Genomic DNA, 144,179 nt, shown 5'->3' with positions numbered 1-144,179 from the left:
GAATTGAAGATGAGCTTGACAAGACGAGAACATACTTGATGAGATCAACAACACATTGCCTCCGAAACTATTGAAAGAATCGCACAATGGGTAAGAAAGATTCCAGACAACACTCCGGTTGATAAGGGAGGCAAAACTTGATAAGATGAGAGAACTTGAATGAAATCACGACACTCCGGTTGAATGGATAAGTAAAAGGAAAGAACATGATCTTTGACAACAAATGGGATGATGGGTCAAAGAATTCAGCACTACAATGCCTCCGGCACAAATGTAAGAATGGAATCCAACAAACGGAGGAGAAAACAACATCCTACCTCAAATCAGCTTGAAAAACAACTTTAGGAGAAGGGCCGAACAGAGTTGTTGGAAACACCAACAACGAAAAGATACTCTTGTTGTGGGCTTATGGGAAACATCTCGAAATCTTGAGGTGAAATTCTGCCACTAATGGAAACAATAGATTGGATTGATATGAACAAGGAGACGAGAAACTTATTTCACCGGGAGGATAAATGAAGAACTTGGGTCATTTATAAGAACCATAGATAGCAACAATCCTTAGGGAAGGCTTTAGGTGAAATATAACCCAAGATAATTCCAATGACGAGATTGATGGATTTAAAATATCTCATTCTTAATAACATGTGAATCATGAAACATGAACTCAAATTATCAAGAATGACATAATACCACCCCAATGATACGGTAGAAAGAATTGCACTTCGGAATGCGAGATGAAAAATGCTTGAGCTCCTCTGAAAAGAATCGCAATGAACACTTCGAGAATGAATTAAATCCTTGAAGAACCATCATGTAGAACATCCATGAAGAACTCCGGTAATAAAAGAATGATCAAACGAGAGGAAAGAGAAGTTGAAAAACACAAAGTGAATCCTTGTAATGATTTAGATGGATCTCCGTGACAATTTGAGCTTGGAACTCTGGGAAAAGAAAAGATGAATCAAGTGAAACCGAGAATGTGATATGATGAACCACTCCGGAAAGCAAGAAATTAAATCACTTGGATGAAACAATAATAAGAATTACGTTATGTGCATCCTTCACCAATTTAATTGATGACGAGCAAATGGATTTGGCACACTACTTATTCTCGTAGAAAGGATTAAGAGAGATATAGCACAAACTTGAGAAAATACTTCAACGAACCACCGGTAGGATTAAAACAACGAATGAATTAAAATGATAACCATGGAATAGAATCTTAAGCAAACCACCGTAATAACTGGAAATGACCGAGATAAAGGGATGAATCACCGTTAAGAAATAAAGAACGAATGAAGATAATTGAGGGAATTTGATACAAGAGAACGAAGAGATCATGAACTGATTAGAGAATATACTTGAATGATGCACCGGTTAGATTTTGAGAACAATAGCTAAAAACTGAGAATGAATAATTCTTCTAAAATGATGGGCTCCAGAGGAAAGAAATTAAAACAACTCATGAAATGCTCCAGATGGATGAAAAGAATTCTCACAATCAAAACAATTATGAGAGGATGGCATAAAGCTAGAAACATGAATCTTGAAGATAATGGAGCAAGATTGAGAGAAAAATTCTTCTTCGGTCTTCACATGTTGAGAATGATGACGAGAAGCACCACTGAGAATTTTTGAGATACTCCGGAATGATAATTAGAAAGGTTGAACCAATGATGAAAAGAATATGACCGATCTTGGAGAAGGCATTTGACTGATGATAACTCATTCTTACGTCAAACTTTAAAAGATTGGAGAATAGCTCCGGTAAAATCAGAAGAGTCAGGTAAGATCCCGAGAAAAAACCTGTGGGTTAGGGCCCAGTCAAAAGATACACCGTAGAACGATTTAAAATAGAGAATGCACCGGTTGAATTAAAAGGCTTGAATGAGATAACATCCTCGAAAGAGCTTGAATGAATTGAGAATTGAAACTTGAATCTTCTGACATATCTTCAACACTCCGGAACAAATGAATAGCAAGCGGGGAAGATTAAGAGGTGCACCCTCATAAGAAAAGCATTTGACCCGAGGAAAAGATATGATCGACAAAGCTTGAATTGAAAAACACCGGAGAAGAAAAGAATGATGAATGATGAACTTGAAGCTCCATTAGAATCTCCACGATAAATCACTGGATAAGAACATTGACAGAAAGAATGGAGAGGCTTCCCATCAATAAAATGGATAGTTGAATGAGGAATCTTAGTCCTTGAAGAAAGGGTGGGAGGGTGGGAAAAAACAAAGGCAATTTGGGACGAATGAAACAAACAATGTTGAGAAGACTCGAGTTGATCTTGCGGAATGTTGAAATGATTGGATCCACTTGAAGAGGAGCACGTCGGTTGGGAAAAGAATTGACATGAAAAACTCAATGATCAAGAAGGATTAGCATCCACATAGGAATATGAGAAAACCACTTAGGAAAAGGTATGGAATCAACACTTGACATTGAAGCAACTCGAATACCACAACTAGAAACAAAACAAAGGTTGGCTTGCAGAATAAGCCGGAACAAACATATGATAGAAATTTTGTCCGAAGTTTTCGTGGTGGGGCCTATACGGGCTTGATCGTACAACACCATCATGTACAAGGCAGTGCACATGACATACAAAGCGTCCCCGAGTCAGCATAACCAAGGACTCTTTAAGACACAATGAGACCACTGTAAAACCAACCGTGAGTAGGCGGACCACTAGACGTCGAACCCCAATTTCATGTCATACATCTGTCGGAAAGATATCCTAAGAGCTACTTGAATTCCCACTTATAAACTCCCGAAATTTTCCGGTTATGCAATCAGGTGTTGGGGATACAAGGGAAGCATAATATCTCACCCAAACTAACAAATCCTACATCCAGCTGTATCCATCCTTCAACACATGACCAAGAAACCTTCGGAAATCATTTACCTCAACCTTCAAAAAGCATCCGTTATACGAGTTATGGCAATACTCCCGAACTCCCGCTCCAGTACTAGGTGGCGTCGAGGTTACCTCACCAACAACTGCATAAAAGAGATTTTCGATGTCGGCGAAACTCAGGTATTCCAGAACTGCAACGATAAAATTGTGACGACAACACCTCGGAGCTCATCTCCCCGGGACACTGCCACAACCCCTAAATGTCAGGAGGCACCAAGAACAATGTTCTCGTCACAAAACCATCGGAACGATTCCAGGATACCCGCATGATCCTAAATTTTTTTAGTGAAATTTGAGAAGATAAGAGTCAAAACTCTACATCAGGATGCCTCACCAGAGCGACGAAGGGACTGAGGAGTAAAAGAATCCTACTCTCCGATATATATAATCCTAAATGACTCAAAACATTTTTCTAGACTCAACAACGCCAACGATTCGATCAATCAGGGGGCTCCTAAGGCTGGGGAAGGCTCTGATTACCAACTTGTAACGCCCTCGATGCGGCTATATCTCCCATGTGTCGAAGCACGACTTAGAGGCATAACCGCATTGGAAGCAATGTCGCAAGTGAGGTAATCTTCACACAACCCATGTAATACATAAGGGAAAGAGATACATAGTTGGATTACAATCGCCACTTCACACAATACAAGAATAAAGCATTACATTCATCCAAATACACTCAAGGTCCGACTACGGAACCAAAATAAAAGAAGACTACCCCAATGCTACACAGATCCCCGATCGACCCCAACTGGCCTCCACTACTGATCAACTAGAACGAAACAACACAAAGGACAAGATCTTCATCGAGCTCCTCCTTGAGCTTGGTTGCGTCACCTGCTCAGTAACATCGGCACCTGCAAACTTGATTTTGGAAGTATCTGTGAGTCACGGGGACTCAGCAATATCACACCCTCGAGATCAAGACTATTTAAGCTTATAGGAAGGGTAAAAGTATGAGGTGGAGCTGCAGCAAGCGACTAGCATATATGGTGGCTAACATACGCAAATGAGAGCGAGAAGAGAAGGCAAAAGCACGGTCGAACAACTATGATCAAGAAGTGATCCTAGAACAACCTACGTCAAACATAACTCCAACACCGTGTTCACTTCCCGGACTCCACCGAGAAGAGACCATCACGGTTACACACGCGGTTGATGTATTTTAATTAAGATCAACTTCAGGTTTTCTACAACCGGACATTAACAAATTCCCATCTGCCCATAACCGCGGGCACGGCTTTCGAGAGTTCAAATCCCTGTAGGGGTGTCCCAACTTAGACCATCACAAGCTCTCACGGTCAACGAAGGATATTCCTTCTCCGAGGACAATCCGATCAGACTCGGCATCCCGGTTACAAGACATTTCGACAATGGTAAAACAAGACCAGCAAAGCCACCCAGATGTGCCGACAAATCCCAATAGGAGCTACACATATCTCGTTCTCAGGGCACACCGGATGAACCAGATGTCGGGTGGGCCAGCCCAGAGTTGCCCCCGGTAGCTCCGGACATCATTCAGTTGGACCAACAATTAGAGAAGCACTGGCCCGAGGGGGTTAAATAAAGATGACCCTTGAGCCGGCCGACCCAAGGGAAAGAAAAGGCTAGGTGGCAAATGGTAAAACCAATGTTGGGCCTTGCTGGAGGAGTTTTATTCAAAGCGAACTATTAAGGGGTTCCCATTATAACCCAACCGTGTAAGGAACGCAAAATCCAGGAACATAACACCGACATGACGGAAACTAGGGCGGCAAGAGTGGAACAAAACACCAGGCATAAGGCCGAGCCTTCCACCCTTTACCAAGTATATAGATGAATTAATTAAATAAGAGATATTCTGATATCCCAACAAATATCCATGTTCCAAACTTGGAACAAGCTCCAACCTTCACCTGCAACTAACAACGCTATAAGAGGGGCTGAGCAAAGCGATAACATAGCCAAACAACGGTTTGCTAGGACAAGGTGGGTTAGAGGCTTGGTTTAAGAATATGGGAGGCGTGATAAGCAAGTGGTAGGTATTGCAACATAGGCATAGCAAACGAGCGAGCAACTAGCAAGCAAAGATAGAAGTGATTTCGAGGGTATGGTCATCTTGCCTGAGATCCCGCAAGGAAGAAGAACGAGTCCATGAAGAAGACAAACGGACAAAGTCGAACGGATCCTCACAAACGCGACGTTATCGGAACCAACCCGAAGAAGCAACACCGGAAAGGAGCAAACAACATAGTAAACAACCACCACATAACATGGCATGATGCACAACCAAGTATGATACATGTCCGGTTTAATGAAGCATGGCATGGCAAAGTGCACAAACAATCCTACAAATTAAGTGGAGCACAATATGCAACTCCGTTGCATATTTGACGAAACACCACGTGACTTATTTAGTTCGATCTTGTTTATGTACCCAACAATATTAAATGTTGTTAAACATGGCAAGAGGGTGAAGCAAAAGAAAACTACCTATCTAGGCAAGCTTAAATGAGGCCGGAACAACAAACAACAAGTCCGGAAACTCCTCATGTGCATATTTTAAGGTTTGGTACTGTTCTGCCCTAAACATAATTTGAGAGTTGTTGAACATGCAAGGCAAGTACACCATGTTAATCTATGCAAAATTCTACCCCATTTACATATAAAGTTTGCTGGGTTTGGAGCTACGGTTATTAAGTTATGGAATAAATGATTTTAGCATGACATAGGAGCAAATTTAAACAAACAACAATTTCAACATTTTAAACATGGGTGAGAGTGACATATTAGGAAACTACACAAAATTCTAAGCAACTTTCATGTTAAGTTTGTTTAAATCCGATGCACGGTTATTTAGGTGTGAGCAAATTAAAATAATGGCATCCTCCTATAATTATGCATGTATTGGAAATAAACAGGCCGAATCTGGGCAGCCCAACTGGTAAGGACAAAGGAGGGGCGCTGGGATGTGGGTGGCTCAGATTGGGCCTGCAGGGGCGCGCGGAGCTGGGCCTTGCGGGCGAAGGGAGCTGGGCCTACATGGCTGAAGGGAGCTGGGCCGGACTTGCTGGAGGAAGCTCTGGGCCGGGGTGAGGCAAGAGGAGGCCCACACGCGGTCGCTGCGGCATCATGCTCGGTCAACGCGAGGCGCAGGCGAGCGGGCAAACTGCTCGCTCTGAAGAACAGCAACAGCAACAGGTGAACAACGGCGCGATTGCAGGTACTTGGCGAGGTGACTCAGGCGAGGATCGACGGCGACCGGACGCGGGAGCGGGTAAGGGAGGCGTCTGGGTTTGGATCCAGTGATCGGCGCGGTGGTCTGAAGCAGAGGAGGCAGCAGCGTTCGCTGACACGGGCATCGGCGGCGATGCAGCACGAGGACGGCAGCGTCGAAGTCCGCAGTGGTCTCCATGGCGAGTCGAGGCGGGGTGCAAAGCTGATCGGAACCGAGGAAGGAGGAGGCTACAGAGATGGGGCGGTGCAAGCGGTGATGCAGCGAGGCGCGGCGTGTGGGACGAGCTTCTGCGGGGCTTCACCGGCGACTGGGCTTGCCGGCTCTGAGCGATCGGAGGTGGGGAAGGCGTGGAGGACGACCTGCAGCGGCGGCTTGCAAGGACTTGGCTGGCGGGGAGGGATCGAGGAGCTCGGGCATGAGGGGAAGGATCGGGCGCGAGGTCCCTTGCTCGGCTGTTGCAGACATGGGAACGAGGAAGCAAGGGGATCGGGCGATGAGGTGAGGAGGGGACGCTTGGGAGGAGCTCGTCTCCCTGGTCGACGAGGAGAGCGAGGAGGGATCGAGGAGCTCAGGTGGATCGAGGGGAAGCAGAGCAGCGGAGGGCGATGGTTGGATCGATGGAGGGATTGAGTGGATCTTAAAACGAGGAAGGGATTTTTGGATCGGGGAGGATCCCGATGAGGAAGAGACAGGAAGAGTGGCGGCGCTCGGGAGGATCCCTAGAAATTAGGTGGTGTGTCTATATTAGGTTAGGGGTGGTCTATATATAAAGCAAGTGGATTTGTGATAGGGGCATTTGGTCCCTCCGATTTTAATCGGACGGTCAGGAAAAATAGGCTAGGGAGTCCAAATAAGAAAACAGTGACATTTTGTAGATGTTTGGGGATGATCCGGACACAACGGTGACGACTGCCCGGGTCGAGTCCGGGGAAGTTTCGGACGCGCACGTGAGGGGTTCGATGTACTGTGAAGAGAAGGTTTCGGGGTCTGGCGGTAGACAGCGGACAGTGCAGAAAGCTCGAGCTGAGAGAAGAGAAGAGAGAGAGGCCCGACGAGTGTTTCCGGAGACCGAAAACGTCCGACGTTAGATCGGCTATAATGCCGCTATAGTTGTAACGCCCTCGATGCGGCTATATCTCCCACGTGTCGAAGCACGACTTAGAGGCATAACCGCATTGAAAGCAATGTCGCAAGTGAGGTAATCTTCACAAACCCATGTAATACATAAGGGAAAAGATACATAGTTGGCTTACAATCGCCACTTCACACAAATACATGAATAAAGCATTACATCAACCAGATACAATCAAGGTCCGACTATGGAACCAAAATAAAAGAAGACTACCCCAAATGCTACACAGATCCCCGATAGACCCCAACTGGGCTCCACTACTGATCGACTAGAACGAAAACAACACAAAGGACAAGATCTTCAACGAGCTCCTCCTTGAGCTCGGTTGCGTCATCTGCACGGTATCCTCGGCACCTGCAAGCTGGTTTTGGAAGTATATGTAAGTCACGGGGACTCAGCAATCTCACACCCTCGCGATCAAGACTATTTAAGCTTATGGGTAAGGTAAAAGGTATGAGGTGGAGCTGCAGCAAACGACTAGCATATATGGTGGCTAACCTATTCGCAAAAGAAAGCGAGAAGAGAAGGCAAAAGCACGGTCGAACAACTATGATCAAGAAGTGATCCTAGAACAACCTACGTCAAGCATTACTCCAACACCGTGTTCACTTCCCGGACTCCGCCGGAAAGAGACCATCACGGTTACACACGCGGTTGATGTATTTTAATTAAGGTCAACTTCAGGTTTTCTACAACCGGACATTAACAAATTCCCATCTGCCCATAACCGTGGGCACGATTTTCGACAGTTCAATCCCTGCAGGGGTGTCCCAACTTAGCCCATCACAAGCTCTCACGGTCAACGAAGGATATTCCTTCTAGCAGGAAGACCCGATCAGACTCGGTATACCGGTTACAAGACATTTCGACAATGGTAAAACAAGTCCAGCAACACCGCCCGAATGTGCCGACAAATCCCGATAGGAGCTGCACATATCTCCTTCTCAGGGCACACTCAGATGAGACATCCTACGAGTAAAACCAACCCTCAAGTTGCCCCGAGGTGGCCCAGCAGTCTACTCGGTCGGACCAACACTCAGAGGAGCACTGGCCCAGGGGGGTTTAAATAAAGATGACCCTCAGGAGCGCAACTCCCAAGGGAAAAGAAAAGGCTAGGTGGCGAATGGTAAAACCAATGTTGTGCATTGCTGGAGGAGTTTTATTCAAGGCGAAATGTCAAGGGGTTCCCATTATAACCCAACCGCGTAAGGAACGCAAAATCCGGGAACATAACACCGATATGACGGAAACTAGGGCGGCAAGAGTGGAACAAAACACCAGGCATAAGGCCGAGCCTTCCACCCTTTACCAAGTATATAGATGCATTAATTAAATAAGAGGTATTGTGATATCCCAACAAGTAAACATGTTCCAACAAGGAACAACATCTCCATGTTCCAACAAGGAACAAACTTCATCTTCACCTGCAACTAACAACGCTATAAGAGGGGCTGAGCAAAGCGGTAACATAGCCAAACAACGGTTTGCTTGGACAAGGTGGGTTAGAGGCTTGGTTCAACAATATGGGAGGCATGATAAACAAGTGATAGGTATCGCAGCATAGGCATAGCAAAAGAGCGAGCAACTAGCAAGCAAAGATAGAAGTGATTTCGAGGGTATGGTCACCTTGCCTGAAATCCCGCAAGGAAGAAGAACGAGTCCATGAAGAAGACAAACAGACGTAGTCGAACGGGTCCTCACAAACACGACGTTACTGGAACCAACCCGAAGAAGCAACACCGAAAAGAAGCACACAACATAGTAAACAACCAACACATGAACATGGTATGATATGCGGGATGCGGTATGCGGTGCATATGCATGATCTGACACGGAATGATTGAATCTGGCCTCAACTTGGAAATCCAAGAGTGCCACTGGAGAGATGAGGTGATCTTGGTCGAAATCGATATAAAGATCACCGGAATCGGATGCACGGTATGGAAATGGCAAGCAAAATGAATATGGCACCGGTCTGCGATTAACAACAAGTAGCCATCTAAATGCATCAAGATGAATATGCTACAACACTCAAACATGGCAACAAGATACATGGAAGGGATCCACTCAAGATGCTTAACAAAAGATGAACACTGAGCTACGGCTAAATCACTTATTAACAGGTTCAAACAAGCATGGCAAAAGTGCAAATGATAACAGGTTTCAGACTTAGTGAAATTAACACAAGTCTGGAATTTATCATCAGGAAGCACACTTTAGAGCATGAAAACTACATGCTACAGGAACATATCATGGCAAAGCAAGGCATGGCATGAAGCTACTCAAAGCACTTAACAAAAGTCCCTTAGTAACCATAAGCCAAAAGGGACCAGAAAATACAATTGCAAGCATGTGAACATGGAAAATACATAAACAGATCTCAGACTTGGTGAAAAACTGGAGCATGCAAATCAGTTAGCGAGTAGGCATGTTCACGAGCTTGAAGCACTCACTACAGAGCATGGCATGACAAACTAAGCATACACCCATCAAGAATACATATCATAGAAGCTAGACATGGCAAGAACAACAACATAGCATGCACGGATCAATAGCAACATCCTCGGCAAAATCGCTAAACAAGTCAACAATCTGCCAGGATCATAATTTAGCAAAAGTAGAGCTCGATTGACTCAAGCTAGGCCGTTCCATAAATGCAAACAAAGACATGGATGGATAGAGCACCACAATGTTAACAAATCATCCTTACTGATCATCCTCAAAAGAGGCACGGATCACTAGGAAACAACATGAACATATGGCATACCGACAAAATCAGGACAAGGACTTGGAATTCTAAGTCCCTGAAATCAGCATTACCGATTACGCTACTTTGCAAGCTTGTGCTAGTCACCACAAAATATCACAAAAATACATGATAAGAACATCTGTAAAGATGGCATGACATATAAAAAAACTCATGTAGAGCTCAGGAGCATATCATGCACACATTAATCATGGCAAAAATGACAAAAAGCTATTTGATGAAACAGATCTGACAATTATATCACATAGCCCTCTTTCAACAGCATTTCGGGCATCAAGATGAGCTCAAATGAAAATGATGCAATGAGATGAAATGATGTACTCATCGAGGCGAACATTTTGATATGGTACACGCATGAAGCGGAGCTGCGGATGCAGAGTTACGATGCGTTGAATATGAGCATATGAATCTGGAAACTTCGGGGACTTAGTGGAATTTTACCTCCGCGAAAGTCAATGCGGGATGAGGATATCCGAGACGGAGGACGGCGTTTGGATGCGGGGATGGGTGGATCTCATCCATCCTCACCCGATCCGGATGGATTTGGATCTCCGGCGAGCTGCGGTGATTCCGGCGATGGCTGGCGACGTGGAAGACGGCGACGCGACGAGGAGGAGGCGGGGCCGAGCGGGGAGGAGAGGTTCGGCCCGGTGGCGGAGCTCGGCGAGGGAGCTCGTGGCGGCGCTGCGCGGAAGCCGAGGCCGGAGGGCGTGGTTGCCGGCGAACGGGCGGCGAAGTCGCAGTGGCCGGCGTGAGGAGGCGGCCGCGGCGGAGGGGCGGCGAGCCGGCGCGCGGGCGCGGGGCTCTACGGGCGGCGGCGGAGGCGGTTCGGGCCCCGCGGGCCGGATCTGGGCCGCGCGGGCCCGCGGCGGCGCGCGGTGGGAATGGTGGCGGCGCGACAGTTGGCGGCGCGGGAGTGGTGGCGGCGAAGCGTCCGCTAGGAGGCGAACATGTCCGGCGCGTGCGGGGGATTTTTAGGGTTAGGGTGGTTTTGGATCCGGAATTTCGGGAGGGGAGCACATATTTATAGGTAGAGGGAGCTAGGAGAGTCCAAATGAGGTGCGGTTTGCGTCCACGCGATCATGATCGAACGCTCTATATGAAGGAATAGGTTTAGGTGGGTTTTGGGCCACTTTGGAAGGGTGTTGGGCTGCAACACACACGAGGCCTTTTCGGTCCCTCGGTTAACCATTGGAGTATCAAACGAAGTCCAAATGGTACGAAACTTGACATGCGGTCTACCGGTAGTAAACCAAGGCCGCATGGCAAGTCTTGGTCCAATCCGGAAACGTTTAACACCCGCACACGAAAAGAGGTAGAAAGGGACACCGGGTGACATAGGAGCGCCGGATTGCAAAACAGACAACGGGGAAAATGCTCGGATGCATGAGGCGAACATGTATGAAAAAGAAAAACACATGATGACATGATATGAGATGCATGACACGCAAGCAAAGACATGGCAACGTCGGCGAATAACTGGAAGACACCTGGCACATCGGTCTCGGGGCGTTACAATAGTTTAACGGTTGGGCTAATCAAACGAACTCCGAATGCGATGAAACTTGACAGGCGGTCTATCTACACTATAATAAGACCAAACGCCAACTTTCAACCCAATCCGAGAACATTTACGAGCCACTTATAAAATAATAATTCAGACGTGCCGCGGGCGCGTGCGAGTGTGGTTGGGCTCCGAACGGACAACGAACGGAACTAGGGGAACCCGGACGGATGCAGGTTTTGAAAAATATGAGGATGCAATGCGAAAGATGACATGAGGAAATGCAACACGCAAGAAAATGACAAGACAACAACAGCAAATAACTAGAAGACACCTGGCGCATCGGTCTCGGGGCGTCACAGAAGCCTTCTTGACGTCAGCGACTGAGCGGTGTGCGCCGGATTGCACTGGAACGCCTTCTCTTGTATTAGGGAGGCTAGGTCTGCTTCCGGCCGCCCTCGCAACATGCAGGTGTGCAATGGGCGATGGGCCCAGACCCCTACGCCTTAGGATTTAGACTGGTGTGCCGACCTCTCTGTTGTGCCTAGGTAGGGCTATGACGTGTTGATCTTCCAAGGCCAGGCATGACCCAGGAAAGTGTGTCTGGCTAGAGGGATCAAGCGTGTTGGGAAATGTGGTGCACCCACGCAGGGAAGTTTATCTATTCAAATAGTTGTGTCCCTCGGTAAAAGGATGACTCGGAGTTGTACCTTGACCTTATGACAACTAGAATCAGATACTTAATAAAACACACCCTTCCAAGTGCCAGATACAACTCGGTGATCGCTCTCTCACAGGGCGACGAGGAGAGGATCGCCGGGTAGGTTTATGCTATACGATGATACTTGGTGAACTTACCATCTACTCTCTTCTACATGCTCAAAGATGGAGGCTGCCAGAAGCGTAGTCTTCGGTAGGACTAGCTTTCCCCCTCTTATTCCGACATTCTACAGTTCAGTCCACATATACTACCCATTTCATTGATACCAATGCATATGTAGTGTAGATCCTTGCTTGCGAGTACTTTGGATGAGTACTCACAGTTTCTTTGCTCCCCATTTATCCCCTTTCTATACCTGGTTGTTGCGACCAGATGCTGGAGACCAGGAGCCAGACGCCACCGACGACGACTCCTACTACACTGGAGGTGCCTACTACTACGTGCAGGCCGCCAACGACGACCAGGAGTAGTTTAGGAGGATCCCAGGCAGGAGGCCTTGCCTTGTCGATCGTTTCTACTTTTGTGCTAGCCTTCTTAAGGCAATCTTGTTTAACATATGTTTATTCTCAGATATTATTGCTTCCGTTGACTCTTGTGTATTCGAGCTTTTGTATTCGAGCCCTTGAGGCCCCTAACTCGTAATATAAAGCTTGTATTACTTTAATTTGTGTCTAGAGTTGTGTTGTGATATCTTCCGTGAGTCCTTGATCTTGATCGTACACATTTGCGTGTATGATTAGTGTACGATCAAATCAGGGACGTCACACTACCGGAGATCCGGAGGCGATTGTGTCCTCGGAAAACTCGGAATCGAACCGGGTTCCCCTATCATTGAAAGGCCGGACTCGCCCTAGACTCTAGCTCCGAACTCTCGAAGTATGCGCCAAGCAAGCGTGCCAAGAGGCCTTTGCCCTGGCTTGCCCCGCGAACTTTCGTTTCCCTGTCCAATCCTCGCTCTTAAACGAGGCTCTAGACTTAATGCGGTCCCTCGCTGTCGGTGTCAAAACCGGCGGATCTCGGGTAGGGGGTCCCGAACTGTGCGTCTAGGCCGGATGGTAACAGGAGACAAGGGACACGAAGTTTTACCTAGGTTCAGGTCCTCTTGATGGAGGTAAAACCCTACGTCCTGCTTGATTGATATTGATGATATGGGTGTTACAAGAGTAGATCTACCACGAGATCAGAGAGGCTAAACCCTAGAAGCTAGCCTATGATATGATTGTATGTTGTGATTGTTGTCCTACGGACTAAAACCCTTCGGTTTATATAGACACTGGAGAGGGTTAGGGTTACACAAGGTCGGTTACAAAGGAGGAGATATCCATATACGTATTGCCTAGCTTGCCTTCCACACCAAGTAGAGTCCCATCCGGACACGAGACGAAGTCTTCAATCTTGTATCTTCATAGTCTAACAGTCCGGCCAATGGAGATAGTCCGGCTATCCGGAGACCCCCTAATCCAGGACTCCCTCAGTAGCCCTGAACCAGGCTTCAATGACGACGAGTCCGGCGTGTAGTTGTCTTCGGCATTGCAAGATGGGTTCCTTCTCCGAATACATTACAGAAGAAGTTGAATACGAGGATAGTGTCCGACCCTGCAAAATAAGTTCCACATTCCACCGTAGAGAGAATAATTTTTCCGCAGATCTAATTTGCTGGCTTGTTTTGACAGCATGATGTCATGTCATGGTCCGGTGATTATTTGAACCGTTTCTCTTAACCAGCTCCACACATAACGTGAGGCGGTTTCTTGACACGTCTTGCCGAAGCGGAGATCGTGTTCCCCTAATTACGCGATTCTCATTAATGCGGTTCGTGGGTAACCCAACCGTGTCTAGGACTCCCAGATTATAGGTAAGTCCTAAACGGCTACGGAGAGGACGCTTGATATTCACCCTCTTTATAAGGGGACAAGGTTTCGCTTTTTCCCTCCCATGCTCAATCAAACCCTTCCCCCGCCTCAAGTTCTAACACCCAAAGCCCAGGCCAGGTGCTCCGGATCTTCAACCATGTCTGGATCCAGCCTTCAAGGCTGATGGACGCCCTCCTCCGTTACGGAAGAGGACATTAAGAAGTTGAGGGAGGCCAGATATCTGACCACCGAGGTTTCGCATCGGCTGCCTGCTCGAGGGCAGGTCGTCCCTACTCCCGAACCCACGAGAACGTTGTGTTCGTCTCCCACTTCCTCCGAGGTCTAGGCCTCACTCTGGATCCTTTCATCAAGGGCATGATGTTCTATTACGGGTTAGATTTCCACGATCTAGCCCCGGACTCCTTTCTCCACATCACGACATTTATTGTCGTGTGTGAGGCCTTCGTCCACGTTACCCCTCACTTTGGCCTGTGGCTCAAGACCTTTGAAGTAAAGCCGAAGATGATCGAGGGGCAACAAGCAGCGTGTGGATGTGCATCAATAGGCAAGATGGTAGGAGCTCCATGGCCGAGAGGTTCCTTTCCAAAGGTGCCCGAATTATGGCAACGGGAGTGGTTTTATGTCACGGCTCCCAGAAGTGCCAAGTGGGCGGCTGCCCCCGCTTTCTGCTCGGGCCCCCCACCACGACTGATGTCATGGATTAGCAGGGGTCTGAGCTAGGGTCCAGCCAAGGACGTACCTATACTGCAAAGCCGCATCCGAGATCTCTTCGAGGGAGATTTCAATTTGGTTGCGGTAATACAAGTTATGCTGGTTCGCCAAGTCCAGCCTTGCAAACACCGGCCCCTGCGCTTGTGGGAGTTCAACCCAGAGGGACCACGTGCCATTCAAAGTTTCCTCGGCTGACACATGAGGAGATGTACAAGTCATTCTTCGGACCTCAAGTGGAATGTCCGGATATCACCGAGGACGTGGGCCTGAGCAGTAACCACGCCGCCGAACAAGTAAACAATCCTCTAGCCGAACACACTATCTTTTATTCGAGGTTATTTTTGAGAGTTCACCTTTTGACCAGGACTAGCTAACGAAGGCGAAGATGATTCGGTGTTTGGCCCCCCTCCCTGAGGGTTTGGAAAATCCGGTACTGGAGAAGATACTCGAGGTCGCACCTTGCCCGGAGCCCTTGAAGGAAGATACCAAGGGGGATAATACGGGCGAACGCGGGCCCCCATCGCTACCCGCTCCGACCGAGGGAACGAGCGTTTCCACGAAGGAGGACGACCGGGGGAGGAAAAGAACTGCTTCCGAGGATCCGGAAGCCGAAGCCTCCAAACGGGAGAAGAAGTCTCCCACAGAGGGTCCTGCCTCGGGGGGTGCTTTTGCCGCACAAAGTCCGCGAGGGGATCATCCCTCCAACGAGTCGTAAGTGATCCAAAATATTTTAATAGTAAGAGTATGCTATCTTTTTCCTCTGAGAAAACAACCACCACATATATCTTGCAGTTCGGGCCTCAGCCCCTCTCAAATGAGTTCGTCTTTGGGGGATCTTCTTCCGGAGATGATGGAGAGCGAAACGCCTCCCCCGGACTCCTCCGCTCCAGAAGCTGGCAACCCCGAAGTGTCGTCGCGGAGGGCCTCTTCGGATCCGGTGAGGCTAGAAGATAGTCCCATAGGCCCCAGAGGTCCCCAGTGTCCGGCTCCCGAAGAGAGCATACGAAAGAGTCTGGCACCGCCTGGTGTGCGGTCGGACGTTCTGGGGGAGTTGGTGGGGCGAGCGGCCATCTCGGAAGAGCACCGTATGTTGATGGGTACGGTGATGGAGAGAATCTCGTCCGCTGAAAGCGGATTGCATGAAGCCTTTATGAGACTACTGACAGGCTTTGAGGTATGTGAGATAATATGTGATAGTACTGCACATGTTAGGTGTTCCCTGTGTAGATAGTAGCCCCTGAGACTCTGGTTGTCGTCGAGAATGGCGGCGAACAGAGATTGTATTCCCAGGCAATAACCAGACTGCCTCTATGTGCAGGCGGTGGAAGCTCCGATGGCTAGCAGGACTAATGAGTTTGCCTAATTAAAACAGCAACTGGATGCGGCAGACGCCGACATCGATCTTGTTAACAAGAGGCTTGACGAGGCATAGGGTAAGTGTTATTATCCGGTGAACGCCACATAGTAAGAGCAGCATAATGCCAGTATCTTTAATATGTTGTGACTGCAGATGGGGCTGCCACCGTGGAAGCCTTGCGAGCGGAACTTGCCCGAGCCAAGGAACAAGCGAGGATTAGTAATGCGGCTGCTTGGAAGGCAACTGAAGAGTTGAAAGCTGAGAAGGCTGCACATTGCGAGAGCCAGGAGAAGATGGCCAAGATAGCGTAGAATTAAAAGACACTGCCGACCGTTGCCGGTTCCTTGAAAAAGAAAACCGAGCGAAGGCAACAGACCTTGAGAAGGCCGCGGCGGCGGACAAAGACACCCGTTCTGCTATGAGAGCGAAGAAGGAGGAGCTGCGGGAAGCCGGGGATATTGCGGCTGGGAAACCCTTCATGTTATGGAGGAAGTTCGGAGATCCTCGGTATGCCCCCCCTGGATCGGCTGTGGAGTTCGGCAGATGCGTATATGGATTTGGCGGCGAGCGCTGCCGATGCGGCCAAGTACTTCCAAGGTCAGACAGATCGTGAAGTGGACAAGCTGTTCTGGACGCAATTCCACGTTCCAGAGCGTCCGCTTTCATTGACTGACCAGCTAGTCAAATGGGCCGAACTGAATAGGTTGTCCGGACTCGCCATGAGGTCTGTTGTGGATCAGCTATGGCCGGAAAGACCAAAGCCGAACAGCTATTTCAGCTTAGTGCAGCAGTTCCTTGATGCGGTGCCGCACATTAATGAAATGAAGAGGTCGGCGTGCATATAAGGCTCGCGGATGGTCCTTGCCCGTGTTAAAGCATACTGGGCAGAGATGGACGCTACCACTGTTGCGGCGCAGGGATCGGCCATAAGCCGGGTGGCTGCCGAGCACTATTTCGAGGACGTTCTCGAGGGTGCTCGTTTGATAGAGGCCCAGTGCTCGAAAAATAATATGTTTGAGTGATATGTATTTTCGGTGTAAGCACAATGCTTTTATGATTTTTTTAGTGTTATTTTTATACTTTTGCCTGAAAGTAGTATGATGCCTCCTGTGTGGCCGTTTATGTATACATGTGTATAACCTGAAAGATTGTAGCCGTCGGCTTCAACCCCCACGCATAAAATGCGGGGGTGTTCGCAAAAAACGCGTGTTCACACTTAACCCAACGTGTTGGTCCTATTAAGGAGGTGATAGCGTAGCGAGCGAGGCAACCGGACTATAATGCTTTAACACTTTCACTTAGCCATAGGAGTTTGACAGTGGGGCTACTAGATAGCCCCTGGTGACTCCGCACTCTCTCGATCACGGGGAGTGTACATGCCTGGCCGGGAAATGGCCCTTTGTTAAGGCGGAGGAATTCTAACATTCCGATAGGTCACTGAGTGGTTGACCAGTCTCATGCTATATCATGACAGTCAGTTTTCGGCTTTCTCTACTGAGATGCTCGTGCGGATGAACCAGGGCACAATCGCAGTAGTTCTCCTGGTGCTACCTTAGCCGGTAAAGCGGGACATAAGGCACCAAAACACAGGAGCCGGGCAAACCCAACATTTGACCAAAGACAATGATTTGGAGCTGATGCAGATAAGGCCAAACTCGTGATGCCGAACACTCCCTAAGGTATTCGGTCTTTATGGTATAAACCGGGCCCAGATAGTGCCCTTGGTAAGAAGCCCCTTGTGTCCAGGTATGTGCATTATTCTGACGTGGCCACATGCCAAGATGCCAGCATCCTTCTCGACTGTGCTGAGAATTCGGTGGATATGTATCAACAAGAGATAGTAAAAAAGGTTTACGCATGGTCTTAATCTAAAAAGAATCCTTGGAGCGGGTCCCTGCTGCACGTCTGCGCCTGTGTCTCCGTTGTGCCGTATCCTGGACGGGTGTAGCATGATGATTATCTGTAAAAGAGAGGAGCTTAGGTGAAAAAGTTGTCATGCAAAAAGATAGTTTTTAAATAAATCATGTATAATTCAAGGTGAGTAAGAATTGCCACTTGTCTGCACACGTTGAGCCCCTTGTATTTGTAATAGGGGTGTGATCATTGATCCGGTATAAATTGCATATAGCTACACCGGACTCGTCTAACCGTGTCCGAGGTCGTGACGACCTACCAAATGCTTTAGTTGGTGAGGCCGTTTTTAGTGTGCGGCTGTCAAGGCAGCCGCACGCTCTTCGGCGCACAGAAATCGCTTAATATTTCTGTTCACTATAATGATGCCACGTGGACCGGGCATATTGAGTGTGAGGGAAGCATAGTGTGGTATTGCATTAAAGCGAGCGAAAGCTTCCCGTCCGAGTAGTGCTTGATAGCCACTTTGGAACAGAGCGATGTGGAAGGTTAGATGTTCACTACGGAAGTTATCGGGGGAGCCGAATATAACTTTTAGTAGCAGGGAGCCTGTGCAATGAGCCCCTGGGCCTGGCGTTACTCCTTTAAAGGTAATATTGCTATGGCGAATTTTTGTTGGGTCTATCCCCATTTCGCAGATTGTATCCTGGTATATCAGGTTTAGACTGCTGCCACCGTCCATCAGGACTTGTGCGAAGCGGTATCCGTCAATTATTGGGTCTAATACCAGGGCAGCCCATCCTGCACGCCGGATACTTGCTGAGTAATCACGATGGTCAAAAGTGATCGGTTGAGACGACTAGTGGTAGGACTCCGCGGCGATAGGCCCTCAAGCGTATTTTTCTGGGAGTGCCATTTTGTTTCTTCCATTGATCACGTGTAACACGTTTACTGTTTTGACTTCTAGTGGAAATTTCTTTTGTTTCCCAGTGTCTCCCTTGAGAGGCTCATCCTCATCTTCGCTTGGAGTATCCTTCCCCTTGTGTACGGCGTTGAGCTTGCCGGACTGCTTGAAGACCCAACATTCTCTGTGGGTATGATTGGCTGGTTTGCCAGGGGTGCTATGGACTTGACATATTTGGTCCAGAATTTGATTTAGGCTGGATAGTTCATCTCTGGCGCCTTTATAGGGCGGCTTCTTACCTGGCCGAGAGGTTTTGAATCCGGCGTTTACTGCCGTGCTCTTCGTGCTGTCTCCTTTGTTTCGGTGTTTGTTATTGATGTTGTGCCGTGGTTTCCCGTTTTCATCTTTAACTTCAGATGTACTGGGGTCACTGGTGCTACATTGGGCTAGCCAGCTATCCTCACCCGCGTAAAAGCGGGTCATGAGGCTTGTTAATGCTGCCGTTGTTCTCGGTTTTTCTTGGCCGAGGTGTCTAGCAAGCCATTCGTCATAGACGCTGTGCTTAAAAGCTGCCAAGGCTTCGGTGTCCGGACAATCGACAATTTGGTTCTTTTAAGTAAGAAACCTGTTCCAAAGCTTTCGGGCTGACTCTCCGGGCTGTTGAGTTATATGACTCAAATCATCCACGTCCTGAGGTCGGACATAAGTCCCTTGAAAGTTTGCACAAAAAGCATCTTCGAGCTCTGCCCAGCTTCCAATGGAGTTTTCGGGGAGGCCTTTGAGCCAGTGACGGATTGGCCCTTTGAGTTTGAGTGGTAAATACTTGATGGCATGGAGATCATCTCCTCGAGCCATATGGATGTGGAGGATATAGTCCTCGATCCAGACCCCAGGGTCTGTTGTTCTGTCGTATGCCTCTATGTTTACAGGTTTGAATCCCTACGGAAATTCATGATCCAGCACCTCATCGGTGAAACATAGGGGGTGTGCGGCACCCCTATATCTGGGTGTACTGCATTGTTCGGATGTTATATCGTATGCTGGGGCGTGCTTGCGTGGTCCATAGATGGATCTGGTTGCGCTGTCCTTTTGATGCAAGCCCCCGCGTGAATCGCGTATTGTCTTGTGAGTGGCATTGTTTGCCGCTCTATGTTGGCCGTGAGGTCGTCTATCCGGCCAGGTGGCTGTTTTGATTTTTGGTTGTGAGGGGTCTGAGGACTCCCCATTGAATTCAGGTAGCAACTTCCGCTTTGGGTAGCTCTTGGTGGGGCGATTGTCGCCGTACTTCACTGCTGTGTTGAGTACTTTACTCCATCTGATTTGGAGTGTGTCCTGTACATCCTTGAGCCTTTGCTTTTGCTTTTTTAGACTCCTCGCGGTGTTGACAAGCCTTTGACGGGCATTCTGCTGCTCCGGGTGCCTGTTCGGCGTTGTGTTGTCCGGACTATTATCTTTGACAGAATTGGTTTGTTCGGTTTGATTCTCCGTATTGCCGTGGTCCGGCAGTGGTTCGCCCTGCTCCAACGCTAGGTCTATGTGATCGTTATTTCTGGCGAGGCGGGATTTGGGGCGGTGCTTGCGCCGCCGCTTTGACTGCTTCTTGAGGGAACAAGCCTTAGGTGCGTCCTTCCGTTCCTCGTCGCCGTCTTCTTTTGGTGTCTCCATCATGTATACGTCATATGATGAAGTGGACGTCCAGCGCCCTATGGGCGGTGGTTCATCTTCGCCTCCCGCATCGTTGTCCATACCATCGATGTCTGCGGAGTCGAAGTCGAGCATGTCGGTTAAATCATCGACAGTGGCTACAAATTGGGTGGTGGGTGGGCGTCGAATTTCTTCGTCGTCCGCATCCCAATCCTATTGGCCATAATCCGGCCAGGGCTCTCCTGACAAAGAGAGAGACCTTAGTGAATTCAGAATGTCGCCGAAGGGCGAGTGCTGAAAGATATCCGCGGCAGTGAATTCCATGATTGGCGCCCAATCGGATTCGATTGGCAGGGGCGCGGATGGTTCAGGGTCCGGAAGAGAGTCCGGCACCTTGGAGTCACGGGCTGCGCAGAGGATTATGCTGGTGTTCGGCTCGGTCGCTGTCGAAACTGCAGTCCCTAAGGCGGTGTCTAGCCACCCGTCCTCGATTGGCTCAGTTGGCTCCGGGCTAAGGGTCGGAGCTGATGCGGGTGCTGCCTCTGGGGTACCGTCCGGTGGCAGAGCTAGGTCATACCCATCGCGACAGTGCGGCGCGCCCGACTGTGGCTCGAATCCGTCAAAGATCAAGTCCCCATGGATATTGGCCGTGTAATTCAAACTTCCAAATCTGACCTGATGGCCAGGGGCGTAGCTTTCAATCTGCTCCAGATGGCCAAGCGAGTTGGCCCGCAGTGCAAAGCCGCCAAATACGAAGATCTATCCGGGGAGAAAAGTCTCACCCTGGAGTGCAACGCTATCGATGATAGTAGGAGCCATCAAGCCTAACAGCGACGACACAGAGGAACTCTCAATGAAAGCACCAATGTCGGTGTCAAAACCGGCGGATCTCGGGTAGGGGGTCCCGAACTGTGCGTCTAGGCCGGATGGTAACATGAGACAAGGGACACGAAGTTTTACCCAGGTTCGGGCCCTCTTGATGGAGGTAAAACCCTACGTCCTGCTTGATTGATATTGATGATATGGGTGTTACAAGAGTAGATCTACCACGAGATCAGAGAGGTTAAACCCTAGAAGCTAGCCTATGGTATGATTGTATGTTGTGATTGTTGTCCTAGGGACTAAAACGCTTCGGTTTATATAGACACCGGAGAGGGTTAGGGTTACACAAGGTCAGTTACAAAGGAGGAGATATCCATATACGTATTCCCTAGCTTGCCTTCCACGCCAAGTAGAGTCCCATCCGGACACGAGACGAAGTCTTCAATCTTGTATCTTCATAGTCTAACATTCCGGCCAATGGAGATAGTCCGGCTATTCGGAGACCCCCTAATCCAGGACTCCCTCACTCGCCATTACAGAGGAATCACCTCCGAACTATGCCCAACCCAGATTTGGGGCTGAGAGCAGGGAATTTTATGTCCCACCCACCACCCACTTCATAGCCACCGTCGAGGACTTAACCAACATGCTGGATTACACCTCCGAAGACATCGATGGCATGGACGACGATGCCGGAGACGAACAAGGCCAAGACCCGCCGTTTACCGGACGTTGGACACCCACCTCCACATATGATGTATATATGGTGGATACACCCAAAGAGGATGACGGCGAGGCAGGAAGGATCCGGTTGAGGACAAACCTGCTGAGGCACCACCGAAGTGTCGACGCCGGTGACGCTGCTCAAAATCGCGTCATGAATAAGACAGTAATACCGGCACCGGAGACAATAACACTCCAGAAAACGCCGAAGACCCCGAAGCCCCCGTCGTGCCCACATCCGAATAGGAGGATGTGAAGGAGGGGCAAGTTAACCCCGACAATCCAGTCGGGAACGAGGATTCGGAAGATAGTAACTATCTACTGCTCTCCGAGGATGATGTCAGCCTCGGCAATGAAGATTTCATCGTGCCAGAGGAACCCCTCGAGCAGGAGTGCTTTAAGCGCCAACTAATCACCACTGCAAGAAGCCTAAAAAGCAGCAGCAACGGCTTCAAGCCAAAGAGGATACACTCAACGATAGATGGACCCAGGTCCTAGCTGCCGAAGAATGTGGCCTCCAATGCCCAACAAAGAGTTATCCGAAGCATCAGCTACTACCACAATTTGACGATGAGGCCTTCGAGCCAATACCGTCGACACATGACCGCACCGATGAACCAGACCGGCCAACACATGGGCGAGATAAAAGCGGCCACCTACGCCGAACACCAGCCCACACCACCTCGCCGTTGGGGCTGAGAGACAACGGCTCCAGGATACACCTACGACCTACGATAGGACCTGAGCAATATAACAGGCCAAGCCAGATCAATCTATGGATCAAGGGGGCGCGCCCCAACGCGAGAAGACGACCATCAAGCCTGGCGCGATAGGCACAACCTCACCAGGGCCGAAAACCGCATACGGATGTCATCTGAACTTCATCGTAATGTTGCCTGATACAGAGGCGCCGCACACCCCTTATGCTTTACCGACAAGGTAATGCAGCAACAGTTCCCAGAAGGGTTTAACCCGTAAACATCGAATCATACGACGGCACGGCAGATCCCATGATATGGATTGAAGATTTCCTTCTCCATATCCACATGGCCCGCGGTGACGATCTCCACGGCATCAAATACCTCCCCTTAAAGCTGAAAGGACCAACACGGCACTGGCTAAATAGCCTCCCAGAGAACTCTATTGGTAGCTGTGAAGATTTGGAAGATGCCTTTAGAGACAACTTCCAAGGTACCTATGTCCGGCCTCTGGACACCGATGACCTCAGTCACATAATCCAGCAACCCGGAGAGTCAGCCCGAAAGCTCTGGACCAGGTTCTTGATTAAAAAGAACCAGATTGTCAATTGTTCGGACGCCGAAGCCCTCGTGGCCTTTAAACACAGTGTCCGTGACGAGTGGCTTGCCCAACACCTTGGCCAAGAAAACTGAAGTCCATGGCAGCTCTTACTGCACTCATGACCCACTTTTGCGCGGGAGAAGATAGCTGGCTAGCTCATACAAGCAACAACACCAGCAACCCTGGCACCTCCGAAGCAAGAGATGGCAACGGTAGGCCACGACACAACAAACACAAGTGTCGAAGCAACAATGAAGATACCAAAGACACGGAGTTCTACGTCGGATTCGGTGGCTCTAAAACCGGTCAGCAGAAGAAGCCATTCAAAGGAAACAAAGATGGTCCATCTAGTTTGGAAAGCATACTCGATCAACCTTGCTAGATCCATGGCACCCCAGACAAGCCTGCCAATCATACCAACAGAAATTGTTGGGTCTTTAAACAAGCCGGTAAGCTAAACACCAAAAATAAGGGGAAAGGGCCGCCTAGCGAGGATGACGATGAGCCTCGCCCAACAAACAGAGGGAGGTAAAAGAAATTTCCCCCCGAGGTAAAAACCGTGAATATGATCGTCACTCATATCCCTAAGCGGGAGCGCAAGCGCGCACTAAGGGACGTTTACACCTTAGATCCAGCCGCCCCAAAATTCAACCCATGGTCGGCCTGTCCGATCACTTTCGGCCTGTCCGACCATCCGACCAGTATCCATCATGGAGGTTCGGCAACATTGGTCCTCGATCCAATCATCAACGGATTCCATATCACACAAGTCCTCATGGACGGCGGCAGTAGTCTTAACCTGCCTTATCAGGACACTGTCCATAAAATGGGTATTGGTCCCTCAAGGATCAAGCCCACTAAAACCACCTTTAAAGGAGTAATACCCGATGTAGAGGCCTGCTGTAGAGGGTCAATAATGCTACAGGTAGTCTTCGGCTCACCGGACAACTTCCGAAGTGAAGATTTGCTCTTCGACATCGTCCCCTTCTGTAGTGGTTATCATGCACTGCTCGGGCGAACTGCTTTCGCCCATTTCAATGCAGTCCCACACTATGCCTATCTAAAGCTTAAGATGCCCGGACCACGCCGTGTCATAACAGTCAATGGAAACATGGAGCGCTCCCTCCGTACTGAGGAGCATAGCGCGACCCTCATAGCTGAGGTATAGGGTGGCCTTATCAAGCCGAATACTTCATCGGCCATCAAGCCCCCGGACACTGTCAAACGCGTCTGGTCTACCCTGTAGAACGACCGTTCAGTTCATCTAGAACTTGATTGGCAATTCGGCCTCCGTCAAACCCCCACCTAATCACGGCGTACGTACCGCGCGTACATAACTACACACTAAAAATACCATGGGCAAGGACGGAGGCACACTAAGGACAAAGTCCACAATACAGCTTGACCCTATTCGGACCATAATATTCTTCCTTTTTCTCTTCTTTATTTTCCAGGTTCTTTAAAACCCAAATCACTTTTTGGTGGTACAAAGGGCCCTTTCCCAAGTCCCTTCTGTATACTCGATTGTTGATCTACTCAAAGGATCCTACACCAAGGTGAAAAGCGGCACAGACGTGCGGCAGGGTGTCCAAAGGATCTTGAAAACCACCTTTTTTAGGACCTGTATACAGCTTTCCTTTGTTCTCAAGTTCTTGGCATGTAAAATAGCCTTGATGATTATGGCATTCTTTGTAACAACACATTTGATGTATCAATCAGACTATAGCGGAAACAATTTTGTCCAACCTTATTCGGTATTGGCTTATTCCATAATCTGTATTCCGTCTTCACGACAGATTAACGTATACACCTTGGCATAAATTGCCAGGGGCTCTATTCGGCCACATATATTTTTCAAAAACAGAAGTCTGAATACTTTTATAGTATACTTTGGCGTCTCGAATACCGCATTATATGCATTGGATCGGAATCATGTCTTTGGTCAATAGTTGGGTTGCCCGGCTCCTATGGTTACCACCTTACGTTCCGCTTGTTCGGCTAAGGTAGTAAAAGGAGAACTACTGTGATTGTGTTTCTGGTTCGTCCGGTCAAACACCTCAGTAGATAAAGCCAAAAACTGGCTGTCATGATATAGCGAGAGCTGGTCAGCGGTTCGACAACTTACTAAATCTTTTGTGATTTTCTTTCCGTATTGTACAAAGGACTGGCCTCCACCCAGTCACGCGCCTAAGGCATCCAAGCTCGGATAGCCGCACACACACCAGGGGCTAGCTTATAGTCCCATTGTCAATCTCCTATGGCTAAGTGAGAGTGATTAAGCCGCATAGTGTGATTGCCTAGTTCGCCGCACGGTCACCTCCTTTACGGACCAAGACGTTGGGTCAAGTGTGGTCATGTGCTATTCCGAACACCCCCGTAGTATCTACGTTGGGGCTGAAGCCGACGACTAGCAAACTTTCAGAACTAAATATGGCCGCACAGGAGGAAAATATTTGAGATAAAAGCAAAAGTATATTACAAAGGCCCGAATACATTTATTCAAACATAATATCCTTCGAGCATTGACCCTCTATTGAACGGGCACCCTCCAGGACGTCCTCGAAGTATCGCTCCGGTTTGCGGTAGTCCTTGCCCTCGGGTGGACCCTCAACTGCTATGGCGGCGACCTTCATCTTCGCCCAGTGCATCTTGACGCAGGCAAAAGCCATCCACGCACCCTCTATGCATGCCGAGCGCTTCACAGCTTCAACTCCGGGGAGGGCGTCGCCGAGTCGCTTGACGAAGCCGAAGTAGCTGCTCGGAATGGGTCCGGCTGGCCATAACCGGACTATGATGTCCTTCATGGACAAAACGGACATCCTATGCAGCTCCGCCAACTGCATCATCTAGTTGTTCAGCAGCGCTGGCCTTTCTGGCGCCATGTACTGGGACTAGAAGAGCTTCTCTGTGGTGGTTCCCTCCTAGGACCGGAAGAATTGCGCGACATCGGTCGCACTCCTTGGGAGATCCGCAAAGGCCTCTGTAGAACTCCATAGTCGATTAAGCAACGCATATCTCCGACTGCCAAATATACTCTATAAAAGAAAGGGCTTACCAGCCGCTATCTGTTCGTCTTGATTGATCTCCTCACGAGCCACCCGGGACTCGGTCTGCGCCTCCTTGGCCTCCTAAAGATCCTTGGTGCGATCGAACTCTTGGGACTTATTCTTCTCCTCCAAGGTCTCGCACTTGCTGGCAGCATCTCGAAGCTCCTGCTCCACTTCGGTCACCCGCTCGTCATACTTGCGGCAGGTGACCTACTCGGCCTCTAAATCCGCAACCGCTTTGTCAGCGGCCGTTTAGCTCACCCGCGCCTGCTCCTTGGCTTGGGAAAGTGCGCTCTTCAGGGCCTCGACCTCGGTCCCACTACTTGCAAATATGATCAGGATAACACAGGTGATTATACCCCGCATTGGCATATTACTTTAGGTGTGTAAACAATTTTTTCAAAACATACCTTGCACCTCATCAAACCGCTTGTTGATGCGAACGAGGTCCTCATCGGCCCGCTCAAGCTTCCACTTGAGTTCAGATACTTCGGCGGCCTGGGTGGTTGCCGCTAACAGTGAAGCATGTTTATCAAAATAGACATGTATGTTATCTCCTGCGAATATTACTTGATCCTCTGTCTGGCCTTTCTTTTCAAAAGCCGAACAGAGTCTCACGGGCTACTATCTATACACAGGCATATTTTTTGCATATGCAAAGTATCTAAGAATATTACATCACGTACCTCAAAGCCTGTTAATAGGCTAGTAAAGGTTTCGTTCAGCCCGCTTTTGGCGGACTGAACCTTCTCAACCACCATACCCATGAGGTTACGGTGCTCCTCCACAATGAAAGCGCGTCGAAGCGCTATCACCAGAATGTCCGGCGCCTCTAGATTGATAGAGGCCGCTGGTGGAGTCGACGCTCCCCCCTCCTTCAAAGGAGGTTGCTCGCTCGATTTCGGAGCCGTACGGGTCTCTAGAATAATGTTTGGCTGGGGGCCGGATTAGTCATGGCCCCCATTACCAGTCTCCGTGGGGTTCAGTTCCCCCATGTTCTCGTCAGCCGAGGTGTTACCCTCTGGCGCCATCTGGGCGGCCTCCTACACCTCTCCATGGCCTGGAGAGGATTTTCGAGACAACACTTCAGTGTTGTCTGTCGCAGTTAGCGGGGAGGCTCGCGGGGGCGTCTCGCTCTGCACCATCTCCGGCACCAGCGAGTTCCCAGAAGACGATGATAGTTGGGGGAGATCGCGGGCCGGACTGCAGCACGCAATTTAAATGAGTTAAAACTGTAATCATAAAAACTAGATATATATACAATATCCTTGGACACTTACGATGTGGTCAGGGGCTTCGACCTGGGGCGCCACGTGGGGACGGCTTCAGCATCCAAGTCCGAGTCATCCGAAAGGGAAATCTCCCCCTTCTTGGACGCCTCCGCCTCTAGGTCCACGGAGGCCGCCCTTTTCTTCTCCCCCCTTAAGGGGAGAATTGCTCTCCTCCTCCTCCTCTTTGTCTTCATCTACCTCGTGGGAGGAGGGAGCTTTAGTATCTCCAATCGCAGGGTCCAAAGTACCTTTACATCGAAGGCCACTTTTGGCCTCCCTGCCCTTCTTCTTGGCCTTCTTCTCCGGCGCCTGGTATGGCGCCAGGACCAGCCTCGTTAGCAGAGGAATGGCTGGGTCTTCGGGTAGCGGAGCCGGACACTGGATCTGCTCCGCCTTCTTTGTCTAGCCCTGATGGAAAGATGGAAGGCTTAGCATACCCTTTGATTTATGAAACTAAAGTTGTGTTTGGTAATTAGAAAACTTACTGGGTTGGCCAGATGAGCGCAGTCAAGGCCGATGTCTTCGGTCGTCTCCGGCCACGACTTCTGGGCCTTGAAGAACAGCTTCCAGATCTATTTGTGCATCGTGCCGAAGAATCGCTGCAGGGTCCGCGGACCATCCGGATTGAACTCCCACATGTGAAGAGGACGACGCTGGCAGGGGAGAATCCGGCAGAAAAGCAACACCTGAATCACATCAACGAGACTGGTGTTCTTCTCCATCATATTTTTATGCGCTTTTGCAGCATCATCACCTCATCGGACGATGCCCAATCCAGGCCCTTGTTAATCCACGACGTGAGCCGCATTGGGTGTCCGGATTTAAACTCAGGATTGGCTGCCCATGTGGAGCCGCGAGGCTTGGTGATGTAAAACTACTCCTGTTGTCATCCCTTAACGGTCTCCACGAAGGCCCCTTTGGTCCAGGTGATGTTGGCGAACTTTCTCACCATGGCGCCGCCGCAGTCCGCATGTTGCCCGTCGACCACTTTCGGCTTCATGTTGAAGACCTTAACCCATATGCCGAAGTGGGGGGATGCGGAGGAGCGCCTCGCACACGACGATGAACGCCGAAATGTGGAGGAAGGAATTTGGGGCTAGATCGTGGAAATCTAGCCCATAATAGAACATGAGGCCGCGAATGAAAGGGCGGAGAGGAAACCCTTGTCCGCAGAGGAAGTGGGGGATAAACACCACTCTCTCACTGGGCTCCGGAGTAGGGATGATCTGTTTTTTGGTAGGGAGCCGGTGCGCGATATTTGCGGCTAGGTACCCCACTTCCCGGAGTTCCTTGACGTTCCTCTTCGTAACGGTGGAGGTCATCCACTTTCCCTGCGAGCCGAATCCGGCCATGGCTGGAAAGGTTGGGCGGTGGGAAAGATTGAAGCTTGGGTGCTGGAGCTCGAGGAAGGAAGATGGACTGGGGTAAAAAGATGGGTCTTTATCCGCTTATATAGGCAATGAATATCAAACGCCCCCCAGCAGCCTTAAAACTCGCCTGTTCCCAAGGGGACATGCGAATGGCACAGTTGGGTTACCCAAATTGATGAAAATGCCACAATAAGGGGACACGATATCTGCTTTGACAAGACATGTCAATGGAGGCTGCGCCTCGAAACACGAAGCGGGAGGCCAAAAAATGGTTAGAAATGATTAAAATGCCAGACGTGACGTTTCACCAAAAAAGCTGTCAGTAGAAATGCCTTATTAAGTATTGTACCCTTGTGGATGAGGGTTGTAACTATTATACAGAGCCGGATACAGTTCTCTTGCTCAGAAGACTGCTTTGTACGCGAAGAAGGAACCCACCTTGCAATGCCGAAGACAATCTGCATGCCGAATACATCGTCATTGAAGACTGGTTCAGGGGCTACTGAGGGAGTCCTGGATTAAGGGGTCCTCGGGTGTCCGGGTTATGTGATATGTGCCCGACTGATGGGCCGTGAAGATACAAGGTAGAAGACCTTCCCTCGTGTCCGGGTAGGACTCTCTTATGCATGGATGGTAAGCTTAATGTTGGGATGTGTATTTTCCTTTCTCTGTAAACCGACCCTGTACAACCCTAGGACCCTCCAGTGTCTATATAAACCGGATGGTTTGGTCCGTAGAGGCTATAAGAATTCATATAGGCTAGACATCTAGGGTTTAGCTATTATGATCTCAAGGTAGGTCAACTCTTGTAACCCCAATACTCATCAAATACAATCAAGCGGGACATAGGGTTTTACCTCCATTAAGAGGGCCCGAACGTGGATAAATATCATGTCTCACTTGTCTCCTATTACCTTCGATCCTCAGACGCACAGTTCGGGACTCCCTACCCGAGATCGGCCGGTTTGGACATCGACAAGCCTTCATTTGTATTAAGCGGAAATACTGCTTGTGCATCCAATTCCATAAAACCAAAATTATGCCAAATCATTCCACCATACCTACCTTTAGGGAGTATTTATGTGCCGTTCCAAGTAAATTTGCATGTGCCAACTCTAATCATTCAAAAAAATCCGTTTTGTGTGCCCATACCACTCATGAAGCCGCAAGGGGTGGCCAATATTTTTGATGCTAGGCATGTTATTCGCACGATGAGTGTTTATTCACATGTCATTGCACAAGAAAGTGGCAAGGTAATAGGGATGCCCAGTCCAGAAAAAATATCAATAATAAATTCCTTGGAAAGTTTTGATATGGAAGGCACCCGTGGATACGGTTTGCCTTGTATTGTGAAACAATGGTGGAAAGGAAATAAACTTTATTTTTAGTTTGTGAACCGCTTATAATGTGTTTAGCATGGAAGATATTGGGAATTCTCAGTCGTTTTCGTTGACTGGAAAAGCATGCCTCTCAAAATAATTATTTCTCTCAATTTTACACTTTGAGCTCTCGCACCTCTGCAAATCTCTGCTTCCCTTTGCAAAGGTCCTATCTATTTTACTTTTATGCAATTTTTGTTTTTATTTTGAGTCTCCATCTTCTCTTATAAAGCACCAACTGGAGAGCAGAATTGGCATCCTTGTGCATTGGGTGTAGCTAATTGTAGGATCAAAAGTAGGTCTAGAGGGGGGGCCTGATTAGACTACTTGACCAAATAAAAATCTAACCTTTTCCCAATTTTAGTTGTGGGAAGATTTTAGCAATTTAGCACAAGTCAAGCAATCAACCTACACATGCAATTCTAAGAGTGTGGTAACGGAAAGTAAAATATTTCATATGAAGGTAAAGGGAAGGGTTTGGAGACTGCAAACGCAATGATGACACATATATTTTTGATGTGGTTCCGATAGGTGGTGCTATTGTACATCCATGTTTATGGAGACTTCAACCCACGAAGGGTAAAGGTTGTGCGAGTCCACGGAGGGATCCACCCACGAAGGTTACACAAAGAAGAAACCTTGTCTATCCCATCATGGTCATCGCCCACGAAGGACTTGCCTCACTCGGGTAGATCTTGAAGAAGTAGGCGATCTCCTTGCCCTTATAACCTTCTTGGTTCAACTACACAATCTTGTTGGAGGCTCCCAAGTGACACCTAATTAATCCAGGCGACACCACTCTCCAAAAGGTAATAGATGTTGTGTTGATGATGAACTCCTTGCTCTTGTGCTTCAAATGATAGTCTCCCCAACACTCAACTCTCTCACACATATTTGGATATGGTGGAAAGATGATTTGAGTGGAAAGCAACTTGGGGAAGGCTAGAAATCAAGATTCTTATGGTTGGATAGGAATATCTTGATCTCAACACATGAGTAGGTGGTTCTCTCTCTCAGAAAATGTAGGCTGGAAGTGTAGGGACATTCTGATGTCTCTCTCTCAAATGGAGAAGGGGGTGGAGGGGTATATATAGCCTAGACACAAAATCCAACTGTTACACACATTTGACCCAACTCGGTTAGACCGAATAGAACAACTCGGTGAGACCGATTTAGTTCAAAATGTGAAGCCAACTGGAACAACTCGGTGGGACCGATGTGCTAGGGTTAGGGCAAAATCTGATCTCCATGAAGCCAATTTCTTGAACTCGGTGAGACCGATTTCAGCAAAGAGCAAACAGAGAGTTGGTCAAGCAAACTCGGTGGGACCGATTGCACATTTCGGTGAGACCGAAATAATTATAACAGGCAACAGAGAGTTTGCAGGGCCATCTCGGTGAGACCGAGATCCTTATCATTGTGACCGAGGAGTTAGCATTTTTGGCAGTGTCTATGTCAAGTGAATTCGGTGGCTCCGGATAGATCAATTCGGTGGGGCCGAGTTTGACTTTGAGTTTTGGACATATTTGGAAATGAGGAAGTGGTTGACAGCTTTGGAGCAATATCACTAAGCACTTTGAGCAAGTAGACCATTAAGCAACACCCCATCCCGTTTTAATAGTATTGGCTTTCCTGTGGACTCAATGTGATCTTGGATCACTAAAATATAAATGAAGAGTCTTGAGCTTTTGCCAATATGTGTCCTTAGCATTTTGAGGGTTCCACATCTCTAGTCCATGCCATGCCAATCATTGAACTTTCTGAAATATTTAACTAGAATGGATACCAGTTCAATGACCTATATGTTGTTATGAATTACCAAAACCACCTGGGAATTAGTTGCACTTTCCATCTCCCCCTTTTTGGTAGTTGATTCCAACATATAGATCAAAGCTTCGACAAATGATAATATGAATAAAATATATTGTTGCTTTGAGAAGTATGTGATAAGCAAGAGCTCCCCCTAAATTTGTGCATTATCTAAAATTTTCTTTTGAATGCAAATGCACAATCGATTAGGATCATGGGTCACTCTTACATGTCACATACATCTCGGTGGAGCACTCAAAATGATAAGATTTGAATAACATGCACTCATCACCAAGGATACAAGTGATATTGCTCATACACAATTATTCATAGATATACGCAAGCAAGCACACATTAAGCATAATATGATCAAAACACATGATCACATAAGTATCTCATGAGCATAGCACTAATTGTAGCATAGGAATAAAACAACCAAACGATCAAAGTAGCAAGAGTAGCAAATAAAACCAACCAACAAAAAGCAAAACACACACTCTCTCGAAGCCTAAGATCTATACACTATCTCCCCCTTTGGCAACAAGTTACCAAAAAGTTCGAAAACGTATAGTGCTATACGACACTCTAGGCACGATCTCTGGGAACTCATGAAGGGGTCTTTTGGCTTGTTTCTTCTGTCTACGTAGATGGCGTGGAGAGGAGGGCATCTGCAAATGCCTCTGAACACGTATTTGGAGCCGGAGGAGTTGAAACTGGTGGTACAATGGTGGTAGTGGCTATAGGTAGTGAAGTGGTAGTCCTGGAGTCTCTGGCAACTGGCACAACTGATGATCTTTGTGCCCTTGGCACTCTCTGTAATGTGTCTATCGTGCGTCTATCATCATGATCCTCAACATCCTCTTGTAGCTTCTTCACAATGGTTTGTATCTCAGTGGCCTTCACATCTAGGTCATGGAATTTTGTCTCAATGATCCTTTCAAGGATTTCCTGATTATGAGTCAAGGTGGCCAAGATATTTTCAATTCTCACGGTGGCCTCAAGCAGATAACTGAGTTGACCTTGCTTGGTCTTGAGATTTGCAACTGAAGCATCTGGGGCACTTGCTGCCTTTGCTGCTTTTGCAGCCTTTGATTTCTCTATATTCTCGTGGGCTTCTGCACAAGTAGGATGATAAGCATCCATGACAACCCCTTGTTATCAAAGTCTAGCCTCAGGGGAAGGTGCTATCTACCTAGTAGATATGTCCCAGTTCCTATCTTGGAGTTGATCAAAGTCTGAATGTCAAGGGCATATCCACAAGATCTCTTCTGGTCTGCAGCTGTTCTCTTCACAGTCCATACTATCAAGCTCATCACCTTGAATTTCTCTGGAACGTCAAACAAGTGAAGCAAGTTGATGGAGTGACCACGAATCATCCTATGATCTCCTGACTTGTGCAATACGGTGTGCCTCAAGATGGTGTTTATGGTGGTCAAACCAGCAAGTAGGTAATATATAGAGCCAAACTTGTGAGTGTCCAATGCTGCATCTGGAATGGTCTTGTACATATTAGCCATGGAGTTGTGGTCCTTCCTAGGAGGTGTTTATTTGTTGGTTCTGTAACGTCATATATTAACACCGGGTAGCAGATAGAGTTAAGTGATGTTTGTTTAAATCGCTCCATAATTCCATACCGCGTAAACATATCCCATCGTATTATTCCACTGATTACGCCTGAACCCCTCCGCTAACCCATTGCGTTACCCCCGAGCGAAGCCCTTCATCCCATCCTTCGTCCTCCCCCGCCTCCTCTAGTGACTCTGGCCTGATCTCTCCTCCCGCAACCCCCGATTTTCTCACCGGAAGTCTCCCCTCCATCGAATTTCCCTGGCCCGTCTCCACCTCCGCTTCCCACCGCTTCCCCAGGTCGCCTCCGCCTCTGCCTCCCACGATCCACGATCCATCCCCTTCGCCCCTGATCTTCTCCGCGGCCCAAGATCTACTAGTGAGCGGCATGGATAGCCCTTCATTTTACCTTGTTCTTCGCAAGAACCAAAACGGGGAGCAGCACGAGCCACATGTCACCACTGGCTGCATGAAGAGGTTCTTTCACAGTACCAAAACAAACAGAGTGAAGTAAACGGATAATGCTACTAGCTTGGGCCAAAAAAAATAACAGATGGATTGTTACACCTTCGATCCCGCTGCGACCTGATACCTTTACCGTTTGCATTACCGTCCAGTAAACCAAACACCTCCCTAGGCTTACCGTACACATCAAGATCATCTTTAGCTTCTTTTGGGGCATTGATCAACTTGGCCCATTCTGAGATAGTAGATTGATACTTGGTGCCTTCTTTCATCCAAACAATCTTTCCATCTAGGTAGAAGTGAGCAGTGGAATAGAATTGCATTATCATCCCATCATTCCATTTTGTCAGCTTCTGACCAACAAATGTATCTACTCCATTCATTCTGAAGCTCTCATGCACACTTGGAAAATAGTCTTCATTGTCATCAGTGTATTTCTAGTCAACCCAATTCATGTCACATACTATGGGCTTCTTGTCCAATAGGACAGTCCCATAAAAGTCTTGTTATTCATTGGTGTGAAAGCGGTAGTCCACAACAGTCCTCCTCCTAGTGGCATTAGGATCAGTCTTTCTCCATAGTCTCAGACCTGGATCCTTTCTTAACTTCATATTCTCTGCCACAAGATGATCATCATTGTGGTCAGGGATCTTGGGCTTGAGCTTTTTGGGCACTAGTGGCTCTTCTTCTTCTTGAGCTTCAGGCACTGGGCCTTATTCTTTTCAGCAGCTAAGATGTTCCTAGTAGATCTCTTTGGTGCAGTTTGCTTGGGGGCTTGAGCTTGAGATGAAGGCTTGGGGCAGACTTGGGCTTAGAAGGAGCAGCCCCAGTCCTAATGGCATCCCCCATCAGCTTCTGAGTCTTGGCAGGAGGTGCAGCAGGCTCTTCCTCCTCCTCGTCATTTTCATTTTCCATCATGGAAGGTCTGCCAATCACTCTGGCAATGGTGTTCCTGACCCTTTCCTTCATCTTCTTTCCACCAGCATCATCTTCCTCTCTTGGTTCAAGTGTAAGCTCCATGGTTTCTTGAGTTGAGACTCTGGCCTTGGACATTGGAGCTCTCTTAGCAGATGCCTTCTTGGACATGCATGGCTTTGTGGCAGTAGTAGCATACTCTTTCTTGAGTACCTTCTTCTTGGAGGTCACTGAAAGTGCGTTATATCGACTAGAGGGGGGTGAATAGGCGATTTTTATGAGAGTCTTCAAAATGTGGAAGTTTCAAAGACAAACGATAGAAATAAACCTACTACCATGCAGCGGAAGGTAGACTACACTAGGCAAACCATAGTCAAGTATTCAGTGAAGTGAAAGCACCATGACTAATAGCAGCTAGGTAGTAAGGATCAGATAGGAAGATATTATGAAGCCAATCAGAACAAGCAGTCACTCAGTGAAGACAAAAGATAATGCAATCATACAATGACTTCACAAGGACCAACTGTAAGTAAAGGGAAGGGAAGGATGAAACCAGTGACTCGTTGAAGACAATGATTTGTTGGACCAGTTCCAGTTGCTGTGACAACTGTACGTCTAGTTAGGGCGGCTAGGTATTTAAACCTGAGGACACATAGTCCTGGACACCCAGTCCTGAACACGCAGCTCAGGACACCCAGTGCTCACCGTATTCCCCTTGAGCTAAGGTCACACAGACCTCGCCCAATCACTATGGTAAGTCTTCAAGGTAGACTCCCAAACCTTCACAGACTTCATTCATCGGCGATCCACAATGACTCTTGGATGCTCAGAACGCGACGCCTAACCGGCTGGAGGATTCACAGTCCTCAAGTGTAATAAGTCTTCAGATCACACAGACAGGAAGACTTAAGTGATGTCTAACACTCTTTGGCTCTGGGTGTTTAGGGCTTTATCCTCGCAAGAAATTCTCTCTCAAAGGCTTCGAGGTGGGTTGCTCTCAAACGACAAAAGCCGTACTCTAACTCTGAGCAGCCAACCGTTTATGGTTGTAGGGGCGGGCTATTTATAGCCACTAGGCAACCCGACCTGATTTGTCCGAAATGACCCTGGGTCACTAAGGAACTGACACGTGTTCCAACGGTCAGATTTCAAACACACACGGCAACTTTACTTGGGCTACAAGCAAAGCTGGCTTGCCCAACTCTAGACAAGATTCGCTCTCATAGTCTTCACTCGAAGACATAGGATTTTGGTTAAGCATCACTTCAGTCATTCTGACTGGTTCTCTTGGACCCCACTTAACAGTACGGTGGTTCCTATGACTCAACAAAGAAGAAAAAGAACTACGAAAGATCTAAATCTTCGCGCTCCACAGTCTTCATGCGATGTATTCTCTTGTCATAGTCTTCAATGTGAATGTCTTCACATACCGCCTTTGTCTTCAATGTCTTCATACATTTTTAGGGGTCATCTCTGGTAGGAAAACCGAATCAATGAGGGACTTCTACCTGTGTTATCCTACAATTCTCACAAACACATTAGTCCCTCAACTAGGTTTGTCGTCAATACTCCAAAACCAACTAGGGGTGGCACTAGGTGCACTTACAATCTCCCCCTTTTTGGTGATTGATGACAAACTAGTTGAAGTTTTCAACGGGGAATATAATATGTGGATAAGGAATTATCTTCATAAGTTGTAAGGGCTCCCCCTGAAGATGTGCATATAAGTAATTTTGCTTTTGGAATGCAAATGCACATGGCAGGTTGTACTTGTGGAGATCCTCTTCAACTTATGATGACAACTCATCATGCATGAAAGGTACGTGAATATAATGACATGCATAATGGAAAATGGACGTCTGCAAAATGATCTAAGTGTGGAATTTATCATCGCACATGCGGAATTTATCATCGCATCACAAAGTAGCAAATGAGTAGCAGACGACCATCGAGTTTAAGTGTTACAACTCAAAGAACCAAATGTATCAAAACGAGAGTTGTAAACACTAGGCAAAGCATAAAGTAACCGCCCATATGGACCTGCTTGAAGACTATCAAACTCATATGCTTCTCCCCCTTTTGTTAGTAAGGACCAAAAAGGTTCGAAGACATAGAGCATCTACTCGTTCCCCTGAGGAGTAGGTGAAGTAGCAAGGTCATCGGTGTTGTTAGGCGGTGCAGACGAGCTCGGGGCAGTGTCGATGCGTGCTGAAGGAGGGGGCGGTGAAGTAGCATCGTCTTCATCCTCGATCACTCTGGCATTCACAGTTGCCGCAGAGGAAGAGAACTCAGAGTCTTCAAGAGAGGGAGTTCGTCGCAGCACAGCCCTTCGGGGAGGTGTGGAGTCAAACTTGAAACGTTCAGAGAAGACATCCTCTTGAAGATCATCCTCAGAGCACATAAGCGTCAGCCCTTTCCATGTACGCCGACAAGTTTCATGGGCAACAAAGGCATTCTTGGTGGCAAGATTGCGAATGCGGTTGACATCCACCAAGAGGCTTTTCATTTGACGCTTCAGCCAGTCATGATGCCGATCCTGTTTCTGATGAAGAGCAACCAGAAGCTCTCGGTTATTGAGAACACGAGATCGCTTCTTGGGCCGTTGGGCAATGGTGCTTTTAGTGGCTTCAGTGAGGGCACGATGAGTTGCACGTGTAGTGCCAGCCAGAGGATAAACATGAGTGACTGCTTCAACTCCTTCAATGTTCTGAGAGAAACTTTGATGCTCCACATTCTGAAGACTAAGAGGCTCCTTGGCAGGCTCTGGATAGAGGGCTTCAATGGACATATCCACGTTAGGCATAAAGATCCAATGATTGCGAGCAGAGGGATGATATGAGATAGCTGAGTGGAGGATGATCAGCCGCATTATCCATGGAGCATAGAACTTCAAGCCAAAAAGATCAGATCCTGAAGCAGCAAGTTGGCAGATGAAGAAGTCTTGTGTGTTGAAGCATTTTCCGTGAAGAATATAGAAGACCAAAGTCTTCATTGCACCTTCCAGCTTTGCATATGGGGAATGTCCTTTGATGGGCCAGAGAGTTCGCCATAAAATGTGATAGATGGTCCTTGGCAGATACTCCAGGTCTTCAACAAGGAACTTCTTAGGATATGCAGCGTCTTGTGGCAAAGGCTTCATCATGCTGAGCATCTGACTCATGTTCGGTTCAGGCTTCTGAAAGATGCTCTCCATAGCTTCACTGTGAAGTTGACATCCATGTTCATAGGGATCTCCAGGAGTGGGCAGACCAGTGAGCTCAATGATATCAAAGGCTTTGGCTTCGTGATGAACATTTCCTGTCATCCACTCAAGGACCCATGTCTTCGGATCTCTGTTGTAACCACGTATGTGAAGTGTGGTATAAAATTGGAGCAGCAGCTCTTCGTTCCAGTGCTCTTGGTCGGTGATGAAAGGCAACAATCCAACCTCTTTGAAGCAGTCCAGAGCTTCTTCCAAGAAGGGCAGACCAGCTATTGCTTCGGTGTCAAGACGCATATGTGGGAAGATGCGACCTTGATTGTACAGAATGCAGGAGTAATAGCTTCGTTGCGAATAGCTCCAGAACCGATCAGAAGATATTCGTTCCCTTGAGTAGGGGTTCTTGGAGCTATTGAAGAAGGTGTTGTCTGCTTTGAAGCTGTTGACATTGAAGGATCCAGGTGCTGATGCAGGACCTGGAAACCTGGGCAGCCTTGGCATTGGCTTCTGTACCTGAGGCTTATGCTCTATATGATAGTCAAACTGAGGACCAGTAGCAGGCGCAGGAACAGAAGCAGTAGCATCATTGGCTTCGCTGACTTCTGGTTCTTGGGTTGGTATAGGCTCCACATTTGCTGCAGCCATGACAGCGTCAGTGGCTTCATTGGTGTTGGTGGGGGCAGCCTCAAGATTTTCTACCTCCACTTGATGAGCTGGAGGGTCGGGCACAGACACGTTCTCCGCGAGAACAGCTTCGTCAGTAGTTGGGAGAGTGGGGACACGTTCTTCTTCTTGGGTGTCATCGGCTGATGCAGCCGGAATGTCTTCAGCAGCTTTAGCTTCAGATTCAGAGACTGGAGGCCTTGGTCCTTTGCGAAGCCTGCGTAACGCTAGCGACGCCTTTGGAGAAGGAGTTGGCTGGGCCTCAAGGTCATCTTCTTCTTGTTCTTGTGGGTGATCAGCCCATGATGCATCCTGAGCAATTGGCGTCAGAGGACGACCAATGCTGATGAGTTCGCTGTGCGTAAGCACAGGCGAGGATACCTGTTGGTGCTCGATCTGAGGAAGAACTGCATCATCTTCAACATGGTCATGGTGACCAATGTCTTCAGCAGCAGTGGGATTAGCTGCTGGAAAGTCTTTAGCTTCATGAGCCTCTGTGAAAGCAAGCTCATGGACAGTCAGTTGGCTCTCTTGATGTTCAGCGGCAGGGCGAACCATGGAGATGGGTTCAACAATTAAGGGCTCTGTGGGAGCAGCCCATTCCTTCTTGGTCTTCCGCTTCTTCTTGGGGGGAGCAGGAGCTGAGGCTTCAGGATGTTTCCTCTTTCTGGCTTCAGCCTCAGCAGTCCTTGTCTTCTTCAGTTCTGAAGCGGTAGACCTGGCTTTTGGCTTCGAGCCAGTCATGCTGGATGGGAAGACAATGGGATGTGCTTCCTGCCTTGGTGTGTCGGGTTCGGCCATAGCGGGCTTCTTCTTCTTCTGCTTTGCAGCCATCCTGGGGTCGATGCCAGGACGACCAAGGGCCTTGCGCTTCTCATCCTCATTGTAGGCTTGCACACTCTTGTCAGCCAGGACCTTCTTGCGCTCACTAGAACCTTGAGCTTCTGCACGTTTCTTGAGAAAGGCTTCTTTGAGCTCGTGCAGCATAATCTTGAAGTTTTTCACCTCTTGCATGCTGAGCTTGGCCATGTGCTTCTTGAACTGGGCTTTCTCAAAGTCAATCTTTTGCTTCAGTTCGACGATGCGCTGAGCTAGAGCTAGCTCTGAAGCAATGGCGCCATGGAAGGCGACACCGAGGCCAATTGGAAGTTGCAGATCTTCGAAGCTGAGGTTGGGCGTGTCAAACCACTCATCAATGAAGTTGTGGATGATTGTCACGTCAAAGAGAGGGAGATCATTGAAGATTTCTGCTTCTTCTTTGCTCTTGATCAGTTTCTCAAGAGCGTCATCTGCAAGATCTTCATCACTTGATAGATCAATGGCATCGTTGCGTAGAATAGCAGCAGCAGTCAGTTCTTGGCTGGTGTGTGGCAGAGGCATCTTGACTTTCTGGGGCTTGGAGATGCGTGACAGATCTTCAGACTGCACACTGTCTTCAGGAGGTGCAGTACCTAGTGGCTTTGCTCGTGAGATTTTTGGTGCTGAGGCATGCTTTGAAGCTTTAGGCTGCTTCTTTGGCTTCGGCGCTGCAGGCGCTTCATCTGATTCGGCGTCATCTGGAGGCTCATCCACGGCTATCCCTTGAACCACGATATGAGTGATGAGACCTTCCAGGTTGTAGAAGGGCCCAACAAGATTGGGTTCAGCTTCGCGGGTCCCATCGGCATGGGGAGCAGAGGGACCAGGGTTGAAGTCTAATCCCAAAGACTTCTTGTTCTGCTTCGCCGAATTCTGGGCAAACTAGAAGTTGCGCTTGAACAGATTGTCGTCACAACACCATAGCAGTGATGATGGGTCAACATCCATAGGCTGTGGTCCACGGACCATGCAGGGATAGAAGCCTTGTTCAACGACTTCATCTCTGGACCTGGGTTGAAGATTGTTGTAGAGGATGTCTCCCCACGGTCGCTTGATGGCATTCTTCTCAGCATATTCCTTTGTCACAAAGCTATACTTGAACCACTGTTCTACCCAATATCATCAAATCCATTGGATTCGTCTCTTGCGCTGATTGTAATCCTCTTCAGGATCTGTCTTTTACAGCTCTGAGAGGTCATCGGGCAGATCTCTTGATGTTTCTCCTCGACGCTTTCTGCCACCCTTCCTTGCTGATTTCTCTGCAGCCATGAACTTTAAACTGAATGGCTTCAATACGTTGAAAGGCTTCAAAGGCTTTTGCTTGCTGGACAAACAGGAACTGGCTTCGGGAGAATTTATATGATGCTGTAAGAATTCTGCAAATGAGTGCAGACTATGAGAACCAAGGGATTCTCCCACGGACATGTACCTGTGACAGCATTAAGGTGCGAGGGAAGGGGAAGAGGTCATATGCATTCTTAGAAGATTTTGAAGATAAATCAGTTTAGAAGACATTGACCTCATCGTGTAAAGACATTCACTCATAGATAAGGAGTTGGTTCCAGATTTGTACGAATCCACAGATCAGTACAAGTGAGGAATCTAACTACTTTGTGAAGCATAAGTGAATATACTAGGCATATTATGAGATGCAGTATGAAATAGATCCAACTTGTGTGAACAAAAACTGCTTGTGGTAGAAAGTGACGAATCTATAGGATCAAAGGGGCTGTAAAAAGGAAATTTTATTTACCACACGAAGAACTGCTAGACGGAGTGGAAGAGGAGGCCGAGCAGTTTGATCGTCCGTGCCCTAAGTTGGTGACGGAGGACACCTATGGCGACGGCGGAGAAGACGATGTCCGCGGTCGGCGTGAAGATGGCGTCGGAGAGGTTGCGGCAGCTAAGCGCTTCGTCGCTGGCGTCGTCGAGGGCTAGCGGTGGCGCTAGGGTTCGTGCGAGAGTGGAAGAAGAGATAATGACTGTGGTGAGGCGTGTATTTATAGGGACAGGGGCGGCTCAGTGTTATTACACAGGTGCCCCTGGCGATTCACATCTGAGGAACACGTGGCCATCATGCAGCATATCGGAGGTTGTTCCACGTCCCACACACGCCTGGATTGTCGGGTGGTCGTTCCCACTTGTCCGGGTTTCAGGTGAAGGAATGAGCATTGAAAGCTGACTTGATGTTTGCCTCTCTATCTTCTGCTGATAAGGACGCAGAGAAGACATTTGACAGTTTCAAGAGAATGCATATGATTTGGAGAGATAGAGTTTGAGCTAGAAATCATAGAGAGGTTAGGGTCCGATCACATTCACTTAGTTCAAAAGATTCAACAAGAAGACATAGCTATAAGTGAATGCTGTAGAGGACAGAACACTAGTATATATATAATCAACATAGTGAAGATAATCATGAAGACATGTAGAGATTGAAGCCAAACCAAATGTGAAGACATAGCAAATGTAACGCCATGAGTGAAACACTTCAAACAGAACATTTGGTGGTGGCGTTACCCACCGTATAGGAAGTATTAGACCCAGACATGGCACACAATTATTGTGGCGCTCCGAAGTCAAATTCCTCATTAATGTATTCACACTTAGAATGCATGTCTTCATTTATTGAAGATATACTTTACTTCGTGTGTTGCACATCTAAGTCATCAATATGCATAAGTGTTAGGATGTGTGCCTGATCACAGGACATTTTAGGATTCCAAGATATTTAGCTCACACCGTAACTTGCAAAATCTCTTCTCATCCAAGGGCTTGGTGAAGATATCTGCCAATTGCTCTTCAGTGTTGACATGTATGATATCAATATCTTCCTTCACAACATGATCTCTGAGAAAGTGATGACAAATCTCAATGTGCTTTGTCTTCGAGTGCTGAACTGGGTTGTTGGCAATCTTGATGGCGCTTTCGTTGTCGCAGTAGAGTGGCACTTGCTTTAGATGAATGCCATAGTCTTTAAGTGTTTACTTCATCCACAGAAGCTGAGCGCAACAAGATCCAGCAGCAATGTATTCAGATTCAGCAGTGGAGAGAGATACACAGTTCTACTTCTTTGAGGACCAACATACAAGTGATCATCCCTTGCGATCCACCTTGTCACCAGCATAATCAGCATCCGAGAATCCAACCAGATCAAACTCTGAGCCCTTTGGATACCATAATCCTAGAGTTGGGGTGTAAGCCAAATATCGAAGAATTCGCTTCACAGCTAAGTGATGTGATTCCTTTGGTGCCGCTTGGAATCGAGCACACATGCAAACACTAAGCATAATATCTGGCCTAGATGCACATATATAAAGTAAAGAACCAATCATGGAGCGGTATACCTTTTGATCGAACTCTTTACCATTGTCGTCTGGACCCAGATGATGTTTTGCTGGCATTGGCGTCGTGAAGCCTTTGCAGTCTTGCATACCGAACTTCTTCAAGCAATCTTTGAGATACTTCTCTTGAGATATAAAGATGATGTTGCGTTGCTGTTGTATTTGAAGACCAAGGAAGAACTTCAGCTCTCCCATCATGGACATCTCATATTGCTCTTGCATCATATATCCAAACTCTTCACTGTATTTCTGATTGGTGCAGCCGAAGATAATGTCATCCACATATATTTGGCACACAAAGAGTTCACCATCATATGTCTTCGTGAAGAGAGTGGGGTCGAGGGAACCAGGTTTGAAGCCTTTGCTCTTCAGGAAGTATTTGAGTGTGTCATACCAAGCCCGAGGTGCTTGTTTGAGGCCATACAGTGCCTTGTTGAGCTTGTATACCATGTCAGGATGTTTTGGATCTTCAAAGCCAGGCGGTTGTGCAACATACACTTCTTCTTCAATCTTGCCATTGAGAAAAGCACTCTTCACATCCATTTGATATAGAAGTATGTTATGATGATTTTCATAGGCCAGCAGTATGCGTATGGCTTCAAGTCGAGCCACAGGAGCAAATGTTTCATCGAAGTCAATCCCTTCAACTTGAGTATATCCTTGAGCAACGAGACGAGCTTTGTTTCTGACAACTTGACCATGCTCATCTTGCTTGTTGCGGTATATCCATTTGGTGCCTATTATATTGTGGTTCCAAGGATCAGGACGCTTAACCAGTTCCCATACATTATTCAGCTCAAACTGTTGAAGCTCTTCTTGCATAGCTTGAATCCATTCAAGTTCCATGAAGGCTTCTCCGACTTTCTTGGGTTCTATTATTGAGATGAATGCGAAGTGCCCACAGAAATTTGCCAGCTGTGTTGCCCTTGAACGAGTGAGTGGACCGGGTGCATTGATGCTATCAATTATTCTCTCAATCTGCACTTCATTGGCAACACGAGGATGTACAGGGCGAAGATTTTGCTCTTGCTGATCATTGTCATTGTTAGAGGGATTGTCTTCAGGCTGAGCATTGTCTTCAGGTTGATCAGGTGCGGAGATGATAAGTTCCTCTTCAGGTTGAGCTTCAGAGGGTATGATTTCTCCAGTTCCCATAAGTTTGATTGATTCACTGGATGGAACTTCATCCAGCACATTTGGCAGGTGCTCTCTTTGTGAGCCGTTAGTCTCATCGAACCGCACATCCATTGTTTCAGCCACTTTATGATGAAAGAGATTGAAGACTCTGTAGGAGTGCGAATCCTTTCCATATCCAAGCATAAAACCCTCATGTGCTTTTGGTGCAAATTTTGAAGTGTGATGTGGATCCTTGATCCAGCACCAAATACTCTGAAGTAACTGACATTTGGCTTCTTGCCAGTAAGGAGCTCATAAGATGTCTTGTTCAGAAGCTTGTGAAGATAAACACGGTTGATTGTATGGCATGCAGTATCAATGGCTTCAGGCCAGAATTTTCTTGGAGTCTTGTATTCATCAAGCATCGTTCGGGCCATCTCAATGAGTGTTCTGTTCTTGCGTTCGACGACACCATTCTGCTGTGGCGTGTACGGAGCTGAGAATTCATGTGTGATGCCCAAAGTATCGAGATATGTATCAAGGCCAGTGTTCTTGAATTCAGTGCCATTGTCACTTCTGATGTGCTTTATCTTGGCGCCATAGTTGTTCATTGCTCGATTGGCGAAGTGTCTGAAGACATCCTGCACTTCAGTCTTGTAGAGGATTATATGCACCCAAGTATATCTAGAATAATCATCAACAATGACAAAGCCATAGAGACAAGCAGTAGTAGTAAGAGTTGAGTAATGAGTGGGACCGAAAAGATCCATGTGGAGCAGTTCGAAGGGTCGAGTAGTTGTCATGATTGTCTTCGGGGATTCTTGGCCCTCGTCATCTTTCCTGCTTCACAGGCACCGCATAAGTGATCTTTCTTGAACTTGACACCCTCGATGCCTATGACATGCTTCTTCTTTGCAAGGGTGTGCAGGTTCCTCATGCCAGCATGCCCTAGCCTCCGATGCCAGAGCCAGCATTCTGAAGCTTTTGCTAGAAGACATACGGCAAGCTGTGGTCCTGCTGAGAAATCTACCACGTACAAATCATCTTTCCGATACCCTTCAAACACTAGAGACTTGTCAGATTCCATTAGAACAAGGCAACGATATTTTCCAAACATCACAATCATGTTTAAATCGCAAAGCATTGAGACAGACATTAAGTTGAAGCCAAGGGATTCAACAAGCATGACTTTATACATGTGTTGATCCTTTGAGATTGCAACTCTACCTAGACCCAATACCTTACTTTTACCAGTGTCAGCAAATGTGATGTGACTTTTGTCGGATGGACGTAAGGTTGAGTCCATAAGAAGGCTTCTCTTGCCAGTCATGTGATTGGTACACCCACTATCAATAATCCATTCTAAAGCTGCTGGTGTCGTACCCTACAGTGCAGTTAGGGGGATAGGCTTCACAAGGAGAATTGTGAAGCAAAAACATTTGACGAACCAGTGGGTTATGAAAGCTTAGATCGAGATTTGGACTGATAGGTCGAGTAGCAAGTGATTCAGGAACAAAGTACATAATAAGACCATTTGGGCATTTGATCTTGCGCCCTACAAGATGTTTAAGATCCCCAGCAATAGCGTCAGACGATTTTGGTTTTCTGCTGGAGACCCTTCCCTGCAAAAGAGAGTTAAGCTTTCTTAGCCACACACATCTTCAAGGATGGCTTTGAAGCAATGAGTCTAAGTGCAGCATCTGAGAACTTTGGCTTTGGAGCCCTAGCAAAAAGTCTCGCAGGTGGACAATAGTACTCATAAGAATAAGCAGAATAGTTCTTGGTCTTATGAACATGGCGGTTTGATGAACCGCGCTTATATTCATAGGCCTGAGTATGGCTTCCCTGCAAAACATTTGCGTTAGTGCGACTCAGGTGAGTCCTCTGTCTGTATGAAGCCTTTGGACCGTATGAAGCCTGTGGTCTGGGGTTTGTCTTCTTCACCTATGGTGTCATGATGACATTCACAGGAAGATTCTCCAAACACCTTTTCGGCACCCAGATCTTCTTCATAGGCGGTCCATTCCTGCAGTTAGTACCAATATACCTGGCAAACACTTCACCATTCTGATTCTTAAACAGTTTATAGTTTGCATCAAAGGATTCATCAATAACAATGGGATTAGCACAAGTGAAGCCAGATAGGGTGGATGGATCCGCTGAAGGTTCCTTTGCAGCAACCCATGTGGTTTTGGGGTACTGCTCAGGTTTCCAGTAAGAGCCATCAGCATTCATTTTCCTTTCGAACCCAACACCCTCTTTCCTAGGGTTTCGGTTCAGGATCTGCCTTTTGAGGACATCACATAGTGTCTGATGCCCTTTGAGACTTTTGTACATCCCTGTTTCAAGCAGTGTCTTCAACCTAGCATTCTCATCAGCAATAGCAGTGGTATCCTCAGCAGAGGGGTTAGTTACCACATCAATAGTTGAAGATATTGCAATAGTAGCAGCAGTAGAACATTCAGCAGCAGAGGTAGCATTATCACGCTCAATGCATTTAAGACAGGGTGGTTGAAATCCTTCCTGAGCGGAACTGATCTGTTTGGCGCGAAGTGACTCGTTTTCCTTTTGAAGATCTTCATGAGCCGCTCTCAATTTCTCAAGATCTTGCTTCCTTTGAAGATAATCATAGGAAAGCCTTTCATGAGTTGTTGAGAGCGTTTCATGACGACTTTCAAGTTACTCATGCTTAACATGAAGATTTTTTATATCTTTAATTAAGGACTGAGATCGAGTCATTTCAGCGTCTAACAGATCATCGCTTTTGTCTAACAGTTTTTGAATATGTTCCATGGCTTTCTGTTGTTCAGTTGCAATTTTAGCAAGTGTTTTGTAGCTGGGTTTGGAATCACAATCAGAGTCATCTTCACTAGATGTTTGATAGTGAGTAGTGCGTGTGTTTACCTTGGCACCGCGTGCCATGAAGCAGTAGGTAGGAGCGGAGTAGTCCTTGTCATTTGCACCGGTGTCGGTGATGAAGTCGTTGTCTTCAGTGTTGAAGATGGACTTGGCAATGTATGCTGTAGCCAGACTCGCAACGCCAGAATCGGACTCCTCCTCAGACTCCACCTCCGCCTCCTCAGAAGTGGACTCCTCCTCTGAATCCATTTCCTTGCCAACAAATGCACGTGCCTTGCCAGATGAGCTCTTCTTGTGTGATGAAGACTTGGAAGAAGACTTTGAGTATTTCTTCTTCTTCTTGTCGTCAGAGTCATACTCCTTGCTCTTTTTCTTCTTCTTGTTCTCATTGTCCCACTGCGGACACTCAGAGATGTAGTGGCCAGGTTTCTTGCACTTGTGGCATGATCTTTTCTTGTAGTCATGAGCAGAAGCTTCATCATTCCTTGAGCTTGATCATGAAGACTTTCTGATTGGTGAATTTTTGGAACTTCTTCACAAGCATAGCAAGCTCCTTTCCAATGTCTTCAGGATCATCAGAACTGCTGTCAGATTCTTCTTCAGATGTGGAGACACCTTTTGCCTTCAAGGCATGAGTTCGCCCATAGTTGGGACCGTAGATGTCTCTTTTCTCAGAAAGCTGAAACTCGTGTGTGTTGAGCCTCTCAAGTATGTCAAACGGATCGAGTGTCTTGAAGTCAGGACGTTCTTGAATCATCAGGGCTAGGGTGTCAAACAAGCTGTCAAGTGATCTCAGGAGTGTCTTGACGACTTCATGCTTGGTGATCTCAGTGGCGCCGAGAGCCTGAAGCTCATTTGTGATGTCAGTGAGTCGATCAAACATGAGCTGGACATTCTCATTGTCATTTCTCTTGAAGCGGTTGAAGAGGTTGTGAAGGACACTGATTCTCTGATCTCTCTGGGTTGAAACGCCTTCATTGACCTTGGAGAGCCAGTCCCAGACTAGCTTAGATGTTTCCAAAGCACTTACACGACCATACTGTCCTTTGGTTAGATGACCACAGATGATGTTCTTGGCAGTGGAGTCCAGTTGAACGAACTTCTTGACATCTATAGCGGTGACACCTTCACCAGCCTTGGGAACGCCATTCTTGACGACATACCATAGGTTGACATCAATGGCTTCAAGATGCATGCGCATCTTATTCTTCCAGTAGGGATATTCAGTTCCATCGAAGACGGGGCACGCAGCGGAGACTTTAATTATCGCTGCAGTCGACATAGCTAAAACTCCAGGTGTTTAAACCGAATCACATAGAACAAGGGAGTACCTTGCTCTGATACCAATTGAAAGTGCGTTATATCGACTAGAGGGGGGGTGAATAGGCGATTTTTATGAGAGTCTTCAAAACGTGGAAGTTTCGAAGACAAACGATAGAAATAAACCTATTACCATGCAGCGGAAGGTAGACTACACTAGGCAAACCATAGTCAAGTATTCAGTGAAGTGAAAACACAATGACTAATAACAGCTAGGTAGTAAGGATCAGATAGGAAGATATTATGAAGCCAATCAGAACAAGCAGTCACTCAATGAAGACAAAAGATAATGCAATCATACAATGACTTCACAAGGACCAACAGTAAGTAAAGGGAAGGGAAGGATGAAACCAGTGACTCGTTGAAGACAATGATTTGTTGGACCAGTTCCAGTTGCTGTGACAACTGTACGTCTGATTAGGGTGGCTAGGTATTTAAACCTGAGGACACACAGTCCCGGACACCCAGTCCTGAACACGCAGCTCAGGACACCCAGTCCTCACCGTATTCCCCTTGAGCTAAGCTCACACAGACCTCGCCCAATCACTTTGGTAAGTCTTCAAGGTAGACTCCCAAACCTTCACAGACTTTGTTCACCAGCGATCCACAATGACTCTTGGATGCTCAGAACGCGACGCCTAACCGGTTGGAGGATTCACAGTCCTCAAGTGTAATAAGTCTTCAGATCACACAGACAGGAAGACTTAAGTGATGCCTAACACTCTTTGGCTCTGGGTGTTTAGGGATTTATCCTCGCAAGGAATTCTCTCTCAAAGGCTTCGAGGTGGGTTGCTCTCAAACGACAAAAGCCGTACTCTAACTCTGAGCAGCCAACCGTTTATGGTTGTAGGGGGTGGGCTATTTATAGCCAGTAGGCAACCCGACGTGATTTATCCGAAATGACCCTGGGTCACTACGGAACTGACACGTGTTCCAACGGTCAGATTTCAAACACACACGGCAACTTTACTTGGGCTACAAGCAAAGCTGACTTGTCCAACTCTGGACAAGATTCGCTCTCATAGTCTTCACTCGAAGACATAGGATTTTGGTTAAGCATCACTTCAGTCATTCTGACTGGTTCTCTTGGACCCCACTTAACAGTACGGTGGTTCCTATGACTCAACAAAGAAGAAAAAGAACTACGAAAGATCTAAATCTTCGCGCTCCATAGTCTTCATGCGATGTATTCTCTTGTCATAGTCTTCAATGTGAATGTCTTCACATACCGCCTTTGACATCAATGTATTCATACATTTTTAGGGGTCATCTCTGGTAGGAAAACCGAATCAATGAGGGACTTCTACCTGTGTTATGCTGCAATTCTCACAAACACATTAGTTCCTGTTTGTCGTCAATACTCCAAAACCAAATAGGGGTGGCACTAGATGCACTTATAGTCACTTCCTCCTCAACAAAAAAATCTTAATCCTCAGATTCAGATGTTCTTTTCTTCCTTTACCTAGTAGCTGCCTTAGGCAAATTGCTGGGAGTGCTCCTGCTCCCATCATCATAGCTGCTAGAGGGACTAGTGCCCTCACTGAGGTTGAGCTGCTCTTTAGACCTGTTCTAACTATCACAACCCTCTAACATAGCTGCAACCGACCCTGTGAATAGTTGGGTATAGATAGAGTAGATGAGCATCACAAAGTACAACTTATTTTGCAAAAATATTGAGACAAAAACTTAACTTCAGTTTTCTGTAGAAAGCATTTCGGAGCTACCGATTTGACAAACTCGGTGACACCGAAGTAGTAATAGAGTCTAAACATACAGTCCCGGTCAGACCGAAATGCAGTTGGTGACTCCGAGATGCTAGGGTTTCACAAAGAAAGTGATTTCGGTCTCACCGATCAGTACACTTCGCTTAGATCGAGTTGTACTTATGCAATGGCCAAGGCCAATCGGTGTGACCGAGATCCTCAGATCGGTCGGTCCAAGATGGGTTCGGCGGAAACCTAACCCTAAGTTTTTGTATCAAGTCTATTCTAAGGACTTCGATTGGTGGATAGATTAATCTCATACGTGGGAAGAACAATGGCAATATACTTTATGCAAGGAAATTGGAGCAATGGAAAGCAGAAAGTGTCAAATCCGTACCCTAACTTGGCGGTAGATTTGCTACAGCGGCAACAGTGGTGAGGATTCCGTTGATGGCGGTGGAAACCAACGGCGAAGGGTCACTGGTGATGATTCGGAGACCAGGGGTAGCAGTGCTGGGGCGCGAGCTCATGCGGTTTGAAGTGATTTTCAACCGTACGGGTACGCAGGGTATAAATACCCAGGCACTGTTAGTGTGACCAGGTGGAATGACTTGGTGGCACCGAGATGCAAAACTGCTAGCAGTTGCTGCAAATCAGTGTGACTGAATGGTTCTAATCGGTTGCACCAAGATAAAACCTAGATCAACTTAATGATCTCGGTGAGACCGAAGTGGATAAGTTGGTCAGACCGATAATCATTAAGAGGTTTTGGAAGTTAAGCCCTTGACGGATCGATGGCTCCAAGTGCTCCTCACCCGGAGGGTCCGAAAGTGACTTGTTCAAACTTTGATGTAGCATGAATAGAGTTTGAGACGAGAAAAGCATAGATCGCTAGAGGAAGAACTTAAGCATTCTTGTCCATCCATTTGGCAAAAAGAAGAACCAAACAATCAAAGCGACAAATGGATGTCCTTGAATGGAGAACATTATGCATTCAACATGCTCACATAATAAGATAGCAAATAAAACATGTGGCAAAGCATGCACATACACTATAGCATCTATCAAGCAACTCGCGATGACTAGGTCATCTATATATGAGTATATCGACTTAGGTGTCAAATGAGAACATTTGATCATAGGTCATACTCATCGTTTAAGCACAAGTGGGGTTACCACTTTTACATAAAGCATTGTTGTGTTCACATCATTAGAGTTGCTTTAGATCAATTCTTAGAGTAAAGCCCCCCTAGATGTGATATCCCCCCTTAGAGGGATGAACTAACCTTGGGTTTTTTCAATGATGGCTTCATGTACGTGTTGAAGATGTGGATGCTCAATGTTGATGTATGTCGTTTGGAGCAATCCATTGGAGTGTTGCACTTTCAATAGCTACACGGGTTAGTCCCACAAGGAACATACAAGGATATCCATAAACATAGAGTTAAACACACATGTCATGATGTCAAATAATGTGTAAAAAAACTCAGAAATTTTACCATGCTCCAGCAAATTTTAAAATTCTTCCACTAGACACAAAAGTTTATGTTAATGCACAGAATCAAATCAACTATCACCCAAACCATCCTAAAGGCTTTACTTGGCACAAACACTAATTAAAACATAAAAAACCCCAATAATAAAAGTAGTATAATTGCATATTCATTGAAGAGCATAAAGGAAAACTAAAAATTAAAACATAACTATTGGGTTGCCTCCCAACAAGTGCTATTGTTTAATGTCCCTAGCGAGGCATAATGCATAGTCTCAAGTATTCTCCTCTTTGGTTTTTGCTCCATAGGTTACCCTCATATGGTGGCTTAATTCTAGTTTATATAAGTTCTCCATACCCTTCCTTAATGGAAACTGAAATTTAATATTCCCTTCTTTCTTGTCAATCACGACACCTATAGTTCGTAAAAACGGTCTACCAAGTATTATGGGCCATGACAGATTTGAATATCAAGTACAATAAAATCTATGGGAATATAATTCTTATTTGCAAGAATAAGAACATCATTAATTCTTCCCAAAGGCTTTTTCATAGTAGAATCCGCCAAGTGCAAATTAAGAGAACATTCTTCCAAATTGGTAAAACCTAGCACATCACATAGAGATTTCGGAATTGTGGAAACACTAGAACCCAAATCACATAAATCATTGCACTCATCATTTTTGGTGCGTTCCCATTCATCATATAATTTTCTAGGAATTGCAATCTCTAATTCTAACTTTTTTTGTAAAGCTTTGATCATTGCATCTACAATATGTTTAGTAAAAGCTTTATTTTGTTGATAGGCATTGGGTGAATTTAGCATGGATTGTAACAAATAAATGCATTCAATCAAAGAGCAATTATCATAATTAAAGTCTATATAATCCAAGAGAATGGGCACATTACTAGCTAAATTTTTTACCTCTCCAAACCCAGTTTTATCAATTTTTTCAACAAGATTTTCACCCTCCAAATTATCAGGACACCTTCTAGCTAAAGTTGAATCTTCTTCAGTCGTCTTATCATCAATTTTAACATTACTGAACAAGGAATCAATAGAAGAGCCACCAATCATTTTAACATCTTCATAATTACTATACGAAAAAATTGGGCGGAATCACCTTTTCTAAAAATTCTCTTTTAGCTCTAAGCATAGTGGTTCTTTTCTTGCTTTCATGCATAGAGACATATAAAGCTTCAATTGATTCATTAATATCAACCTTAGGTGGCAAAACTTTAGCTTTAAGATTTTCCACATCATGAATAATTCTATCGATGCTCCTAGACATATCATCAATCTTACTCAATTTTTCTTCTACAGTAGTGTTGAAATTTTTTTGAGCATTGATAAATTCTTTAATATTACTTTCAAGATCATAGGGCATACTATTATTATTATTATTATTATAAAAATTACCATAGTAATTACCATAATTATTAGAAGAATTTCCAGGAAAAGGTCTAGGATTAAAATTACCTCTATAAGCATTGTTATTATAATTGTTTCACGAGACAAAATTCACATCTATGGAATCATTATTTTGCTCAATCAGTGGACAAGGGCACATCATTAGGATCAATAGGAGCATTTTTACCAGCAACCAATTTCATAAGAGAATCGACTTTATAACTCAAAGTACCAATTTCTTCAACATAATTTATTTTTTTACTAGTAGGAGGTCTTTCAGTATGCCATTGTGAATAATTTGCCATAATATTATCAAGCAATTTAGTAGCTTCACCGAAAGTAATTTCCATAAAAGTGCCACTAGCGGTGAAATCTAAAAGATTTATAGAAATTAAATTTAATCCCGCATAAAATTTGTGCATGATCATCCACATATTTGAACCATGAGTAGGGAAATTTCGTATCATCAATTTCATCCTTTCCCAAGATTGTGCAACATGTTCATTCTCAAGTTGCTTGAAATTCATAATTTGATTTCTAAGGGAAATTATTTCATGGGAGGAAAATACTTAGTAATAAAAGCATCTTTACACTTGTCCCAAGAATCAATACTATTTCGCGACAAAGATGAAAACCAAATTTTTGCACGATCTCGCAAAGAGAATGGAAATAATTTTAATTTCACAATATCATTGTCCACATCCTTTTTCTTTTGAATATCACACAATTCTACGAAAGTGTTTAGATGGGACGCGACATCCTCATTAGGATTACCAAAAAATTGCTCTTTCATAACAAGATTCAACAAAGCGACATTAATATCATAAGACTTCACGCTACCGGTGGGAGGAGCAATAGGAGTACTAATAAAATCATCATTATCAGTAGTAGAAAAATGACACAATTTGGTATTTTCTTGAAACATCGTGACTACGCAAATAAGATTAGAACGAAACAAAAGATCAAGCAAGAAAAAGGCAAACGGAAAATATTTTTGTATTTTTGTAAAACTTTTTAGAAGTGGGGGAGATGAAAACGAGAGGCAAATGGAGAATAAATTAAATTGCAAGGAGATGAAAGTTTATGCGTAGGTACTTGATAGATGTTGATGATGTCTCCCCGGCAATGGCACCAGAAATTCTTCCTGCTACTTGTGAGTTGCGTTGGGATTTCCCTGAAGAGGAGGAGATGATTCAGTACAGTAGAGATAAGTATTTCCCTGAGTTATGAAACCTAGGTTATCAATCCAGTAGGAGAACCAAGCAACACTATGTAAACAACACCTGCACACAAACAAAAAATACTTGCAACCCAACACGTAGAGAAGTTGTCAATCCCTCAACGGTATTGAGATAGATTAAATTGTATAGGATTTGATAAATAGATCTAACTAAAACACAAAATAAAATAAATAAAAGAAAATTGCAGAAGGGTATTTTTGGGATTTTTTTATGATAAAAGATAGACCCGGGGCCATAGTTTTCACTAGAGGCTTCTCTCAAGAAAATAACATACGGTGAGTAAACAAATTACTATTGGGCAATTGGCAGAAAAGCAAATAATTATGAAGATATCCAAGGCAATGATCCTATATATACGCATCACATCCAAGATTAGTAGACCGAGATGATTCTACATCTACTACTATTACTCCACACATCGACCGCTATCCAGCATGCATCAAGTGTATTAAGTTCATGGAAAAACGGAGTAATGCATTAGGAAAGATGACATGATGTAGACAAGATAAACTCATGTATGAATAAACCCCATCTTGTTACTCTTAATAGCAACGATACATGTGTGTCATGTCTCTTTATGTGACTGAGATTGAGCACCGCAAGATCGAACCCATCACAAAGCACCTTTTCCCATGGCAAGAAAAACCAATCTAGTTGGCCAAACCAAACCAATAATTTGGAGAAGAAATACGAGGCTATAACAATCATGCATAAAAGAGTTCCAATAAAACTAAAATAATATTCATGGATAGATCTGTCATAAACTCACAATTCATCGGATCCCAACAAACACATAGCAAAAAGTCATAACATCAAATAGATCTCCAAGAACATCAAGGAGAACTGATACATCTCCAACGTATCTATAATTTATGAAGTATTCATACCATGTTTACAATAATTTTATATGATTTTGGTATGATTTGATTAGAACTAACCTGGACTGACGTTGTTTTCAACAGAACTACCATGGTGTAGTTTTTTGTGCAGAAATAGAAGCTCTCAGAATGGGCTAAAAATTTATGGTGATTTTTATGGACCAAAAGAGATCCCCGAGGCATCGTAGTTGGTCCAGAAGAGTTCCAAGGCGACAGCAAGGTAGGGGGTGCACCCTACCCCCCGGGAGGGTGCTCCTGTCTTGCCGCTGCCTCATGGACCCCTTGACGTGAGACCGACGCAAAAATTCCTATAAATACCAAAACCACCAGAAAGAAACCTAGATCAGAAGTTCCGCCGCCGCAAGCCTCTATAGCCACGAAAAATCAATCTACGCCCTCTCTGGCACCTTGCCGGAGGGGGCCATCATCACTGGAGGCCATGGAGTAGGAAGCCAGAGGGGGCCATCATCACCATGGAGGCCAAGGACCAGAGGGAGAACCTCTCCCCATTTAGGGGGGAGGCCATGGAGGAGGAAGCACAAGGGGGAGACTCTCCCCCCCCTCTCTCTCGATGGCGCCGAAGGGCCACCGGGGGAACCATCGTCACGGTGATCGTCTTCATCAACATCACCATCTTCACCACCTTCCTCATCTCTTTTAAGCGGTCCACTCTCCCGCACCCCACTATAATCCTCTACTTGAACATGGTGCTTTATGCCACATATTATGATCCAATGACGTGTTGCCATCCTATGATGTTTTGAGTAGATTTCTTTTGTCTTTTGGGTTGATTGATGATCTAGATTAGTTTGAGTTGTATGTTTTATTTTAGTGTTGTCCTATGGTGCCTTCCGTGCCGTGCACACGTGAAGGATTCCTGTTGTAGGGTGTCACAATACGTTCATGATTCGCTTATAGTGGGTTGCTAGAGTGACAGAAGCTTAAACCCGAATAAGGGGGTTGTTGCATATGGGATAAAGGGGACTTGATACTTTAATGCTATGGTTGGGTTTTACCTTAATGATCTTTAGTAGTTGCAGATGCTTGCTAGAGTTCCAATCATAAGTGAATATGATCCAAGAAGAGAAAGTATGTTAGGTTATGCCTCTCCCTCACATAAAATTGCAATAATTATTACCGATCTTGTTAGCAATTGCCTAGGACAATTCCGCACGCCGACCCATCATTATTCTACACTTGCTATTTATAACATATATAGTAATACATTCTAAATTTATTTTAACAACACCTATTTTTATATTTTTGTTCTCCGATGTCATGAAAATCTATCCTCTTCATACCCATAACATAGTTTTATTTGTCGTTTCTAGATGGAAGCAAACCTTCGGTGTACGTAGAGTCGTATCAGTGGCAGATAGGACTTGAGAGAATATTGATCTTACCTTTAGCTCCTTGTGCATTTGACACTCCATACTTATCACTTCCACCTTTGGAAATTGCTATGATGATTCCTTGCACTTGGGGATTATCAAGCTCTTTTTTGGCGTCGTTGCCGGGGAGCAATAGCGCGGGGTTGATGTTCTCGTGTGTGCTAGTTTGCTTTCTTCACTAAGTAGATTTTTTCCCTTTTGTTTTTGTTTTCTTTAGTTGTGGGTGAAACAAAAATTAAAAAAATGCAAAATACAAAAAAATACTTGCCTCTTATGCCTAAAAACTTTTTCAAAAAGAGCAGTGATTAGAAGATTATGCATTGGAGAAGTGAGGGTCGACCTTGAACACTTGTGTTCATGCTCATGGAAAAAATGTAGAATTTTTCATGGAAGTTTCTAAAAAATAATTATCCCCTTGTATATATCCATTGTATTATAAAAATAATGTTCCAAGCTTTGGCTTTAGAATGTTTATATTGCTTGTTTGGTGTGTGCAACAGAAAAAACATAAACTTTTGCTGTAGTAATTGAATTTACATTTTTTAATGGAGGATGATAAAATCTTGAAATTTTTACACAGTACTCCTATGGAAATTGTTTATTTTTTCCAAAGCATTTAGAATTTTTGGAGTTATAGAAGTATATGAAGTTCCCAGGTTGCTACAGACTATCCTATTTTTGACAGATTCTGTTTTCTATGTGTTGTTCGCTTATTTTGATGAATCTATGGGTTGTATCGGGGGGTATGAACCATGGTGAAGTTGGAATATAGTAGATACAATGCTAATATGAAATTGGAATGAGTTTACGACAATACCTAAAGATAGTGTCTTGCTTTGTTATACTAATGGATCTCACAAGGTTTTTTGTTATGTTTTGTGTGGATGAAGTGTTCGAAGATCAAGGAGTTATCAATATGAGAAGAATAAGGAGAGGCAAGAGTTCAAGATTGGGGATGCTCAAGTGAAAGTGCAACTAATCCCTGGGTGGTTTTGGTAATTTATAACAACATATATCTCATTGAACTAATATCCCTTCAAGATGATTATGTCAGTAAGTTCAATGATTGGCATGGCATGGACTAGAGATGTGGACCCCTCAAAATGCTAAGGAAAAATATTGGCAAGCTCAAGACTCTTCATTTCTATTTTAGTGATCCAAGATCACATTGAGTCCATAGTAAAGCCAATACTATTAAAAGGGGATGAGGTGTTGCTTAATGGTCTACTTGCTCAAAATGCTTAGTGATATGTTCCAAAGGCCTCAACCATTTTCTCATATCCAAATATGTCCTAAACCTAAAGTCAAACTCAACCCCATCGATTTGATTCATCCGGCGCCACCGAGTTCATTTGACATAGCCATAGCAAGAAACCCTAGTCAGTTCGGTCTCACCGATAGGGATCTCGGTCTCACCTAGATGGGACTGCAAACTCTCTGTTTCCCTTCGTAACGTTCCAGTCTCACCGAAATAGCGATCGGTCCCACCGAGTTCGCAGTGCAGACTCTCTTTTTCTCTTTCGTAACATTTCAGTATTACCGAAAGGAGTGGTATGTCCCACCGAGTTTGCCTGACTAACTCTCTGTTTGCTTGTTACCGAAATCGTCTCACCGAGTTGAAGTAATCGGTCAAACTGAGATGAAGTTTTGCCCCAACCCTAGCCCATTGGTCCCACCGAGTTGATCATGTCGGTCCCACCGAAACATCTAACGTTCACATTTTGAACTAAATCGGTCTCACCGAGTTTATACATTTAGTCTGACCGAGTTGGCTCTTTTGTGTGTAACGGCTAGATTTTGTGTGGAGGCTATATATAGCCCTCCACCCTCCTCTCCATTGGTGAGAGAGCCACCAGAACGTGCCTACACTTCCAACATTCATTTTATGAGAGAGAACCACCTACTCATGTGTTGAGACCAAGACATTCTAATCCAACCACAAGAATCTTGATCTCTAGCCTTCCCCAAGTTGCTTTCCACTCAAATCATCTTTCCACCATAGCCAAATCTATGAGAGAGAGTTGAGTGTTGGGGAGACTATCATTTGAAGCACAAGAGCAAGGAGTTCATCATCAACACACCATCTACTACTTTTTGGAGAGTGGTGTCTCCTAGATTGGTTAGGTGTCACTTGGGAGCCTCTGTCAAGATTGTGGAATTGAACCAAGGAGTTTCTAAGGGCAAGGAGATCGTGTACTTCGTGAAGAGCTACCCTAGTGAGGCAAGTCCTTCGTGGGCGATGGCCATGGTGGGATAGGCAAGGTTGCTTCTTCGTGGACTCTTCATGGGTGGAGCCCTCCATTGACTCGGGCAACTGTTACCCTTTGTGGGTTGAAGTCTCCATCAACGTGGATGTACGATAGCACCACCTATCGAAACCACGCCAAAAATCTCCGTGTCTACATTGCGTCTTGAGAATGCGAAGGAAATTTAGGATACTTTGATTGATATGCACGAAGGTACCGAGTCTATCAAGGAATCCAAATTGGATGTGCTTCAAAGTCAACTTGACAAGTTCAAAATGAAGGATAGTGAAGGCATCGCTGAAATGTACTCTAGGCTTGCTCTCATCACAAATGAGATTGCCAGCTTAGGAAGTGAAGATATGACCGACAGATTCATCATCAAGAATATCCTAAGAGCCTTGGATGGAAAGTATGATGCCATGTGCACATTGATCCAAATGATGCCCAATTACAAAAATATCAAGCCAATGGAAGACATTGGAAGAGCTTCACAAAAAGTCTAGTGGTGCTTACTAAGCTTCATGTGATGCTCCTACATCATCAAGCGAGAAACAAGTCTTCAATGAAGAATTGAGCCTAATGGTGATCATGCTGGATAGCGGTCAATGTGTGGAGTAATAGTAGTAGATGCAGAATCGTTTTCAGTCTACTTGACACGGACGTGATGCCTATATTCATGATCATTGCCTTAGATATCTTCATAACTATTCGCTTTTCTATAAATTGCTCGGCAGTAATTTGTTCACCCACCGTAATACATGCTATCTTGAGAGAAGCCACTAGTGAAACCTATGGCCCCTGGGTCTCTTTCCTATTATATTACATCTCTTTTATTTACATCCCATCTCGTTTACTATTTTGCAATCTTTACTTTCCAATCTATACAACAAAAATACCAAAAATATTTACTTTACTATCTTTATTAGATCTCACTTTTGCGAGTGACCATGAAGGGATTGACAACCCCTTTATCGCGTTGGTTGCAAGGTTCTTGATTGTTTGTGCAGGTACTAGGTGACATGTGCATTGTCTCCTACTGGATTGATACCTTGGTTCTCAAAACTGAGGGAAATACTTACTCTACTTGGTTGCATGACCCTTTCCTCTTCAAGAGAAAACCAACGCATGCTCAAGGGGTAGCATTCACACATGAAATTGTTGCTAGGAGTAGCAAAGATACCAAATTTACGAGCAATGGTAATATTTTGGTTTTTCACCTGACAAGACTTGCAACAAAAATAAAACTTAAATTACAAATAGGAAGTAAAGACAAATACTAAAAATTAACTTTAACAAAAATTCTAAACATAAAGACTAGGAATACTAAACTCCTCCCCGACAACGTGGCCAGAAAAAGGTCTTGATACCCCTTTATTGATCCGATATTGGAAAAGAAAAGAGTATCCCACACCTATTTCCCTAGATCTGACCCTGGGTTATCGAACCCACAAGAGGAAGATACCCTTGAAGCGATGGTCTCTAGCAAGCTTTTGTCAAAGTGTAAAATCCAGCTTTTGACCGGATCAACATGCAAATAGTGATTCAACCACTTATAATAAAAAGAGGTATGGGTATGAGATCTTATGCTTAGAACCTTGTCTTTGTGCTGGGATCAAGTAAGATATTAATTTGTGTGCTGGAAGTCACCCATCGAGATGTGCTTGTTACGGATCTAAGTGGGAGATGTGTCGAAATAACATCTTGACCAGCACGAGTCCCGCATTAAGAATCTGTTGTCCTATCGCAAGCCCTATTCATCATGCGGGTCGCATCGATAATTAAGGTAATGAAATGAGACAAGAGCTTTGGGTGTTTAATGACTACAACTCATTTATCTTCAAGGATATGATCCATGTTACCCTACAGAACCTTGCTATCACCGGTGTTCGGTATAACACTTCATGGTCACCTTGCCTCTAGCCTCACTGGTCCTCGATCTCCATGATCCTGGGTACCTACAGGGATGAAGACTGCAGACAAGACAAGAGACATTTTCATGGAACAATTTTATTTCACACATATGGGGGTGCGGGAGGCCACCGAGGTGGGAACAAATTTATTGATGGTTCCGGGCTCGAAGCCCGAAATGGTTCCCGGATGGCATATGTGGGCCCGCATTCTCAGACGTGTATGTATCTGCCCATTGTCACACACGGTACAGATATCACCATCATGTCTGATGGATGGGTCGTCATGCCTCCCACGGGGTGCGAGAAGGTTGACCAGAATTGCAATATGCAGGTGTGGTTGCTCGCCGTTCAGGCGGCGGTGGCGCGCTCCGCTTGCGCCCCCCGCGCGGTCTGCTCGTCGTAGAGGCGGCCGCGACACGCTCTACTTGTGTCCGTCTACGCGTTCTGCTCGCCATTGAGGCGACCGTGGCGCGCTCCACTCTGGCGTCCCTGCTCGCGCAAATTAACAGGGACGCCAGAGTGGAGCGCACTCTGGCGTCCCTGCTCGCGCTCCACTCTGGCGACCGTTAAGGCAAATTTACAATGACAATGGTTAATAGTTGTCAAGCATAATCAGGATAATTTAAAATGTCGCATGTGGCAACACCCAAAACACACATGAGTTGCATATAATTAGTGACGTAAAATGTCAGTATGCGACATTTGCATACAATTATAATAAAATATAGGCTGAAAGGATGAGCTGGCGGCCTTCCCGCGGCGGTCTTCTCGCACTACCTGATCAGCATAGCACCCTTTCGGCCGTTCATTCTGAGTATCTCGATCCGCGGCCATGTTACCCGTCTCCTCCTACGGAGCTGCCGGTGCTGGGAGGCTCTTGGGGCTGTTGGGCCTCTTCTAGAAGAGCTTGACAACGTGCAATCACGCGCATGACACACCCGTGTAACCGCTCCATTTCCATGTCTCTGCCCTGGTAGCAAATTCCGTCCATCACCAGCATTCTCAAGATACCACGTTGGCGATGTTCTACTTCATCGAGGACATCAACTCGGCCAGGGATGTGCTCGAGCCTGGACACCACATCATTGGGATCAAGGTTGACACGGCCGCCATCGACAATGATGAAGATGCTGGCTGTCTGGCTCATAAGTGAATCGCAGAGGTCCTCTGCCCATTCCTTGCAGGGCATCAGGCTCTCGATGAGCACCGATGATGGCGGCTCTTTGGGCGGGTCATATATCATGCCGCCTAGCAACTATGGATCTTTTACAGGATGGATGGCAAACTACTCATCACACTTCCTCTGCAATATGTCCATTGCACCCTTAAGGACTGGCACGGCGATATCATTGTTGATGGGCCATGGCGCGTGCACTGTCCGATGAAGCTCTTGCTACTCGACCTGCCGCGGCTCGTTCTCCTCGCCGAAGATGTAACGCGGGAAGGGGTCGACGTCGAAGCTTTTGTCCGTGCCTGGCATGCTTGGAATAACTAATGGTAGATGGGTGTGGACTATATCTGCTCACAGTGTCTCTACCGTGTGTTGCCGCCTAGGTCATATGGAGCAAGCCACTTAGTGGTGGCGGGAAACCAATGATTGAAGAGGCGGGAATCATTGGCGTGGATTGCGGGACACATGTATAATGTCAATAATTTCTGCACTGGGTGTCCATGTTTTTATAGGTACTACTTCCATCGTGGTTTACTGGCCCCCTTCATATTTTGTAGTACCAAACTTTGACCTTTGATTTAACTAATAATATACTAATGCATGTCATCAAAAATAATATTGTTGGACGGCTATTCCCGGCTATGTTCATCTGCTACATGCAATAATTATGCATGTGCTTGCTCGCCGCTTAGGCGGCCGCGACGCGCTCTACTCGGGTCGCCCTGCACGCTCTCCTTGTCGTTTAGGCACCAAGGCGCCCTCAGGTCATGTCCCTCCACGCGCTCTGCTCTCCGTTTAGGCGCCAAGGCGCGCTCGGGTGGCATCCCTCCACATGCGCTTTGCTAACGGTAGGGGCCGGCGCACAATCATATTGGGGAAGTTTTAGTTATTTGATCTCAGATTATGTTAATTCATTATACCTCCAGAGCCGGAATCATACGGCTTTGGAGGTATAGTTAATTAACCTAATCTATGATCTCCGGCGCCCAATCCCATCGCGCAACTCCATCCTGTCGTCGGCCATTGGGGGTATGCTGGTATGTGTGGGTAACTATCTAGCAAGTGAATCGGTAGCGAGTCGCCGCCGGCGGCCATTGTTGTGGTTATTTATAGCTAGCAGCTGGCTAGGGGATTGGGGATTTTACAATTCACCTCTGTGGAGCGCGGGAAGCCTTTGCTGGAGCGCAGGAAGACTAAGTGGATCACATGTTACCACACACATGTTAACATAAGGAAATGTATGTGTAACTTACTAATAATCACACACGATTACTCGCACACGCTGAAGGAAATATGCCCTAGAGTCAATAATAAAGTTGTTATTTATATTTCCTTATATCATGATAAATAGACAAACAGAATGTCACTAGTATGCCTCTACTTGACTAGCTCATTGAATCAATGATGGTTATGTTTCCTAACCAGAGACATGAGTTGTCATTTGATTAACAGGATCACATCATCAGAGAATGATGTGATCGACTTGACCCATCCATTAGCTTAGCATGATGATCGTTTAGTTTGTTGCTATTGCTTTATCCATAACTTATACATGTTCCTATGACAATGAGATCATGCAACTCCCGAATACCGGAAGAACACTTTGTGTGCTACCAAACGTCACAACGTAACTAGGTCATGATAAATTTTCTCTAAAGGTGTGTCCGATGGTGTTTGTTGAGTTGGCATAGATCGAGATTAGGATTTGTCACTCTGATTGTCGGAGAGGTATCTCTGGGCCCTCTCGGTAATGCACATCAATAGACGCCTTTCAAGCAATGTGACTAATGAGTTACTTACGGGATCATACATTACGGAACGAGTAAAGAGACTTGCCGGCAACGAGATTGAACTAGGTATTGAGATACCGGCGATCGAATCTCGGGCAAGTAACATACCGATGACAAAGGGAACAACGTATATCATTATGAGGTTTGACCGATAAAGATCTTCGTAGAATATGTGGGAGCCAATATGAACATCCAGGTTCCGCTATTGGTTATTGACCATATATGTGTCTCGGTCATGTCTACATAGTTCTCGATCCCGTAGGGTCCGCACGCTTAACATTCGGTGACGATCGGTATTATGAGTTTATGTGTTTTTATGTACCGAAGGTTGTTCAGAGTCCCATATGTGATCATGGGCATGACGAGGAGTCTCAAAATGGTCGAGACATAAAGATCGATATATTGGAAGCCAATGTTTGGACATTGGAATGGTTCTGAGTGAGTTCAGGCATATACCGGAGTACCGGGGGGTTACCGGAACCCCCGGGGAGTATATGGGCCGTAATGGGCTTTAGTGGAGAGAGAGAGAGGCAGCCAGGGCAGGCCACGTGCCCCTCCTCCTCTGGTCCAAATTGGACTAGGAAGGGGGGGCGCCCCCCCCCCCTTCCTTCCTCCCTCTCCCCCCTTCCTTCTCTCCTAGTCCAACGAGGGATGGGGTGAATCCTACTCCCGGAGGGAGTAGGACTCCTCCAGGGCGCGCCATAGAGGGTCGGCCCTCTCCCCTCCTCCAGTCCTTTATATACGGGGGAGGGGGGAACCCCATAGACACACAAGTTGATCATTGATCCTTTAGCCGTGTGCGGTGCCCCCCCCACCATAATCCACCTCGGTCATATCGTAGCGGTGCTTAGGCGAAGCCCTGTTCCAGTAGCATCATCATCACCATCATCATGCCGTCGTGCTGACGAAGCTCTCCCTCGACACTCAGCTAGATCGAGAGTTCGTGGGACGTCACTGAGCCGAACGTGTGCAGATCACGGAGGTGCCATACTTTCGGTACTAGGATCGGTCGATCGTGAAGACGTACGACTACGTCAACCGCGTTGTCATAACGCTTCCGCTTACGGTCTATGAGGGTATGTGGACAACACTCTCCCCTCTCGTTGCTATGCATCACCATGATCTTACGTGTGTGTAGGATTTTTTTTGAAATTACTGCGTTCCCCAACAGTGGCATCAGAGCCAGGTCTATGCGTAGATGTTATATGCATGAATAGAACACGAAGGAGTTGTGGGCATGGGTATATACATATTGCTTGCCATCACTAGTTGATTCTTGATTCGGAGGTATTGTTGGATGAAGCATCCCAGACCGACATTACGCGTACTCTTAGGCGAGACTGGTTCCACCGATGTGCTTCGCACACAGGTGGCTGGTGGGTGTCAGTTTCTCCAACTTTAGTTGAATCAGATTCAATGAACATGGTTCTTTCTGAATATCAAAAAGCAATCACTATAACACGTTGTGGTTTTTGATGCGTAGGTAAGAACAGTTCTTGCTCAGCCCGTAGCAGCCACGTAAAACTTGCAACAACAAAGTAGAGGACGTCTAACTTGTTTTTGCAGGGCATGTTGTGATGTGATATGGTCAAGACATGATGCTAAATTTTAGTATGAGATGATCATGTTTTGTAACACAAGTTATCGGCAATTAGCAGAAGCCATATAGTTGTCGCTTTATTGTATGAAATGCAATCGCCATGTAATTGCTTTACTTTATCACTAAGCGGTAGCGATAGTCGTAGAAGCAATAGTTGGCGAGACGACAACGATGCTTCGATGGAGATCAAGGTGTCAAGCCGGTGATGATGGTGATCATGACGGTGCTTTGGAGATGGAGATCAAAGGCACAAGATGATGATGGCCATATCATATCACTTATATTGATTACATGTGATGTTTATCCTTTATGCATCTTATTTTGCTTAGTTCGGCCGTAGCATTATAAGATGATCTCTCACTAAATTTCAAGGTACAAGTGTTCTCCCTGAGTATGCACCGTTGCTACGGTTCATTGTGCTGAGATACCACATGATGATCGGGTGTGATAAGCTCTACATTCACATACAACGGGTGCAAGCCAGTTTTGCACACGCAGAATACTCGGGTTAAACTTGACGAGCCTAGCATATGCATATATGGCCTCAGAACACTGAGACCGAAAGGTCGAGCGTGAATCATATAGTAGATATGATCAACATACTGATGTTCACCATTGAAAGCTACTCCATCTCACGTGATGATCGGACATGGTTTAGTTGATTTGGATCACGTGATCACTTAGATGATTAGAGAGATGTCTATATAAGTGGGAGATCTTAAGTAATTTGATTAATTGAACTTTAATTTATCATGAACTTTGTACCTGATAGTATTTTGCATGTCTATGTTGTTGTAGATAGATGGCCCGTGCTGTTGTTCCGTTGAATTTTAATGCGTTCCTAGAGAAAGCTAAGTTGAAAGATGATGGTAGAAACTACACGGACTGGGTCCGTAACTTGAGGATTATCCTCATTGCATCATAGAAGAATTACGTCCTGGAAGCACCGCTAGGTGACAACCCGCTGCAGGAGCAACACCAGATGTTGTGAACACCTGGCAAAGCAAAGCTGATGACTACTCGATAGTTCAGTGTGCCATGCTTTACGGCTTAGAACCAGGACTTCAACGACGTTTTGAACGTCATGGAGCATATGAGATGTTCCAGGAGTTGAAGTTAATATTTCAAGCAAATGCCTGGATTGAGAGATATGAAGTCTCCAATAAGTTCTACAGCTGCAAAATGGAGGAGAATAGTTCTGTCAGTGAACATATACTCATAATGTGTGGGTACCACAACCACTTGACTCAGCTGGGAGTTAATCTTCCTGATGATAGTGTCATTGACAGAGTTCTTCATTCACTGCCACCAAGCTACAAGAGCTTCGTCATGAACTATAATATGCAATGGATGGATAATACTATTCCCGAGCTCTTCGCAATGCTAAAGGCTACGGAGGTAGAAATCAAGAAGGAGCATCAAGTGTTGATGGTCAACAAGACTACTAGTTTCAAGCAAAAAGGGTAAAGGGAAGAAGGGGAACTTCAAGAAGAACAACAAGCCAATTGTTGCTCAAGTGAAGAAACCCAAGTCTGGACCTAAGCCTGAGACTGAGTGCTTCTACTGCAATGGGACTGGTCACTGGAAGCGGAACTGCCCCAAGTATTTGCACTACTAGGGAAAACCTTATACACAGAGGTATAGCAGTAGCATTGGTCAAAACTCGGCGCTAGCGCTACTTAGTAGTAGCGCTTGTTGCAAAACCATGCTACAACCATTGTTTTAGCAGTAGCGCGTCTTCACGGAAAAGCGCTACTACTAAAATTCATTCACTAATGCCGATAGGCTAGGAATAGTAGTAGCGGTTCATCCAGAAGCACGCTACTGCTAAAAACTTTGTAGCAGCGCGTTTATGCTGTAGAGCGCTACTGCTATGAAAAAGAAAATAAATAGAAAAATAAGTAGAAAAGTAAATGAAAATGAAAGAAATAGAAAAAGGAGAAATGAAAAAAGGAAAATGTAAAGAAAACAAAAGAAAAAGAAAAATAAAACAGAAAGGAATATCTGTAGCGCGTTTCTCTGGAACACGCTATAGCTATCTTAGCTATAGCGCGTTTCGGCAAAACGCGCTACTGCTAGTTTAACTCAAGTCCCGGCAGCCCGGGCTCAAAATTTCGCTAAGTCATTTCCCCCGGCTCTACTCCCGGCCCCCTGTCCCCCAACTGCTCCATCACCGCCGTCGCCCTGCCGCCTTCGACCACACCGCCACCGCCCGAGGCCGCCTTCGACCACACCGCCGGCGCCCGCCGCCTTCGACCACACCGCCGCCGCCCGCCACCTTCGACCACACCGTCGCCGCCCGAGGCCGCCCTCGACCTCACAGCCGCCACCCGAGGCCATCGTCGACCTCATCGTCGCCTCCCTCGAGCTCACCGCCGCCGCCCGAGCCAGAGCCTGCCCTCGCCGCCGACCGTAAGGCTGTGCCTCTCCTATCCCCTACCCTCCTCTCTCTGCTAGGGCAATTCATATATATGTTGATACTGTGTTGATGTTCATATGAACCCTAGGTGTTCATATGAACCCTAGATTTTTTTAGGGCAGTAGGCATTTTATAGCATTTAGGAAAAATGTTAGCAATTTTTTTAGGAAATTAGCTAGGGCAATTTTTATGAAAATGCCTAAACAGTAATTCCATTTAGCTTTAAACTAATAGAGGGTATATAAATAATAGTAGCATTTAGATTTAAATTAACAAAGGCTATAAACAAAAAACACTTATCTATAAAAAAATATTTGGACTACGGACCTGAATTTGTTCCAAATTTCATTCAAATGAAATTTGAATTATTTGGACTATGGACCTGAATATTTTTGAAGGAATTGGGTGTAGGTACTAAGGTCTTGCTGTGGAAATTTTGGTGAGGTCAGAAGGGTTAGAGAAAATGGAGTTCCTAGACTTTTAGCTTTAGACAAAAAAACAAAAGTATTTAGCTATAAATAAAAAACAGTAGCTATGGCATTTAGCTATAAACAAAAAACAGAATTGTTTTTCTTTTCAAAAACTTGGTCAAACTAATTGTTGCTATGTAAACGAAAAACAAGACTGTTTTTATATGATATATGTCATTGATGTTCATTTGCATATTCCATTATTGTTGATTATATCTTTTCATTGAAGTGGCCATGTTATATGCAAACTCCTCAATAGTGTTTGCTCATGTTATATCTTTTCATTGAAGTTGTTCGATTGTGCCCAAGTGGCTTTGTTGTTTCCAGGGAATGATGCTGAGTGGCCTATGTTTTGCTGGAATGTTGATTCATTTCTGTTCCGGCAAATTTTAGGTTCTCGATTTGTCCACTTTTTAGCAAAGGTCATGCCGAAATTTTCCATGAATTTCGGCATGACTTGTGCTACAAACTAGGACATATCGAGTGCCCGGGATTTGCCGCACCAGGAAGGAGTTAACAATCCTGCAAAACAATAGGCCTGTTTATGTCATTATTCATTTTATTAGGTCTAGAATTAATTGACTAGATTTAATCGTAGGAAACATGGCTAGCAACGATGAAGGACAGGGTTCTGGTGATTGCGACGACGTCTACCGGGCGGCAGACGAATTTTTTAGCCTTGCCGACGATCAACCGGTGGCATCGGGGACTGAGACTGACACGCAGACCGGTGCTGAGACTGAGACCGGCACTGAGACTCAGACCGGCATCGAGACCGGCGCTGAGACTGAGGCCGATGCTGCCTCGGGGAGCGGAGCTAGTGTAGAACCGAAAGCAAAGAGGCAACAACTTCCTAACAAACTCAGGACTACTAGATTGGTGGTCACGGAGGTGGACGACGGCAATTTTGAGCCAAAGGCGCCCGAGGAAGCGCGTCGATGCTACGACAATCAAATAGGCTGCATCGTACGGACAACCTCCACCATCAACGATGAGAAACTACAGAAGATAAAAAATATGAGGAGCTCCCTCCTAAAGAAGTTTCACCAGATATTTTTGTTCCCGGGCCGGAATGAGAAGGATTATGAAGATCCATATGAGGACCCGACAATGAAGAAGATAACAAAACACGCCATGACCAAGTTTAGCGACGCGTTGGCCGCCTGGAAAAATCGAGTAAAAGCAAAGATCATCGACAAGAAGGAACCCTACTCCGAGATTGTAAAGGATAATCCGACAATCACGGAAGAGCAGTTTCAAATATTCAAGGAGGCTTGCGAGGCCGAAGCTGCCAAAAAAAGTCTAAGTACATGAAGGGGCTTCAACAGAGCAACATTGGGAGCCACCACCTCGGAAGCCGTGGTTACGGCGGAAAGAGGTCCAAATGGTCCAAGGAGGACGCGGAAGCCGCGAGTCTGTGCATCCCAGACCCCTTGGCGGATTTCACCGTCCCGCAGGAGCGTGATGTCCTCAGGGCCCGGCACCATTGGGACCCAGTGAAGAAGGTTTACGAGACAAAACCGGTCATTAAGGAGTTCATGAGACTGCTGGTAATTTTAGTTTCTGATCAATTCGACTGCACATGTTAGTCATATTTGTAAACGATCCTTGTGCATTTTGCAAAGAGAGCAGCACCGGATTGCGGCCGAAAGCGACTCACCGTCTGAGGCATTGGCGAGGCCCAAGTGGGACACTCCATTCAACCGTGCGTTGAACATATTGAAACGGCAACCGGTGGATACTCGACCATCGTATGGACGCGTGCACGGTGTCGGAGACGGTGCCACATGGAAGAAGTACTACTGTGAGACCACGGAGGAGAGAAAGGAAAGACGGAGGTTAACTGAAGAAAACAACGTCAAGAAGGTTGAGATTGCGGTTGAGATGAAATCATCTCGAATAGTCGCAACAGCGGTAGCTGCTGCAAAACAGGTGGTTGCAGATTTGTCTACTTCCTTGGTGACGGGCGTTTTCACTTGGACAAGGCAAAATCCAGAAAAAAATGCAGAGGGCTTTCCCCTTGCTGACTTCTTGGGGAGCAGCTCGACTAGCGTTGCACCAGCTCGTGCTCGTGCACCGGCTCCCGCACTAGACGTGCTCGGTGGTGCTTCGTCTTTGGCTGAGCTCGACGCCCTCACGGTATCTGTCACACCGGCCCCTTCAATATAAATGTATAATCTCCCGTTTTCGTTGCCTTTCGGATGTCTCACATCGCAGACTTTTCTTTGCAGGCCGACGAAACCCCGTGCACCATATTGTACACCATCGGCGGACGTGGGGAAGGCGACGATAATGGAGCCGAAGAACCATTGTTCCATAGCAGGCCGATCCCCCCGGACGTCTTCAAGGTTTCTATGGCCAGTGTCAAACCGGGCCACGAGAATTTGCCTCCTCCAATACTAGTGGGGGATGACGACAAGACACCGCGGCGGCTTGGTGATTGTTGCAATGGGTGGATCCTGTTGTGGCCAAAGAGTCTGCTTCGTCTGGAGGCGGCCGGGAGCACACCCACTAGCACGCAGCCTCAGCAAGGTATGAACATCAACACCCCACCTACCCAATTAGCGTCGGGTGTCGGGTTGGGTGATAGCGGACGGGGTAAGGAGGAGGCTCCATTAGTCGCTGATGACGTCGCCATGGATGAGGATGAGGACGACGATGGCGCTGAACAGTATGTCTATATTGGCGCCTCCTCAGGGTTTGAGCGTCATGAGTCAGTGCCTGAATTGCTGTCTCAACGTATTATGGACGACCTTCCGGTAGTAAAGAAGTCTAGGAAGAGAGCGAGGAAAGGCAAAAAAAGCTGATTCTATGATCCAGCCGCCTCAGCAGCCTCGGCTTCAGGACCCTATAGATATCCCCGGTGCGGATAAATGGCATATCCCCGGTCAACCAATCCTACCTGCAACAGCGCTACAGGCCAGATTCAGCGATCTAAAGAGACTTCATGAAGATGTGCTGCGGGTAGAGAAAGGCCTCATCGCCTCGAAAGATCCAGGATACCCACTACACGTGGTTAACATTCCGCGGCAAATGTCGTACGTCGACAGCTTCCCCGCGGATAAGTTCTTCCTCCGATTCGATTACATATTTGACATGTTTCACGTGAAGAAGCTGGATTTTACGTTTGTCCGCCTTTATGCCTTGCACATGAACTACATCGGGGTTGAGCAGATATCTCATATATGTGTCGCTGACCCGTACTACATGCGCGAGGGCTTCTTGGGAGTCTACGCAAAGCACCGTGAATACGCGAGGGATTACATCGTCAGTTTCATGCTCGCCAATAAGGACAAGGAGGCGATTCTCGTGCCTTATCGTCCCGTGTAAGTCATCCGCGCTGCTACCCTTCCTTCAATTTCAATCATTCATTTGCACGGTGGAGGCTAATTAATTTGAGGTGTACTTATTTTGCGCAGCGGCGGGCGCACTATCCTCATCATCCTCTACCGCCGATTCTCCCACGCTCTTTACTTGGACTCGTCGAAGAACATTCAAAAAAAGGATTACACCCACATCAAGGATGTTCTCGACAGTGCTATGTTTTACTACCAAGCAAGGGGTGGTGAGGTCAGGGACAAGAAGATAAGGGGCGGCAGGGTCGCCTTCGGCCATAAGACCGACTTCTGCTGCATCCAGCAACTGAACGATTCTCTTAATGATGGATTCTATGTCCTACACCACATGCTGGAGTACAGACGGGATCACCAGAACCTTCGCATGTCACCTAGATCCGGCGATGCCCATATTCTGCAATGGGCAAAGGACATAGGAGATATCGAGGATCATCGACTTCGAGCTGAGTTCTATAACATCCAGCGCGAACTTGCCCAAATCATCATGAAGGAGGTCGTCGGAAAAACAGGGATGTTCTACGGAGAAGGACAAATGTCGCGGGAATACGTCCGAACATGGATTGCCTCTCAGCGTCTCGACATGAAGCCTTTCACTAAGCTCGAGGACTATCTCCTTGACTTGGATGGATGGAACGACATGTTGGAGTGATTGTCGATATATGACAATGTGTCTGTCTAGTCCATACTTTCTGTATGACAAAAATTTGAGTTATGCACGGTGAAACTTTATTTGTGATGTAATTAAACCGTCCTCCTCCTCGACTAGCGAAAATCACTCTAGTTAGGGCATTTTGGGGTACGATGAACTTTGTTATTTATGCTTATGGTATGTTGTTTCTATTTTTGCCAAGTCTGTCTCTTTCTGTTGCTCAACTATATATGTTGCATATCATCGACTCATGTGACGATGCAGGTGCATAGATCATAAATGGCGAAGAAGTGCGACGCCATGAGTATATATACGACAAGTGGCCGGAGTGTCAGGCCCAGGTGTACCGGTTTCTGGTTTCCGAGCGACAGGCAGTAGTTAGTTTAGGTTCACGCTAATGCGAGAGAGGGATACGAACTCATGTACTCAAAGTGATAGCTCTTCTCGCGTATATCATTGTTTAGATGGATGACGATGTATTTGCAAGTAATCGAGACTTGTATCGCTATTTTCGAGATGATGACGAGAGACCACTTTGTGTTGGATGATGATTATGATGATGACATGATTTGATGAGACTAATTGTATGTATATGCTATGATTACATTTGTATGTGTATGATATGCTAAAGATTATTGTATAAAGCCTATTCAAATACAAAACAAATATGCAGGAAAAAAACTAATAAAACTAGTAGTAGAGAGGGGCGAAATTTAGTAGTAGCGCCGCCTTACCAGTAGTGCTTCCCAGTAAACAGCGCTGCAGATAATATCAGCAGCGCCCTTTTCTAAAGAGCGCTACAGTTATTCATGTATAGCAGTAGCGTGGTACAACAGGCGCTACTGCTATACGTTAGCTGTAGCCCCTTATTAGTAGCGCCGGTCCCCGCGCTACTGAGAGGCCCAAAACCCGCGCTGCTGCAAGGCTTTTCCCTAGTAGTGTTGGCGGAGAAGAAGGATGGCAAAGTGAAAGGTATATTTGATATACATGTTATTGATGTGTACCTTACTAATGCTCGCAGTAGTGCCCAGGTATTTGATATTGGTTCAGTTGCTAACATTTGCAACTCGAAACAGGGGCTACGGATTAAGCAAAGATTGGCTAAGGACAAGGTGATGATGCGCGTGGGAAATGGTTCCAAAGTCGATGTGATCACCGTCGGCACGCTACCTCTACATCTACCTTTGGGATTAGTTTTACACCTAAATAATTGTTATTTGGTGCCAGCGTTGAGCATGAACATTATATCTGGATCTTGTTTGATGCGAGACCGTTATTCATTTAAATCAGAGAATAATGGTTGTTCTATTTATATGAATAATATCTTTTATGGTCATGCACCCTTGATGAGTGGTCTATTTTTACTAAATCTTGATAGTAGTGATACACATGTTCATAGTATTGAAGCCAAAAGATGAAGAGTTGATAATGATAGTGCAACTTATTTGTGGCACTGCCGTTTAGGTCATATTGGTGTAAAGCGCATGAAGACACTCCATCATGATGGACTTCTGGAATCACTTGATTATGAATCACTTGGTACTTCCGAACCATGCCTCATGGGCAAGATGACTAAACCTCTATTCTCCGGAACAATGGAGCGAGCAACAGAGTTATGGAAATCATACATACTGATGGATGTGGTCCAATGAATATTGAGGCTCGCGGCGGATATCGTTATTTTCTCACCTTCACTGATGATTTGAGTAGATATGGGTATATCTACTTAATGAAACATAAGTCTGAAACATTTGAAAAGTTCAAAGAATTTCAGAGTGAAATGGAAAATCATCGTAACAAGAAAATAAAGTTTCTACGATCTGATCGTGGAGGTGAATATTTGAGTTATGAGTTTGGACTTCATTTGAAATAATGCGGAATAGTATCGCAACTCATGCCACCTGGAACACCATAACGTAATGGTGTGTCCGAACGTCGTAACCGCACTTTATTAGATATGGTGCGATCTATGATGTCTCTCACTGATTTACCGCTATTGTTTTGGGGTTATGCTTTAGAGACGGCTGCAATCATGATAAAATGGGCACCATCTAAATCCGTTGAGACGACACCTTATGAACTGTGGTTTGGCAAGAAATCCAAGTTGTCATTTCTTAAAGTTTGGGGTTGCGATGCTTATGTGAAGAAGCTTCAACCTGATAAGCTCGAACCCAAATCAAAGAAATATGTCTTCATAGGATACCCAAAGGAGACTGTTGGGTATAGCTTCTATCACAGATCCAAAGGCAAGATATTCGTTGCTAAGAATGGATCCTTTCTAGAGAAGGAGTTTCTCACGAAAGAAGTCAGTGGGAGGAAAGTAGAACTTGACGAGGTAATTGTACCTTCTCCCTTATTGGAAAGTAGTTCATCACTGAAATCAGTTCCACTGAGTCCTACACCAGTAAGTGAGGAAGCTAATGATTATGATCATGAAACTTCTGATCAAGTTACTACCAAACCTCGTACGTCAACCAGAGTAAGATTCCCACCAGAGTGGTACGGTAATCCTATCCTGGAACTCATGTTACTTGACCATGACGAACCAACAAACTATGAGGAAGCGATGATGATCCCAGATTCTGCAAAATGGCTTGAGGCCATGAAATCTAAGATGGGATCCATGTATGAGAACAAAGTATGGACTTTGGTTGACTTACCCGATGATCAGCAGGCCATAGAGAATAAATGGATCTTCAAGAAGAAGACTGACGCTAACGGTAATGTTATTGTCTACAAAGCTTGACTTGTTGCAAAAGGTTTTTGATTAGTTCAAGGAGTTGACTACGATGAGACCTTCTCACCCGTAGCGATGCTTATGCATCCGAATCATGTTAGCAATTGCCGCATTTTATGATTATGAAATTTGGCAAATGGATGTCAAAACTGCATTCATTAATGGATATCTTAAAGAAGAGTTGTATATGATGCAACCAGAAGGTTTTGTCGATCCAAATGGTGCTAACAAAGTGTGCAAGCTCCAGCGATCCATTTATGGACTCGTGCAAGCCTCTTGGAGTTGGAATATATGCTTTGATAGTGTGATCAAAGCATATGGTTTTATACAGACTTTTGGAGAAGCATGTATTGACAAGAAAGTGAGTGGGAGCTCTGTAGCATTTCTGATATTATATGTAGATGACATATTGTTGATCAGAAATGATACTGAATTTCTGAATAGCATAAAAGGATACTTGAATAAAGAAAATTCAATGAAAGGCCTCGGTGAAGCTGCTTATATATTAGGCATCAAGATCTATAGAGATAGATCAATACGCTTAATTGGACTTTCACAAAGCACATACCTTGATAAAATTTTGAAGAAGTTCAAAATAGATCAAGCAAAGAAAGGGTTCTTGCTTGTGTTACAAGGTGTAAAGTTGAGTCAGACTCATTGCCCGACCACTTCAGAAGATAGAAGAAAATGAAAGGTGTTCCATATGCTTCAGCCATAGGCTCTATTATGTATGCAATGCTGTGTACCAGACCTAATGTGTGGTTTGCTATCAGTCTAGCAGGGAGGTACCAAAGTAATCCAGGACTGGATCACTGGACTGCGGTCAAGAACATCCTGAAATACCTGAAAAGTACTAAGGATATGTTTCTCATATTTGGAGGTGACAAAGAGCTCGTCATAAACGATTACGTTGATGCAAGCTTTGACACTGATTCGGATGACTCTAAGTCACAAATCGGATACGTGTTTTTATTAAATGGTGGAGTTGTCAGTTGGTGCAGTTCCAAGCATAGCGTCATGGCGGGATCTACGTGTGAAGCGGAATACATATCTGCTTCAGAAGCAATAAATGAAGGATTCTGGATGAAGGAGTTCATATCCGATCTAGGTGTCATACCTAGTGCATCGGGTCCAATGAAAATCTTTTGTGACAATACTGGTGCAATTGCCTTGGCAAAGAATCCAGATTTCACAAGAGAACTAAGCACATCAAGAGACGCTTCAATTCCATCCGCGATCAAGTCAAGGAGGGAGACATAGAGATTTGCAAGATACATACGGATCTGAATGTTGCAGACCCGTTGACTAAGACTCTCTCACGAGCAAAACATAATCGGCACCAAGACTCCATGGGTGATAGAATCATTATAATGTAATCTAGATTATTTACTCTAGTGCAAGTGGGAGACTGAAGGAAATATGCCCCAGAGGCATAATAAAGTTGTAATTTATATTTCCTTATATCATGATAAATGTTTATTATTCATGCTAGAATTGCATTAACCGGAAACTTAGTACATGTGTGAATACATAGACAAACAGAATGTCACTAGTATGCCTCTACTTGACTAGCTCGTTGAACCAATGATGGTTATGTTTCCTAACCATATACATGAGTTGTCATTTGATTAACGGGATCACATCATTAGAGAATGATGTGATTGACTTGACCCATCCGTTAGCTTAGCACGATGATCGTTTAGCGCTCTCCACTTCTGAGTTAGTGACGGACACATCATCTGAATCCTCGGTTGGAGGACAGTCCGACGTTACTCCTGTATCAGCCCCCGTCTTTACGGCAGGATCTGGATCCTGGCTGTGGAAAGTATGACCGGCCGGACCCCCGGATATAGTATGGCACACTTTTTTCCTAATACAGGATAAAAAGAAAGGTCACAGTTGGATGTGACTGCCAAGGTGCATATTTGCAAATCCATACCTCCTTGATGAAGGCTCGGCCATATCTTTGTTTGCCTTCCTCTTCGAAGGCTTGCCCGGCGTGGGGGCCTCTCTCTTCGGAGATACGCCTGGGGCAGCATGGCGCGCCGAACGCCTCCCCTTTTGAGCACAGGACAGTGCAGTGGGTGAGGCAGTATGAGAAAACTCTTTCGGATGAAATATCTCCTGATTACTTACATGTGAAGCAGGGAGAAGGCTAGGGTAATTGGCGGTGATAGCCACCTCTGTGCTGTCATAGCTCGCCTGGTAAAAAAACTCGTCCTCGAGCACCACAAATATATCCGGATTCTCCTCGAATCCGGGATCAAGGTCCCGATTGTGGCCCTTAGGCTGTGGGGCGAGGCTATGAAGCCCTTCCGAAATCATTCACCAGTGCTGTTATAAACAGACGGGTTAATACTCATTGAAAGTAGCTCAGGGAGCGGAGGGAGTAGAAAAAAAGGAGTCGGGACTTACCCAGCTGGGTGGACTGTACATGAAGAATCCATCTCTACGCTTTATACATAGAAATTCCTCTTCCTCCCCTTTGAATAGTTCGGCCAGTATTTTGGCCAGAGCGGCGGGGGTATCCGGACCCTTCCGGCCGCAGCGGGAGGCGTCATCTTCCCCATTGTAGTGCCACATGGGGAGACCTTTGTACTGGAGTGGCTGAATCCCCCGTACTATGGAGGTCGCCATTACTTCGACTATTGATAATCCGGACTGAGCGAGTGTCCTTATCTTGCTCAAGAGTTGACGAACTTCCGCACTATCTTCCTCCTCCAGGCTCCGAGGGCGCCAGCTATGGCGTTTCTTCAAAGGGACTCTTGTGAATTCGGGAACCCCCCCCCGAATTGGGTCTGGAAGTGCGACGTCCTCAATATAGGAGTGGGCCTTCTTTGGTGTGCCGGAAAAATATCCGGTCTTGGCGATGCGCCATATTTCGGCTCCGCCTACTTCAAATATTGACCCCTTGTCGTTGTGAGGGACAAGACAGAATAGCTTTCTCCACAATTCAAAGTGGGCCTCACAACCCAGGAACATCTCACAAAGAGCGACGTAACCTATGATATGCATGATGGAGGCAGGAGTAAAGTTGTGAAGTTGGAGGCCATAGTACTCCAGAAGACCTCGGAGGAATGGATGAATTGGAAATCTGACACCTCTTAGCAGATAAGGGACGAAGCATACTCGTTCCCCCTGGATGGATTGGGGAAATTTTCAGCCTGAACCCCGCCATTGAAGGAGGTCAATCCTGCTCGGACAGGGACTAGATCCGCGGGGCGAAGGAATCCCTGTGTTTGCAGCTTCACCAGCTGACTGTGGGATACGGAACATCTCTCCCATTCGCCTTTTTCGTGGATGCAGAGGTGGGATGAAGAGCAGGAAGCGTCAGCCATGTTGGAATGGACTTTCCTATCATGCTCAAAGGATTTTTCCGGATGGTGCTGAATGGATCTAAGATCCAATCTCTCTAAATATACGCTCCTCTTTACATGGTCGGGGTGTTATGCGTAAAAACACCCTGACCTCTCGCCTTCGCTCGACATGTGGAAACAGAAGTTGTTGATACACAGAAGCCGAGGGGTGAGACATTAAATGGGAGGCCGAATACATCACTCTGAAGTCATCGGAGGAGGAACCCACCTTGCAATGCCGAAGACAATCTGCGCGCCGGACACCTCATCTTTGAAGTATGGTTTGGGAGTTACTGAGGGAGTCCTGGACTAAGGGGTCCTCGGGCGTCCGGCCTGTTAGCCATGGGCCGGACTGTTGGGCTGTGAAGATACAAAGAGCGAAGATTCTAGCTGTGTCTGGATAGGGGCTTTCCTTGGCGTGGAAGGCAAGCTTGGCGACCAAATATGAAGATTTCCTTTATCTGTAACCGACCTTATGTAATCCTAGATCCCTCCTGTGTCTATATAAACCAGAGGGCTAGGTCCGTAGACATATCTTCATAATCATAGTCAAGCTAGACTTTTATGGTTTAGCCATTATGATCTCGTGGTAGATCAACTCTTGTAACACTCATATTCATCAAGATCAATCAAGTAGGAAGTAGGGTATTACCTCCATAGAGAGGGCCCGAACCTGGGTAAACATTGTGTCCCCCGTCTCCTGTTACCATTGACCTTAGGTGCACAGTTCGGGACCCCCTACCTGAGATCTGCCGGTATTGACACCGACAGCCGCGTCGCACCACCCCGCACTGCCGCCGCCGCCCGCAGCTGTCATCGCCTCGCCCACCGAAGCCGCGCCGGATTCTCACCGTAGATGTCGCCGTCGTTTTTCTACGGTTAACCGGTAAAAACCGCTAGATTTTCCTTGGTTTTCTTTCGGTTTATTTTTAGGGTTAGGGTTTTTCTCAGTTTTTCTGATTGATTCTAATTACCGGACGTTCGTCCATTAATCCCTGGTAGCGAACGTATTCGTTCTGTAGGGTTCCGTAGCGAATGTTCGTTCGTTAGGTTTTTCTTTTTATTTTATTTTTTGGCCAGGGACCTATCCGTGAATACTTTTATCACATATTAGTCCTTGATCTTCAAACCTTCTTTACTTTTTGCTCGTTCGTCCAAATCCAGTGAAACAAACGCCTAAATCTTTGTCTTGTTCCCCTCTTTCCAGATAATCAACTTGAACATGGTTTTGAGAATTTAAATTTTGGTTTCAAGCAGATTTGATTTCGAACTTCTTTTGATCGTAGTTTGGGTGTCGTAGCTTTGAATTGATTGTTTCTTTTTGCAAATCGAAGCTCTTCAGTTGAACTTCCAGTTTTGATCTTTTCTTTTGAGATTTACCCTTGCATCTTATGCTTGAGTGCTTACATATGCTATTGTTTGTTCACGATAGAGTTTCCGGAGTGCGAGGCTTCCTACTACGAGTCACTAGGGTTTTCTGATCATCAGCAAGGCAAGTAACACTTTGATCATATTCCTTATTACCCAGTTTTATGCATTAGTTTCAATCCTCCAACACTGCATGCTTAGGACTTGAATACTTGTGGGTATTGGGATGTAGTTGATGAGGTAGAACCTATTGTCTTTTATACAAACCTTGGGAGTTACTACGTTATGCTTATACTTCTATGTTATGCTTGTAGACGTGGTTTGGTTTGAGTGATCCATGACAGATGTGAGAGTTTAAATTAATGGTTAAACTTAAGGTGGCTACTTTAATACACATCTGGGTGGATTGGTTGAGGCACCCTCGAGCACCCAGTGGTTGTCCGGGCACCTGGAGCAATCAAGTGTTATCCTAGGATATCCCGGAGTACCCGTGAGATCATCCTATGGTTTGCCCCCCAGGCTCAAAGGGATCTTGAGATTATTCATGCTAGAAACTTCCGTGTGCAGCCACAAGACATTATGGGCTCTGGCATAGTTGAGTAAGTTGTGTGACCTCTTTCAATGGTATGCTAGCAGATGTAGGGGAAAAGTGCGCAAACCTCTGCAGAGTGTACAAACTAATCATGGTTAGTCGTGTCCCCGGTTATGGACATCTTGAGTATCTGGTACTTGAATTATTGATTTGATCTCATCACTATACTTAATTAATTTGTTGGGTTGATAATTATTATTTTGGGATTGAGTTGGAGGAACCTTCTCAATGTTTTCAACAAACTTGTAGTTAAATAAAATATATTCCTTTGTTGTAGGAAAAAATTAGCGTTATGCAAATAATAACCATAGAGCCTCCACTAGCCATATATGCATGTAGTGATAGCTGTTATTTTTTCATTGCTCTATAGTGTTATCTTGCCAGCATATTCCATGTGCCGAACAACACAGGCTGCAACGTATTATGTTGTAGTGTTTTCAGACGAAGAGTAAGGTGCGTTAGGTCGTTGTCGTGCACTCAGCTATGCCGTCGGAGTTGATGGACTCATTTACCTTCGTAGCTTCCACAGTTATCCTATTTAGATGGCCTTTAGCCATATTATTGTAGTAAGTTCTCTTTTGAGACATTCGATGTAATAAGTGTGTGATTGAACTCTATTATGAATCCTCGAGTATTGTGTGTGTCAGCATTACCGACGTAGGGATGACACTTAAGCACAGAGACTTCGATCCATTCGGGTCGAGTCGCTACAAATGTGGTGCTCAGTTAACGTTTGGTTCATTTGTTGTGGTGTTTAGGTAACTACTTGGTTCAGTTATGCAATGCGAAGTTCAATTGTTGTGGGTGCATTCTGTTATTGTATACCATATGAGAAATAAATCAAATTTGGCTGTACTAAATACATGAGAAACAAATACAATTGCTATATATCCAAGTTGTTAAGCATGTTGGTTTGGTTAACTGTCTGATCTTCTATTAGGAGTATGTTATATTGTGCAATGTGGTGCTCAGTTAACGTTTGGTTCATTTGCTGTGGTGTTTAGTTAACTGCTTGGTTCAATTCTGCAATGCGATGTCCAATTTTCGTGGGTAGAATTTTGTATTGTTGTGCATGTGAGGAATAAATCGAATTTGGTTGCACTTAATACATGAGAAACATATACAAGTGCTATGTTTCCTAGTTCATAATCATGCTTGGTTTTAATAAATGGGTTTTCCATGTGGCTTGAATTAATCTGATGAATCTGCAATGTGCTTTTTTTCATCAACATATTTTACTGATGGCATGCGAACCCTTACTGAACCTGATGACTAACTACCTTATATGTGTTGCAGGGAAACAATGGGAAGCACTGAGGTTTACAGTCGAGGTTAGCATGTGCACGGTCCATTGTCTAATAGCATATTATTGGGCAATTGTCGGAACCATTCTAATATATAGGTTTTTAACAATTTGGTCTTGCACATGTAGGTCCTGCTGCCAGAGGTTTTGACTCACTATTCGACCCTTTTTGCATATGGGGAAATGAGTTGTCCATGAATATCAATCAAGTCAAGAAACTCGGAAAGATTGTTAGGATAAAAGAAAATAGCGATAAAAACAACAAAATCTTTGTGTGCACAATGAAGAAGACATTAGTTCACTACAAGATGGTACTAATTATTATACCTTGCCTTTTTTTATTCCTTTGCCCCATTTCTAATATAGAGATGATATTTATGCACATCCTTGTTTTCAGGCCTTTCCAAAGCAGTTCACTGATGATTACCTCTCAAACCACCTCTATGGTTAGGAGGCAAGGAAGGTTTTCATACAACGCCCACGATTCAATATTGAAGTGTTCCTAAAGAAGATGAAGGATGGACGTTCAATCATCCACAGGCACTGGCCTAAAGTTGCAAAGACCTTCAACATGAATGAAGGCTCAATATTCACCTTCCGCTTTGGTAGTTTTCCAGATGAGATGCATCTGTCTATGTACTATCTATGATGCTAATTTCGAAAGGTTCTAGATTTTGCATGTGAAACTTCTTGCTGGTGCAGTTGTGTAATGGGGTAGCTGAGTGCAGTTGTGAAACAAAGATGTATTTCAATTATGAAATCCTGCTTCCTTAATATGGAAATGAAATATATTATGTGCTTAATATGAATGTCAATTATATTAATAAATGGATTATTAATAATAGGGAAATTAGCCTACTAATTGGCCAATTAGTCTGCTAATTGGGTTTTCCTATTGCAAACGGTGATTGAGAGAACACCATGGGTGATGACCTAAGACAACGCATACAGTTTCTAGGAATAAACCGTGTTGGATTAATGAACAATCACACATGACATTCTCTTGAAAACTGTTTGCGTTAGGCCACCTTGCGCAAATGTTTTCCTTGGAGCGACTATGTGGGATGTGTATACGAACTGAAATGTTTAGCAGGGACTGACTGTGTGGGATGTACTTACGACCGGAAAGGACTTTGCTTGTATAAATTCATTTTTAGCACTATTGTACGTAAACCGTAGTTGCTCGCTCACCGGTCGCACATGAACTCATTTTGCCAAGAGTGTGTGCCAGGAGGGCATATCCCCGACGGTTTCTGGGTCATGTGGGAAGGACCCCCTATCGCAGTCGCTCACTAGGTGATGGTTCCGAACGCCGTCGCATAAAGGGGTGAAAACCATTTGTATAGCGCCGACAAGTACTAGTGATTGCTTCACTTCGGTCCCACCGAGATGATGCAATCGGTGCCACCGAGATGAGGTTTTCCCTAAGCCCTTGTACGTCGGTCCCTTCAAGTTGTTCCCGTCGGTCCCACCAAGATTCCTAACATTCATATTTTTCCATAGGTTGGTGCCATCGAGATTTCTGATTGGTGCCTGATAACCCACAAGTATAGGGGATCAATTGTAGCCTCTTTTGATAAGTAGGAGTGTCGAACCCAACAAGGAGCTAAAGGTAGAACAAATATTCCCTCAAGTTCCATCGACCACCGATACAACTCTGCGCACGCTTAACGTTCTCTTTACCTAGAACAAGTATGAAACTAGAAGTACTTTGTAGGTGTTCTTGGATAGGTTTGCAAGATATTAAAGAGCATGTAAATAAAAGCTAGGGGCTGTTTAGATAAATACACAACTAAGTTAGTTTCAGCAGAGAGCTTTTTGTCACGAGAAAGTTATTTGTCCATAGAAAATCGATAACTAGACCGGTAATCATTATTGCAATTTTATTTGAGGGAGAGGCATAAGCTAACATACTTTCTCTTCTTGGATCATATGCACTTATAATTGGAACTCTAGCAAGCATTCGCAACTACTAAAGATCATTAAGGTAAAAAACCAACCATAGCATTATAAGGCATCAAGTCCTCTTTTACTCCCATACGCAAACAACCTACTTACTCGGGTCTGTGCTTCTGTCACTCACACCACCCACCATACGCAAATTGTGAACATACTGCAAACCCTACAGCGTGGATCCCTCACGCTTGCGTGACATGGAGAGCACCATAGGACAGCACCAATAATAAAACATGCAACTCAAACCAATCATGATCATCAATTAACCCATAGGACAAAACAGATCTACTCAAACATCATAGGATAGCCATACATCATTGGAAATAATATATAGCGTTGAGCACCATGTTTAAGTAGATATTATAGCGGTTAAAAAGGGGTTACACCGCTGAATAGATGGGGAAGAGTTGGTGATGACGATGGTGAAGTTGTTGGTGTAGATCGTTGTCGCGGTGATGGCCCCGACGGCGTTCTGGCGCCACCGGGAGAGAGGGCGAGAGAGCCCCCCTTCTTCTCCTTCTTCCTTGACCTTCCCCCTAGATGGGAGAAGGGTTCCCCCTCTAGTACATGGCCTCCATGGCGGCGGAGGGGCGAGAGCCCCTTCGAGATTGGATATCTCTCTCTGTTTCCTTCTGTTTCTGCGCTCCCTGATTCCGGCCTTTCACCGTTTCTTAAATTCCCGGAGATCCGTGACTCTGATTGGGCTGAAATTTTGACACGATTATCATCCGGATATTGGCTTTCTTGCAGAAAAAGAAAGGCACCAACCGCCTTACGGAGTGGCCACGAGGGCCCAGGGCAAGCCCTGCCCCCTGGGGCACCCCCCTCACCCTCATGGGCCCCTCGGGCATCGTCTCGCGTTGATTCCACTTCCCAAAATTCACATATATTCCAGAAAAATCTCCATACGTTTTTATCCAGTTTGGACTCTATTTGATATGGATTTTCTGTCAAACAAAAAACATGCAACAAACAGGAACTGGCACTGGGCACTGGATCAATATGTTAGTCCCAAAAACAATATAAAAACTTGCCAAAAGTATGTAAAAGTTGTAGAATATTGGCATGGAACAATAAAAAATTATAGATACGACGGAGACGTATCAACATAATCTTGATAATGTAATATAATTTTTGATGTGGAATGCAACCTAGCATAATCTTGATAATGTAATCTAATCATGGCATGAATAGTAAGACACGAGTGATTCAAAGCAATAGTCTATCATTTGACATTAAGACAATAATACTTCAAGCCTGATAAAGCAATCATGTCTTTTAAAAATAACACGGCCAAAGAAAGTTATCCCTACAAAATCATATGGTCTGTCTATGCTCCATCTTCATCACACACAAAATTCAAATCATGCACAATCCCAATGACAAGCCAAGCAATTATTTCATACTTTTGATGTTCTCAAACCTTTTCAACTATCACACAATACATGAGCGTGAGCCATGGATATAGCACTATAGGTGGAATAGAATATGATGATGGAGGTTGCGTGGAGAAGACAAAAAAGAGGAAGTCTCACATCGACACGGCTAATGAACGGGCTATGGAGGTTCCCATCAATTGATGTCAATGCGAGGAGTAGGGATTGCCATGCAACAGATGCACTAGAGCTATAAGTGTATGAAATCACAAACTAAAACTAAGTGGGTGTGCATCCAACTTGCTTGCTATAAGTGTATGAAGACCTAGGGCACCTGAGGAAGCCCATCATTGGAATATACATGCCAAGTTCTATAATAAATATTCCCACTAGTATCTGAAAGTGATAACTCAAGAGACTCTCTATATGAAGAACATGGTGCTACTCTGAAGCACAAGTGTGGTAAAAGGATAGTAACATTGTCCCTTCTCTCTTTTCTCTCATTTTTTAATTTTTCTCTCTCTCTTCTTTTGTAGGCTTCTTTGGCCTCTCTCTCCCTTTTTTTTGGGGGGGGGGCTTCTCTGGCCACTTTTATTTTGATAACCTCACATGGGACAATGCTCTAATAATGATGATCATCACACTTTTATTTACTTACAACTCAATATTACAACTCGATACAAGAACAAAGATATGACTCTATATGAATGCCTTTGGAAGTGTACCGAGATGTGCAATGATCTAGGGTGGCAATGAAATCAAAAAACGGACAAGCCATGAAAACACCATGCTAGCTATCTTACGATCATGCAAAGCAATATGACAATAAATGATCAAGTCATGTATATGATGATGATGGAAGTTGCATGGCAATATATCTCGGAATGGCTATGGAAATGCCATGATAGGTAGGTATGGTGGCTATTTTGAGGAAGATATAAGGAGGCTTATGTGTGATAGAGCATATCATATCACGGGGTTTGGATGCACCGGCGAAGTTTGCACCAACTCTCAAGGTGAGAAAGGGAAAATGCATGGTACCGAAGGGGCTAATAATGATGGAAGGGTGAGAGTGCGTATAATCCATGGACTCAACATTAGTATAAAGAACTCACGTACTTATTGAAAAAATCTATTAGTCATCGAAACAAAGTACTACGCGCATGCTCCTAGGGGGATAGATTGGTAGGAAAAGACCATCGCTCGTCCCCGACCGCCACTCATAAGGAAGAAAATCAATAAATACCTCATGCTCCAACTTCGTTACATAACGGTTCACCATACGTGCATGCTACGAGAATTACAAACTTCAACACAAGTATTTCTACAATCCACAACTACCCACTAGCATGACTCTAATATCACCATATTTATATCGCAAAACTATTGCAAGGAATCAAACATATCATATTCAGTGATCTATAAGTTTTATGTAGGATTAATGACTAACCATGTGAATGACCAATTCCTGTCATCTCTCTAAATAGATATAAGTGAAGCAAGAGAGTTTAATTCTTTCTACAAAAGATATTCCCACGCTCTAACATATATAAGTGAAGCAAAAGAGCATTCTACAAATGGCGGTTTTCTATGTGTAGGGAAACAGGCAATCCAAACTTCAAATGATAAATGTGATGCACATGAAGCATTCTATAAAGCCATACTCAAAAGATATTAGTGAAGTGCAATGAGAATTCTATAAATCAACCATGGACTATCTCATACCAGCATGGTGCATAAAATAAAATTTAAAACTGAATGCAAAATACACTCCAAGATTTGCACATATCACATGAACGAAACGAAACCGAAAACATACCGATACTTGTTGAAGAAAGATGGGATGCCTTCCGGGGGATACCCAAGCTTAGACGCTTGAGTCTCCTTGAATATTTACTTGGGGTGCCTTGGGCATCCCCAAGCTTGAGCTCTTGCCTCTCCTCCTTCTCCTCATAACGAGACCTCCTCGATCCTTGATCACTTCATCCACACAAAACTCAACAGAAAGTTCAGTAAGATCCGTTAGTATAATAAAGCAAATCACTACTCTAAGTACTGTTGCAAACCAATTCATATTTTGTTTTTTCATTGTAGCTACTGTAATATAACTTTTCCATCGCTTAGTTCACTGATATAAATCGATAGTTTCATCAAAACAAGCAAACAATGCATCAAAAACAGAATTTGTCTTAAACAGGACATTCTGTAGTAATCTGAACATTCACCATACTTCTGGTACTCCAGAAATTCTGAAAAATTAGTAAAAATAAACAATTTGTATAGAAAGACAGTGCAAAAAGTTTCAGAACCGTTTGACGTTCCAGTAGAAAATGTAAAATTGCGCACTACAGCCAAAGTTTCTGTTTTGCACCGCACAAACCAACAAGCAATGTAAACATCCTAAAGGAAAATCGTGGCACATTATTTTTATAATACAATGGAATTGTACAAGGGAAATTATTTTTGTTGAAAAGTTTCTGTAATCAAGATTCACAAAGTTTTCGTGAGCATGAACAAAGTTCAAGAAGCTCCCTCACTTCAACAATGCTTGTCTCTCTCACTTTCACTTTCCTTTTTGAAAAGTTTTGGGTTCCCCACATTCTTTTTTTGTTTTCAAACTCTATAAAAGCACTCAACAGAAATAAACGACTCTCTAAAACTTTCGGGTTGTCTCCCTGGCAGCGCTTTCTTTAAAGCCATTAAGCTAGGCATAAGGTGCTCAAGTAATGAGTCCACTCGGATCCCAAGGTATATCAAAGCCAATTTGAATTAGCAATGATTTGGCATTTAGTAGTGAGCACAAAGCAACATATATCAAGCAATGACGAAGTCTAACTCTCTTCCTATGCATCGACATGTCATACAAGAACAATTCATGCACATCAAGTAAAGGCCAATGCATAGCATAAGAAGTTTCTTGCAATTTTATCATGTTGGAAACATAGAGAGGCGGAGATGTAGTTCGTCTCTCATAATAATTGCAAGTAGGAGCAGCACGCACATGCATATTATATTCATCAAAATTATCATGTGCAATGGTAAAAGGCCACCCATCAATATAATCCTTAATAAGTGCAAACTTCTCCGATATAGTGTAGTTTGGAGAATTCAAAAAGATAATAGGACTATCATGTGTGGGTGCAATAACAATAATTTCATGTTTAACATAAGGAACAATAGCAAGTTCATCTCCATAAGCATAATTCATATTGGCATCTTGGCCACAAGAATAGCAAGCATCAAGTTCATCAAAAAGGGATATTTCAAACGAATCAACGAGATCATAGCAATTATCATGGCATTCATCCTTCGGTGAGAACGAAGGGACATTAAATAATGTATGAGTTGGAGAGTTACTCTCATTATAAGGTGGGCATGGGTTGCTAATCCGATCTTCCTCCTTTTGTTCTTCGCTCTCCTCTTCATCTTTTTCATCCAATGAGCTCACTGTTTCATCAATTTCTTCTTCCATAGACTGCTGCAAAATATTAGTGTCTTCTCGGACAGCGGAGACTTTCTCGAGAAATTCATCAATATCATAATTGTATTTATAATTCTCATAGCAATATTTAAGGATAGCTAAATTTTCAAGTCTATAAACTGAATCATAAAAATCTTCAAACTCTTTAAACAAAGATTCAATTTCACAAGCACCCTTAAAAGCAACAAATTCTTCTATTCGTTCCACATCATAGTAGTCATATATACCATTAGCATAAGAAGCTAAGGTTTCATTAAATTTAAATTTGCATGAAAAGGGGAGGTGTGGAGCCTTCATCCTAGAGCAACAAGTATAATCATATCTCAAGCATAGTTGCCGAGCATACCAATACAACATATAAATTTGATCCCATAATAGTTTCCTTTTTGAGTCAAGCGATAATCCCTAAAGTATTCACGTTGATCCAACATGTCTCCCATTATATAATTGAATGGGTTTTTCTTAGGACTATTAAAGTAGTGCATAATATCTTTCACATAATGAGCATCGAGGGTTTTCTGAGGTTCCCCATCTCCATGAGTAGCAAGTAAACCTAATTTTTTTTGGTATTTCGTCTTCCATATCCATAACTAAAGGTAGAGAACAACTTAGAATAGCAAATAAAATCCACTTAGTGATAAATCAAACAAGCAAACACGATAATATTCACCCCACACTATTGCTCCCTCGCAACGGTGCCAGAAAAAGGTCTTGATAACCCACAAGTATAGGCGATCAATTGTAGCCTCTTTTGATAAGTAGGAGTGTAGAACCCAATGAGAAGCTAAAGGTAGAACAAATATTCCCTCAAGTTCTATCGACCACCGATACAACTCTACGCACGCTTAACATTTGCTTTACCTAGAACAAGTATGAAACTAGCAATACTTTGTAGGTGTTGTTGGATAGGTTTGCAAGATAATAAAGAACACGTAAATAAAAGCTAGGGGCTATTTAGATAAATACACAACTAAGTTAGTTTCAGTAGAGAGCTTTTTATCACGAGAAAGTTATTTGTCCCTAGACAATTGATAACTAGACTGGTAATCATTATTGCAATTTTATTTGAGGGAGAGGCATAAGCTAACATACTTTCTCTTCTTGGATCATATGCAATTATGATTGGAATTCTAACAAGCATCCGCAACTACAAAAGATCATCAAGGGAAAACCCAACCATAGTATTATAAGGCATCAAGTCCTCTTTTACTCACATATGCAAACAACCTACTTACTTGGGTCTGTGCTTCTGTCACACGCGCCACCCACCATAAGCAAATCATGAACATATTGCAAACCCTATAGCGAGGATCCCTCACGCTTGCTGTAACGCCCCATATGTAACTTGCCATATTTGTATTCCAACTCTTGCCATTTTCGGCACTAAGTTATGATATTCCCTCGTGGTTGGGTTTTGTCTTCGTTTTGCATGTTGTCCATGTCATGCATCTCATATCATGTCATCATGTGCATCACATTTGCATACGTGTTCGTCTCATGCATCCGAGCATTTTCCCCGTTGTCCGTTTTGCATTCCGGCACTCCTACGTCCTCTGGTGTCCCCTTTTGCCTCTTTTCATGTGCGAGTGTTAAACGTTCTCAGATTAGACCAAGACTTGCCAAGCGGCCTTGGTATACTACTGGTAGACCGTCTGTCAAGTTTCGTGCCATTTGGACTTCGTTTGATACTCCAACGGTTAACCGAGGAACCGTAAAGGCCTCGTGTGTGTTGCAGCCCAACACCCCTCCAAAATGGACCAAAACCCATCCAAACGTCCTCTCGGCCGTTCGGTCACGATCGCGTGGCCGAAAACCGCACCTCATTTCGACTCTCCTATCTCCCTCTATCTATAAATAGGTCTTCCCCTCCGAAATTCCCGCAGTCCAAAACCCTAGCCCGCTCCTCCGCGCTGCCGGACACGTCCGCCGCCGGCCGGACGCGTCCGCCGCCCTCTCATGCCATCTGCCCGCTTCCACGTGGCGCCGCCGCGTCCTCCCTGCCGCGGCCCGTGGCGGGCCCCCGAGGCCCGGTCGCCTCCACCGCCGCCCGCCCGCGCATCGCGCGCCTCGTCGCCTCCTCCGCCGCCGCACCAGACGCCGCCATTCCTCGCTGCCCGCCTTCGCACGCCGCCGCCCCAAGCGCCGGTCGGCGTGTAACATCCCAAAATTATAAATTTTGGAATGTTATAATAATTAAAATATATGATTGTTGATTTATTGTTGAGTGACTGATTGAGTGAAATTTATTAGAATTTTAAACTTTTGAAGTTTTGTTGAGAGGGAATAAAAAGGACTTTTCAAAAAAAATGTTTGTGTTTGAAAATATTGAATTTGGAAATATTTCAAACTTCATGCCACTCAATGATCCTCATGATTTCTTCAATGAAAGAGGGTGGGAAGTAAAGAAATATTTCATTTGAATTTGTCATTTAAATTTTGTTTTTGACTCAAAGTGGCATTTGAATTTTATTTAGAAAAAACTTTCTAACAAAGAACACTTGAACAAAAGTGTTGAGAGGGAGTAACATGACACCCCAAAATGTTGGAATATTTTTTTTCATAGAGTTTTGAAAGTCATTTGGATTTTTGTTTTGAATTTAAAAAAATGATTTTTTCAAAAAGTATTTTATTTTCCCCTGGAAATTATCCCATTAAATTGTGCTTAATTTTCTGATCGTTTTGATATATAATACTCCTATATTTTATTTTATTTAAATGATTTTTATTCGCGGAATCTTTTTTAAAATGAAAGGTATTTTTTTGTTTTGGGCCAAATCTCGCCCGATAGTGCCAGATCATCTCCTTCCTCACGAACGGGATTTCGTTCCCGAGCACAGCCGCGTCGGCCATCGCCGGAGATCGCGGGATTCGCGAAAGCCCTTGCCCCCTCCTCCAAACCGACCTCTCCCCTATAAAAAGGCCACCTCCCGCACCCATTCCCGCCCCTAGAGCCGTCTCTCCTCGCCCCACACTACCGCACCACCTCGCCGGAGTTCGCCGGACCACCGCCACCATTGCCGCCCCGACCCACCACCTCCGGCCATCCCCGCCACCCACGGACCCCACCAATCGCTCCACCCCGCTCTACCGCCCCCGACCGTCCCTTCCCCGATGCCAGAGGGCCACCGGAGGACGTCGCCGGAGCTCCACCAGGACCCCATCACCGGAATTGATACAGTGAGCATGATTACCCAAAAATCCTGAAGGACATGATGAAGCATATTCACCTTGAAGGAGATGCAGTCTACAAGGGCTACCCCTTCATGCAAAAGGGAGTGGAACTTTGGTATGTGGAGGTACACCTCCACCGTATGAAAGGAGTTTGCCCAAAGACGATGGGGCAGTACTTTTTCATCTCACGTGTACCACAAGCAACTTTCTTCGACGCTGTTCGTGAAGCAGCCATGGAAGCCATACGCCAGATCGGAGATATACTTGAAGCAAGACTCCGTTATACTCAGGAATACCTAAGCGAAGTGCATGTAGAGATGATGGAGATGAAGCTCAAGGCCACCATGATGAAAAAGAAGATTGAAGATTTCAAGGAGCATGTTGCCCAATTCCAGTGGGATTGAAGGATCCTCAAGGAGGAAAAATGAATAAAGTGGGAAGAAATGCTTGACCATACCAAACCATGTGGATGGCGGCATTTGTAATAAAGTATTTCTTTGGAATTTGGATTTATGAAAAATGGTTAAGGAGGTAATAAAAGATTTGATATGAAAATAATATGATTTATGGATGAACTAGTGCATTTCATTTAAGTGTGGTAGTACTTCATAAAGCCATAGGATCAATGAAAAAAAGGCGTTGTTCATGACGGTCCATAAAAAGGAGCCGGACGAAATAAGTTGGAGTTTGATTATGATGGTTACCCCAAGAGTATGACAAAATGAAGTACTATTGGATTTAAAGGAGGTTTAATGTTGGAATATGGAACAACTGTAACTCCATAGATGAGTTAACACTATGCAAGCGCTGAAGTGGACCCATCACCCACATGCCCAGGATTTGACAAAGGCACAAGCACAATCTTGTTGAAGGAAGAATTCTGGAAGAAGTTGTGAATTGATCAGCAGACGTTACATAGGATGTTATGTAAACCCCGAGATTGTGAAGAACGATAGATGTTTTGTTCAGCCTGCAGAATCAATGGGTTTACCTGAACCTAGTTCGAGGACAAGAGAAATTTCTGCAAAGCTTATGAGGATACCCGACTGTTAGAAATACGAGATTCACTAAACCTTATACATGGTAATGATTTGGGTGCGGAATGAATTGATCACCATACCGGCTTACTCTTATCATTCACTCTTGATATTTGGAATGGTAAATCTGAGAGACTTACCCATAGTAAAGTGACGACGCACGTTGAAGCCTTTCTTAAGCCTTAGAATGGTATGATGATAAACCCATGTACATGGCAGCTGTTGCCAATCGTAGATTATACGGTGAGAATGAAGCCAATGCCATTTTCTGTAGAAACCATTAATGGTAGGCCACCATGAGTATTTCGATAGTTGTCTAGAATGGACGCAGACCTATCAGCTAAGATCCAGTCTCGGACGAACTTCATCTTTGACGAAGCGACCAAAGATTTTGAGGAAAACGCTATGCTTCTGACAGAAGAGCATTAATGAAGGAGCTATTGTAAGATATGTGAAGAGATAGATATTGTCGGCACTCCAGAGGAAGTATCTGAGTTTATTGGAACTGTAACCTTGCTTTTAAGTGTGGTAGCACCCCTGACCCTTCCGGCCAAAATATTTGCTAGAAGACCCCCAACCCCTAACCTTTTCTTGATAGCCTCTTCGAATCTCGAGGACGAGATTCATTTTAAGTGTGGTAGTTTGTAACATCCCAAAATTATAAATTTTGGAATGTTATAATAATTAAAATATATGATTGTTGATTGATTGTTGAGTGATTGATTGAGTGAAATTTATTAGAATTTTAAACTTTTGAAGTTTTGTTGAGAGGGAATAAAAAGGACTTTCCCAAAAAAATGTTTCTGTTTGAAATATTGAATTTGGAAATATTTCAAACTTCATGCCACTCAATGATCCTCATGATTTCTTCAATGAAAGAGGGTGGGAAGTAAAGAAATATTTCATTTGAATTTGTCATTTAAATTTTGTTTTTGACTCAAAGTGGCATTTGAATTTTATTTAGAAAAAACTTTTCTGACAAAGAACACTTGAACAAAAGTGTTGAGAGGGAGTAACATGACACCCCAAAATGTTGGAATATTTTTTTCATAGAGTTTTGAAAGTCATTTGGATTTTTGTTTGAATTAAAAAAATGATTTTTCAAAAAGTATTTTATTTGCCCCTGGAAATTATCCCATTAAATTGTGCTTAATTTTCTAATCGTTTTGATATATAATACTCCTATATTTTATTTTATTTAAATGATTTTTATTCGCAGAATCTTTTTAGAAAGGAAAGGTATTTTTTTGTTTCGGGCCAAATCTGGCCCGATAGTGCCAGATCATCTCCTTCCTCACGAACGGGATTTCGTTCCCGAGCATAGCCGCGTCGGCCATCGCCGGAGATCGCGGGATTCGCGAAATCCCTTGCCCCCTCCTCCAAACCGACCTCCCCCCTATAACAAGGCCACCTCCCGCACCCATTCCCGCCCATAGAGCCGCCTCACCTCGCCCCACACTACCGCGCCACCTCGCCGGAGTTCGCCAGACCACCGCCACCATTGCCGCCCCGCCCCACCACCTCCGGCCATCCCCGCCACCCACGGACCCCACCAATCGCTCTGCCCTGCTCTACCGCCCCCGACCGTCCCTTCCCCGACGCCAGAGGGCCACCGGAGGACGTCGCCGGAGCTCCACCAGGACCCCATCACCGGAACTACTACAGTAAATCCCGACCTACTGTTTTTTTTCGTTCTGTTTTTAAAACAGAATAGTTTCAATCTTGTAAAATCCATAGTTAATTATCTACGAGGTATTTTTGAGTGATTCCAACTGCCTTGGATCAAAAATTTTATGAAGTTTCTGTTAGTTCAATTTTATTTCACTTTTGAGCAGTTTAAATTTGTGTTTATATGAATTTTCTCAAATCACTAGATTTGAGCTATTTTGAGTTAGGAATATTATTTTTGACCGATTCTTTTTGCTCCTGGTTACTTATTAGACTAGCTACGCAGTAGTATTTAGTTTGCATGTTAGTGAGTTAGTTAGATTAGCTTTTTATTGTAAACAGTACTGATTACTCTGTTTTTAGTACTGTTTGTAGTTTAATTATTATAAATTAGTTTTAATTAGTTTCTTTTGCTACTTTTCGCCAGTGTGTCATATATTCTATTGGTTAACAGTAGGTGATTTCTAGGATTTATTAGACTTAGTATTCTTGAGGTTCTAGGTGTTGTTTGTTGTATGACTAGTTGCTAGCAATAGGAATAGTGTTAGAGGTTCTAGGTACTACTAGAATTTTATTATAGGAAAAATACTTTATGTTACATAGCGGATAATTATTTTTACCGTGTGTTAAGTATTTTTTGTTTTAGGATTTTTACTTGTTGTTAGGTAGAGTTGTTGTGGTGTAGATTAGCCCTATAAGTTTATTTGAGTGATTTGGAGTTTTCTTTGGTTTTTACCTTTGATCCTATTTCAATTTCGTTGTTATTTTGATTGTTATGATTGAGTGCTAGAATGATTGCTTATGTGAATACTATGCTTGCTTGTATATATTTCATCGAAGAGTGACGACTAGTTTATCAAGTTTTTAAGAGCGATAATATCTTCACCAACATACCAGGCAAGTTCACTTTGACCATGTTTTTCATACCTATATTTTTATTGCATTTAGTGTCATCCTTGCAACAACTTCTCCAGTAGTGATATTGATTCTTGTAGTTGAGTAGAATGCATGAGGTAGGAACCCACCTCCCTATTACCAAGCCCGGGACGTATATAGTTTTAATGCTACGCTGTAGTAGACGGGGTTTGGTATGAGTGCTCGGGAGTGGTGTGAGAATGAAGGACTTTACGTCAAAGATGACAACTTCATGATGGCATCTGCAAGGACTGCATCTTTAGGACTCCTCAAGATTTCGAGACTCGAGCAAGAATTCAATACACACTACTGGGTGAAGGACGGTTGACGGGCACCCTGGAGAAACCAGTGGCTGGCGGGGATGCATGCAGAAGCGCCAAGACATCTTGCGGAAAGCTTCACCCAGACACAAAGAGACGGAAGAATACTTCATGCCCAGAAGCTTACCTGTGCAACCACAAGTCACTATGGGCTCTGGCTTGGTTGACCTTAGTTGTGACTCTGGCTGGGATGGTGCTAGCAGATGTAGAACTACGGTAGGATTGGATGAGCACCGGACAGTGGTCAGAGGAACTCTTCGGAAGACCATGTTTCGGTCATCTTGTTCTCAAACACCCTGAAGTGCGAGAATGTAAAGAGAGGGATCGAATCTTGCGGGTAAAGTGTACAAACCTCTACAGAGGGTTAAAACCTAATCGATTAGCCGTGTCCCCGGTTACGGACAATTTGAGCCTCTGGACTTGGATCTATCTCGGAACTCTCAGCACCGGACTGATAATTTAATTGTGGGCAACTTATGATGATTTGGGTATGAGACATCGGTTGGCGGAACCATGTCATGGCAGAAAAATCCGTAGTACAGACTCCTGATATTCCTTTGTTGCAGGGAAAATAAAACCAGCTTTTATGCAAACAAAACTCAGATACAGAGCCACAAAGCCATATTGCATATAGTATAGTTTATCATTTGTTTTCTCTTATTGTGATCTTGCCGGTACATTCAATGTACTGACCTACACGGCTGCAACATCTCATATTGCAGATATGTTTCTTCCGACGAGTAAGAGTTACGTCATAGGGTTACGGTCTACACTCAACCCGCCGATGGCGTTGATGGGACTCCACACCCGATTATTTGTTTCCGCTGAGACTTATGAGGTATATATCAGTTTTACTTTATTTATACATGTGATTGCACATTGATATATACATTGATGTACTGTGTCTGCCAGCATACCGATCCAGGGATGACACAGATACACAGAGGCTTGACCGTCTGAGGTCGGGTCGCTACATCGCCGCCTCCGCCTCGACGCCGCCGCCCCTCGCCGGCCGGAGCCGAGCTCCGCTGCCTCGCTGGCGCGCCCTCGCCGCCGCCCCTCGCCGGCCATACCGCCCCGGCCCCGATCCGGCGAGCTCCGCGCCCCACGCCGCCGTCCTCTTCTTCAACTCCGGCAAGAGCGCCGGCGAACCTCGGGATCCACGCCGCTCAGATCCAGATCCAAAAACCTAGGGGATGACCTCGTTTTTTTCCAAAGTCTGCATTATTTTCTTGCACATTTCATCATGCCATATCTCATGATCCGTAGCTCCGTTTCGCGCATGTGATATATGAAATTGTTCGTCTGGATGTGCTCTTCATATCATTCCATTGCACCATGCTTGTTTGAGTCCATATTGATGCCTAAAATGCTGTTGTAGGAGTGCTATAAAATGTTAGTTTCTGTTTCTTAACATATTATGGATATTTGTCATTTTTGCCATGATTAATGTGTGCCTCCTATGAACTTGAGCCCTACATGTGTTTTGGGCTATGCCATGCCATCTTTACAGGGGTGTATGCCATGTATTTTTGTGATCAATGTGGTGACAAGCACAAGCATGAAAAGTAGCCCTCGTGATGTTGCTGATTTCAGGGACTTAGAATTATTCTAAGTCATTTCTCTGATGTTATTTTTATGCCATGTATTCATGTTGCTACAGAGTGATCCATGCCTCTTTTGAGCATGTTCAATAAGGATGATTTTGAGATACTGTTATTTTCTATCCATCCATGTCTTTTTTGCAATTATGGAGTAACCCAGCATGACTCAATCTTGCTCTGCTTTTGCTATAAAATGTTTCTGGCAGATTGTTTACGTGTTAATCAATTTTGCCGAGGTTGTTGTAGTTGTTCCATGCATGCTATGAGATTTTTCATGCCATGGTTAGCTACTTGAACATGTCTTCTTGCTAGGTGTATGCTTAGTTTGTCATGGAATGCCTTGTGGTTAGTGCATCGAGCTTGCAAACATGCCTACGTAACTCTGTTTATGCCATGTCCAGTTTTCTGCTAAGTCTGAATCTGTTAACGAAACTTGCTATGTTTACATGGGTGCCATCATATCTTCTGATCCTTTTGGCTTATGGTCAGTAAGGGACTTTTGTTATATGCTTTGAGTAGTTTCATGCCATGCCTTGCTTTGCCATGATATGTTCCTGTAGCTTGCTGTTATCTTGCCCCAAACATTGCTTCCTGATGTTAAATCCTGACATGTTGTTATTTTCACCAAGTCCGAGAACCTGATATCTTTTGCACTTTTGCCATGCTTGTTTAAACCTGCTATTGTGTGATTTAGCCGTAGCTCAGTGTTCATCTTTTGTCAAGTATCTTGAGTGGATCACTTCCATGTGCTTTGTTGCTATGTTAGACTGCAGTAGCTTAGTTTCGTGTTGCATTCTAGGTGGCATCGTGCTGTTAATCGTAGAATAGTGCCATTATTGTTTTGCTTGCCATTTGCAAACCGTGCATCCGATTCCGGTGATCTTTATATCGATTTCGACCGAAATCAACTCATCTTTGCAGCGGCACTCTTGGTTTGCCAAGTTGAGGCCTGGTTCAATCTTTCCCTTCCGAAGCACGCATATGCATTACATATTACATCCCGCATATCATGCCTTGTTTTGCATCATGTTGCTTGCGCTTTGCACCATGGTTGATTGTGGTTCCCTTTGCTTGTGTTCTTGCTTTGGGTAGAGCCGGGAGACGAGTACATGATCGAGGAACCCATTGAGTACGCTTACGAGGATCAAGCTTACGTCAACTCGGAGAACATTGCAGGTAAGATGACCATACCCTCGAAATCACTTCTATCTTTGCTTGCTAGTTTCTCGCTCTATTGCTATGCCTATGCCGTGATACCTACCACATGCTTTATCATGCCTCCCATATTGCCATGTCAAACCTCTAACCCACCTTGTCCTAGCAAACTGTTGTTTGGCTATGTTACCGCTTTGCTCATCCCCTCTTATAGCGTTGCTAGTTGCAGGTGAAGATTGGAGTTTGTTCCTCGTTGGAACATGTTTATTGTTGGGATATCATTATTATAACTTGTTTACTCTAATGCATCTATATACTTGGTAAAGGGTGGAAGGCTCGTCCTTATGCCTGGTGTTTTGTTCCACTCTTGCCGCCCTAGTTTCCGTCATACCGGTGTTATGTTCCTTGATTTTGCGTTCCTTACACGGCGGGGTTATAATGGGAACCCCTTGATAGTTCGCCTTGAATAAAACTCCTCCAGCAAGGCTCAACCTTGGTTTTACCATTTTCCACCTAGCCTTTTTTCCCTTGGGTTCCGCGGACTCAAGGGTCATCTTTATTTTAAACCCCCGGGCCAGTGCTCCTCTGAGTGTTGGTCCAAACTAGAGCCCCTTGCAGTGCCACCTCGGGGAAACTCGAGGGTTGGTTTTAGTTGTACAGATTTCTTATCCGGTGTGCCCTGAGAACGAGATATGTGCAGCTCCTATCGGGATTTGTCGGCACATTCAGGTGGCTTTGCTGGTCTTGTTTTACCATTGTTGAAATGTCTTGTAACCGGGATTCTGAGTCTGATCGGGCCGTCCTGGGAGAAGGAATATCCTTCATTGACCGTGAGAGCTTGTGATGGGCTAAGTTGGGATACCCTTGCAGGGTTTTGAACTTTCGAAAGCCGTGCCGCGGTTAAGGGCAGATGGGAATTTGTTAATGTCCGGTTGTAGAGAACTTGTCACTTAATTAAAATGGATCAACCGCGTGTGTAGCCGTGATGGTCTCTTTTCGGCGGAGTCCGGGAAGAGAACACAGTCTCGTGTTATGCTTGAACGTAAGTAGTTCTACGATCACTTCTTGATCATAGATTCTCGAACATGCTTTGCCTTCTCTTCTCGCTCTCTTTTGCGTAAGGTTAGACACCATATATGCTAGTGCTTGCTGTAGCTCCACCTCACATACCTTTTACCTACCCATAAGCTTAAATAGTCTTGATCGCGAGGGTGTGAGATTGCTGAGTCCCCGTGACTCACAGATTACTTCCAAAACCAGATGCAAGTGCCGATGATGCCATTCCAGGCGATGCGATTGAACTCAAGTGGGAGTTCGATGAGGACTCAGGACGTTACTATGTTTCCTTTCCAGACGATCAGTAGTGGAGCCCAGTTGGGGGCGATCAGGGATCTTATGTATTTGGGGTTGTCTTTATTTTGGTTCCGTGGTCGGACCTTGACTGTATCTGGATGATTTAATGCTATATTTATGTATTGTGTGAAGTGGCAATTGTAAGCCAACTCTGTACCTATTTCTTATTTAGTACATGGGATGTGTAAAGATTACCACTCTTGCGACATGCCTACAATGCGGTTATGCCTCTAAGTCGTGCGCCGACACATGGGATATATAGCCGCATCGTGGGTGTTACAAGTTGGCAATCAGAGCTTTCCCCAACTTAGGAGCCCCTTGCTTGATCGAATCGCTGGCGTTGTTGAGTCTAGAAAAATGTTTTGAGTCTTTTAGGATTATATATATCGGAGAGTAGGATTCTTTTTTACTCCTCAATCTCTTCGTCGCTCTGGTGAGGCATCCTGACATAGAGTTTTGACTCTTCTCTTCTCAAATTTAACTAAAAAAATATTTTAGGATCACGCGGGTATCTTGGAATCGTTCCGATGGTTTTGTGACGAGAACATTGTTCTTTGTGCCTCCTGACATTTAGGAGTTGTGGCAGTGTCTCGGGGAGTTGAGCTCCAAGGTGTTGTCGTCACAATTTTATCGTTGCAGTTCTGGAATACCTGAGTTTCGCCGACATCGAAAATCTCTTTTATGCAGTTTTTGGTGAGATAACCTAGACGCCACCCAGTACTGGGGCGGGAGTTCGGGAGTATTACCATAACTCGTATAACGGATGCTTTTCGAAGGTTTCTTGGTTATGTGTTGAAGGATGGATACAGCTGGATGTAGAATTTGCTAGTTTTGGGTAAGATATTATGCTTCCCCTGTATCCCCAACACCTGATTGCATAACCAGAATGTTTCGGGAGTTTCATAGGTGGGAATTTATGTAGCTCTAGTATTTCTTCCGCAGATATTTGGTTTGTGATTGGGTAATCCTTACCAAGTATTTGTTCATATCCGTACCTTGTTGTTTTATTCATCTACCTGTATCTAAGTGGCTTATCAATTTATGGAAGTGTGACCATTTATTTTGGAATTCATTCGTTCATTCTTGTTCGAATGTTAAGGCTATATGTTGCAATTTCGATCCTTTTGATTCAGCTTGAATATATGTCTTTCAAGATGCTAACGGATGTCACCCTCTTCAGGATGGCTCCTCCCACGCGGCAGAATCCGGAACCACCGCCACCACCTCCACCTCCTGAGGCATGGCAAGCTGTGATGGCTGCTACCAATGCCAGCACGCAGTTGATTATGCAACTCTTGCAAGAGCGCAACCAAGGAAATCAAGGCAATGGCAACAATCAAACTCAGTTTGCTACCCTCAACCAGTTCCGCGCAAACCAGCCAAAGACCTTCAGTAACTGTGTCGAGGCCACAGACGCTGATGATTGGCTCGTGGATATCTGCAAACATTTTGAGTGCAGCAACGTCAGGCCTGAGGACTTTGTCAAGTTTGCTTCGTCCCAACTCAAAGACCAAGCTGCTGAGTGGTATCAACAATACAAAGATTCCAGAGGAGGTCATGTGATTACCTGGGATGATTTTCGCCAAGACTTCCGAGCTCACCACATTCCTCAGTGTGTTGTTGAGAGTAAGGGTGAGGAGTTCCGCAATCTAAAGCAAGGCAGCTTGTCTGTTTACCAATACAACATCCAGTTCCAGAAGCTCGCTCGCTTCACCAAGCAAGATGTCCCTGACGAGAAGAGCATGATTTATTAGTTCAGAGGTGGCCTCAGAGAAGATCTGCAACTAGCTCTTGTGCTTTTTGAGCCGAAAATTTATGATGAGTTCCACAATATGGCACTAAAGCAAGAGGCTGCTCAGCTCAAGTGCGATGCTTCCAAGAAGAGAGTTAGGGATGCAACTCCTTCTTCTTCAACTCAAGTTGCAGCTAAGCAGCAAAAGTGCTGGTTGCCTACTCCTCCTCCTCCGTTCTGTCAGCCTTATCAGTAGAAGAGCAAAGGTGGCAATGGATCTTCCCACCCACCCAACCTAGGCTTTGAGAACAAGGCTTCGTCTCATGCTCCAAGGTCAAGTGCTCTGTATCACCGGCCGCTCTCGGAGGTTACGTGCAACAAGTGTCAGCAAAAAGGTCACTATGCAAACAAATGCTTCAACCAGAGGCGTCTTCCGCCTCCTCCTCCTGTGAGATCTGCCAGCAATGCAGTGGTCAAGCATAATCCCAAGTTTTCCAAGGTCATCATGATGAACGCAGCTCAGGCAGTGGACTCTTCAGAAGTGATCATGGGTAACCTTCCTATTAACGATATTCCTGCAGAAGTCCTTTTTGATACTGGTGCATCGCATTCTTTCATTTCAAGACCTTTTGTGGCTATGCATGATTTGTTTACTCAAGTTTTGCCGAGACCTTTATCTATTGTTTCTCCGGCCCGAGAAATGACTTCTCGAGTTTTCGTTCCGGATGTGTCTATCAAGATGGGCGACTATAAGTTTTTGTCTTCTCCTAATGTTCTTGGTGACTCCGATATTGATCTAATTCTCGGCATGGACAGGCTTTCTAAGGACAAGGCTCAACTTGATTGTGCTGCTAGGCAGATTCAATTGACACACTCGTCTGAGGATGTGATCGTCTTTGCCGCTTGTGATGGTACCATTCGACTGTTTTCTCTCAATGAGAAGGGTGAGTTGGATGCCATCTCTCAGATTCCAGTCGTTTGTGAATATCAAGACGTATTTCTAGAAGAGCTTCCAGGAATGTCTCCTCACCGGCCAGTTGAATTCGTCATTGATCTTGAGCCTGGCACGGAACCTGTTTGCAAACATCCTTACAAGCTTGGACCAGAAGAGTTGAAGGAGCTGAAGAAACAACTCGATATACAAGAGCGTATGGGTCTGATCCGACCAAGTTCTTCTCCATGGGGTTGTGGTGTTCTTTTTGTCAAGAAGAAGGATGGCATGGACGGACTTTGTGTCGACTACCGTCCATTGAACAAGAAGACTATAAAGAACAAGTACCCACTTCCCAACATCAATGAGCTTTTCGAACAACTCAAAGGTGCTCAAGTACTCTCCAAGCTTGACCTCCGTATGGGCTATCGTCATATTTGCATTCGTGAACAAGATATCCCCAAGACAGCGTTCAGAACAAGCTATCGTTCCTATGAATACACTGTCATGTCTTTCGGCCTTGTCAATGCCCCTCCAACATTCTCTCGCATGATGAACTTCATCTTCAACCCCTACACAAATGACTTCGTCTTGGTCTATCTCGATGACATTTTGGTCTTTTCCAAGAACAAGGAGGATCATGCCAAGCACTTGAGATTGGTTCTAGACAAACTCAGAGAACATCAGTTCTATGCGAAGTTTTCAAAGTGCGAGTTTTGGCTCGATGAGGTTCTCCACCTTGGGCATATCATATCCGCCAAGGGCATAGCTATTAATCCTGAGAAGGTGTCTGCAATTGTGAATTGGGAACTGCCTCAGAATGTGAAGCAGCTCCGTAGCTTTCTTGGGCTCGCAAGCTATTGTCAAAGATTCGTTGAGAATTTATCTAAGATCGCGAAGCCTCTTTCCAACCTCCTCCAGAAGCATGTGAAATATGTCTGGACGCCTGAATGTGACATTGCTTTCAACACCCTCAAAGAGAAGTTAGTCACAGCTCCAGTTCTGAGTCCTCCTAATGAATCCAAACCATTTGAGGTTTTCTGTCATGCTTCCCTTCAAGGTCTCGGTGCTGTGTTAATGCAAGAGAAGAAAGTTGTGGCCTATACCTCTCGCCAGTTGAAGCCCAATGAAAAGAACTACCCCACTCATGACCTTGAGTTAGCGGCAGTTATCCATGCTCTTTTAACATGGAGACATCTCTTGCTGGGAATGAAAGTGGACATCTTCACTGATCATAAGAGTCTGAAGTACATCTTCACTCAGCCCAACCTCAACCTCAGGCAGACTCGTTGGGTCGAGATGATTCAAGAGTATAATCCGAGTATTGGATATACTCCAGGCAAGGCCAATGTCATTGCTGACGCTTTGAGCAGGAAGGCTTACTGCAACAGTTTGATTCTCAAGCCCTTCCAACCGGATCTTTGTGAAGCTTTCTGCAAACTTAATTTCCAAGTTGTTCCTCAAGGATTCTTGCCAACCTCCAAGTCTCTCCTACTTTGGAAGATCAGATTCGCGAGGCTCAACTTCTTGATGCTATGGTGAAGAAGGTAAAGATTGGGATTGCCAAGAGCCAACCCAAGTATAAGTGCTATTGCCTTGATGACAAAGATACTCTATTCTTCGAGGATCGCATTGTTGTTCCTAAGGGTGACCATCGTAAAGTCATTATGAACGAGGCTCACAATTCACTCCTATCTATTCATCCTGGAAGTACAAAGATGTACCTTGACCTCAAGCAGTCGTATTGGTGGACTTGAATGAAGCGCGAGATTGCTCAGTTCGTGAATGAATGTGATGTCTACAGAAGAGTGAAAGCAGAACACCAACAACCAGCTGGTCTCCTCCAACCTCTTTCCATTCCAGAATGGAAGTTTGACATATTGAGATGGACTTCGTGACTGGATTTCCCAAGTCCAAGCATGACAATGATACTATCTTCATTGTCATTGATAAGCTCACTAAAGTGGCTCATTTTGTTCCTATCAAAGAATCTATCACAGCAGCTCAGTTGGCAGAGCTATATACCTCCAGGATTGTCTCTTTTCACGGCATTCCGCAGTTGATATCTTCAGATCATGGAAGCATCTTTACCTCTAAGTTTTGGGATTCCTTCCAGAAGGCCATGGGCACCAGCATTCGGTTCAACACAGCCTATCATCCTCAAACTAGTGGACAAGTCGAGCGAGTCAATCAAATTCTTGAAGATATGCTCAGGGCTTGTGTCATCTCTTTCGGTATGAAGTGGGAGGATTGTCTTCCATATGCCGAGTTCTCGTACAACAACAGCTTCCAAGCAAGCTCGGGCAAGGCCCCATTCGAGATTCTCTGTGGCAGAAAGTGTCGTACTCCTCTTAATTGGTCAGAGACTGGTGAACGCCAACTTCTTGGCAGTGACTTGATCACAGAGGCTGAAGAAATATGCAAAGTCATTCGTGAAAATCTCAAAGCCGTGCAATCGCGCCAGAAGAGTTACTACGATAGCAAGCATCGTGACTTGGCTTTCGAGATTGGAGACCATGTCTACCTTCGCGTCTCTCCAATGAAAGGTACTCGTCGCTTCGGTATCAAAGGGAAGCTTGCACCTAGATACGTGGGTCCTTTCAATATCATTGGAAAAAGAGGCGATCTCGCATATCACCTTGAGCTTCCGTCCAACTTTGCAAACGTGCACGACGTGTTTCACGTGTCTCAGCTTCGCAAGTGTTTCAAGACTCCTGACCGCACCATCAGCTTCGGAGAGATTGATCTCCAAGAAGACCTGTCTTATCATGAGCACCCCGTTGCTATCCTTGAAGAAACGGAGCGCAAGACTCGCAACAAGTCTATCAAATTCCTGAAAGTGAAGTGGTCACATCATTCCGACCGTGAAGCCACCTGGGAACGCAAGGACCACTTCCGTTCCGAATATCCGGAGTTTTGCAGTCCTAGAGATCTCGGGACGAGATCCTTTCGTAGTGGTGGAGTGTTGTAACACCCCGTATGTAACTTGCCATATTTGTATTCCAACTCTTGCCATTTTCGGCACTAAGTTATGATATTCCCTCGTGGTTGGATTTTGTCTTCGTTTTGCATGTTGTCCATGTCATGCATCTCATATCATGTCATCATGTGCATCGCATTTGCATACATGTTCGTCTCATGCATCCGAGCATTTTTCCCGTTGTCCGTTTTGCATTCCGGCACTCCTACATCCTCCGGTGTCCCCTTTTGCCTCTTTTCGTGTGTGTAAGCCCACGATGCGTCTATATCTCCCACGTGTCGGAGCACGACTTAGAGGCATAACCGCATTGTAAGGAATGTCGCAAGAGGGGTAATCTTTACACATCCCATGTAATGAATAAGGAAAGAGATACATAGTTGGTTTACAATCTCCACTTCAAACAATACATAAATATAGCGTTACAATCATCCAGATACAATCAAGGTCCGACTATGGAACCAAAATAAAGACAACCCCAAATGCATAATGTCCCCGATCGCCCCAACTGGGCTCCACTACTGATCGTCTGAAAAAAAATGTAGTATCGTCCTGAGTCCTCATCGAACTCCCACTTGAGCTCAGTCGCATCTCCTGGAACGGTTTCATCGGTCCCTGCATTTGGTTTTTAAGGAATCTATGAGTCACGGGGACTCAGCAATCTCACACCCTCGCGATCAAGACTATTTATGCTTATAGGTAGGGTAAAAAGGCATGATGTGGAGCTGCAGCAAGCACTAGCATATATGGTGGCTAACATATGCAAAAGAGAGTGAGAAGAGAAGGCAAAGGCACGATCGATAAACTATGATCAAGAAGTGATCCTAGAACAACCTACGGTCAAGCATAACACGAGACCGTGTTCTCTTCCCGAACTCCTCCAAAAAGAGACCATCACGGCCACACACGCCGTTGATTCATTTTAATTAAGTTAAGCTTCAGGTTTTCTACAATCGGACATTAACAAATTCCCATATGCCCATAACTGCGGGCACGGCTTTCGAAAGATCAAATCCCTGCAGGGGTGTCCCAACTTAGCCCATCACAAGCTATCACGGTCAACGAAGGATATTCCTTCTCCCAAGACAATCCGATCAGACTCGGAATCTCGGTTACAAGACATCTCGACAATGGTAAAACAAGTCCAGCAAGACCACCCGCTGTGCCGACAAATCCCGATAGGAGCTGCACACATCTCATTCTCAGGGCACACCGGATGAACACTACATACAACTAAAACCAACCCTCAAGTTTCCCCGAGGTGGCGCTACAAGTGGCTCTGTTTTGGACCAACACACAGAGGAGAACTGGCCCGAGGGTTTAAAATAAAGATGACCCTTGAGTCCACGAAACCCAAGGGAAAAAGGCTAGGTGGAAAATGGTAAAACCAAGGTTGGGCCTTGCTGGAGGAGTTTTATTCAAGGCAAACTGTCAAGGGGTTCCCAATATAACCCAACCGTGTAAGGAACGCAAAATCAAGGAACATAACACCGGTATGACGGAAACTAGGGCGACAAAAGTGGAAAAAAACACCAGGCATAAGGCCGAGCCTTCCACCCTTTACCAATTATATAGATGCATTGAATTAAACAAGATATAATAATGATATCCCAATAATAAACATATTCCAACAAGGAACAAACTCCAATCTTCACCTGCAACTAGCAACGCTGTAAGAGGGGCTGAGCAAAGCGGTAACATAGCCAAACAACAGTTTTGCTAGGACAAGGTGGGTTAGAGGTTTGACATGGCAATATGGGAGGCATGGTAAAGCATGTGGTAGGTATTGTAGCATAGGCATAGCAATAGAGAGAGCATCTAGCAAGCAAAGATAGAAGTGATTTCGAGGGTATGGTCATCTTGCCTGCAAAGTTCTCCGAGTTGACGTTAGCTTGATCCTCATAAGCGTACTCAAAGGGCTCCTCGATCACTTACTCGTCTCCCGGCTCTACCCAAATCAAGAACACAAACAAAGGGAACCACAATCAACCATGGTGCAATTCACAAGCAACATGATGCAAAACATGGCATGATATGCGGGATGTGATATGCAATGCATATGCATGCTTCGGAAAGGAAAGATTGAACCTGGCCTCAACTTGGAAAACAAAGAGTGCCACTGGAAATTGGAGTTGATTTCGGTCAAAATCGATATAAAGATCACCGGAATTGGATGCACGGTTTGCAAATGACAAGCAAAACAAATATGGCACTGATCTACGATTAACAGCACGAGGCCATCTAAATGCATCAAGAACAACAAGCTACTGCACTCTAACATAGCAACAAATCACATGGCAGTGACCCACTCAAGATGCTTGACAAAATAAGAACACTGAGCTAGGGCTAATTCACTCAATAGTAGGATCAAACAAGCATGGCAAAAGTGCAAAAGATATCAGGTTACAGACTTAGTGAAAAAAACATGTCAGGATTTTAACATCAGGAAGAAATGTTTAGAGCAAGATATCAACATGCTATAGGAACATATCATGGCAAAGCAATGCATGGCATGAAGCTACTCGAAGCATACAAGAAAAGTCCCTTACTGACCATAAGCCAAAAGGGATCAGAAAATACAATGACAACCATGTGAACATAGCAACTTTCGTTAACAGATTCAGACTTACCAGAAAACTGGAACATGGCAAAACAGATTCACGTAGGCATGTTTATGAGCTCGATGCACTCACCACGGGGCATTGCATGACAAACTAAGCATACACCCAGCAAGTAGACATGATGAATAAACTAACCATGGCAAGAACAACCTCATAGCATGCATGGATCAACTACAACAACCTTGGCAAAATTACTTAACATGTAAACAATCTGCCAGGAACATTTTATAGCAAAAGTAGAGCAAGATTGAGTCATGCTAGGATGCTCCATAGTTGCAAACAAAGACATGTATGGATGGAGCATAACAATATCTCAAAATGATCCTTACTGAACATGCTGAAAAGAGGCATGGATCACTCTGTAGCAACAAGAATACATGGCATAAAAATATTACCAGGGAAAAAACTTAGAAGATTTCTAAGTCCCTGAAATGAGCAACATTAAGAGAGCTACTTTGCATGCTTGTGCTAGACACCACAGAGATCACAAAAAAACATGGCATACACCCCTGTAAAGATGGCATGGCATACTTCAAAACACATGTAGGGCTCAAGTTCATAGGAGGCACACATTAAACATGGCAAAAAAGACAAATGTCCAAATTATGATAAGAATCTGAAACTAACATTGCATAGCACTCTTGCAACAGAATTTTGGGCATCAGGATGAACTCAAATGAATATGGTGCAATGGAGTGAAATGAAGTACACATCGAGACGAACAATTTTATATGCTACACGCCCAAAACGGAGCCACAGATGCAAAGTTATGATGCGATGAAAATGCTAAAATTATTGAAAACTTAGAGAAGAAAATTATGTGAACCCTAAATTCCCAGATCTGGATCAGGCATGTGGATCGAGGCGCTCGCCGGAGTCGAAGTTGCGGTGGCCGGAGTAGTAGCAGCCGACGTCGAGGGAGAGGGTCGGCGACACCGGATCCGTCACCGGTGCACCTGCTGCCGACGAGGGCGGCGTGGCGGACGACGTCGGCAGGAGGAGGCAGAGGACGGGCACGACGGTGGCGTGGCAGGGAGGCAGTGCGGCGGCCGGCGACGGCGACGGCGAGGCGATGCGGCGGTGGCGCGGTTGAGGTGGAGCGGGCGCGGACGAGCCGGGCCGGGAGGGCCTCCCGCGGGCCCGGGCGGGCCGGCGGCGAAGTGGGGCTCGGAAGGACACGTGGCAGCGTGGGAGTGGCCGCGGCGACTTTGTCCGGCACGGACCGGACGCGTCCGGCGCGTGGAGGGGAAGGGGGCTAGGTTTAGGGTGGAAATGATCCGAGAATTTTGGTGGAGGTGCCTTTTTATACATAGGACGAGCTAGGAGGCTCCAAATTGAGCACGGTTTGCAGCCACGCGATCGTGATCGAACGACCGAGATGATGGAGGGGGTTTAGGTGGGTTTTGGGACACTATGGAGGGGTGTTGGGCTGCAACACACACGAGGCCTTCATGGTCCCTCGGTTAACCGTTGGAGTATCAAACGAAGTCCAAATGGCACGAAACTGGACAGGCGGTCTACCGGTAGTAAACCAAGGCCGCTTGACAAGTCTCGGTCCAATCCGAGAACGTTTAAAACCCGCACATGAAAAGAGGTAAAAGGAGACACCAGAGGACATAGGAGCGCCGAAATGCAAAACAGACAATGGGGAAAATGCTTGGATGCATGAGACGAACACGTATGCAAATGCGATGCACGTGATGACATGATATGAGATGCATGACAAAGACAAAAGCAACACTAAGACATAAACCCAACAACGAGGAATATCATAACTTGGTGCCGGAAATGGCAAGAGTTGGAATACAAATATGGCAGGTTACATATGGGGTATTACAACACTCCACCACTAAAGGATCTCGTCCCGAGATCTAGGACTGGAAAAACTCCGGGTATTCGAAACGGAGGTGGTCCTCGCGTTCCCAGGTGGCTTCACGGTCGGAATGATGTGACCACTTCACTTTCAGGAATTTGATAGACTTGTTGCGAGTCTTGCGCTCAGTTTCTTCAAGAATAGCAATGGGATGCTCATGATAAGACATGTCTTCTTGGAGATCAATCTCTTCGATGTTGATGGTGCGGTCAGGAGTCTTGAAACACTTGCGAAGCTGCGACACATGAAACACGTCGTGCACGTTTGCAAATTTGGATGGATGCTCAAGTTGATAGGCGAGGTCGCCTCTTTTGCCAATGATCTTGAAAGGACCCACATATCTAGAGGCAAGCTTCCCTTTGATACCGAAGCGACAAGTACCTTTCATTGGAGAGACGAGGAGGTAGACATGGTCTCCGATCTCGAAAGCAAAGTCACGATGCTTGCTATCATAGTAACTCTTCTGGCATGATTGCGCGGCTTTGAGACTTTCACGAATGAATTTGAACATTTATTCAGCCTCTATTATCAAGTCATTTCTAAGAAGTTGGTGTTCACCAGTCTCTGACCAGTTACGAGGAGTACGACACTTCCTACCATAGAGAATCTCGAATGGGGCCTTGCCCGAACTCGCTTGAAAGATGTTGTGTTAGGAGAACTCGGCATATGGAAGACAATCTTCCCACTTCATACCGAAAGAAATGACCCATGCCCTAAGGATATCTTCAAGAATTTGATTGACTCGCTCGACTTGGCTACTGGTTTGAGGATGAAAAGCTGTGCTGAAGCGAATGTTGGTGCCCATGGGCTTCTGAAAATAATCCCAGAACTTAGAGGTAAAAATGCTTCCATGATATGAAGATATCAACTGCGGAATGCCGCGCAGAGAGACAATCCTGGACGTATATAGCTCTACTAACTAAGCTGTTGTGATAGATTCTTTGATAGTAAGAAAATGAGCCACATTAGTGAGCTTGTCAATGACAACGAAGATAGTATCATTGCCACGCTTGGACTTGGGAAATCCAGTCACGAAGTCCATCTCAATATGGTCAAACTTCCATTCTGGAATGGAAATAGGTTGGAGGAGACCAGCTGGTCGCTGGTGTTCTGCTTTCACTCTTCTGCAGACATCACATTCATTCAAAAACTGAGCAATCTCGCGCTTCATTTGAGTCCACCAATACGACTGCTTGAGGTCAGGGTACATCTTTGTACTTCCAGGGTGAATAGAGAGGAGTGAATTGTGAGCCTCGTTCATAATGACTTTACGAAGGTCACCCTTAGCAACAACAATCCGATCCTCGAAGAATAGAGTATCCTTGTCATCAAGACGATAGCACTTGTACTTGGGTTGACTCTTGGCAATCCCAATCTTCACCTTCTTCACCATACCATCAAGAAGTTGAGCCTCACGAATCTGATCTTCCAAAGTAGGAGAGACTTGGAGGTTGGCAAGGAATCCTTGAGGAACAACTTGGAGATTAAGTTTGCGGAAAGTTTCACAAAGCTCTGGTTGATAGGGCTTGAGAATAAAACTATTGTAGTAAGCCTTCCTGCTCAATGCGTCAGCAATTACATTGGCCTTTCCTAGAGTATATTCAATACTTGGATTATACTCTTGAATCATTTCGACCCAACGAGTCTACCTGAGGTTGAGGTTTGGCTGAGTGAAGATGTACTTGAGGCTCTTATGATCAGTGAAGATGTCCACTTTCCTTCCCAACAAGAGATGTCTCCATGTTAAAAGAGCATGGACAACTGCCGCCAACTCGAGGTCATGAGTGGGGTAGTTCTTTTCATTGGGCTTCAACTGGTGAGAGGTATAGGCCACAACTTTCTTCTCTTGCATCAACACTGCACCGAGACCTTGAAGGGAAGCATCACAGAAAACCTCGAACGGTTTAGATTCATCAGGAGGAGTCAGAACTGGAGCAGTGACTAACTTCTCTTTGAGGGTGTTGAAAGCGATGTCACATTCAGGCGACCAGAAATACTTCACATGCTTCTGGAGGAGGTTTGAAAGAGGCTTCACGATCTTAGAGAAGTTCTCAACGAACCTTCGACAATAGCTTGCGAGCCCAAGGAAGGTGCAGAGTTGTTTCACATTCTGAGGCGGTTCCCAATTCACAATTGCAGACACCTTCTCAGGATTAACAGTTATGCCCTTGGCGGAGATGATATGCCCAAGGTAGAGAACCTCATCGAGCCAAAACTCGCTCTTTGAAAACTTCGCATAGAACTAATGTTCTCTGAGTTTATCCAGCACCAATCTCAAGTGTTTGGCATGATCCTCCTTGTTTTTGGAAAAGACCAAAATGTCATCGAGGTAGACCAAGACGAAGTCATTTGTGTAGGCATTGAAGATGAAGTTCATCATGCAAGAGAATGTTGGAGGAGCGTTGACAAGGCCGAAAGACATGACAGTGTATTCATATGAACCATAGCTTGTTCTGAAAGCTGTCTTGGGGATATCTTCTTCACGAATGCGAATCTGATGATAGCCCATACGGAGATCAAGCTTGGAGAATACTTGAGCACCTTTGAGTTGTTAAAAAAGCTCATTGATGTTGGGAAGTGGGTACTTGTTCTTTATGGTCTTCTTGTTCAATGGACGGTAGTCGACACAAAGTCGGTCCGTTCCATCCTTCTTCTTGACAAAAAGAACACCACAACCCCATGGAGAAGAACTTGGTCGGATGAGACCCATACGCTCTTGAATATCGAGTTGTTTCTTCATCTCCTTCAACTCTTCAGGTCCAAGATTGTAAGGACGTTTGCAAACAGGTTCCGTGCCAGGCTCAAGATCGATGACAAATTCAACTAGCTGGTGAGGAGGCATCCCTGGAAGCTCTTCTGGGAAGACGTATTGATATTCACAAACGACTGGAATCTGAGATATGGCATCCAACTCGCCCTTCTCGTTGAGAGAAAACAGTCGAATGGTATCATCACGAGCGGCAAAAATGATTACATCCTCAGACGAATGTGTCAATTGAATATGCCTGGCAGCAAAGTCAAGCTGAGCCTTGTGCTTAGAAAGCCAGTCCATTCCGAGAATAAGATCAATATCTGAGTTACCAAGGACCACTGGAGAAGACAGAAACTTATAGTCGCCGAATGTGATAGTAACATCCGGGACGCAATTGTTAGATGTCATTTGCTTGCCCGGGGACACAATCTTCAACGGGAAAGGAATCTTTTCAGTCAAAAATTCATGCTTGGCTACAAAAGGTCTTGAAATGAAAGAAAGCGATGCAACAGTATCAAAAAGAACTTTTGCAGGAATATTGTTAATAGGAAGGTTACCCATAATCACATCTGACGAGTCATCTGCCTGAGTTGCGTTCATCATGTTGACCTTTGCAAACTTGGGATTATGCTTGACCACTACAGTGGTAGCAGATCTCACAGGAGGAGGAGGAGGAAGACGCCTCTGATTGAAGCATTTGTTGGCATAGTGACCCTTCTGCTAACACTTGTTGCACGTGACCTCTGAAAGTGGACGGTGATACGGAGCACTTGATCTTGGAGCATGTGAGGAAGTCTTGTTCTGAAACCCTGGGTTGGATGGGTGGGAAGATCCACTGCCACCTTTCCTCTTCTGCTGATAAGGCTGACGGAATGGAGGAGGAGGAGGCAACCAATACTTTTGCTGCTTAGTTGCCACTTGAGTTGAGGAACAATGAGTTGCATCCCTGACTCGTTTCTTGGAAGCACCGCACTTGAGCTGAGCAGTCTCTTGTTTCAGTGCCATGTTGTAAAACTCATCGTACTTCTTCGGATCAAAAAGCACAAGAGCTAGTTGTAGATCTTCTTTGAGGCCACCTCTGAACTGATAAGTCATGCTCTTCTCGTCACGGACGTCTTGCTTAGCGAAACGAGCGAGCTTCTGGAACATGATGTTATACTGGTAAACAAACAAGCTGCCTTGCTTCAGATTGCGGAACTCCTCACGCTTGCTCTCAACAACACTCTGAGGAATGTGGTGAGCTTTGAAGTCTTGGCGGAATTCATCCCAGGTAATCACACGACCTCCTCTGGAATCTTTGTATTGCTGATACCACTCTGTAGCTTGGTCTTTGAGTTGGAACGAAGCAAACTTGACAAAGTCCTCAGGCCTGATGTTGCTGCACTCGAAATGCTTGTAGATATCCACGAGCCAATCATCAGCGTCTGTTGCCTCGACTGTTGGGGATCGTAGCAGAAATTTAAAATTTTCTACGCATCACCAAGATTAATCTATTGAGTAATCTAGCAACGAGGGGAAGGGGAGTGCATCTACATACCCTTGTAGATCACTATGCGGAATCGTTGCAAGAACGCGGATGAAGGAGTCATACTCGTAGCAATTCAGATCGCGGTTGATTCCGATCTAAGCGCCGAACCACGGCACCTCCGCGTTCAACACAGGTGCAGCCCAGTGACGTCTCCCACGCCTTGATCCAGCAAGGGGAGAAGGAGAGGTTGGGAAGACTCCGTCCATCAGCAGCACAACGGTGTGGTGGTAGTGGAGGAGCACGGAACTCCGGCAGGGCTTCGCCAAGCACTACGAGAGACGAGGAGGGAGAGAGGTAGGGCTGCGCCAAGAGGGAGAGGATCTCGTCGTGTCTTGCAGCCCCCAATACCTCAAGTATATATAGGGGAAGGGGAGGGGCTGCGCTCCCATATAGGGTTCCCTCCCTAAGGGTGGCGGCAGCCCCAAAACCCATCTAGGGTGGCGGCCCCAAGGGGGAGAGGGGGAGGCGCACCTGGGGTGGGCCTTAGGGCCCATCTGCCCTTAGGTTTGCCCCCCTCCCCTCTTGGAGGCGCCTTGGGCCTTGGTGGGGGCGCACTAGCACACCTGGGGATGGTCTCCTCCCACACTTGGCCCACGCAGCCTTCTAGGGCTGGTGGCCCCACCTGGTGGACCCTCGAGACCCTCCCGGTGGTCCTGGTACGTTACCGATAGCAGCCGAAACCTTTCCGGTGACCAAAACGGGACTTCCCATATATAAATCTTTACCTCCGGACCACTCCGGAACTCCTCGTGACGTCCGGGATCTCATCCGGGACTCCGAACAACATTCGGTAACCGCGTACATACTTTCCCTATAGCCCTAGCGTCATCGAACCTTAAGTGTGTAGACCCTACGGGCTCGGGAGTCATGCAGACATGGCCGAGATAACTCTCCGGTCAATAACCAACAGTGAGATCTGGATACCCATGTTGGTTCCCACATGCTCCACGATGATCTCATCGGATGAACCACGATGTCAAGGATTCAATCAATCCCGTATACAATTCCCTTTGTCTATCGGTACGATACTTGCCCGAGATTCGATCGTCGGTATCCCGATACCTTGTTCAATCTCGTTACCGGCAAGTCTCTTTACTCGTTCCGTAACACATCATCTCGTGATCAACTCCTTGGTCACATTGTGCACATTATGATGATGTCCTACCGAGTGGGCCCAGAGATACCTCTCCGTTACATGGAGTGACAAATCCCAGTCTCGATTCATGCCAACCAAATAGACACTTTCGGAGATACCCGTAGTGCACCTTTATAGCCACCCAGTTACGTTGTGATGTTTGGCACACCCAAAGCACTCCTACGGTATCCGGGAGTTGCACAATCTCATGGTCTAAGGAAATGATACTTGACATTAGAAAAGCTTTAGCATACGAACTACACGATCTTGTGCTAGGCTTAGCATTGGGTCTTGTCCATCACATGATTCTCCTAATGATGTGACCCCGTTATCAACGACATCCAATGTCCATGGTCAGGAAACTGTAACCATCTATGGATCAACGAGCTAGTCAACTAGAGGCTTACTAGGGACATGGTGTTGCCTATGTATCCACACATGTATCTGAGTTTCCTATCAATACAATTCTAGCATGGATAATAAACGATTATCATGAACAATGAAATATAATATAATAATAACTAATTTATTATTGCCTCTAGGGCATATTTCCAACAGTCTCCCACTTGCACTAGAGTCAATAATCTAGTTCACATCTCCATGTGATTAACACTCACAGGTCACATCGCCATGTGACCAACATCCAAAGAGTTTACTAGAGTCAATAATCTGGTTCACATCACTATGTGATTAACACTCAATGAGTTCTGGGTTTGATCATGTTATGCTTGTGAGAGAGGTTGTAGTCAACGGGTCTGCAATATTCAGATCCCTATGTATTTAGCAAAACTTTATGTCATATCATAGATGCTGCTACCACGTTCCACTTGGAGCTATTCCAAATTGTTGCTCCATTATACGTATCCGACATCTCTACTCATAGCTATCCGGATAGGTGTTAAGCTTGCATCGACGTAACTCTTTACGTCGAACTCTTTATCACCTCCATAACCGAGAAACATTTCCTTATTCCTTTAAGGATAATTTTGACCGCTATCTGGTCATCCACTCCTAGATCACCTTTGTACCCTCTTGCCAGACATGTGCCAAGGCACACATTTGGTGCGGTAATCGGCATGGCATACCGTATAGGGCCTATGACAAAAGCATAGGGGACGACCTTCGTCCTTCCTCTTTCTTCTGCCGTGGTCAATCTTTGAGTCTTACTCAACTTCACACCTTACAACTCAGGTAAGAACCCCTTCTTTGACTGATCTATTTTGAACCCCTTCAAAAACATGTCAAGGTGTGTGTTCTTTGAAAGTATCATCAGGCGTCTTGATCTATCTCTATAGATCTTGATGCCCAATATGTAAGCAGCTTTATCCAGGTCTTCCTTTTGAAAAACACTCTTCAAACAACCGTTTATGCTTTCCAGAAATTCTACATTATTTTGGATCAACAATATGTCATCCACACATACTTATCAGAAATGTTGTAGTGCTCCCACTCACTTTCTTGTAAATACAAGTTTCTAGCAAACATTGTATAAACCTAAAAGCTTTGATCACTCCATCAAAGCATATATTCTAACTCCGAGATGCTTGCTCTAGTCCATAGAAGGATCGCTGGAGCCAGCATGCCTTTTAGCATCCTTAGGATCGACAAAACTTTGATTGTATCACATACAACTCTTTCTTACGAAAACTAGTAAGAAAACTTGTTTTTGACATCCATCTGTCAGATTTCATAATCGAAAAATACAGCTAATGCTAACACGATTCTGATGGACTTAAGCATCGCTGCGGGTGAGAAATTCTCATCGTAGTCAACTCCTTGAACTTGTGAAAAGACTCTTTCCCACAAGTCGAGCTTCATAGATGGTAACATTACCGCCCACGACCGTCTTCTTCTTAAAGATCCATTTATCTCAATGGCTTGCCGATCATCGGGCAAGTCCACCAAAGTCCATACTTTGTTCTGATACATGGATCCTATCTCGGATTTCATGGCTTCTAACCATTTGTCGGAATATGGCCCACCATCGCTCCTCCATAGCTCGTAGGTTCATTGTTGTCTAACAACATGATATCTAAGACAGGATTACCGTACCACTCAGGAGTAGTACATATCCTTGTTGACCTACGAGGTTCGGTAGCAACTTGATCCAAAGCTTCATGATCACTATCATTAACTTCCTATTCAACAGACGTAGGCTCCACAGAAAACATCTTTCTGTGTTGCATCACTTTCTGGTTGAAGTAAAGGTTCGACAACCTCATCAAGTTCTATCTTCCTCCCACTCAATTCTTTCGAGAGAAACACCTTCTCGAGAAAGGACCCGTTCTTAGCGACAAACAATTTGCCCTCGGATCTGAGATAGAAGGTATTCCCAACTGTCACCTTTGGGTATCCTATGAAGATGTGTTTGTCCGCTTTTGGGTTCGAGCTTCTCTGGCTGAAGCCTTAAGCATCGCAGCCCCAAACATTAAGAAACGACAACTTTGGTTTCTTGCCAAACCAATGTTCACACGACGTCGTCTCAACGGACTTAGATGGTGTCCTATCTAAAGTGAATGCAGCTATCTCTAATGCATAACCTCAAAATAATAGCGGTAGATCGGTAAGAGACATCATAGATCGCACCATATCTCATAAGGTTCGATTATGACATCCGGACACACCATTACGCTGTGGTGTTCCAGGTGGCTTCAACTGCGAAACAATTCCACAATGTCTTAAGTGATTGCCAAACTCATAACTCAGAAAATCCCCCTTTGATCCGATCGTAGGAACATGATCTTCTTGTTATGATGATTCTTAACTTCACTCTGAGATCGCTTGAACTTTTCAAACGTTTTAGACTTGTGCTTCATTAAGTAAATATACCTATATCTACTCAAATCGTCAGTGAAGATGAGAAACTAGCGATATCCACCGCACGCTTCAATTCTCATTGGATCACACGCATCAGCATGTATGATTTCCAACAAGTCACTTGCCTGTTTCATTGTACCTGAAAACGGGGTCTTTGTCATCCTGCCCATGAGGCATGGCTCGCATGTGTCAAGCGATTCAAAATCAAGTGACTCCAAACATCCATCGACATGGAGTTTCTTCATGCATCTCACGCCAATATGACCTAAGCGGCAGTGCCACAAGAAAGTGGTACTATCATTATTAACTCTACATCTTTTGGCGTGAACATGCATATTACCATGACCGAGATTCAATGAACCACTCACATAGGGTGCATGACCATGAAAGGTATTATTCATGTAAACAGAATAACCATTATTCTCTAACTTAAATGAATAACCGTATTGCAATGAACATGATCTAATCATATTCATGCTCAACGTAGACACCCGATAACATTTATCTAGGTTCAATACTAATCCGAAGGTAGATGGAGAGTGCGATGGTGATCTCATCAACTTTGGAAACACTTCCAACACACACCGTCACCTCGCCCTTAGCCAGTCTCCGTTTAGTCCGTAGCTTTTGCTTCAAGTCACCAATAATAGCAACTGAACCGGTATCCAATACCCAGGTGCTACCAGGAGTACTAGTGAGGTACAGATTAATAACATGTATATACTTTGTTGAAGTTGCCAGCCTTCTTATCTACCATGCATTTGGGGTAATTCCGCTACCAGTGACCGCCCCCCTTACAATAGAAGCACTTAGTCTTGGGTTTGGGTTCAACCTTGGGTTCCTTCACTGGAGCGGCAACTGGTTTGCCATCCATGAAGTTTCCCTTCTAGCCCTTGCCCTTCTTGAAACCAGTGGTCTTGTTAAACCATCAACACTTGATGCTCCTTCTTGATTTCTACCTTTTGCGGTCTTAAGCACCGCGAACAGCTCCGGGATCAATTCCATCCCTTGCATGTCATAGTTCATCACGAAGATCTAGTAGCTTAGTGATAGTGGCTAGAGAACTCTATCAATCACTATCTTATCTGGAAGTTTAATTCCCACTTGATTTAAGTGATTGTAGCACCCAGACATTCTGAGCACATGCTCACTAGCTGAGCTATTCTCCTCCATCTTGTTGGCAAAAGAACTTGTCAGAGGTCTCATACCTCTCAACACGGGCATGAGCCTGAAATCCCAATTTCAGCTCTTGGAACATCTCATATGTCTTATGGCGTTCAAAACGTCATTGGAATCCCGATTCTAAGCTGTAAAGTATGGTGTACTAAACTATCAAGTAGTCATCAGGATGTGTCTGTCAGGTGTTCACAACATCCACAAACGACGTTGTAGGGGTTTGCACATCGAGCGGTGCATCAAAGACGTAAGCCTTCTGTGTAGCAGTGAGGGCACTCCTCGGACTACGGACCCAGTCCGCATCATTGCTTACAATATCTTTCAACTTGGTCTTTCTCTAGGAACGTATTGAAATAGGGAGCTACAACATGAGCTATTTATCTACAACATATTTGCAAAGACAATTTAGACTATGTTCATGATAATTAAGTTCATCTAATCAAATTATTTAATGAACTCCTACTCAGATAGAAATCCCTCTAGTCATCTAAGTGAAACATGATCCGAGTCAACTAGGCCGTGTCCGATCATCACGTGAGACGGACTAGTCAACATCGGTGAACATCTTCATGTTGATCGTATCTTTCATATGACTCATGCTCGACCTTTCGGTCTCCCGTGTTCCGAGGCCATGTCTATACATGCTAGGCTCGTCAAGTCAACCTAAGTGTATTGCGTGTGTAAGTCTGGCTTACACCCGTTGTATTCGAATGTTAGAATCTATCACACCCGATCATCATGTGGTGCTTCGAAACGACGAACCTTCGCAATGGTGCACAGTTAGGGGGAACACTTTCTTGAAATTATTGCAAGGGATCATCTTATTTAAGCTACCGTCGTTCTAAGAAAATAAGATGTAAAACATGATAAAGATCACATGCAATCAAATAGTGACATGATATGGCCAATATCATTTTGCTCCTTATGATCTCCATCTTTGGGGCTCCATGATCATCGTTGTCACTGGCATGACACCATGATCTCCATCATCGCGTCTTCATGAAGTCGTCTCGTCAACTATTACTTCTACTACTATGGCTAAAGGTTTAGCAATAAAGTAAAGTAATTACATGACGTTTAAGTTGACACGCAGGTCATAAATAAATTAAGACAACTCCTATGGCTCCTGCCAGTTGTCATAATCATCGACATGCAAGTCGTGATTCCTATTACAAGAACATGATCAATCTCATACATCACATATATCATTCATCACATCCTTTTGGCCATATCACATCACATGGCACATGCTGCAAAAACAAGTTAGACGTCCTCTAATTGTTGTTGCAGGTTTTTACGTGGCTGCTATAGGTTTCTAGCAAGAACGTTTCTTACCTACGCCAAAACCACAAAGTGATATGCCAATTTCTATTTACCCTTCATAAGGACCCCTTTCATCGAATCCGATCCGACTAAAGTGGGAGAGACAGACACCCGCTAGCCACCTTATGCAACTAGTGCATGTCAGTCGGTGGAACCAGTCTCACGTAGGAGTACGTGTAAGGTCGGTCCGGGCCACTTCATCCCACGATGCCGCCGAATGAAGATAACACTAGTAACGGCAAGTAAATTGACAATATCGACGCCCACAACTGCTTTGTGTTCTACTCGTGCATAGAAACTACGCATAGACCAAGCTCATGATGCCAGTGTTGGGGATCGTAGCAGAAATTTAAAATTTTCTACGCATCACCAAGATCAATCTATGGAGGAATCTAGCAACGAGGGGAAGGGGAGTGCATCTACATACCCTTGTAGATTGCTATGCGGAAGCGTTGCAAGAACGCGGATGAAGGAGTCGTACTCGCAGCGATTCAGATCGTGGTTGATTCCGATCTAAGCGCCGAACCACGGCGCCTCCGCGTTCAACACACGTGTAGCCCGGTGACGTCTCCCACGCCTTGATCCGGCAAGGGGAGAAGGAGAGGTTGGGACGACTCCGTCGATGAGCAGCACGACGGCGTGGTGGTGGTAGAGGAGCACGGAACTCCAGCATGGTTTCGCCAAGCACTACGAGAGATGAGGAGGGAGAGAGGTAGGGCTGCGCCAAGAGGGAGAGGATCTCGTCGTGTCTTGCAGCCCCCAATACCTCAAGTATATATAGGGGAAGGGGAGGGGCTGAGCCCCCATCTAGGGTTCCCTCCCTAGGGGTGGCGGCAACCCCAAAACCCATCTAGGGTGGCGCCCACAAGGGGGAGAGGGGGAGGCGCACCTGGGGTGGGCCTTAGGGCCCATCTGCCCTAGGGTTTGCCCCCCTCCCCTCTTGGAGGCGCCTTGGGCCTTGGTGGGGGCGCACCAGCCCACCTGGGGATGGTCCCCTCCCACACTTGGCCCACAAAGCCTTCTAGGGCTGGTGGCCCCACCTGGTGGACCCCTGGGACCCTCCCGGTGGTCCCTGTACGTTACCGATAGCACCCGAAACCTTTCCATTGACCAAAACGGGACTTCCCATATATTAATATTTACCTCCGTACCATTCCGGAACTCCTCGTGATGTCCGGGATCTCATTCGGGACTCCGAACAACATTCGGTAACTGCGTACATACTTTCCCTATAACCCTAGCATCATCGAACCTTAAGTGTGTAGATCCTACGGGCTCGGGAGTCATGCATACATGGCCGAGACAACTCTCTGGTCAATAACCAACAGCGGGATCTGGATACCCATGTTGGTTCCCACATGCTCCACGATGATCTCACCGGATGAACCACGATGTCAAGGATTCAATCAATCCCGTATACAATTCCCTTTGTCTATCGGTACGATACTTGCCCGAGATTCGATTGTCGGTATCCCGATACCTTGTTCAATCTCGTTACCGGCAAGCCTATTTACTCATTCCGTAACACATCATCTCGTGATCAACTCCTTGGTCACATTGTGCACATTATGATGATGTCCTACCGAGTGGGCCCAGAGATACCTCTCCGTTACACGGAGTGACAAATTCCAGTCTCGATTCATGCCAACACAATAGACACTTTCAGAGATACCCGTAGTGCACCTTTATAGCCACCCAGTTACGTTGTGATGTTTGGCACACCCAAAGCACTCCTACGGTATCCGGGAGTTGCACAATCTCATGGTCTAAGGAAATGATACTTGACATTAGAAAAGCTTTAGCATACGAACTACACGATCTTGTGCTAGGCTTAGCATTGGGTCTTGTCCATCACATGATTCTCCTAATGATGTGACCCCGTTATCAACGACATCCAATGTCCATGGTCAGGAAACTGTAACCATCTATGGATCAACGAGCTAGTCAACTAGAGGCTTACTAGGGACATGGTGTTGCCTATGTATCCACACATGTATCTGAGTTTCCTATCAATACAATTCTAGCATGGATAATAAACGATTATCATGAACAATGAAATATAATATAATAATAACTAATTTATTATTGCCTCTAGGGCATATTTCCAACATCGACACAGTTACTGAAGGTCTTTGGCTGGTTTGCGAGGAACTGGTTGAGTGTAGCAAACTGATTCTGATTGTTGCCATGGCCTTCATTTCCTTGGTTGCGCTCTTGCAAGAGTTGCATAAGCATCTCCGTGTTGGCGTTGGTAGCAGCCATCACAGCTTGCAATGCCTCCAGAGGTGGAGGCGGTGGCGGCGGTTCAGGAATCTGACGCGTTGGAGGAGCCATCCTGAAGAGGGTGACATCCGTTAGCATCTTGACAGACATATATTCAAGCTGAATCAAATGGATCGAAATTGCAACATATAGTCCTCACATCCGAACAAGAATGAACGAATGCATTCCAAATTAAATGGTCACACTTCCATAAATTGAGAAGCCACTTAGATAGAGGTAGAGGAATAAAACAACAAGGTACAGACAAGAACAAATACTTGGTGAGGATTACCCAGTCACAAACCAAATATCCGCGGAAGAAATACTAGAGCTACATGAATTCCCACCTATGAAACTCCCGAACCTTTCCGGTTATGCAATCAGGTGTTGGGGATACAGGGGAAGCATAATATCTCACCCAAAGCTAGCAAATCCTACATCCAGCTGTGTCCATCCTTCAACACATAACCAAGAAACCTTCGGAAATCATTTAACTCAACCTTCGAAAAGTATCCGTTATACGAGTTATGGCAATACTCCCGAACTCCCGCCCTAGTACTGGGTGGCGTCGAGGTTATCTCACCAACAACTGCATAAAAGAGATTTTCGATGTCGGCGAAACTCAGGTATTCCAGAACTGCAACGATAAAATTATGACGACAACACCTCTGAGGTCAACTCCCCGGGACACTGCCACAACCCCTAAATTTCAGGAGGCACCAAGAATAATGTTCTCGTCACAAAACCATTGGAACGATTCCAAGATACCTGCGTGATCCTAAATTTTTTAGTGAAATTTGAGAAGAGAAGAGTCAAAACTCTACGTCAGGATGCCTCACCAGAGCGACAAAGGGACTGAGGAGTAAAAAGAATCCTACTCTCCGGTATATATAATCCTATAAGACTCAAAACATTTTTTCTAGACTCAACAACGCCAACGATTCGATCAAGCAGGGGGCTCCTAAGTCGAGGAAGGCTCTGATACCAACTTGTAACGCCCAAGATGCGGCTATTTCTCTCACGTGTCGGAGCACGACTTAGAGTCATAACCGCAATGTAAGAAATGTTGCAAGAGGGGTAATCTTTACACATCCCATGTACTGAATAAGGAAAGATATACATAGTTGGTTTACAATCGCCACTTCAAACAATAACTAAATATAGCGTTACAATCATCCAGATACAATCAAGGTCCGACTACGGAACCAAAATAAAGACAACCCCAAATGCATAATGTCCCTGATCGCCCCAACTGGGCTCCACTACTGATCATCTGGAAAAAAACGTAGTATCGTCATGAGTCCTCATCGAACTCCCACTTGAGCTCAGTCGCATCTCCTGGAACAGTTTCATCGGTCCCTGCATCTGGTTTTTAAAGAATCTGTGAGTCACGGGGACTCAGCAATCTCACACCCTCGCGATCAAGACTATTTAAGCTTATAGGTAGGGTAAAAAGGTATGATGTGGAGCTGCAGCAAGCACTAGCATATATGGTGGCTAACATATGCAAAAGAGAGCGAGAAGAGAAGGCAAAGGCACGATCGATAAACTATGATCAAGAAGTGATCCTAGAACAACCTACGGTCAAGCATAACACGAGACCGTGTTCTCTTCCCGGACTCCTCCAAAAAGAGACCATCATGGCCACACACGCCGTTGATTCATTTTAATTAAGTTAAGCTTTAGGTTTTCTACAATCGGACATTAACAAATTCCCATCTGCCCATAACTGCGGGCACGGCTTTCGAAAGATCAAATCCCTGCAGGGGTGTCCCAACTTAGACCATTACAAGCTCTCATGGTCAACGAAGGATATTCCTTCTCCCAAGACAATCCGATCAGACTCGGAATCCCGGTTGCAAGACATCTCGACAATGGTAAAACAAGTCCAGCAAGACCACCCACTGTGCCGACAAATCCCGATAGGAGCTGCACACATCTCGTTCTCAGGGCACACCGGATGAACACTACGTACAACTAAAACGAACCCTCAAGTTTCCCCGATGTGGCGCTTCAAGTGGCTCTGTTTTGGACCAACACTCAGAGGAGCACTGGCCCGGGGGTTTAAAATAAAGATGACCCTTGAGTCCACGAAACCCAAGGGAAAAATGCTAGGTGGCAAATGGTAAAACCATGGTTGGGCCTTGCTGGAGGAGTTTTATTCAAGGTGAACTGTCAAGGGGTTCTCATTATAACCCAGTCGTTTAAGGAACGCAAAATCAAGGAACATAACACCGGTATGACGGAAACTAGGGTGGCAAAAGTGGAACAAAACACCAGGCATAAGGCCGAGCCTTCCACCCTTTACCAAGTATATTGATGCTTTGAATTAAACAAGATATAATAATGATATCCCAACAATAAACATGTTCCAACAAGGAACAAACTCCAATCTTCACCTGCAACTACCAACGCTATAAGAGGGGCTGAGCAAAGCGGTAACATAGCCAAACACCAGTTTGCTAGGACAAGGTGGGTTAGAGGTTTGACATGGCAATATGGGAGGCATGGTAAAGCATGTGGTAGGTATCGTAGCATAGGCATAGCAATAGAGTGAGCATCTAGCAAGCAAAGATAGAAGTGATTTCGAGGGTATGGTCATCTTGCCTGCAAAGTTCTCTGAGTTGACGTTAGCTTGATCCTCGTAAGCATACTCCACGGGATCCTCGATCACGTACTCGTCTCCTGGCTCTACCCAAAGCAAGAACAGAAACAAAGGGAATCACAATCAACCACGGTGCAATGCGCAAGCAACATGATGCAAAACATGGCATGATATGCGGGATGTGATATGCAATGCATATGCATGCTTCGGAAAGGAAAGATTGAACCTGGCCTCAACATGGAAAACCAAGAGTGCCGCTGGAAAGAGGAGTTGATTTCGGTTGAAATCGATATAAAGATCACCGGAATCGGATGCACGGTTTGCAAATGACAAGCAAAACAAATATGGCACTGATCTACGATTAACAGCACGAGGCCATCTAAATGCATCAAGAACAACAAGCTACTGCACTCTAACATAGCAACAAATCACATGGCAGTGACCCACTCAAGATGCTTGACAAAATAAGAACACTGAGCTAGGGCTAATTCACTCAATAGTAGGATCAAACAAGCATGGCAAAAGTGCAAAAGATATCAGGTTACAGACTTCGTGAAAAAAACATGTCAGGATTTTAACATCAGGAAGCAATGTTTAGAGCAAGATATCAACATGCTACAGGAACATATCATGGCAAAGCAATGCATGGCATGAAGCTACTCGAAGCATACAACAAAAGTCCCTTACTGACCATAAGCCAAAAGGGATAAGAAAATACAATGACAACCATGTGAACATAGCAACTTTCGTTAACAGATTCAGACTTAGCAAAAAACTGGAACATGGCAAATCAGATTCACGTAGGCATGTTTTCGAGCTCGATGCACTCACCACAAGGCATTGCATGACAAACTAAGCATACACCCAGCAAGTAGGCATGTTTTCGGGGGAATGTTTGCGCCAAATTAGTAATGACGCACCGTTGAACTAGTAATGGCGCACCATCCCACGGTGCGCCATTAGTAGTTTTGAAAAAAATTAAATTTTTCTTTTTTTAGTAATGGCGCATCGTGGATGTGGTGCGCCATTAGTATTTTCAAACTAATGGCGCACCAACACATGGTGCGCCATTAGTATTTAGTAATGGCGCACCACATGTACAGTGCGCCATTAGTGTTCATATTGGCTATAGCTGTTTTTGTAGTAGTGAGCGTAACATCCCAATTTTCAATTTGGATGTTATATATAGGTCATCATATGCATATCATATCTTATTTGCATTTTGGTTGTGATCCTAGAAATCTAAAGCAACTCTAGGACCCAAGGAGAGAGTTGGAGGTTTCATTCACTTTCAAATTTGAATTTTCTCAAATTTGAAAAGAGGATCAATCTGATTTTAAATATTTTTCTCTCCAATTATTTCCAATAATAAAAAATGAGAGAAGATAAAATGACTTCTTCAAAAGAGAGGAATATTGGAGAATAAATTTAAAATCAAATTAATATTTTATTTGCAATTTTATTTGAATTAGAAAAATATGCATATTTGAAAATTGCATTTTTAGGCCAGAAAAATGTTCACTTTGTTCTAACTATTAGGTTCGGACGGTGTGATTATTTATGGTATTTTAGGATTTTTTATATTTTTTACGATTTTTTTCTTTCGGGCGAAATTTATTTATTTTAAAAAAAAGTTTCGTCGCCCGACTGGGCCGAAGGCCCAGCCGAGCCAGGCCGACCCGCAGCCACCACCGCCTTCCTCCGCGGGAGGAATCCCGCCGCCGCCCGCTGCCGGAGTTCGAGCCAGACTCCGGGTCCCCGCCGCGCCTCCTCCTTCAAGAAGATACCCCAGGTCCCCTTTATAACCCGCCCGCCCCACCGCCTCCTCCTCACCCTGCCAACTGCAGCCGCCACCTCCCTGAGCCGCCGCGCCGCGCCCCGCCGCTGCAGCTGCCGTCGCCGCCGCGCCGCTGCCGCTGCCGCCCACCGCCCGCCGCGCCGCTGCCGTGCTCCGCCGCCGCCTGTTGCGCCATCACCGCCTGCCATCATCACCTTGCCTCGCCATTGTCGTTGACCGCCGCCGGCCAAGTCCGGTTAACCGGTAAAAACTGTCGGTTTTCTTTTCGTTTTTTTGGTTAGTTAGGTTTAGTTCGGTTTTATTTTAGTTCATTATTTGACGAACGTTCACCCGTTAGTTTAGTTTGACAAACGGTTTTCATCGGTTTAGTTCTGTTAGCGAACGTTCATTCGTTAGGTTTTTCTTTTTATTTTATTTTCAGCCAGGGACCTATTCACGAATACTTTTCTCACAGATTAGTCCCTGATCTTCAAACTCTCGTTACTTTTTGCTCGTTTGTCAAAATCCAGTGAAATGAACGCCAAAATCTTCGTCTTGTTCCCCTCTTTCCAGATAACCAACTTGAACATGATTTTGACAATTTAAAATTTGGTTTCAAGCAGATTTGAATTCGAACTTCTTTTGATCATAGTTTGTGTTTCGTAACTCCGATTTGATTGATTCTTTTTGCAAATCGAAGCTCTTCAGTTGAACTTTAAGTTTGGATCTTTTCTCTTGAGTTTTCCCCTTGCATCTTGTGCTTGAGTGCTTATGTATGCTATTGTTTGTTCATGATAGAGTTTCCGGAGTGCGAAGCGTGCTACTACGAGTCACTAGGGTTTTAGTAACACTTTGATCATACCCCTTTATTACCCAGTTTTTATGCATTCGTTTCAACTCTCAAATGTTGCATGAGTAGGTTCGATAACATGCGGGTATCGGGAAGTAGTTGATGAGGTAGAACCTATTGTCTTTTACTTCAAACACTGGGAGTTACTTCTACCTTATGCTTATACTGTTGTGCTTTGCTCGTAGATGAGGATTGGTTTGAGAGAATTCATGACAGATGTGAGAGATTATTGTTAACTAAGGTTTAACTTAAGGTGGCTACTAAGGGAGTCCTGGACTAAGGGGTCCTCGGGCGTCCGGCCTGTTGGACATGGTCCGGACTGTTGGGCCATGAAGATACAAGACTGAAGATTCTCTCACCCGTGTTCGGATGGAGCTCTCCTTGGCGTGGATGACAAGATTGGCGTTCGGATATGAAGATTCCTTTCTCTGTAACCGACTTTGTACAACCCTAGTCCTCTCCGATGTCTATATAAACCAGAGGGTTTAGTCCGTAGAGGCGAGGACAATCATAATCATATAGGCTAGACTTCTAGGGTTTTAGCCATTACGATCTCGTGGTAGATCAACTCTTGTAACCCCTATACTCATCAATATTAATCAAGCAGGACATAGGGTATTACCTCCATTAAGAGGGCCTAAACCTGGGTAAAACTTCGTGTCCCTTGTCTCCTATTACAATCAACCTCAGACGCACAGTTCGGGACCCCCTACCCGAGATCCGCCGATTTTCATACCGACATTGGTGCTTTCATTGAGAGTTCTGCTACGACGTCTTCAAGAGGTTCGATGGCTCCGTCAATCATCTACAACGATGCGGCCCCGAGGGAGATCTTTGTCCCCGGCCAGATCTTCATGTTCGGCGGCTTCGCACTGCGGGCCAATTCGCTTGGCCATCTAGAGAAGATCGATAGCTACGCCCCTGGACATCAGGTCAGCTTTGGATGCTTGAACTATGTTGCTGATATCCGCAAAGACTTGATCCTCTATGGATTCGAGCCCACGGCAGCCGCTCCCTGCCACCACGATGAGCATGACCTAAATCTGTCATCGAACCATGCTCAGGAGATAGCGCCTGTAAGTGCTCCGGTCCTAGATCCGAAGCAGACTGCGCCATCCGAAGATGGGAAGCTCAACCCCGCCATGGAAGCCGCAGAATCAGCGGCGTTGGAGCCGCACACAGACCCAATTTCATGCGGGATCCACGTCATCGGAACCCCGAAGTCATCTCCGGCCACTGGCACCAAACTACGCGCAGCCGCGTCCGCTGAGCCTGATCAGGCGCCGATCGTCGAATTCAGCGTCGCGGACATCTTCCGGCACTCACCTTTAGGTGATGTGCTAAACTCATTAAAAACCCTCTGCTTAGCAGGGGACTCACAGTTGAATTATATCCGGTTTAAACTGGGGGCTGATGACTGGGAATTTTGCTTCCCACCCACCTCCCATTGAATAGCCATTGTCGAAGACCTAACCGACATGCCTGATGACGACTCTGAAGACATCGACGGTATGGACGACAATGTCGAAGAGGAGCAGGCCCAAAACCCGCCATTTACCGGGCGCTGGACCACCCCCCCCTCATATGACGTATACATGGTGGATACACCCAATGAGAATAGCAGCGACGACAAGGAAGACCCAATCGAGGATAAACCTACTGAGATACAATCAAAGCACCGACGTCAGTGGTGCCCCTCCAAGTCACGCCGTGGAAAAGACAGCAATTCCGGCACAGGAGAAAACAATACTCCAAACAATGCCAAAGACAATGAAGACCCCGTTAAGCCAATTTTCAGAACATGATGAACGGGAAGACGGGCAAGTTAGCCATGATGAACAGGCTATAAACGAAGAATCAGAGGACAGTAATTACTTTCCGCTCTCCGAGGATGAGGAGAGCCTCGGCAATGAGGATTTTATCGTGCCTGAGGAACCTCTCGAGCAGGAGCGCCTCAAGCGCCGGCTAATAGCCACTGCAAGGAGCCTGAAAAAGAAGCAGCAACAGCTTAAAGCTGACAAAGATCTACTCAACGATAGATGGACTCATGTCCTGGCAGCCGAGGAATACGGCCTCGAGTGCCCATCCAAAAGTTATCCGAAGCGCAAATGGCTACCTCAATTGGACGACGAGGCGCTGGAGCCTGTACCCTTAGTACGTAATGCGGCTGATCGACCACCACGTAGCAGAGACAAAGGGGCAACTCAAGCCGAACACCAGATAGCACTACCTCACCATAAAGGCAGAAAGAAACCAGCTCGGGGACATACATACAACCTATGGCAGGACCTAGACAGTAGGGCAGGTCAGACCAGATCGATCTACAGATCGCGGGGTTGTGCCCCGACGCGCGACGACGGCTATCAAGCTGAACATGGCAAGCACAATCACGTCCGAGCCGAAAGCCGCAGACGGACTCCATGCGAACTACGTCATGACCTGGCCCGATATAGAGGCGCCGCGCACCCCCTCTGCTTCACTGATGAAGTAATGGAACATGAATTCCCAGAAGGGTTCAAACCTGTGAATATCGAATCATATGATGAAACCACAGATCCCGCGGTGTGGATTGAAGACTTTATTCTCCATATTCATATGGCCCGTGGAGACAATCTTCATGCCATCAAATACCTCCCGCTAAAACTCAAGGGGCTAGCTCGGCACTGGCTGAACAGTCTGCCTGAGAATTCCATTGGCAGCTGGGAAGACTTGGAAGACGCCTTCCGCAGTAACTTCCAAGGTACGTATGTCCGGCCTCCGGATGCTGATGACCTAAGTCACATTATCCAGCAGCCCGGGGAGTCAGCCAGGAAGCTCTGGACTAGGTTCTTAATTAAAAAGAACCAAATTGTCGATTGTCCGGACGCCGAAGCCCTTGTGGCCTTTAAACATAGTTTCTGAGATGAATGGCTCGCCTGCCACCTCGGACAAGAAAAACCAAAATCCATGGAAGCCCTTACCGCTCTGATGACCCGCTTCTGTGCGGGAGAGGACAACTGGCTCGCTCGTAGAAGCAACATCACCAGTGACCCGGGCACTTCTAAAGTTCGAGATGATGAGCACCAGAGTGGTACGGTAATCCTGTTCTAGAAGTCATGTTACTTGACCATGACAAGCCTACGAACTATGAGCAAGCGATGATGAGCCCAGATTTCGCAAAATGGCTTGAAGCCATGAAATCTGAGATGGGATCCATGTATGAGAACAAAGTGTGGACTTTGGTTGACTTGTCCGATGATCGGCAGGCCATAGAGAATAAATGTATCTTCGAGAAGAAAACTGACGCTGACGGTAATGTTACTGTCTACAAAGCTCGACTTGTTGCGAAAAGTTTTCAACAATTTCAAGGAGTTGACTACGATGAGTCTTCCTCACCCGTAGCGATGCTTAAGTCCGCGAATCATGTTAGCAATTGCCGCACTTTATGATTATGAAATTTGGCAAATGGATGTCAAAACTGCATTCCTTGATGGTTATCTTAAACAAGAGTTGTATATGATGCAACCAGAAGGTTTTGTCGATCCAAAAGGTGCTAACAAACTGTGAAAGCTCCAGCGATCCATTTATGGACTGGTGCAAGCCTCTCGGAGTTGGAATATACGCTTCAATAGTGTGATCAAAGCACATGGTTTTATACATACTTTTGGAGAAGCCTGTATTTATAAGAAAGTGAGTGGGAGCTCCGTACCATTTCTGATATTATATGTAGATGACATATTGTTGATCGGAAATGATACTGAATTTCTGAATAGCATAAAAGGTTACTTGAATAAGAATTTTTCAATGAAAGACCTCGGTGAAGCTGCTTATATATTGGGCATCAAGATCTATAGAGATAGATCAAGACGCTTGATTGGACTTTCACAAAGAACATACCTTGATAAAGTTTTGAAGAAGTTCAAAATGGATCTGGCAAAGAAAGGGTTCTTGCCTGTGTTACAAGGTGTGAAGTTGAGTCAGACTCAATGCCCGACCGCTGCAGAAGATAGAGAGAAAATGAAAGGTGTTCCCTATGCTTCAGCCATAGGCTCTATCATGTATGCAATGCTGTGTACCAGACCTGATTTGTGCCTTGCTATAAGTTTAGCAGGGAGGTACCAAAGTAATCCAGGAGTGGATCACTGGACTGTGGTCAAGAACAACCTGAAATACCTAAAAAGGACTAAGGATATGTTTCTCGTATATGGAGGTGACAAAGAGCTCGTCGTAAATGGTTACGTCGATGCAAGCTTTGACACTGATCCGGATGACTCTAAGTCACAAACCGGATACGTGTTTTTATTAAATGGTGGAGCTGTCAGTTGGTGCAGTTCCAAGCAGAGCGTCATGGCGGGATCTACGTGTGAAGCGGAATACATAGCATCTTAGGAAGCAGCAAATGAAGGAATCTGGATGAAGGAGTTCATATCCGATCTAGGTGTCATACCTAGTGCATCAGGTCCAATGAAAATCTTTTGTGACAATACTGGAGCAATTGCCATGGCAAAGGAATCCATATTTCACAGGAGAACCAAGCACATCATGAGATGCTTCAATTCCATCCGCGATCAAGTCAAGGAGGGAGACATAGAGATTTGCAAGATACATATGGATCTGAATGTTGTAGACCCCTTGACTAAGTCTCTCTCACGAGAAAAACATGATCAGCACCAAGACTCCATGGGTGTTAGAATCATTACAACGTAATCTAGATTATTGACTCTAGTGCAAGTGGGAGACTGAAGGAAATATGCCCTAAAGGCAATAATAAAGTTGTTATTTATATTTCCTTATGTCATGATAAATGTTTATTATTCATGCTAGAATTGTATTAACCGGAAACTTAGTACATGTGTGAATACATAGACAAACAGAGTGTCACTAGTTTGCCTCTACTTGACTAGCTCGTTGAATCAATGATGGTTATGTTTCCTAACCATAGACATGAGTTGTCAATTGATTAAGGGGATCACATCATTAGAGAATGATGTGATTGACTTGACCCATCCGTTAGCTTAGCACGATGATCGTTTAGTTTGTTGCTTTTGCTTTCTTCATAACTATACATGTTCCTATGACTATGAGATCATGCAACTCCCGAATACCGGAGGAACACTTTGTGTGCTACCAAATGTCACAACGTAACTGGGTCATTATAAAGGTGCTCTATAGGTGTCTCCGATGGTGTTTGTTGAGTTGGCATGGATCGAGATTAGGATTTGTCACTCCGATTGTCGGAGAGGTATCTCAGGGCCCTCTCGGTAATGCACATCACTATATGCCTTGCAAGCAATGTGACCAATGAGTTAGTTATGGGATGTTGCATTACGGAACGAGTAAATAGACTTGCCGGTAACAAGATTGAACTAGGTATTGAGGTACCGACGATCAAATCTCAGGCAAGTAACATACCGATGACAAACGCAACAAAGTATACCGTTATGCGGTTTGACCGATAAAGATCTTTGTAGAATATGTAGGAGCCAATATGAGCATCCAGGTTCCGCTATTGGTTATTGACCGGAGACATGTCTTGGTCATGTATACATAGTTCTCAAACCCGTAGGGTCCGCACGGTATTATGAGTTTATGTGTTTTGATGTACCGAAGGTACTTCGGAGTCCCGAATTTGATCACTGACATGACGAGGAGTCTCGTAATGGTCGAGACGTAAAGATTGATATATTGGAAGCCTATATTTGGACATCGGAATGGTTCCGAGTGGTTCGAGCATTTTTCTGGAGTACCGGGAGGTTACCGGAACCCCCCGGGGAGTATATGGGCCTTATTTGGCCTTAGTGGAATAGAGGAGAGGGAAGGGAAAAGAGGGAGGCGCGCCCCCCAATCCCAATCCAAATTGGGAGGGGGCGGTCCCCCTTTCCTTCCTCCCTCTCTCCTCCTTCCTTCCTCTCCTACACCTACTTGGAAGGGCTCCTACTTCTACTAGGAAAAGGGGGAATCCTAATCCCAGAGGGAGTAGGACTCCCCTAGGGCGTGGCATAGAGAGTGCCAGCCCTCCCCCTCCTCCACTCCTTTATATACGGGGGAGGGGGCACCCCATGGACACACAAGTTGATCATTGATCTTTTAGCCGTGTGCGGTGCCCCCCTCCACCATAATCCACCTCGGTCATATCATAGCGGTGCTTAGGTGAAGCCCTCTTCCGGTGGCATCATCACCACCATCATCACACCGTCGTGCTGACGAAACTCTCCCTCGAACCTCTACTAGATCGTGAGTTCGTGGGATGTCACCGAGCCGAACATGTGCAGATCGCGGAGGTGTCGTACCTTCGGTGCTAGATTGGTCGATCATGAAGACGTACGACTACATCAACCGCGTTGTCATAACGCTTCCGCTTACGATCTACGAGGGTACGTAGACGATGCTCTGCCCTCTCGTTGCTATGCATCACCATGATCTTGCATGTGCGTACGAATTTTTTTGAAATTACTGCGTTCCCCAACACCTTTCCCTGTTGGAATAAACTATCATACTAAAGGTTCAACTGTGGTTCGTAAGAGTAACACTAGAACACCTACACCCCCTGAGTAAATTAAACTTGAACCTAGTGTTGCTATGGTTAAAGATCTCTTGGACGATAATATTGATGGGCGTGTTATTTACTTTTGTGATGAAGCTGCTAGAATTGCTAGACCCGATAAAAAATAAACATAGACCTGTTGTAGGCATGCCTGTTATTTCTGTTAAAATAAGAGATCATTGCTATCATGGCTTATGTGATATGGGTGGTAGTGCAAGTGCAATACCTCATTCCTTATACAAAGAAATTATGCATGATATTGCACCTGTTGAGATAGAGGAAATTGATGTTACAATTAAGCTGGCCAATAGGGACACTATTTCACCAGTTGGGATTGTTATAGATGTTGAAGTCTAGTGTGGGAAAGTTAAATATCGTGCTGATTTTCTTGTTCTTGGTTCCCCACAAGACTACTTTTGTCCCATTATATTTCGTAGACCCTTCTTAAAAACCTTCAATGCTAAGATAGACTGCAAAAGGGATGTAGTTACTATTGGTTTGGGGGATATGTCTCATGAGTTTAATTTTGCTAAATTTCATAGACAACCCCATGATAAAGAATTGCCTAGTAAACATGAAATTATTGGTCTTGCTACTATTGTCTAGCCTCCTTGTGATCCTTTAGAACAACATTTGCTAGATCATGAAAATGATATGTTTATGAATGAAAGAAGGGAAATAGATGAAGTATTCTTTAAACAGGGACCTATTTTGAAACACAACTTTCCTGTTGAAATACTAGGGGATCCTCCTCCACCCAAGGGTGATCCCGTGTTTGAGCTTAAACCTTTACCTGATACTCTTAAATATGCTTATCTTGATGAGAACGAGATATATCCTGTTATTATTAGTGCTAACCTTTCAGAGCATGAAGAAAAGAAATTATTGAAAACTCTGAAGAAGCACCGTGCTGCTATTGGATATACTCTTGATGATCTTAAGGGCATTAGTCCCACTCTAAGCCAGCACAAAATAAAATTGGAGAAAGACGCGAAACCGGTTGTTGATCACCAACAATGGTTAAATCCTAAGATGAAAGAAGTGGTAAGAAAAGAAATACTAAAGCTTCTGGAGGCAGGTATAATTTATCCCATTGCTGATAGTCAGTGGGTAAGCCCTGTCCATTGTGTCCCTAATGATAAAGATGAATTGATCCCACAAAGAATTGTTACAGGTTGTAGAATGGTAATTTATTTCCACAAATTAAATAAAGCTACTAAAAAGGATCATTACCATTTACCTTTTATTGATCAAATGCTAGAAAGATTATCTAAACATACACATTTTTGCTTTCTAGATGGTTATTCTGGTTTCTCTCAAATACCTATGTCAAAAGAGGATCAAGAAAAGACAATTTTTACTTGCCCTTTCGGTACCTTTGCTTATAGACGTATGCCTTTTGGTTTATGCAATGCACCTGCTACCTTTCGAAGATGTATGACTGCTATATTCTCTTACTTCTGTGAAAAGATTGTTGAGGTATTCATGGATGATTTTTCTGTCTATGGAACTTCTTTTGATGATGGCTTAAGCAACCTTGATCGAGTTTTGCAGAGATGTGAAGAAACTAATCTTGTCTTGAATTGGGAGAAGTGCCACTTTATGGTTAATGAAGGTATTGTCTTGGGGCATAATATTTCTTAAAGAGGTAATGAAGTTGATAAAGCTAAGGTCGATGCTATTGAAAAGATGTCGTGTCCTAAGGACATTAAAGGTATAAGAAGTTTCCTTGGTCATGCCGGTTTTTATAGGACTTCTCTAAAATTTATAGGCCTCTGACTAATCTCTTACAAAAAGATGTTCCTTTTGTCTTTGATGATGATTGTGTAGAAGCATTTGAAATACTTAAGAAAGCTGTAATTTCTGCACCTATTGTTCAGCCTCCTGATTGGAATTTACCATTTGAAATTATGTGTGATGCTAGTGATTATGTTGTAGGGGCTGTTCTAGGACAAAGAGTTGATAAGAAATTAAATGTTATCCAATGCTAGTAAGACTCTAGACAGTGCTCAAAGAAATTATGCTACTACTGAAAAGGAGTTTTTAATAGTTGTGTTTGCTTGTGATAAGTTCAGACCTTATATTGTTAACTCTAAAGTAACTGTTCACACTGACCATGCTGCTATTAAATATCTTATGGAAAAGAAAGATGCTAAACCTAGACTTATTAGATGGATTCTCTTGTTACAAGAATTTGATTTGCATATTATTGATAGAAAGGGAGTTGAGAACCCCATTGCAGACAACTTGTCTAGGTTAGAGAATGTTCTTGATGACCCACTACCTATTGATGATAGCTTTCCTGATGAACAATTAGCTGTCATAAATGCCTCTCGTACTGCTCCATGGTATGCTAATTATGCTAATTATATTGTTGCTAAATTTATACCACCTAGTTTCACATACCAGCAAAAGAAAAAGTTCTTATATGATTTAAGACATTACTTTTGGGATGACCCACACCTTTATAAAGGAGTAGATGGTGTCATTAGACGTTGTGTACCTGAGCATGAACAGGAACAGATCCTACGCAAGTGTCACTCTGAGGCTTATGGAGGACACCATGCTGGAGATAGAACTGCACATAAGATATTGCAATCCGGTTTTTATTGGCCTACTCTCTTCAAGGATTCCCGTAAGTTTGTTTTTTCTTGTGATGAATTTCAAAGAATTGGTAATACTAGTAGACGTCAAGAAATGCCTATGAATTATTCACTTGTTATTGAACCATTTGATGTCTGGGGCTTTGATTATATGGGACCGTTTCCTTCCTCTAATGGGTATACACATATTTTAGTTGCTGTTGATTACATTACTAAGTGTGTAGAAGCTATTCCAACTAGTAGTGCTGATCATAACACCTCTATTAAGATGCTTAAAGATGTTATTTTTCTGAGGTTTGGCGTCCCTAGATATTTCATGACTGATGGTGGTTCACATTTTATTCATGGTGCTTTTCGTAAAATGCTTGCTAAGTATGATGTTAATCATAGAATTGCATCTTCGTATCACCCATAGTCTAGTGGTCAAGTAGAATTGAGAAATAGAGATCTTAAATTAATTTGCAAAGGACTGTTAATAGATCTAAAAAGAATTGTCCCAAGAAACTTGATGCTGCATTATGGGCATATAGGACTGCATATAAAAATCCTATGGGTATGTCTCCGTATAAGATGGTTTATGGAACAGCATGTCACTTACCTCTTTAACTAGAACATAAGGCATATTGGGCCATTAAAGAGCTCAACTATGATTTCAAACTTGCCAGTGAGAAGAGGCTTTTTTACATTAGCTCACTTGGAATGGAGAACCCACGCTTATGAGAATGCCGAACTATTTAAAGAAAAAGTTAAAAGATGGCATGAAAAAAGGATACAAAAATGTGAGTTTAATGTAGGTGATTATGTACTGTTATACAACTCTCGTTTAAGATTTTTTGTAGGAAAACTCCTCTCTAAATTGGAAGGTCCTTACGTTATCTAGGAGTTCTACCGTTCCGGTGTCATAAAAATCAACAACTTCGAAGGCACGAATCTGAGGGTGGTGAACGGTCAAAGAATCAAACATTATATCTCAGGTAATCCTATAAAGGTTGAAACTAATGTTATTGAAACCGTAACCCTGGAGGAATACATAAAGGACTCCTTCCAGAATGTTTCAGACTCCGAAAAGGAACATGTATGAGGTACGGTAAGTAAACCGACTCCAAAATAGTTCTAATAGCAAATTTTCGCCATTTTGGAATATTTAAGAAAAATGGGAAAATAAGAAGTAGTCCGGGAAGGACACGAGGTGTCCACGAGGGTGGAGGGCGCATCCACGAGACGTAGGGCTGTTACCTATATGCGTGTGTGTTACAGGGGTGCGAACCCAAGACCACAAGGTCCTTGTAGTCTTGGGTTCGCACCCCCTGTAACACACACGCATATAATCCAGTCGACCGCCTCCGGGCTCCGAGACGTAGGGCTGTTACTTCCTCTGAGAAGGGCCTGAACTCGTAAAAATCGCGTGTACAACTCCTCCATAGCTAGGATCTTGCCTCTACATCGCTACCCCCCATTCTACTGTCAGACTTAGAACCACGACAGTTGGCGCCCACTTGGGGCAGGTGTCTTAGCGACTTGTTGGAGAAGTTGTGATTTTCCCGATCCCCATCAACATGGTTTTAGGCGGAGGTTTGGCCGAGGGCCGCGAGATCCGTCTCGGCGCGCTCGTGTTCATCGCTGATGACTCCGCTTGGCTCCAGGAAGTGCCACTTGACATCGAGGCGCTCCCCGTCCGCAGGGCAACGCACTTTCACCCGTGCATCCGTGGCGTCCTCTTGCGGCAGCCGTCGACTCAGTATCGGTCGGCTCCTGTGCTGAATTCCCTCCATGTAGCCCGTCGGAGCAAATGTTCCGGTCGGTCGAGGCTTCAGCGGTGGGTGAGGCATGCGGTGACTCTCCAGTCGGCCACCCCCCAAGTCGCGGCAATCAAGCCCGATGAAACTCTCTACGGCCTGTTCGACTGGCTCCGTAGAGACTGCATCCGAGTGCGACAGCAGCGACCCCGCGGCGGAAGTTCTGATGGTCAATGGACCACGCAGTGCTCCTAGCTTCACCCGTGAAGACGGAGGCGATGGGGACGGTGATCCGTCGCGTGTTCATGAAAAGTACCGCCCCAAACCCCTCTCTTCGCAGCGAAAGGAAGAACTTCGCCGCTGGAACATGGATGCGCTTCATACTCCTATCGCGCGCCCTCGACGAGCGTGCTCGGCAACGTATCCCCGAGTCCAATCGACGCCAACTTTTTCCACCTCCGACTCAGGTATACCAAACTCTGATCCAGAATCTCGCAGCTGCGGCCCGAATAGCGGAGTCAATCCAACCTTCCCAGTCAGAAGCTGGTTGAGGTTTGGTGCAGATCCGGGCTTTGCTCCGTGCGGCGGGAGAGAAGAATACATCAGTATCTCAGTCATGGAATAGGATGCATAGAAAATCTGTGGTTGCAGACACAGTCCAGTGGGCTCACAGCCCGAGATCGCCCCCAAGGCGTGAAGGACGTGGGGACCGGCGAGATCAGTACAGAAACCGCGAGCAGTGTGATCACCGACTCGATCACGATGATCATCGTCGAGTGCCCACGCCTCCCCCAAGGAGTGGGTCATACGTGCGTCGGCAGCATGATGACAGATGTCCTCAAAGTGGTGGGCAAAGGATTCCAGTCAACCCCAGGGAGCCAGGCTTTGATGCGAGATCTATTCTCGTTCAGGGTCGGGTCGACAGAAACAGAGCTCACAGAGAAGGTCACGACAGAGATTTCCGAACCAGCAGCAGGGTACATATCTCAGGTCCAGAGTGCTTCAGCAGAGCCATCAGGGCTGAAGTGATTCCTCCCAACTTCAGGTTGGCGACTAGAGTCAGTTAGTTCACTGGCGAGTCCAAGCCTGACACTTGGCTTGTGGATTATCGAGTGGCTGTACAGATTGGTGGTGGCAACGATGAAGTGTCCATGAAGCACCTTCCTTTGATGTCAGAGGGCTCGGCCAGAGCATGGCTGAATCAGTTAGCGCCTGGTAGTATTTATACTTGGGAAGATCTTGCCCGAGTATTTGTTAGAACATTTGAAGGTACTTGCAAACAGCCAGCAGGGCTGATAGAATTGCAGTGTTGTGTTCAGAAACCAAATGAAACTTTGAGAGATTATATCCAGAGATGGATCACGTTGCACCACACAGTGGAGAATGTGTCGGATCACCAGGCAATTTGTGCCTTCAAATAAGGCGTTATGTATCGGGAGTTGAATGTGAAATTCGGTCAGACAGGAGATATGACTCTGACTCGGATGATGGAGATTGTCACCAAGTACGCCAATGGTGAAGAAGAAGACCGACTCCGGAGTGGCAAGCACAAAACAGTCGCCCACGAAACCGGAGGAGGGAACTCCAGTCGGAAGCAGAAGTGCAAAGCCGAGCCACCCGCTCCTGGTGAAGCCTTAGCCGTGACTCAAGGAAAGTTCAAAGGGAAACCCAAAGGGCCGTGGAACCCCAAGAAAGTAAAAGATCAAGATGGAAATGATGTGCTAGATTTACCATGCCACATTCACACCGAAAAAGATGAAGAGGGTAATTTCATTTACCCGAAGCATACCACTCGACAGTGTTGACTCATAATCCAGCAATTCCGAGAGAAACAATCCAAGGAAAGAGGAGAAGGAAGCGGCCAAAGTTGAGGATGAGGAGGAGGATGACGACGGTTACCCCCACGTCAATTCCACTCTGATGATTTTCGCAGATGTTGAGAGTAAGAGTCGACTGAAAGTCATGAACAGAGAAGTGAACATGGTGGCTCCGGTGACACCCAGTTATTTGAAATGGTCTCAGACTGCCATTACATTCGACCAGTCCGATCACCCAGCACATAGCCACCCCTGGGAGGCAAGCGCTGGTGGTCGACCTAGTAGTCGAAGGCACTCGATTGACTAAGGTTCTGATGGATGGTGGCAGTGGTCTGAATATACTGTATGCAGAGACATTGACAGGAATGGGCATTCTGATGTCCAGACTCAGTGAAAGTAATATGAGTTTCCATGGGGTTATTCCTGGCAAGAAGGCTGCGTCACTCGGCCAGATCGCCCTAGATGTAGTATTCGGTGATTCCAAGAATTACCGCAAAGAAAAGTTGAAATTTGAAGTTATGGATTTCCAGAGTGCTATTCTAGGCAGGCCAGCTTATGCAAGTTTTATGGCTCGACCATGTTACGTGTACCTCAAATTGAAAATGCCTGGTCCTAAAGGGGTGATCACTATCACTAGCAGTCGAAAGAAGGCAGAACAGTGCTTCCAGAAGGGCTCAAAGATCGCCGATGCACAGATGGCAGTAGTGGAGTTGCAGCAGTATCAAAAAATGCAGATCCAAGTGATTTCTTGCGAGCTAAGAAGCCTGCCACAGATTTAGCATTCCAGTCATCTGGTGAAACGAAGCCCATTAATATTCATCCAACGGATCCCAATGCTGCTCCGACTCACATTTCAACAACAGTCGACTCCAAATAGGAAGAAGCGCTCATCCAGTTCCTTCGTGAGAACTGGGACATCTTTGCATGGAAACCTTCTGACATGCTAGGTGTTCCCAGGGGACTGACTGAGCATCGTTTGCGAGTTGACCCAAAGGTGAAACCAGTCAAAGAACATCTTCGACGGTCCGCCGTACAGAAGAGGAAGGCAATCGGTGAAGAAGTGGCTTGGCTTCTGGCAGCTGAGTTTATCCGAGAGATTTACCACTCCGAGTGGTTAGCTAATGTTGTCATGGTCCCAAAGAAGGACGACTCACTTCGCATGTGCATCGAGTTCAAACATATCAATTGGGCCAGCCCGAAAGATCACTTTCCTCTCCCTCGCATCGACCAAATAGTCAACTCGACTACGGGGTGTGAGCGTTTGTCCTTTTTGGACGCTTATTCTGGGTATCATCATATCCGTCTGTATGGACCCGACGAGATAAAAACAGCTTTCATCACCCCATTTGGGTGCTTCTGTTATGTCACTATGCCACTCGGTTTGAAGAACGCTGGAGCCACATTCATGCGGATGATTCAGAAGTGCTTGCTCACTCAGATCAGTCGGAATGTGGAAGCATACATGGATGACATTGTGGTCAAGTCACGTAAAGGTTCCGACCTACTGGCTGACCTTGCTGAAACCTTTGCCAACCTTAGAAGGTATGATATCAAGCTTAATCCATCAAACTGCACGTTTGGAGTTCCAGGTGGAAAATTACTCGGTTTTCTCGTTTTCGAACGAGGGATCGACGCTAACCCAGAGAAAGTGGGTGCCATACTCCGGATGAAACGCCCTGTGCGTGTGCATGATGTCCAGAAGCTTACTGGTTGTTTGGCCGCCCTAAGTCGATTCATTTCTTGCCTTGGTGAAAAGGCACTGCCTCTTTACCGACTGTTGAAGAAGTCAGATAAGTTCGAGTGGACTCCTGAAGCTGATGCGGCATTTGCAGAGCTTAAAGCCCTGCTGCCACCCAGCCGGTGCTTGCTGCTCCAATCAGCAAAGAGCCTTTACTGCTTTCCATTGCAGCCACTGAACAAGTCGTTAGTATGGTACTTACGGTCGAGCGGGAAGAAGAAGGAAATGCCTACAAAGTTCAGCTCCCAGTATACTATGTCTCTGAAGTTTTGACTCCATCAAAGCAAAGATACCCACATTATCAGAAGCTTGTTTATGGGATTTATATGACCACGAAGAAGGTTGCACATTACTTCTCTGATCACTGCATTACAGTTGTCAGCGATGCTCCATTATCAGAGATTCTGGACAACAGAGATGCAACTGGTTGAGTGGCAAAGTGGGCGATTGAACTCCTTCCCTTAGATATCAAGTTCGAGGCAAAGAAAGCTATCAAGTCCCAAGCAATAGTGGATTTCCTCGCTGAGTGGATTGAACAACAACTGCCGACTCAAGTTCACTCGGAGCACTGGACCATGCTCTTTGATGGTTCCAAGATGCTGAATGGTTCCGGTGCTGGGGTGGTACTGGTATCCCGCCAAGGAGACAAGATCAGATATGTCCTCCAGATTCACTTTGATTCCTCCAATAACGAAGCAGAATATGAAGCACTCTTGTATGGGTTGCGTATGGCCATCTCACTCGGCGTCCGTTGCCTCATGGTCTATGGCGACTCAGATTTGGTAGTCAATCAAGTGATGAAGGAGTGGGACGTCAGAAGCCCAGCCATGACTGGTTACTGCAACGCGGTGAGGAAGTTGGAAAAGAAGTTTGAGGGGTTAGAGCTCCATCATATACCCCGACTAAAAAATCAAGCAACAGATGATTTAGCAAAGATAGGCGTCAAGAGAGAAGCTATTCCCAGTAATGTGTTCCTGGAGCATATTCATGCACCTTCAGTTCAAGAGAGAAGCCTAAGAGTGCCACAGATCCGACTAAAGTCGAGGTCCCAGCCGTGGTTGACTTGATCGTGGAGGTGTTGGTCATCACTCCCGACTGGACAGTGCCATACATTGCATATATCCTTAGGAAAGAGCTCCCAGAGGATGAAGAAGAGGCTCGACAGATCGTCCATTGATCCAAGGCCTTTACTGTAATAAGAGGACAACTGTTCAGAGAAAGTGCAACTGGGGTCAGCCAGAAATGCATAACGCCAGAAGAAGGTCGAGTGATCCTCCACGACATCCATTCGGGGACCTGTGGTCACCGTGCGTCCTCTCGGACCATTGTGGCTAAAGCATACCGAGCTAGATTTTATTGGCCACGAGCAAATGAAATGGCGAAAAATATAGTCGACAGATGTGAAGGCTGCCAGTTCTACTCCAATATGTCGCACAAACCTGCATCAGCCCTGAAGACCATTCCACTCGTCTGGCCCTTTGCTGTTTGGGGATTGGACATGGTTGGTCCACTGAGGACTGGTAGGAGTGGCTTCACTCACGTGCTTGTAGCAGTCGACAAGTTTACCAAATGGATCGAAGCCAAGCCTATTAAGAATCATGAAGCTAGTACTGCTGTCAGCTTCATCAGAGAGTTGACATTCAGGTAT

Source organism: Triticum urartu, chromosome 1A (assembly GCF_056163025.1).
Source record: "Triticum urartu cultivar PI428250 chromosome 1A, HENAU_Tu73, whole genome shotgun sequence".
In the NCBI taxonomy this organism is placed as follows: Eukaryota; Viridiplantae; Streptophyta; class Magnoliopsida; order Poales; family Poaceae; genus Triticum; species Triticum urartu.
Note: the sequence above shows the minus strand (reverse complement) of the source record.